The 144,179-nt window shown below is 42.5% G+C and overlaps 1 protein-coding gene and 1 long non-coding RNA gene across 2 annotated transcripts; one reads left to right on the top strand and one right to left on the bottom strand.

Moving 5' to 3' along the window:
- The first annotated feature begins 9,190 nt into the window (after positions 1–9,190).
- Positions 9,191–96,266, top strand: KAZALD1 (Kazal type serine peptidase inhibitor domain 1). Its single transcript, XM_077455330.1, has 5 exons — positions 9,191–9,361; positions 38,611–39,211; positions 53,532–53,692; positions 91,054–91,201; positions 95,614–96,266. Exons 2-5 carry the CDS (start codon positions 38,719–38,721, stop codon positions 95,703–95,705), a joined length of 894 nt encoding a protein of 297 aa, XP_077311456.1. The 5' UTR covers positions 9,191–9,361; positions 38,611–38,718; the 3' UTR covers positions 95,706–96,266.
- On the bottom strand, positions 63,506–64,614 carry LOC143930757 (uncharacterized). Its single transcript, XR_013262823.1, has 3 exons — positions 64,572–64,614; positions 64,115–64,291; positions 63,506–64,029 (listed from the first exon to the last, which is right to left on the bottom strand). It is a non-coding gene; the product is annotated as an uncharacterized LOC143930757 (long non-coding RNA).
- Positions 96,267–144,179: the final 47,913 nt, after the last annotated feature.

Genomic DNA, 144,179 nt, shown 5'->3' on the forward strand with positions numbered 1-144,179 from the left:
CGGACAAAGTGCCATGCATGCTCAGATCAAATTCCTAGACCAAAGCTATTGGCTACTACCCTGAACGTAGTCCCATCGTAACAAAATAATGTCACCACGTTCTGAACGATCGGATTGTCCGACAACTTTGTCCCACCGTGTGTATGCAACACAAATTTCGGACAAAATCCGTCAGACAAAATCCGACGGATTTTATTGTCGGAATGTCCGACCGTGTGTACAAGGGCTAAGAAGTGCCCTCCTCAGAGCAAAGCACTTATCTTCCATATGTCTATCATTTCTAGTTGCCTTTAAAAAGATAATAGCTCGGGGCGTGGCTTGACCTTAGCCAAGATGGCAGCATAAGCTCAGAGCTCCGGTGCAGTGCGGGATAACGGAGCGGCTCACGGAACACAGAGGCGCTGGATTGCAGCCCTATAGCGGCGGTTCGGTCCGGGCAAAGCTTGCAGACATGTCCAGGAGGAAAAGAGCGGAGAGGAAGCCCCGCAAACTGACTGCATACTTCATGCAGCCGCCGAGACAGCATGGCCAAGATGGCGCCGGCGCGTCCTCCACTCCGCTCTCCACATCCAGAAGCCTGGAGCGATCCGCAGACAAAGCACAGACTAGCGGTGAACAATCCCCGGGGGACTCACAGGCATCCACCCCGCTGACCAGAAGTCCAGCCAAAGCCAGGAGCAGAAGGGACAGCTCTGATCCACACCAGCAGCACGAGGTGAGATCCCCCCTTGACTCCCAGGATGACACTAGAGAACTCCCTGACTCCATTACTGCCTTTCCTACATCGAATAAACCTGTTCTTGACACCACTCTCAAAGACATGCTTATCTCTTTACGTAGCACTATTCATACAGACATGATGTCTTGTATGAGAAGGTTTAGCTCTGAACTCAAGGACGTGGGAGACAGGGTGAGTCATGTTGAAAACAAAATGGGGGAATATGCCACCACCATAAATGATCTCATTGATGCCCATGACTCAGTGGAGGAAGAGCAACATTGGATTAAAACTAAGCTGGCAGACCTGGAAGATAGGGCCAGAAGGAACAATGTGAAGCTCAGGGGTATCCCTGAGTCAGTGACCCCAGCAGACCTGCGCCCCTATGTTACCAACCTACTGACCACTCTTATGCCAGATCTTTCGTCTATAGAGGTATCTATAGACAGAATTCACCGCATCCCTAAGCCTTCATTTATTCCTGAAAATATCCCCAGGGATGTCCTCTTTCGAATGCATTTTTACCAGACCAAGGACTGTCTAATGCAAACTACCAGGAGAGGGGAGCACCGCAAAACAGAGTTTGCTAACATTCAGTTCTATGCAGACCTCTCACAGCACACTTTGCAACTCCGCAAAAACCTGAACAACATCACCAAAGTTCTGAGGAACCACAGCATCAATTACAAGTGGGGTTTTCCCACTAAGCTGGTTGTGAACAGGGAGGGGTCTAATTATGTGATTTCTTCACCTGACAAGGGCTTTCAGCTTCTAAGGAAATGGAAGATCCTCACCGACGACTCTCCCCCACCCTCTGATACACGTAGCCCACAAGGTCGGTCGCAAGCTGAATAACTGCACTAGGACACTGGAAGTTAGTCTGGCTGCTTGCTGGCGGCCGCTGTGCACTTTTTCCCAGCCCTTTCTGGGCCCCGCCTGACGGAGCCGTGCTCTGTTGGTCAATACAGACCCCACTTACCTGAGCAGATAAGATCTGCACACGGGTTATGATAACCCTCCTTTTACTCAGTTTTTGTTTTGGTTATTTTTCCCCCTTTCCGTATTTCCCGCAGGAGCTGTCTGTGTTACTTCCAAGTCCAAGTCTTTCCAAATCCAGGATTCCAACACTCTCACTATTTGGTGAGGCCATGGCGGAGACAATCTACTTACCGTTTCTACGCCGCTACTACTCCAAGCTACACCCGGATGTGCTCGGCAGTAAGTACAAATGTTTCCCCGTGAACAGCACCCCGTCCTATAGATGTCATGCCGCTTAACATCATGTCAGTCAAGGCCCACGGGCTAAATCACCCGGCTAAGAGATTTTCTCTGTGGAAAGAGGCCCAGGTATCGCACTGTGATGTGCTTTGTGTTCAGGAGACGCATTTCCATAAAGATTCCCCTCCCAAATGCACCTCAAGAGGTTTCCAACACTATTTTCTATCTAGCGCCCAGCAGAAGAAGAGAGGCACCATGATAGCTATTAGAGATACTGTCTCCTTTACATTGCACCAGGAACTGTCCGACTCTAATGGTCGATACATCATATTAGTGTGCGACATTAACAATACTCGGTATACACTAGTGAATGTCTATGTGCCTAATGTCCGTCAGATCCGCTTCTTGAACAGACTTATGAAGAAAGTAGATAAAGTTCGACAAGGAGCACTGTTGTTATGCGGAGACTTTAATATTGTACCGGATCCCAAGATGGATTCAACCTGTGCTTCCGTTAGAAAATCTCACTCTCTGAACAACTTCCTCAGAACCAATGATATTTTTGATGTATGGCGTTGTAGACATGCGGATGAGAGGGATTATTCTTTCTACTCTCATCGGCATCGTTCTTATAGTAGGATTGATCTCTTCCTCTCGGATAGGTGGCTCCTCCAGAATATTATGCACACTAAAATTAACTCAATCACATGGTCAGATCATGCATCAGTGCTGATCACTATCGCAGATAAAAATCCCCCCAACGCCGCCTATTTGTGGCGAGCTAATTCCCAACTAATGCAAGACCCCACTACCAAACGCTTATTGGAGGAGCGCCTCTCTGAGTATTTTTAGATCAATGCTACCCCTGAGATTTCTCCTGTCACAGTATGGAATGCCCATAAGGCAGTTATTCGTGGAATTTTTATTCAGCAGGGGGCGCGGTTAAAGAGGCAGAGGCAGAAGCAGACAGACGACCTTCTTAACCAGATTACAATTCTAGAAAATCTGAACAAAACCACTCCCTCTCCATCTTACCATGTAGCTTTAGGAAGTTTGAGGCATGAACTCAGACTCGTGTTATTGCACAAGTTTGAGCGTATGGAGCAGAGGTTAAAACTGTCCTATTCCATGGGCAATAAGACTTCAGGGACAACGGTTTAAATCGAAGATACCTCATTTGCTCAACCCCAAGACCAATAACAGGGAATATGATCCGCAAAGAATAGCTGATTCTTTTAGCGATTACTACGAATCTCTCTACAATCTGAGCAAAGATAGTTCTACCCCACAGCCTTCTAGGGAGGATATAGCGAAGTTCTTAGCAACAGCAAAGATCCCTACTTTAACTCCTGAACAGCTAGATAGCCTGAATCTGCCTTTCACGCTTACTGAGATGTGTAGGGCTATAGACATATTACCAAGCAACAAATCCCCAGGTCCTGACGGGCTGACCGGAGAATATTATAAGATTTTTAAGGCTGTCCTAGGTCCCCATCTTCTCAAGGTCTATGAGAATGCCGCTGCCTCTGCCCTCTTCCCGCCAGAAATGTTGGAAGCAATTATTGTGACTTTGCCTAAACCGGGCAAGGCCCCGGAGGTTCCTCAAAATTTTAGGCCTATATCCTTGTTAAACAATGACCTAAAGATATATGCTAAAATGCTGGCACTACGCCTGATGCCGATGCTACCTACTATCATTAATGTTGACCAATCGGGTTTCACTAAGGGGCGACAGACCTCGGACGCCACGAGGCGTGTTATAAATGTAATTGATTTGGCACGGGCTCAGCGAACGCCTTCTCTGCTCCTTGCTTTGGATGCGGAGAAGGCGTTCGACCGGGTCCATTGGGGTTATCTGTCTGGGGTGCTGGGTGCATTCGGTTTTACCGGCCATATTTTATCAGCCATATTGGCTCTCTACACCTCTCCTTCAGCTAGGGTATACTCCTCTGGAATGATGTCGAAGCCTTTCCAAATTACGAATGGCACCCGACAGGGGTGTCCGTTATCCCCCCTGATCTTTAATATGCTTATTGAGCCATTGGCTGCGTGCATCAGACAAGACCCTAATGTTCATGGGTTCGAAATCAATGGTCGCAAACACGTGATCGGACTTTTCGCAGACGACGTGATTTTAATGCTTTCTAGACCATCGGCTTCTCTGCTGCATGTTACCAAGATTCTCGATAATTTTAGTAAAGTCTCCTATTACAAAGTGAACTCATCCAAGTCCTATGTTCTGGACCTGGGGATTCCCCTACACGAAAGGAAGCTCCTGCAGAATACCTACCCTTTTCTATGGCAAGATTTGGGGATTTCTTATTTAGGGATTACGTTAACCCCCCATCCTAACCAACTCTTTAAAGCTAATTATATTCCCTTGATGGACAAATTGAGGTCCGGTCTCCAAATCCTCAGTAAACATATTCTCTCCTGGTCAGGACGCCTTGCGGCGTTCAAAATGCAAATATTGCCCCAGCTGATTTATATCTTCCGGACGGTCCCTGTTCCGGTTACAATCCAATTTTTTAGTAAACTACAGACTATGCTCTCAGGATTTCTCTGGGAGGGTAGGAGAGCTAGGAGCGCGTTCAAAAAATTGAGTAAAGCTAGACAAGCTGGGGGTCTCGGCTTGCCTGTGCTGGCGGATTATTACAGAGCAGCTATCTTAGCTCAGCTGAGAGACTGGTTTGCTAACGAACCATCCTTGCTGTGAGGGGCAATAGAGCAGCATTGTGTCCCGGGTAACAACTTGAGAAACTTCGCCCTGGCATTCCCGCACCTGGCGCGGACGCCGGCTGGTCTTCCGCTCCCGGTGTTGGCATCCCTGCGTTCATGGAAACTACTGGTTTCTACACAACCCCGGAGTGGTCTATCCTCCACAATACAAATACCCATATCAATCTTAACACTACTAATCCCGGAGCTTTCCTTGCAAACTTGGTATGACTCGGGAATCCATTGGGTTCACGACCTGTTTAGTGAATCCAAGCCTAAACCCTTTGCAAAAATGCAAGAGGAGTACGGACTAGCGCACTCGGAATACTTTAATTACTATCGAGTCCAGTCTTACATTACCGGAAAACATATTATACCTTATAAGGTTCATTGGCGTGTCAAACAGTATCTTGATAGTGGGAGCGAGAAAAAAGGCGGGATCTCATTATTTTATAACACTCTTGATGACAAATCTTTGTTAGAAAAGACTGGGCCCATGTTGGCCTGGGAGAGAGATCTTGGTATCCCTATCTCCGAAGAGCAATGGAGTTTAGCTATCCACCGCACATATTCTGCCACCAAATGCACCTCCCTGTGGGAATTAGCGCACAAAACTACGCAAAGATGGTATCTCACTCCGTACCGTTTAGCCAAGTTCAACTCTTCTATCTCTTCACTGTGTTGGCGGAATTGCTCCCAAGTGGGGACTATCCTCCATGTCCTGTGGTCCTGCAGTAAATTAGCTGGGTTTTGGATGAGAATTTTTGAAATATTCCGTCAGGTCACCGGAATCATACTACCCCCCTCCCCTGCCTTGGCATTGCTTAATGTAGGGATAGAAGATATTCCGCCTTCACTTAGACAGTTTACGACCCACTTGTTCTTGGCCGCTAAATTAGTACTTCTCAGGATTTGGAAAGCCCCTCACCCTCCGGATGTCCCAGAGGTCATTCGGACTCTCGCTATTCACTATAACTATGAGCTAATCTTGGCATCGGCATCGGGCAAACGTACTGCTTTTCTAAATAATTGGCAACCGTGGTGCGACTGGTATAAGGCTAATGTACCATAGCCAATGGATGTAATACACCTTACCTTTTTTTTGCAACCAACGCCTTTTGGCAAATGGCAGCATCCTGCTTTGGAACCTAGTTATGGGTTCCTTCCCCGTCCCCCCCCCCCTTTCTTCCCTACCTGTTATGGTTTTGGTTTTTTTCCTGTTTATTTTAGGACTTTCTTTATGATGTGCAGTAGATATCATAGGGAGTCAGCACTGTTGCATTTTGAGTAATTCTTATACCTGCGGAGTAATGGTAATGCATGTTGCTGGAGTTTTCCCTTTTTTTCGCACGACACACGATTGTACAATGGATCTGTCCGGGCTCTCCTGTGGGGGTGCAGTTAGATCCCGCAAGGGGCACCTGCAGTAGGAGGGCAATACGGTCCTAGTTAATGGAGATAATATTTGCATAGCAATGTGTGTTTGTAATGTATCGCATTCTCCTGCTATTTTCGCACTTACTTTGTAAATGGAATCTGTCTCTATTGTTTCCCTCTGAAGCGGACTGTTATAACAAAATGTTTTATGTACGAAAGTCAGTTTGTATATTTTATGCCCTGTGAAAAACCTGAATAAAAATTTATTGTTTAAAAAAAAAAAGATAATAGCTCCACCTAAAAGTGATCATCCTAACACGAAATGTTAATATTATGAAAACATTGTGTTCCAGGTTTTGATATTCTTTGGAACAACATCTGAAAAATGAATCCAAGAAACAGCAAAACGAGAACCATCAATCCAACATTTTTGTCATTACTTTAAACAACACCCTCCTGCTATCACTGTGTTAAAAGGTCAGTCCTCCCAAAACTGATATTGTATTTTGAACAGCTGCCCAAAGGTTTAATCACTCCCTGGATTCTTTCATTTCACCAGGAGACTTCTGGATCTAAGTTTACAGGGTGGCTCACCTTGATCATTATGAAGAGATGTCACTGTCCCTTTCAGTTTATTTATGCAGAATGCAGCACGAGGCTAGAAACTTTTTGTCCCTAAAATACATAAGATGACAGTTTTTAACCTCAACAATATCCACCAGTAAAATATGAGTTTTAGGTGACTATGGCGGCACAAAAAAGGGCCTTGTACATCACGTGATATGTGAGCTTTTTCCAAATGTATAAAAGAATGTGGCGGAAGTGACGCCAGATCCCATGTGCACGTGGTTTGACTGTTTTCTGGTTGCATTAATCTGGGTGTATCAGATGTCTTGCTACTATTTTGATGGGAAATATACAGTATAAAGCAGCTAATCTTGAGAGCATTTATAAGATTGGTTTCAAATACATTTGGGATAAGGTTATGTGAGCCATTTTTGTTCTCTTGATTTTTTGCAATATATGGAATTTATGGGGAGCTGACCGATTGCCCTTAAAGGAGTGGAATTGCATGAAAGGAGATCTTTTGAATGCCTTTTTGCCAATCAGTAAAATGAGAGGCAATAACTTCTGGTGAGTGTGGTGACATAAGGGAGCGGTTTCAAACTTTGTTCACTGTGGTGGAGGAATAAAAAGTGCAAAAATATTGGAATAAGAATATTGATTAGTCAAGTCTATGAAGATATCACAGATTGATTTGTGCATAGATTCATGAACTTTATATGTTTTTTATGGACTTCACTTTTTTAAGCACTTTGATTTTGGGTGTTTTTTGCATGTTTCATTTAAGATATATTACGTGTGGTTGCGCTGCCAGAGAGAACACTTAATTGGTGAATTCTCTTTTTTTTATACTATAAAAGAATGTGCCTCTTTATAAAGGCCAGTGTTTACAAACATCCCCTCCTGTAAGTCATCTAATCTCAAGCATTCCTTAAGGCTCCATTTGCACTTGTGCAACTTGTTATGCGACTTTGGACACTAAAATCATAGGACAAGTTGCACCCCATGTATTTCAATGACCACCTTTAAAATACACAAGGCTTAAAGTCCAACTTTGGTCTGGCTTCCTTGTGATTTGAGTGCCATAGACTGCAATGTAAATCATCAAAAGTCACATGAAAGTCGCACCTGAATGTTATACATGTGACAGTTGTGCAAAAGTTGTTTAAAGCCAAAGTCGCATACAAAGTTGTGTCAAAGTTGCACCCCAAAGTCACAGGACAAGTGTGAATGGAACATTAAAACTAACAATTTTTGACAGTGTTTAAATGTTCCCAAACCATCCACTGATCTAAACCCTAACTGGGTGACATACAGTATATTTTGCCAAAGCACTGTGTATCATCAATGATCTCTTTTTTTAAATAAAATACTGCTTTCACCTTTTTTCATCCCCCTGGGTATTTTAGTACTGCTGATCTCCGGCAACCTCCTTCAGCCGCTTTCCAACTACATACACTCACTACAGTGTTGGCTGCACACCATTGGTCAGGACCTGCTTCCTATTGTGACAAGAATGGCAGAGCACACCTGTGCAATGTGTATTAGCATGGCCATTGGTGTGCGCAGCCTATTGCATTACTGTATGCACCCCAAAACTCAAAACACACATGCCTTTCTCTGCAGCCTCAGCTGCACAGGACAGTGCATGAATGGGAAGTGTTCTGTGCTGAATGGCTTTCTGTTCTTTCACAAAAGGAAGCATAATAAACACCCTTTACTAGGCTTCAGTTATGAATGGACACAGTGAGTGTGTTCACTTTGTTCATTTAGAAAAGGAACTATTTACTAGCCCCTTTCCCCATTCTGCATCCTGAAACATCCCCCACTCAGCCAGGGGAAGAGAAAAGGAGGGAAGCCAGCACTACTGGGTCGGTGGGGTGGGGGGTGCAACAAAGAGGGCGGGTGCAGCCCAGGAAGTAGGGGAAAATCAGCAATGCACATAGTGATTAGGGTGTGCCCAGGCAGGCCAGGCGCACACCTATGACCATGGCCACTTGTTGTCTCCATCGGGGGAGCAGTTGACAACACAGGGGCACAATTCGGACACAACTGCCACTCTATAACAGGAAGTGCCTTAGCAAAAAGTATTGTGGCAGGATCATTGGGTTAAATTTTAATGGAAGCTTTCGTAAGTTTAAAAACTGGTTTTGAAATCACATTAACATAACACTTGTGTGAGATTTTAGTGATTGGTTTAGGCTTTACTTTAATAAGCAAAATGGACATTGGTTTTATGTACAATTTATTTTCCAACACGTTAAACTGCTCTGTTTGATGGCTTTACTAAAAGAGGCAGAAGCCATGAGAAGCCCCCTGCTCTGGTGGATGTTCATCACTGTGTGACACATAACACTTCTAGGCTTCGGAGCTGACAGTCTGATGATGTTATGAGACTTGAAGCATTGTAGTGCCTACAGATCCGCAGCAATGCCATGTGTTGGGAATGTATAGTGACATATGGATTCAGGATTTCTTCTGCACAGGGAGCAGAGGATAGAAACACAAGTACAGAGAAATCCTAACAGTAGTCTGTGGATAGGGGGAAGGGTCTAGGAGGAATCACATTTCAGTTTGACATCACTAACTCCCATTCAAACAGAAGACAGTATAAAGGCTATTGAAAAGGCAGTCTACGCTGCAGAGGTTGTAACCCTTCAACACATCAGCTGGGAGAAGACTACTAAACCTTCCTATAGACACTTCACTAGCACTGCCAATCACTCACACAGGAGGCTGCCAGCTCTAGGAGAGACTGAGCAAGAGGTAAGGAAGGATACACCCAATAGAGAACTTTGATTTTTCTACTACGTTCCCCATTTATCGCTGTGCTGCCTCTATGCAGCTTTCAGTAATGCAAACGACACTTAACTCCCTTTTCTGTAATTTGTTTACATTCTGCTTTGGTACAAACAATTGCATATGAATTACATGTTTAAATATTTGTCTAAGTAGCTATAATTTAATTTCCAGTGATATTTATTCTATTTAAAAATAAGATTTTTTTATTTTTTTTCCCAATGACAGGTCTCAACAATTCGTTTAGGAATATTTTCTGTCTTTAATTACATAATGCAAATCATTTATAATAAGCCACAATAACCAGCGTTCACTTTGTGTGAGTTTCAATACATACTTGTGTAAGCTGCTGTCTGGTTGCTATAAGTGATTGCAAATTGTGGCTCTTTGAGCTGCTGGCTTTTAATTGATTATTATAGGTTTTTGCAAGTGATGGCTGTTTGCATGGTTGGCTTCACACTGATCAACATAGGCTATTGCAAATTATGGCTGTTTGCATTACTGGCATCTCTTGGGTTGATGCAGGTTATTGCAAATCACTGCTCTTTGCATTTCTGGCTACTCGTTGATTGCTATACATTATTAGAAATTATGGCTCTTGGTATTGCTGGCTTCTTATTGACAAATATAGGTTATTGTGTATTATGACATTGCTGGCTTCTCCTTGATCGATATGTGATTGCAAATGATGGCTCTTTGCAATACTGACTTCTCATTGATTGATATAGGTTATTGCAAGTGATGGCTGTTTGCATGGCTGGCTTCTCACTGATCAATATAGGTTATTGCATTTTATGGCTCTTTGCATCACTGGCTTCTCATTGATCAATATGTGATTGCAAATTATGGCTCTTTGCTTTGCTGTCTTCTTATTGATTTATTTTGGTTATTGCAAATTATGGTTCATTGCATGGCTGTCTTCTCTTTGATCAATATAGGGTATTTAAAATGATGGCTCTGCATTGCTGGCTTCTCATTGATAGATGTGTTATTGCAAATTATGTCTCTGCATTGCTGGCATGTCATTGACCGTTATAGGTAGCTGCAAATGATGGTTGTTTGCATTGCTGGTTTCTTGTTAGTTGCTATGGATTATTGAACTCAGTACTTCTGGTTTGCCAATTTTGGCTCTTGACATTCCTAATTTCTGATTGGTTGCTAAGTGTTACTACATAATGGGGGTTATTTACTAAAGGAAAGTCTACTTTGCACTGCAATTGCACTTGGAAGTGAAATCGCTGTAGATCCGAGGGGAAATAAAAAACAGCATTTTAGCTTGCACATGATTGGATGATTAAATCAGCAGAGCTTCCACTCATTTTAGATCTACCCCTTACATTTAGAGCGACTGCACTTCCAAGTGCACTTTCAGTGCAAAGTGGATTTGCCTTTCGTAAATAACCCCCAATGTCTCTTGACAGTGCTGATTTTTTTGCTTGTTACCATGGGATACTGCACTAACCTTAATTTGTCTTTGATCAGTAAGAATGGTAATTAGATTACTATTTTGTATAATATTACTATATTAAATATTTTTAAAAGGAAAATATGTCTAAAGTAAAGGTTAATGTTGCGACAAATCTGTGTCTGTTTTTTGGTTGTTGAGCTGTGCTTCATAAATTCAAAACATTTTCCAGAGTTGTAAGTATTCATATACAGGTATTACACAGGTATGCAATGCAAGCAGCGTGATGTTTGAAGCAATGAAAACCATAATAGCCAGATTTCAGTGCAATGTAATTAAATCATTCAAAATAAACCTGTCAATTTTTAACAGTTACGAAACTGCGTTTATAAATAATTGCAAAAACTAGGGTCAGGGGTGTCTGTACAAAATAAGAACCCTAGCAGCCCTGAAACCCAATTCTGACATCTCCTGGATAAGTGAAACCCAGACCTGCCCTCTGGTGCCTCCTGAACCTTACCCCTGGCTGGTCAGGCCACCTATCACTGGAATGGGCAAATAGGGAAGTGAGTAAAGCAAGGGTGCTCAGAACAGCTCCCAGCTACCCGAAGAAGTCCCTGGTTTGCTAAATTGTACATGTTCCTAGGGTGTCCGTGAAGCTGCTGAGATATACCTGCAGGCATCAATGAGTGCTGACATTTGATTCCTGTAACCTCTTGTGTATATTTTTTAGTTCGTTGGGTTTGCTTTAAGAGGCGATTTTTGTATTGGTTTCAAGTGAGTCCCTTCACGTTTTTCCTCATGACTATTTTTGGCAATGCCAAAGTTAGGTTGATCTGGTTGTAAATAATTAGGTTCAGTGAAATTTACAAAGTGCATGAGTTCAATGTAACCAATCAGCAACCATATTTTAGAGTTCCAACTGCTCTAAACTGTTGGAAGGTTAAATCCTCTTGATTGATTGCTTTGGGACTTTGCTCTGCATAAACTCACATTTATGTACTCGCTGCTGTTTTTTTCTGACCTTGAGTGAAATGTCACACTGTCTGAGTATCTGTTGTATACTATTTAAAATTTTTGTGGCATTCTCTAGGATAATGATGCCTGTTTTATGTTTTACTCTTTCTGTGCAATGAAGTACCAGACTGTATGCTGGTGAACAGCGGGCTATGAATGTAGTCTGTTTGCTGTCCATGGTTGGGAGGTTTGGCTAAAGAATGAGGCAAGTCAGTATGCTAGTAAAGTTCCCTCTGCTCTGTGATCTTGATGTAATCCAGAAGAATGTAAAAACACTTTGCTTAAGACCCGAACAAATAAAAGCAGCTTTATCGGAATTCCTTGCAGCAGACTGTCAGCTGTTTTAGATGCTAAAATCCTATATAATCTTCTAAAAAGCTGTGGCAATAGCAACTCTACATGCTTAGTTTTATGTATAAAGGTTATCTGGGTGCTATTTAATACTTTTTTTTATTGCTTTCAGTAGATTAGAGAAATTGGAATGTGGTTTCCTTTTAAAGCATATGGACCAAATTTTTCTATTTTCATATACCTGAAACGTATAATTAAAACCAGACGACTTTCAACGTTTCCTGAACAGTCTGCCAATCATGTCACTTTTTGTAATAGTTTAAAGAAATGCTGTGGACATTTCATTCTTCGAGCTGAGTGGTTTTCCAGCTAGATTACATAAAAACCACACATGTTGGCTAATTATTACTATTTCCATCATTGCACATTTTGTGTTTTTGCTTTTTGCTTCACTCAACGGAAGACGTGTGCTATGGTAGGCATTTCCTGGTTCCAGACTGTATAAGTTGGAAGTTTAAGACTGGGAAGAGGGGCCATTGTGCAGTCTTGCACTTCAGGACCCTGATCCATCCTGCCAAGTATAGCACGCTGCTGGCCGCACTAAGTGGAAACTGGATCTATAGGATGCCAAGCAGCAATGGTGCCAGCCAGCTAGTCTTGAAAATATCGTCCCAGCTTTCTCTGTGTCGTACTCTAGAAACCTGTTGAGCTTGAAAAGCTTGAAATGGTATTTGTCAAAGTTGGCCCAAGTACAGATCTCATCTTCTTATGTGGACTTCCTACATTTAGACCTGGTGTTCAAAAAGGGTGCTAAAGGCAATTTTTCTTGTTGCTCATAGCAACCAAGCAGCTTCCTTGACTTATATTCAAGTCTGGGTTTCAAACACGTGAATATTAAAATGAATTCTGGAAAATTAGTGATTGATATGGGCAATAAAGGTGTTAGGCATAGCACACTTCACACATCACGCCCATACTGATTCCTAACAAAAAAGGTAATGGTCAATGCAGACTTTTTGCAAAGGTAACATTCAGAAAAATGCGTGTTTTACCACAAAACCCAGCTCTGTGTGTGGTGCCTTAGGCCTCAATTACACTGCTGCTGGTAAAAAGATGTTTAGGAGCAGTTGGGCATTTTTTTCAACTGCTCCTGAACTCTCCTCTATGTTATCTTATCAGTACATGTACACAGGGTCCTTTAAAGTTGTTTCTAGGCAGTTGTGTTTACAGGCTTTTTTTGGAACCCAAAACATGCATTCAGAAGCTGTGTTTAGAGGCATTTCCAAGGCTAAACGTGGCTAAATGCGGCAACTCGTATTTAGCCGCATTGTGTTTACAGACGTTTTTCATGTTTGGCTACTTTAAAAAAAAAGAATGTTTTCTTTTTTAAAGCGCTTCTAGACATAAACGCGGCTAAATGACCGTTTTTAGACGCCAGCTTCTAGCTGTCAAGTTAAATCATTCAGGAGAGGTTGAACAATGTCCCATGTACATGAAGCCTTACAGTGTTATTTATTGTGAATGGCACCTAAATGCACTGTGCAGTAGTGGAAAGAGGCAACCACACTATAACATGTCACAATGCACAAACCATGGGTGAGATTTACTAAAACTGGAGCACTTAAGCCTCATGCACACTGGGTGTTATAAAAACGTTGGTAGTATTAGCTGTAGAAAAAGAGTTTTGCATCATTTTTACAGTAGCGTTTTTCAGCTTTTTTTTTTTAGCAAAACTATACTCTTACAAAAGCATATGGCTCAAAAACGCTGATAAACACTGAACAGCAGCGTTTTTTTGTTTTTAAGCTTTTATCAGAGTTAGAGCATTTTTACAGCTGAAAAACTCCTCTTAAAATCCACTTGTTTTGGGGGGTTTTTCCAGCCAGAAAACACCCTGCTAATAACAGCCTATGGGGGTTATTTACTACAGGAAAATCCACTTTGCACTGAAAGTGCACTTGGAAGTAAAGTCGTTGTAGATCCGAGGGGGACATGCAAGGAAAATACAAAACAGCATTTTAGCTTTCACATGATTGGATGATAAAATCAGCAGAGCTTCCACTTATTTCAGATCTACCGCACTTTCAAGTGCACTTACAGTGCAAAGTGGATTTGCCTTTCGTAAATAACCCCCTATGTGTGCATGGACACATAGAATAACATGTTGAGGAGTTTACTGGCTGCAGAAAAAATGCCTGAAGCCAAAAACCACAGCTGTAAAAACATCCAATGTCCATGAGGCTGAATCTAGTGCATCTGTGCATGGTAGCCAATCAGCTTCTAACTTCAGCTTGCTCACTTAAGCTTTATTAAGCTTTGACAATAAAACCTGGAAGCAGAGCTACACCAAATTTTGCAGTTTTTGTAACCCCCCCCCCCCCCCCAAATGTGTTGGATTGTAAAAAAAAAAGCGTCAAGCATGTTTTTGCCTATGTTGTGGTGCATTGGCGATCCATTCAAAGTAAATGGGTTTGCCTTATTGCAATGAGTGTTAAAGCAGTGCAGAAGTCTGAATCCACCCTTAGGGGCCTACTCATATTTCTTCACATGACAATGTGCATACTAACTGTATGGTGCAGTGTGCTGTTGTGCCTTTTACTTTTAAACCTTAATGCACTAATCCACAATGAAAAAAAACCCTCTTTTGATATGTCTTTTTGCACATAGCTACCTTCTCATGTTCCTACAATGAAATTGACAGACATTCCTTTATGGCTTAGGGTTTCGTTACGGCAACAAAAGGCAGTTAAATGTTGTAAAAGGTTAAACACATGACACAACGATGTCACCAGTAAGAATGTAGCTAGAGATTGGTTGCAGTGAAAGGTCACACAGGTCATGACCTAAAGTGACAGACTGTAGGAGGTTATTTGGGGACATTGTCTTTGTGCTTCCAAGTAGGACAATACTGCACCTTTTGCTCTTAGCCCCTGTACACACGGTCGGAAGTTCCGATGGAATTGGACCATGTTGTCGGATAATCCGACCGTGTGTGGGCTACATCAGACATTTTCTGTTGGAATGTCCGACCAACAAAGTTTGAGAGCTAGATATAAAATTTTCCAACAACATGATCCGATCGGACTTTGGATGATCGTTTGTAGAGAATTCCGATCGGACAAAGTGCCACGCATGCTCAGATCAAATTACGAGACTAAAGCTATTGGCTACTAGCCGTAACATAGTCCCGTCGCAACGAACGAACGTCATCACGTTTCGAACTATCGGATTTTCAGACAACTTTGTCCGACCATGTGTATGCAACACCAGTTTCGGACAAAATCCGTGGGAAAAAATCAGACGGATTTTGTTGTCGGAATGTCCGACCATGCGTACAAGGGCTTAGAGTATTTAACTGTGCATTAACAAAATATGGTAGGTTTATTGCACCATGATCAACAGATTAGCTTCTCTGTAACCCCGATACCTGATATATAATCCGTTGGGTTGGAGGAGATAGGTATACATGGGCATTGAGCTCAGGGTGGACTGTAACTTAATAAACTATCTGAAGATCTGGTAGGAGGTTTACATGAGGCAATGAGCTCAGGGTGGGTTATAGTCAGATATATTATGTTTGATGGTCTAGTAGGGAGATATAGATACAGCAGTAAGCTCAAGGTGGGCTGCAGCCTGATAGATTAGCTGATGAGCTGGTAAGAGGGTTACATGAGGCAAAGAGCTCAGGGTAGGTTGTGACCTGATATGTTATATCCGATGGTCTGGTGGGGAAGTATAAATAAGGTAATGGGCTCAGGGTGGGCATTGGGCATCAATAGTTCATTCAGAAGTGGGTCTGTGTCATAATGATGGGAAAGTTGCAGGTTCTGAAAGCACTTCTCTCTCCTTTAACCAGACATTGCACTACCATAGAAGGTCTACTCACTTTTTCTCACAAATTGTAGAAGAAAGAAAAAAGTGGTAAAAAAAAAAAAAAGGTTGATAATTATACTTTAGCCAGCTTCTGTATTGTATCCTACAACTCCTCCAAAGAGTTCCCAGGCATTATGAAGTACACCACATCTCTTGAGAATACCTCCTGCATAGTACAATAGTGTTTTCACTTGAGATTTGGGGTACTCATTATCATCCCCGAGATCTTGATGGGAGTATATTAACTAACTTTTTCTGTTCATTTTTCTTGTACATTTTGGGAAGGAGAAGGCAGTGGGACAAAAAAGCAGACATTGCATTTTTTGGTGCAAGGTCTACTTTAAAGTGTCTAAAGGCCATTTTCTTTTTTCTAGTTCTGGATAGAATACCAAAATTATTATTAACCCTGTTGGACTGTTTTTTTTATTTATTTTTTGCTGTCTTTGTCCTTGGTGTGGAAATTGACCCTTTTTATTTGTCCTAGTGACCACTGGCACCAGGATTGGAAGTGAGGGTAAATCCACATTTTTGAGTTGATACTGGAACAGGATTAGTGGGTGAAATGGATATTTTGATGATAGGCAACTCCTATACTCATATTGATTAGTGGTTCCAAATTAATAACTACTGCAGTAGGGAACAGACACAAAAGATACGCTCAGCATCTTTCCAAATAACCATTCTCCTTTATTATGACGCATTTGAAGGCTTTTATACACATGATTACGTAGGTATCACATTAATATTACAATTGTACATTTATGGTAACAAGGGGCGTTACATAGGCAGGCTAATTCTAATAAGGACTTGAAAGAATGCAAAACATGTACTGAAAACATTATTAGTGCCGTGTGCACATTGAGGGCATTGTGCAATACATATAAAATAGAATACAATTATATACAGAACCTACAAATTTCCATTACAGTCTCCTCTCTTTTGATCAATATTTTGATCACTAACCATACCTGCTATCACCTTTAACCTGGAACCTCCACACGCTTAGGTGGCCAAAGAGGCAAAAACTCCATTGTGGAGAAAATAATAGCTGAGCAGCTTTTTTCATTACAAAACGACTTTTCACTGTGAAAAACAAATGATTGATAATACATATTTACAGAGTACTGGCTGTACACTCCTGTGTCCAGAATGGCCTTCTAGCTTAATTGCTGCTATGCTGACTTATCAGCATATGTAAACACAGACAATTCTACATAAAATGGAAGAGGTACAAAGGACAAATATGACTTCAACATGGCTAAACTACTTTTCAATATATATATATATATATATATATATATATATATATATATATATATATATATATATATATATATATATATCCCTTACAATTAAAGTAATTGAATCAAAAAGTACCCTAGACTGTTATCGCAAGAGGGAAACAAATCAAACACAGAGATTTCTTTAATTTAGTCATTTTTGCAGTGTCTGGTGTGGATCCAGGTGACTTTTCTTTCAAGTTTTGCAAAAACTGTATATGAAATAGATGCTGTGTTGAGTCTCCAAACATTTCCTTATATATAAATGTCTCTTAACAATCCACAAGTCAACTGGCTTTAGTTTTAGATCCTTCCAAACTTTTGGGATCTGGAATTGGGGAGAAAACACATAAATGAGTTTGTCAAAAACCTTAAAAGATTAGCAACATTCTCTGTGAGATCCGAATGGAGGACTTCAGCTGCTGAGACAAAATATAAGCAAGTGAGTAACACACTCCCAAACCAAATCCCATAGGGAAAGAGTCCAACATCCCCTTACGGGCTTGATAAAATATAAAAAAAATTCAGGTAAAAGTTTTCTAGTTTCTTACTCTACTTTGTCCGCTACATTGTAGACAGTAGGGGGTGTAAAAATAAAACCTCAAAACTTCTAGTAAGGACTAAAAATTATTTCCTCTGTTACTCTCTGTAGATTCTGCACTCTGCACTTAAAAACAACTTCTGATAACACTTTTTTACTGTGGCCTTTTCAGTAGCATTTGCCACTGGACATCCATAAAACATGTCCATACAAACAAAATACATACTCGTAAGATCCTGACTTGGGCATCTGGATATATCTTTTTGTTATCTCTGGAAGGGATGTTCAGCTTTTGATAACACCTTTGCTAACAGGTAAAACAAGAAGTGGTATGTTATAAAAACAACTGTGGAGAACCCTGGCTCTATCCCATGCTCATTTACTAAGGCAGCCATAACTACTTGTGACTGATGACATGGTCCATGTGTCAAGCTGGAGGGCAAAGAGTGTCTGGCAGACAGGGGCTATATTACTGTCTGTGGAGAGGTTTTTAGGGGAGGTGAGGGTCTGTCCACTGATATATCCGCGTCAAGCAATTGAATGGAAGTCAGGACATGGATGCTGGAGCTACCATCCAGGTCTGACGGCCAATATGGAACCGCGCATGCGCGACCGAGGTGGCTCGTGCTGACGAGGAGACTGTCTAGTGGGAGCTCCTATGTGTCGCGTTTAGTCTAAGGAGCGCGGTGAAGGGGATGGCGCATGCGCGAATGGGGGGTGTGGGCCGTGCGGTGGATGGCGAACGCTGACATCTGTGAATGGGAGACTGTGACTGTCTGCGCATGTGCGGCCGAGCGGCGACGTGCGGGAGTGGAAACAGCTGATCAGCTGTGAGCTCCTGTTCGTCCTGCCGCTCTGTCGGATGGACACATCTAGAGGGAGGGCCTACACAGAGGGGGGCTGCGCATAGTTATACTGAGTGGCCAATGAGAAGACACAGGCTGTTTACAGAGCCTGTGGAGGCAGAGGCGGGGTTAGGTTGTTTGTTATTATGGGATAGTTGCTATTTGAATAAAAGGTGAAACTGGGAGCCAGATAGCCAATCCCATGAGTAAGTCCTATGACGAAACATGTCGGGGGCGTGGCTATCTGGCAACTATCTTTGATACACTGAGCACTGCAACCGAGGCGGAAGGAGGTGTCTAACACGAGGAATAGAACTGGGAGAGTGTGGCGCTGTGTTTGAACTGTGAGCTCTGCTGTGAGGTACCAAACAGCAGAAGGAAGGGTGAGGGACAGTATTTGTGCTACTAATCTAACCAGTATCCACTGTGACCACCAATGCCTTGGAGTAGAGTGCGCTGTTACTGAGGAGTGGAGTGATTTTTAAGTGCTTTCGTTCAAGCTGTTTACATGTGAGTGCATCAATGAGTGGATTTTAATTTTGGAATTAAAGAGTTTTTACAGTGTTGCACTATGGGAGGTCTTTGTTTTTCTTTGAGGTGCTTTGAGGGGTAGCTCTACTGAAGCCTTAAAGGAGAATATACATTGAGTGCTGAATATCTGCTGTCATCGTTTGAGTGATCTAAACGCACATCTAGCCTGACACGAGAGTGCTGGGCGCCGCAGCTGGTGAGTGCTCCAACGAGGGGGGTCACGGACACTGAGGGTGTATGGTGAAGGCTATACCATTATTATATGGACACTGATAAGATTTGCACACGAAAAGGATTTAACTTTTCTTATGGACTATGGGTTTTGTTCTAAAGGATATGAACACTTGCATATTATTATTTTAAGATTATCACATTGAGTTTTTTCATAAATATATATATATATTTTCTTATATTTGGTTTGAGATATGCTTTCATGAGAAACACAAACTTTTGTTTGAGGGGTAACTTTAATGTGATTATTTTTACACTAATTTAGCGCTACAAGGTGATATTCTATGGTTATTCGGATGGGCAGAGCTATATTCACCTTCTTATTTATTTATTTGATCACCTTTTCCAAAGTCTTGCTTCGTAAGAAGTTGCCCTCTGTGGACCACTTGTGCTTCTCGTTCTGGGGTCCTTAAAGTTGAATTATTAATCCCAGCTATACTGGGCCAGAACTAGGGTGGAATCTGTGAGTTGCACAGACCCAGCAAGTGTCCGGGGCTGTAAATGCAGCATCCTTAGAGTCGCCTGATCTGCTTCCATGTGTGAGTTTTACTGTTAGTATGGCTACGTCAGCAAGAACCTGGAAGGCTGAAAACAGCCGATCAAATTAACTTAGCATGCTTGATTGGTTTACCCACCGAAATAAAAACAAACTTCTGGCCCTTCAAATGGAACCAAAAGCTCTCTATATCTTGGCTATCTATATAAATATATACTCTTTTTATAGCTCACGGGCTTTTCTAAAAGATGGAGCTCTGCTTCTTGAGCTGGGGAAAAAGGATCCAATGACTCTGAATACAGGGAATCAGGGGCGTAACTATAGGGGGTGCAGCAGTCGCGACCGCAACCGGGCCCTGTGATGCAGGGGGCCCATGCAGCCCCCTCTACATATGGCCGGCAGCAGCATAGGCAGCTAGGGGTACCAGTGCACCATGCACACAGGTGGTGGAGGTGGAGGGTGACTAGCAGAGCTCCATGCTCGACTATCGCACTGGCTGCTCTTTAGTTGTGCATTCCCTGCATGACCTGTGTCCTCGGCCGGCTCCTCAGAGTACCCCTCTCCTGCTCCATGCATTGCCGCTCAGTCCGATGTCTGTTATCCCCAGCCAGAGTCCCGCCCCCCCGAGTCCGGCCCACACTGCACTGCATATTTCTCCCAGGTAAACAAACTTTAAGCACACAGATGCAGTGCAGCCCTATGAGAGTCCCCCAGAGGACACTGCAGGCTTGTCTGCCAGCCCCCCTCCTCCCCCGTCATACACAGATGATGAAAGGTCTTTCTGGGAGATATGCTGATCACCCGTCCAGCACACTGGATGGAGCCCAGGCCAACATGGATGAGTGTGCGACCTACAGCTTGGTCATGGTGAGTGAGAAGACCTCATCCCCCACACACTATTACATACCCCCTCCATCTCCCCCTGGGGACAGGGACCCCTTCTCACGTGGGGACAGGGACCCCCTCCTCCCATTGGGACAGGGACCCGTTCTCACCTGGGGGCAGTAACTTCATCTGCCCTGGAGAAAAGGACCTCATCTCTTCTGGGGACGGGGACCCCATCCTGCCTAGGGACAGTCCCCCAATGGAGCACCTAAAAATTTAAAAAATAAAAATAAAAAAACTACTGATACCAGTGGTGGAACTACAGGGCTCACAAAGGTCATACCTGGTACCACGCCCTGGAGTTCCACCGCCGAACTCGGAGGGAAGGGCCCTGGCTGTTGTTCAGGGGGGCCCTTTATGGTTTCTTGCATCGGGGCCCTGAAGGTTCTAGTTACGCCACTGCAGGGAATCCTTCTGGGTGATAAACTTCATCCTCGGTAAAAAAACAGGAATCACTACAAAAAAGTAAATACTCGGGTCTTCAGGGAGTGTGTCCTGCACTGGGCTCACAGCAGCTGATTCCCACGTCATCAATGTAACACATGTGGTTTTTCTTTGTCTCCACTCTCCAGCCTCCTCCAATAGAGGCAATAAGGTGGCTGGATTCAAATGTACACATTTTTCATTGTTAGATTTGTACATAAACACACAAAACAAATTCATATTTGGAACCTTTCATTTGACAAACACTTAGCTATATATTTGCTGTGCAGAATGTTGGACTATTAAAAATTAAATATTCAACCAAAATAATATCTGTAACTTTGTCTAATAGCAACATTGCATAAAGCTACAGCTCTGATACATCGGAGTGAACCCTTGATTACTGGGTCCAGCTTGCATAAATATAACAATGGCTTGTTTTCTATTATGCTGTTTGTGTAAGAACTCCAGGTTCATGTTTCAAAAAGACAACTTTTTCCTGGCAATATTATAATAAATGATAAGAATACCCTGCAGTCATGCAGAGATGTCCATAAATCCAAAATATTCTTCTACTTATACCCACTGCACTTACAAGGAAAAGGGGCACATAATTTCACAATCCATACATTCTGCTTTGGATTTCAAAAATAAAAATACATAAAAACAAAGTGCTCTGCCACATCAAAACTATAAAACAACTGGCTGCAGGAGGCATCTATCCTAACAGGGTGTGTGGACTTGATGTGATGGGTCTGTTATATTTACATTTTATTTATTACTCTCACATCATGGACCACGCATCAAGTTATTATCAGACTTTAACCACTTCAATACAGGGCACTTAAACACCTTCCTGCCCAGACCAATTTTGAGCTTTCAGCGCTGTCGCACTTTGAATGACAATTGCGCGGTCATACAACACTGTACCCAAATGAAATTTCTATCATTTTTTTCCCACAAATAGAGCTTTCTTTTGGTGGTATTTGATCACCTCTACGGTTTTTATTTTTTGCGCTACAAATAAAAAAATACCGAAAATGTTGAAAAAAAAATGTTTTTTTTTGTTTCAGTTTCAAAACTTTGTAAATAAGTATGTTTTCTCCTTCACTGATGGGCACTGATGGGGCTACACTGATGGGCACTGATAAGGTGGCACTGATGGGCACCAATGTGGCACCAATGAAGTGGCACTGATAGGCGGCACTGATGAGCGACACGGATGGGCGACACGGATGGGCGACACGGATGGGCGACACGGACGGACACTGATAGGTGGCACAAATTGGCACTGATAGCTGGCACGGATGGGCGGCACGGATGGGCATGGATAGGCGGCACAGGTGGGCATAGATAGGCGGCACAGGTGGGCATAGATAGGCGGCACAGGTGGGCATGGATAGGCGGCACAGGTGGGCACTCATAGGCGGCACAGGTGGGCACTCAGGCGGCACAGGTGGGCACTCAGGCGGCACAGGTGGGCACTCATAGGCGGCACAGGTGGGCACTCATAGGCGGCACAGGTGGGCACTCATAGGCAGCATCGGTGTTATAGTAATGGATGCCAATCAGTGCCAAACAATAATGCATGCCAATCAGTGATGCCCATTGTGGCCACTGATTGGCATCCATTATGGGCACTGATTGGCACCCATTGTGCTGACTGGCACCCTGGTGGTCTAGGGAGGATTATGGATTTTTATTACCTTTTCCCTGGTGGTCTAGTGGTGTCCCTGGTGGTCCAGTGTGGGCATCCTCGGGGGGGCTGTGCTGATAATCGATCAGCACAGACCCCCCCTGTCAGAGGAGCAGCCGATCGGCTCTCCTCTACTCGCGTCTGACAGACGCGAGTGAGGGAAAGCCGACCACCGGCTCTTCCCATTTACACTGTGATCAGCCGTGATTGGACACGGCTGATCACATGGTAAAGACTCTCCGTCGGAGACTCTTTACCGAGATCGTAGTTGCCGGGTGTCAGACTGACACCCCGCAACAACGATCGCCGCGATGCGCGCCCCCGGGGGCGCGCAGCGGCTCATTATCCTAATCACGTCATATGACGTCCGGTTAGGATAATGAAACCACTTTGCCGCCGTCAATTTGTAATAGGGTGGGCGGCAAGTGGTTAAGATTTCATTTCTGTAGAAAAACGTCCTTATGTATCCCATCCATCTTGGCTTTGTTAAACATTATTGCAGCTGTATTCAAATTAACAACCTCATATTAATCTTTTTTCTTCTTTCCACTCAATAAATGTAAAATTACAAAATTGTTATCCTAATCTAAACTAATTCCATTTTTACCAATTTCCCCATTAACCTGGATTTCATTTCCAACCAAAGGTTGTCTAAACCAGTTTCAATATATCTATATTTATTAATAACATTGTTAAACTCATATTAGAAATGAATACTCATATGATAATTTCAATATCACTCACTAATATATATGCACAGATAAATGTCCTTAAAGGGGGACATATTACTTAATTTTACTCAATTTCTCTCTTTTTTTTTTTAATGCACTGTTTCCACTATCACAGGATATTAAATTTGTAACCTTCATTCTACCATGTTTGGAAAACAGATTCAAAAATAATTGTGATCACATTGTTTATCATTAGATTCGTTAACCGGGCACATTTTGTTATAAATGTTTTGTCTAAAAAACTGAAATTGGCATGGTGTCCCTCCAGCTTATCACCAACCTCTCATGCCAGCTACATTCTTTGAGGAGAGCACAAAGGAGGGGGTCACACAAGCGATAGAACTAAAGGTTCCAGCATTCACAAACATACTCAAATATATCTCTAAAATCGCTTACATTATTCCCATTTGTACACAACACATGCATATCATTCTCTCACTTTCTTTTAATGCTTTTTAAAGAGGAAGTAAACCCTGATGAGTTTACTTCCTCTTTCATTCCCTGCAAAGGCAAAGCATAATGGACTACTATGCATCGCATAGTAGCCCATTATGTGTCACTTACCTGACACAGGAGCCAGCGAAGTCGCCGCTGTCCCCTGTAGTCCGCCGCATCCATCTTGTTGGTGGGGTTGCGCAGCTCCGCCGCTGTCATTCGGCGAAGCCGCGATGACGTCACTCCCGCGCATGCGCACGGGAGTCGACATGTGCGGCAGCTCCATTCTTGGAAATGCTGCGCTCAGTGCGCCTGCGCGCCGCTGTCTACGTTTTCGGGCAAATATCTCCTAAACCATATAGGTTTAGGAGATATTGCTTGGACCTACAGGTAAGCCTTAATCTAGGCTTACCTGTAGGTCAAAGTGGTTTGTAAGGGTTTACAACCACTTTAATACTTCCTTGCTTAAATTTCTGCTTTCTTTATTTTGTTCTGATATCCTTTGCATCCAATGTATTGTAATTCCATACTTCACATACTGTATCTTCTATGATCAGACGGGCAGCCATAGTGCTCATCCCATCTTCCCTCTCTGACAACATATAAAGCATTCTGTTTTAACTCTCATTACTGTTTCTTGACTTTACTAGTTGTAGTACCTGACCCCAAATTCATCCCACAACTTAACATCAAAAAGTCCCTTTCTGTCTAGTGTTTATGTCACTCTTGATCCATCCTCCTCACATAAATAGCTGTTTCTCTAGCTGTATACTCTGCATGATTCTTTGTCCCTGTGGACTTTGGTGGTAACCCAGTTACCCATTGTGGATCCCTGTCCACTTTAACCATTAAACTAGGGGCTCAATATAGGCGGAACCGCACCTTCGGTTCATATATAGCGCTCCTCTTGCACTGGGCATTTTTGAGGATCTCTTACCCATCATTCCCTTACTTAATTTAATGCCCATAATGACTGGCCAGTCTTCTCTATGTGCCTATACCCTTTTGCCTCTAAACTACTTTATCTAGCAGATGTACTACATATACCTGTGAACAGCACTATTCTTCCCTTTCTCTATAACACTCCGATGGACAGTAGACAGTGACAACATAACATATAACCACCAATCAATACAGTTCGATTAAGGGGAGTAAAATAGGTACCCTTTGTCCCAAAAATGCCTTACAGATCAAGGAAGTCTGATAACTCAAATGTAAGCAAAAGGCTTACCTCAGCCGGCTGATTATCAGAAATTCCCGGATCGTCTCAAGCTCCTCGCTTCGGATACTCAGGGTCACCTGATAACCCCCCCTGGCTGGCTCGCCACCTGAAATGGATATTTTGATGATAGGCAACTCCTATCCTCATATTGATTAGTGGTTCCAAATTAATAACTACTGCAGTAGGGAACAGACACAATAGATACGCTCAGCATCTTTCCAAATAACCGTTCTCCTTTATTATGACGCATTTGAAGGCTTTTATACACATGATTACGTAGGTATCACATTAATATTACAATTGTACATTTATGGTAACAAGGGGCGTTACATAGGCAGGCTAATTCTAATCAGGACTTGAAAGAATGCAAAACATGTACTGAAAACATTATTAGTGCCGTGTGCACATTGACGGCATTGTGTAATACATATAAAATAGAATACAATTATATACAGAACCTACAAATTTACATTATAGTGGGGGAATCTTCCAATTAGGACACTTTTACTTGTTGTAGTTGAAAGATTTCAGCTCACTTTTTGATGTGTCTTTGGGACAGGGAGCAAAGGGAAATCTCTCCAATGAGACACAGATGGCAAAAAACTGACAGAGATTTTAACCATTTCTTACTATATCTAAAACAAAAAGAGTTTTGTGTACTACTATAAAAAACCTACATACTGCATTACTAGTTGTTCTGAAAGTCTAATAGCTCTGCATGATGTAAGGGGCCTATTTCTATCTATAAAGTCTGTTGTAGCAAGCAGGGGCGGACTGACAACTCATGGGGCCCCCTGGCAATAGGAGAATATGAGGCTCCCAGGCAATCAGATTATGGGGCCACACAGTATACAGTCCCACAGTATACACATACATGTTCACACAGTATACACAGACAAGTTTCTATTGGCTGAGAAAGTACTGGAGAGGTGGGGCAGCTATAATCTCAGGATTTTTAGACCAAAAAGGATGTCAGTAAGGGATATTTCAGAGACAGATGTAAAAAAAAAACTGATTTTTACATGCTGTCCCTGGTTTTACTGAGGCTGGCAACCCTGATGAGGCCCCCTAGTGGCCTGGGGTCCTCAGGCAGTGCCTGAGTGGTTGAATGGTCAGTCCACCCCTGGTAGCGAGTTAACATGTATCGCAACATGTGCTACTTTGTTATTTACATTAAGGCAGCGGTCATCAACCCTGTCCTCAGGGCTCACTAACAGGCCAGGTTTTATGTATTACCTTGGGGAGATGCAGACTAGAATACTGCAAATCACTGAGCAGCAAATTATATCACCTGTGATGTATTTCAGTTATCTTGCAAACCTGGCCTGTTAGTTGGCCCTGAGGACAGGGTTGATGACCACTGCATTAAGGCATTACCGGTACATTCATTTATGAATCAACTGACAACACTCTATAACCACTTGCCGACTGTGTGCCGTCAGTATGGCCCTCCTGCGTGAATTGCTGTAGCTGTACGGCGGGCCGTTTAAGGAGTATAGGGGGCGCTTGCCTGCCGTGTGATGTAGGTGCCAATGCCCATGGCCGGCAGCCGTGATGGCTGTCAGCTACCCACGATTGCTCCTGAGAAGGACAGAACGGAGCTCTGTCAATGTAAACAGACAGATCTCCGTTATGTCAGGGGAGTAGAAACAGACAGTCTGCTCCTAGATCTTAGCAGCACCGATCAGTCTCCTCCCCCAGTCAGTCCCATCCCCCCCCCCCCCAGTTAGAACACACTGAGGGAACACGCTTAACCCCCTTGATCGCCCCCTAGTGTTAACCCCTTCCCTGCCAGTGACATTTATACAGTAATCAGTGGCTATTTTTAGTTCTGATCGCTGTATAAATGTCAGTGGTCCCAAAATAGTGTCAAAAGTGTCTGATCTGTCTGCCACAATGTTACAATCCCGATAAAAATCGCAGACCACCACCATTAGTAGTAAAAAAAAAAAAATTTGTAATAAAAATGCCATAAATCTATCCCCTATTTTGTAGATGCTATAACGTTTGCGCAAACCAATCAATATACACTTATTGCGACTTTTTTTACCAAAAATATATAGAAGAATACATATTGGCTTAAACTGAGGAAGACATTTTTTTTTGTATTTTTTTATATTTATTATAGCAAGATGTAAAAAATATTGCTTTTTTGTCAAAATTGTCAGTCTTTGCTGTTTTTATTTTTTGCACTATAAACAAAAAGAGGTGATCACATACCACCCAAAAAAAGCTCTATTTGTAGGGAAAAAAGCACATCAGTTTTGTTTGGGTACAGCGTCGCACGAAATTGCACTTGTCAGTTAACCTCCCTGGCGATATGATTATTTCAGATTTTAGGTGCTGAAAGCGGTACCATTATTTTGCATGAAAATTTGGTGTTTTATATTGTAGGCCTGTAATTCTTAGAAATAATTCACTTAAATCCGTCCAAACAAGAGTCTAAAGCCCCGTACACACGAGCGGACTTTTCAACATCCAAAGTCCGTCAGACCGAGTCCGTCAGACTATCCGATCGTGTGTGGGCTGCAACGGACTTTAGCTTCGCAAAAGTCTGACGGACTTTAGAAATGAAGCATGCTTCAAATTTTCCCGACGGAACTCCGCCGGACCCGGTCCCCTTCGAAAAATCCGCTCGTGTGTATGCTACTCCGACGGACTAAAACCGACGCTAGGGCAGCTATTGGCTACTGGCTATGAACTTCCTTATTCGAGTCGGGTCGTACGTCATCACGTTCGAATCCGTCGGAGTTTAGTGTGATCGTGTGTGGTCAAGTCCGTTCGGCCGAAAAGTCTGTCAGAACTCCGGCGGAACTCCAGCGGAACTCCGGCGGAACTCCTTTGGAAGTCTGTCGGACATAAGTCCTCTCGTGTGTACGGGGCTTAATAGACATCCCGGGTATGATAAAATTTGAAATATGAAATCGTTAATGATAATATAATTATATATATATATATAAATAACTATAAATAATTATAACAAAATATAATAATATTAAAAATTATTCAATAATGTAATCAAATCAAAAACACTGAAATATGCTGAGTTGCAGAATTGTCACTGTCATTACTTTGAGTGGTTGATGACGAATTTCCCCACAAATTACTATCGCTCAATTCTGCGAGTGATTCTAATTTATTATCGCTGTTTTCTAGCTGGTCTATAACCACTTTTGATGTAAACAGACATTTTTTGGTTGCTATGGACAATCTCCAGTTTCCTGGCATAAAGAACAGTATTTATAATATAAAACTGCATGCAGGACACTGGAGAAACCACTAGGGACAAAGGGGATGTGTAATTATTTGATACAGTACTGTAGTCTGTAAGATTACAGTATACTTTATCTATACTGTGTTTTTAACTTTTTGAATTTGGTGCCGAACTCCGTCCCCGTGCGTCGCAACGCTCCCAGGGAACGCAGCTCTGCGCTGTCACAGATCGAGCGAGAAACGACGGCTCGCTGATCACAGCGGTGAGACATCGCTGGATCCAGGGGACAAGGTAGGTAACCCTTACATGGATCCAGCGATGTGATCCCGAGTCTGGCTCGGGAATACCGTTTATGGTAATTAAATCTCACCCCGAGCCAGACTCAGGAATACCACCAGGGAGGTTAAAGTAACGCAGTGCCATATTGCAAAAATTGGCCTATCATTAAGGGGGTAAATCCTTCCGAGGCTGAAGTGGTTAACAGACTAACGCACAAGACATGTTTATTTCCAATGCAACACAGTGCACCAACATGCACTGTGTGTGTGCTGTGGTTTGTTTTGCTGTTTTGTTGTTTTGGGGAGCCATTCACAATATATGACACAATATATGACACTGCAGTGCACTGCGGTAGGACAAAAGGGTTGACACATGTTTCTACAAAACATATGTGTGGCCCTAGGTTTTGAGATTTGACTTTAGCAATTGTAGCGAGGTCCCGGGGGCCTTTGAGGCCTGATGATGACTTCCAGGGTTAGGGACAGCTGACATACTTCTGTGTAGAGTGGTTTATGAGGCATGGTGGGTGTAATGTAAGATTCATGGGCGCCAGGCACTTCTTGAATGCAAAGAGATTTATTGTCTCTTATGCCTTGTACACACTGATGGACATTCCGACCACAAAATCCGTCAGATTTTTTCCGACGGATTTTGTCCAAAACTGGTGTTGCATACACACAGTCGGACAAAGTTGTTGGAAAATCCGATCGTTCGGAACGTGGTAAAGTTTGTTGCATACGGCGGGACTACGTAAAAGCCAGTAGCCAATAGCTTTGGTCTCGTAATTTGATCTGAGCATGCGTGGCACTTTGTCCGATTGGAATTCTCTACAAACGATCAGAAAAAGTCTCAAATTTTTTTGTTGGAAAACTTTAGATCCTGCTCTCAAAAAGTCCAATAGAGCCCACACACGATCGTATTTTCCGACAAGATAATCCGATCGGACATTTTCCGCCGTAATTTCCGACCATGTAGACAGGGCATTAAACAGAACAGTGGGAGAGCGGGTTAGGGCCAGGACACCCTTTGGTAGTTGCAATGTTAATTTGGCAGACTCCTATAGGTCTGCAGGGGTAGGACCGCTGTCTTATACGGCAACAATCTTGAACAGTTTCTAACAAAAGGTGTAATGAACTTATTCACTTTCTCTACAATATCCCATTGTAGATCTTCACTCAACTGAGCTCCTACTTGCTGATCCACTGACACTGGATCCCCTGAGCTCAACCAATCTTCTCCTTCAGTATCTTCCTCAAGGGTCACCCTCGCATCCCTGCTGGGTCCCTAGTTTGGCACTCACAGATACTTTTTCAAGCGTCACCCCAGCTGCCTGCTTGTTCCCTGTCTTGGCACACAATATTGCTCTGCAAATGTCACCTCCACTGGCTGGGTTCCTGGCTTGACATCTGCTGAAGTTTCCCAATTCTTCACTGTCCCTGGTTGGTGAGAATACTGCTCTGGTACTTGCTTCAGCTACTCACAGTGGTCCCTGGTAGTAAGGTGAATGGTTTCTTAGTGGCGACAGCTTACCCTCTACCTCTGACCACGACAATTTCTCCGGGCGGCAGAACCATTACTTTTGGTTGGACTGCAAGCCACAATCCCAACCCTACGCTGCTCTCTTGCTTCTAGATAGGCCCTCAGACAGCCTAGCAGCCAGATGTCCCTGAGATAGGTCTTTGGGCTCTGTCATAGCAGCCCGGGGCTAAACGACACATGTCCACCCAGACAGCCGTCCAACCCCGATCACCTGACCTCATCCAAATAAATAGGCTCTCCCAGCAGGCCAAGAGATTTAAGAAAAGCCCTGCCCATTGGCTGGGACACCCCTTCTATTCCTAATCTGTCCTTGCAATGCCCTTGTCTTATCTAATGCCACCAAATACCCGGCCATCTCGTTACAGAAGAGAGAAGTGCAGCAATTCCAGAACTAGGGTGAAACCAATTGACCTCCTATCAATAGGCCAAGGCAACTATCACTTGGCAGGTAAATTTGCTAGCAACCCTGCCTAAACATCGAGGTGCTACACAATTTTATTATAACGTTTTTGGTGGAAGCAGAGCCAAGAACCCTAGCAGAAATGTCCTTATTTCTAGTGTGAAGATTTTGAGGCTTGGGACCCCAGGAGTTTGTTGTAAGCATATCCTTTGTTGATATAAGAAGCCGGAGAGTGGTTAAATATCCAAGTATTTACCCAACAGAGAAAAATCTGTTTTAGATGGCCAACAAATGTAAGACACTTGATTTTTGAAGCGGTTGTTTGCTAAGTCTTTACAGAAAGACAAATCTGTTACATAAGTGGGCAAATGTACTTTTTGTTGAGGATAGACCTCTCTGCACAATGATGACATCACACAGATTCAGATTTATTTGAAGTCAACAATTATGACAGTCCCTGGCCCTGTAAATCTTCCCTCTAACTAGCTACACCCTAAAAGGCATGCTCGTTGAGACTTGTCATTGGTGTGCAGAGTGTTCCTTTCTTCTGTTTATGTATTGGAGCATGGGTGGCTCCATGAACCATCTGTACCTGGCATGGAGGGCACAGCAGGAGAAATTTAACTTAAGCATGGAGGAGATTTTCTATATACACATTGGTTCCAGCAAATTTTGTTATTTCATAGTATAGTACACAAAGGGCAATAGGTGCAAAAATGGTAAACTGTACCAAATTCCTGGGGTCTAAAAGTTAGACTTTTAGGATTAAATATAATTCTCTGTTTTGTAAAAGTCTTCTGCCTTCCATTTAGCGAATTCCCTAAATGACTCAATGCATTAGCGTCTTTATAGAGCAGTGAGTGACACTTCAGCCTTGTCTGTGGCTGGGTACTACATTCTCAATACAAGCCGATTCACTCCCAGTAAAGGGCTCTTGCTATGACTTGTATTTATATATGTATGACAGCATGGGTTTCCATGGCCTTTTATTTCTATTCTTCTGGATTGTTTGGTACTATTAGCCATTAAGAAGGGGATTACAAGAAAAAAGGTTTAGCTCATAAAACCAGACACAAATCAAGTTTACTATTGAAGCAGAAAAGCTACACAATATATTGAAGAATAACCCAGCAGAACAATCCCATCTGTCTGCCTATATAATCCTGCCATTCTGCATTTCACATTGACAGCAATACCAAATATAGGTATGAAGCTTTGTTTCCAAAGGAAAAGTTGCAGGCTGAAGTAATTGTCCTGTGTTCTCCCTGAATGTGTATATGTTTATTAACAGTAAATGGAACGCCATGACATTCTGTATTAGGTATGTGAATATGGACCTTTGCAGAGTTTGTTGATTTAGCACACTTTGTTCCTAAATGGTAAGTACACACACAGTATAGATTTATGTTGTACAGTGTCCTATTTTATACTCAAATTGGTCATAAAGTAACTTTATGTGTTCACATGAATGCATTCCTGAGATGTCACAATGTAAAGCAACAGTATAATTTTTCCAAAAAAAAGCTTTACCTCTTTTAATAAAAAAAAAAAAAAAAAACCCCAGTCCTTGAGCTTCGGGGGGGGATAGACATGGCCTTGGCTGTTTGCAGGCAAGAGGAAGCATGTCCCTCAGTCTCCTCTTTCCCCCAGTGATTAGACTACATTATAATTTTGTAGCAAGTCACAAGATGAGAAACTGCGACCAGGGGCTGAAACATGCCAGCAAACACAAGGATTTAAATAAATGTGTCTTCTATGAGCTATTATGATAGTTCAAAAATAGATGTTGATCCCGCATGATGCTTTAGCACTATTGCATTTGAAGAGAAGTATTTTCAGTTGAAAAAAAAGCTCTAACGCTGAAAAACGTGGCTATCCATAGTTTAGGAGCGTTTGTCAGCAAAACTATACTGCCACAAAAGCTTGAGGCTCAAAAACGCAAATACTAAGAAATGTGGCAAACCCTAATGCAAAAACATGGCGTTTTTATAACATCTAGTGTGCATGAGGCCCTAGGCAAACCATTTACGACTGGCATGGGTGCTTACAATGATCAGATTTTTTTTATTCAAGTAAATTCTGATTTGACAACTATAAAATAAAATGTCACAAATGAAGCAATACTACAGTGTTGAAAACCATATTAGTATGATTCAGAATCAGGTTTTACTGTTTTAATGTTTAGTACAAAAGACATTGTAAACACCAGTGGGAGATCAGTGGACTTTGAGTACTTTACTAAATCTAACAATGTGTAGCAGCATAAAGTAAGGAACCTTTTATCACTGTCCCTTGCCTGGATAATACATATAATTATTCAAGATGGCTGTATACATAATACGAGTTTTTTTTGTTTTACTTACACTAGTAAAGCTCTGTAAATTTATTGTTTCCTGGTTGCTCCCTTTGGTAGATTTTGCTTCACTTCCTGTCCTTGAGACACAACAGGAAGTGGGAGGAAATTCCACTCTTAGGCCCTTTCACACAGCTGCTCAGATAAGGTCCACCTGTCAGTTTTTGTAGGTGGGCCTGATTGGCAGGTGGAGGGTTTGAACGAAATTGTGTTCTACCTTTTCGGTCCGCTAAAAAAATGGAAGGGGGATCTTTCCTCTTCTGTTAAAAGCAGCTCGGAGGGTAGTTGGGTGTAAATGGACAGCAGAGTCCAGTCACAACTGGCAAAAAACACAGGGGATGTTGGCGCTGTCACTTGGTATGAAATGATAAAGAGTCCATCAAAGTCTTTGTTATAAAATCTTTGTACAGATGAAAAGGGATAAAAACTAGAAATAGCTGGGAAATGGTGTAAAGAAGAGAAGGAAAAAAAGACCTGTGTATTGTTAGCAACAAGTCCGTATACTAGGACAAGCCTTCAGGGGGAAGTTGAGAGCAGACTCCAGAACATGCAAAGAAGAACAGAAGAGGCGCCTCCAGGTTAGAGCCAGTTGCATTTAATATATTGCAGATGCATAAATCAAATTACATAGAGGACATGTGCTGAAAGTCTCTTTTCTTCTAAGTGTGGAGTCCGTCCAGCACTTTTGAGCCTGATTTCAGCTTGTCCATGTGTAGAGAGTCCTGTCCAGCAGGATTTCCGGATGACCTGGGAGAGCTGAGACCGAGGCTTGGCTCTGGTCAGCGGTCGAAAGCAGGCGTCGAGCCTGTTATTATATACAAGGTATATAAAATCTAATATTAGCAATAATATAAGTACATAGCATAGTCATTTATTCATTAGTAAATTATTTTTTTCTTTATCAGCATACACTTGTTTTTAAACTGCTACCATCCAGACTGTTGGTGACAGGTTTCCTTTACAAAGCAGGTGGGTTGTGATTATTATTATAATACAGGGTTGACATAGACAACAATTTGTGTAGGGCTTTAAAATATAAAGGGAGAGAATACAATTACAATACAATAGGGTTAGGAGGGCCCTGCTCATGTGAGCTTACAATCTAACAAGGTGGAGAAAGTGGTACAAAAGGGAATAACTGAACTGATAGACGAACTGATGGAAGAATTAAAAGTTCAGTTGTTAGGTGGAAATAATTGGCCTTCTTGGAGAGACGAGTTTTAAGGGATTGCCTAAAGGTGGGCAGAGTAGGAGATTGGAATTCTCTACCTCAATCTGTCTACCTACGGATGGGAGGGGCTCTAGAGGTGAGTATGGGAGGAGAAGAGCAGGCGGACCAGAGGGAATGGTTAGGGTGATATTTTGAGACAAGATTGGTGATTAGCTTTGGACAGAGTTTTTAGGACACAAGTCCCCAAGGTGAAGTTAGTATTGAGACAGTACCCTGTGTTTTTGGGCTTCTGGGGCACTCTGTTATCACTGATACTTTTCTATTTTATTCAACATTAGTGAGATTTACCCTAGCTGGTAATTTTGCTCTTATGACCTAGACTTTGTTTAGAGCTACAGTAAATATAGTCAAACTAATATAATTGGGACTTTTATTAGGCTGACCATAAATATCTCAGTCCTGCTGCAGCCCGACAGCATAATGCCAATGCTCAGGTGAGGGCTAGGCCTTTGAGGAGTACCTATAAGGATCACATTTTGTATTGCACACAGGGATTTGCCAATTTGTTGAAAAGTTTCTGTGTGATCTAGTTAATCTTTTTCTCTTCCCAAAATGAAGACGGAAAACATGTTTTTTCAATGTCTGGTCAGTTAGAACAGCTGTATGGAAGTATCAGTGTGACAGATGACAGGCAGATGTCTCACTTACCACAGTTCTCAGGGAGACTTCTGCCAGTTTATAGTTAGAGTTTAAGTGCGAGCAACAAACTACAAGTTATCAGAATCATAGTTCACAAAGGGCTATGGATTCTCCTGTGCTGCACTGATTGGCCCCGCTATGTCACATATTCCTCCATATTCGAATGTACAGTGTGTTTGCTTTGGTTCCTGGTGCTGAATAGGCAGGTGGAAGAGTGAGGAAAGGTAAGTATGTTGTGGATGAAGGGGGGCTGAAGAAAATCTCAATAAGCCAAGCATAGGTGTGCTTTAAGGTACATTAGAAAATGTTTAAATGATTCACCTGTTTACGATTGAATTGAAACACTTTTCTATGTCGGTGGGCCCTACCAGGAGCCTGGATGATGTTTCCTGACTAATTTTGGGGGAAAGACAATCTTTTAGGATTGATATTTCCAGCTAATCACTGTTGTTTTCACCCCATGGCAGCCGGTACCCCCTGGGTTCCCCCCTCCGTTCTCAGTTGGCACACACATGCAATTTAATCCAATGTGAGCTTCATGCTTGTAGAAAAACAATTGATTAAGGCATCATCTAATGTGGGTAACTAGTATTCATTGGCCTCACACATCAGATAATGGTCTGATGAGCAAAAACAATCTGACTATCTCCAAATGTCTTTCAACCCAGCTTAAGCTAAAAAAATGACCGTTTTTGCATGCAGGAAGAAGGGATGAAATACAACTGACATGTTCTCTAGATAGTCCTGGCACCAATTGAGCACAGGAAAAACAACATTGGTCAGACTAAGCTTTTTAACTTGTCCAATTGCTTTGGTTGAAACCTTCTCAAGATGAGTATAGACAAGCGATTGTCCCTCAGTCTTGTAAAAAATTATAATGATCTGTAGATATGTTTATTCAATAGACCACCTCATATATACAGTGCAGAGTAGTCAGAGAATAATAACTGACTATAGTGTCACCTCTAATGCCATGAGCAATATATAATTGAAATAGACAAATGTCACATTGTAACTGTATTCCTATGCTTGGATTCCTTCAATCGTTAATAGAAAACAGTTGTCAGTGCAAGCAACAGAGGAATTCTGACTTGACACTCAGCATGAAAACAAACCCCAAAAGAACTCCTGGACTATGCTAGGCATCTCAGTGAAAGCCTATACTGTATATGCAATCAGGGCCACATTTAACAGGAAAGGCAAAAGGGGCTACTGCCCCAGGCCTAGCAGTCAAGGGTGAGCAGAAGACCCCAGAATAAGAAGTCTCCTCAGTTGTGTCCCAGGTTTAAAAAATTCATAACCCACGCTTCTCCACGGCTGGCAGTATGTTGTTGATATGCCACAGCACTGCCATGTCTCTGCCTAGGATCCTAGCTGCAAGAGAAGAAAGAGTGCCGTGCTGTATGGGAACTGTAATACACTGTTGTGGCAAAACTGGTCTGTAGAGTTGGTTTGTCTTTAGTATAGATATCTTAATCCCTATGCTATAATGCTAGGGACTAATGGGACCATAATTCCCAATCAAAAGTCTTAACGAGAGCTGTGGGTGACAGTGTGCTGGGAGCATGCAGTAAACATCTCTTGGCACTCTGGACACATACGTTTGTAGAAGGGCAGCTGTAGCTGCAGTTACAGTAAGTAGCTCATAATTTGGGCAGTACAAGGGAAGTAGGCTGGGGAGGAAATGTGCAGTGTCTGTACTTATAGTATGTCTGCATGGATAGGCTCCTTCCTGATCCCCCTGCCTACCTCACTAGTATACCAGGCTGTACTCATTATTTCTTATATACCTGTTATTTCCTATTTCAAGCTCTGATCTATCTTCCAAAAAATTCCTATAATTCATTTTTAATGTAGTGGTTTCAAAAATAGTTAAATTAATCTAAAATGTTTAATCATATTAACCACTTAAGCCCTGGACCATTTTCCAGCTAAAGGACCAAGCCCCTTTTTGCGATTCGGCACTGCGTCACTTTAACTGACAATTGCGACGTGGCTCCCAAACAAAATTGGCATTCTTTTTGGTATTTGATCGCCTCTGCGGTTTTTATTTTAAACATGTCAAAAAGTCTGATCGTGTGTATGGGCCTTTACAGAGTATTCCAAACATTTAAAATGTGTAGTTCTGGCTTTGCTCACCAGGTTCTATAAAATTAAAATACAATAAATGCAAATTATCATATAAATAATTAACAAATATAAATTATACAACGAGAATATATCATTAAAAGGTTTATAATATTCATTAACAAAGATGCACCTTTGAACTGCAATATTGATTATTACTGATTGATATTTGTTTATAAAATTTCTAGGAACTAGACAATCTTTGACTAAAGGCAAATAGGCTGTTCACTTTGCAAGGGAATGTTCTCCAAAGCTTAGTAAATGTGGTGCAATTTCACGTTGCAAAGAATACCCAATCTGCCATCTATGTATATTTGCTTGCACATGATTAAATGGAAGTCAGCGTAGCCTTTCCTCATTCATGTAACTCTGGGGAGAAATTCCCTTGCAAAGTGAACAGCCTATTTGCCTTTATTAAATCACCCACAGGCAATGTCACTTTTCAGTGTCTTGACCACAATATGGCTGCTTCTATTATCTATATTGGTAAGGTACCGTATAGTAAAACCATGGTTTAACAGTAACTTGGTTTAAGAGCGTTTTGTAAGACAAGCAACATGTTTAAATACATTTTGACTTGATGTCATGTCATAACTGAGTATAAAAGAGAAGAGAGGCGCTTCCAAGTGTAGCAATATGGTTACATTTAATGAAGGTACAATATTTAGCAACTCATATGGTTGATGATTAAAACAGGCACATCTAAGTTTGCAGGCATCTGGGATAAAGCTGTCCACATAGGTCATCCTCCTCACCGCCATTGACGTCATCCCTTCCACTCTGCGCTCCATGAATGGTTCAAGCTTCGCTTTCAGACCGCTCTACTGCAGGGTAGTCTTCCTGGTCATGACTGCAGACTGACATCGGTGAGAGCCGGCGGTGCGGAGGACGGTCTATGTGGACAGCTTTACTCCGGCTGCCTGCATACTGAGATGTGCCTCTTTTAATCATCAACTATGTGACTTGCTAAATGTTGTACCTTCATTAAATTTAACTATATTGCTACACTTCAAGGTGCCTCTCTTCTTCTCTTTTATACTCGGTTGCTTCTGTTGGATTTTGCTTTTAATCCTCATGTGGAGGCTGCCATTTGTGGATGAACATTTCATGGTTACACAACCAATCACATTGCTATAATCTTTTTATATAGACTATAAACTCAAGGACCTATGAATAAATGGTTGTGGAACAAATCTTTTGAGTTTCCATTATTTCTTATGGGGAAATTTGCTTTGATATACAAGTGCTTTGGATTACAAGCATGTTTCTGGAAGAAATTATGCTTGCAATCCGAGGTTTTACTGTATATCTATATTTCATCTGGATGTATTTCTTATGTATATATTCCTAGTTATTTCATCCCCAATAGCCGCCTCTGCGTCTGCCTGACCCAAGTCATTTCCTAGACAGCTATTCGACTGTCTTATATCATCTGGTAAAGAGAACATCTGTACAGCCGATTTTAGATGAAAGCTATATAAAAACTGTCTTTGTAAGAGGAAATCAAAGAAACACTGCTCCTTTTTTTACAGATTTGCCCATCCAGAAGGATGAATTACTGATGGAGATACAGCAGAGATTGGAGTGAAGGACCTGCAAGGAATGGAGTTTAGGTGCAGTGAGAAGTACAGCATTTGAAGATGTTTAAATGTGCCTCATGGATCTGCCTAGAACTTTTCCTTTTGTTCTATATGAACTGCCTCCAAATAATACCAGGATTACCCAGTGCCCCAGACTACCTACAGCGTGGTTGGCAGAGACTGTTAGAGGAAGGAGAAAGCTGCTTAGACTGTAAGCCCGAAGAATGTCCTCAACCCAGAGGATGCCTTGCTGGGGTGGTAAGGGACACTTGTGACTGCTGCTTGGAATGTGCCAACTTGGAAGGGCAGATATGTGATCTGGATAACACCAACCACTTCTATGGGAAGTGTGGGGATAACCTGGAATGCCAGCTGGACATGGGAGACCTGAGGCATGGAGAGGTCCCGGAACCTCAGTGTGTCTGCTTATCTAACACAGCTGTGTGTGGGTCTGATGGCAAGACCTATCCCCAGCTGTGCAAATTCCAGGAGATGTCCAGGGCTCAGCCAGAGAGAAATCTGACGGTTGTACATGAGGGGCCATGCGAATCAGGTATAGTAAACACATTGTGATTTGTTTACCATGGAAATACAATCGAGTGCTCAAATGCAAGTACCAGCTTCTCAATTTGTTTAGAAATACTTAACCTAAGACCCCATGCACACTGGAGCTCATAAACTGCAGTTTATTGGAGTTTGGGCATTTTTTTTTTTAAATCTCATAAACTCCACTCCATGTTAGCCTATGTGTCCATGTGCGTTTTTTTAGCTTTAATGAGCAGTGGAGTTTATGGGCTTTTTTTCTGAACGCCAGAAATTTGCGTTCAAAGTGCCGTTTTTCACTGCCAAAAAACGGCATAGTGTTCGGCATTCTATTTTTTCAATGCATTGTGGGAGTTTGGAATGCACTGTGGGATTTTTGGAGTGTCCTCTGTGTATTTTTATTGAAAACGTCCATAAACGCTAACGCTAATAAACGCTAGTACAAAACGCTGTTAAAAGCACGTTTTTCAACCAGTGTTTTCTGCCAGCAATCTGGCGTCCAGAAAAAGCTTTTTTGAGCTTCAAGAGGAAGTAAACCCTGATGAGTTTACTTCCTCTTTCATTCCCTGCAAAGGCAAAGCATAATGGACTACTATGCATCGCATAGTAGCCCATTATGTGTCACTTACCTGACACAGGAGCCAGTGAAGTCGTCGCTGTCCCCTGTAGTACGCGGCATCCATCTTGTTGGTGGGGTCTCGCAGCTCCGCCGCTGTCATTCGGCGAAGCCGCGATGACGTCACCCCCGCGCATGCGCACGGGAGCCGACACGTGCGGCAGCTTCGTCGCTGAGAATGCCGCGCTCAGTGCGCCTGCGCGCCGCTGTCTACGGCGCATGCGCCGTAGACAGCGGTGCCCGTTTTCGGGCAAATATCTCCTAAACCATATAGGTTTAGGAGATATTGCTTGGACCTACAGGTAAGCCTTAATCTAGGCTTACCTGTAGGTCAAAGTGGTTTGTAAGGGTTTACAACCACTTTCAGTGTGCATGGAGCCTAAAACTGAGCAGAGAGTGAAATCATCTGCACACTGTATCTAATGAATCAGGTACACAGTTTCTAAATAAGTCATCTTTATTTATGTGGCATTAAAGGATAAGTTCACGTTTTAGAAAAAATAATAAATACTCATTTTTTTCTTTAGAGCTTTTAAAGCATTGCACCAGTGACCATACAGGTCTCCAGCAGATCTGACAGTGTATCTGTGTGTCCATACAGGCAAGCATATACAATGTGACAGGAAAAGAGAATGAACTACCACAGCACTCTGCAAAGGCTGCTGGACCTTGTAGTTTTCCCTTGTCGTTTTTTGCCCATGTTTTTTCAAATTGTTACTGCTAGCGAGGGTGTGGGGGAGATCCCTGTTAGCTGTCAGATCAGAGGTGTGGGGGCCGGTCCATTTGTAACATGTTCCATCCAGAATATGCGTATAACATGTTATGAAAGTTTTTTTTCTGCCAGTAAACACTTCCTCTTTCTTGTCTGGTAAAATGCCTAGGCTTTTGACATCGAGCACAGCTCTCACTCTATGAGAGTTTGCCAGGAGGGGGGGGGGGGGAGGTGAGTCATAAGAGGGCCAATGAGAGCTGCAGAGCTATAGGTGTGTCTGTGTAAATCCAGGAAGTGAACAGGCAGCAGCTTCAGCTGCCCACAATTAAAATGGTTGCAGCCACACTTAGTGGAGGGAGATTTCTGCAGCATATTTGGCAAGTACAGAATCACAGTATATATAAAATGATATGCAAAGTGGTTGGAGGGAAGCTTCAGAATGGCAAAGATGTCTTTACAATTTACAAATTATGTGAGCAGACAAAGCCTATTTTTTACACTTGGTATTTACAAGTTAAAATGATTTTTTTTTTTTTGCTAGAAAATTACTTAGAACCCCCAAAGAATCTATATATTTTTTTCAGACACCCTAGAAAATACAATGGCAGTCGTTGCAATACTTTGCCACACTGTATTTGCTCAGCGGTCTTACAAACGCAATTTTTTGGGGAAACGTTTTTTGAATAAAAAAATAAGAAATCAGTAAAGTTAGCCCAATTTCTTTCTATATTGTGAAAGATAATATTTCACGGAGTAAATTGATAACCGACATGTCATGCTTTAAAATTGCGCGGCCTCTCGTGGAATGGCAGCAAACTTTGACGCTTAAAAATCTCCATAGGTGACGTTTAAAAATGTCTACAGGTTACCAGTTTTGAGTTACAGAGGAGGTCTTTTGCTATAATTATTGCTCTTGCTCTAGCGATACCTCACATGTGTGGTTTGAACACCATTTACATATGAGGGACAGGGCACTTTAAAAAAAAAAAAAATCTTATTTATTTGATTTTGTAATCTTTTATTTTTACACTGACCCTTAAAAAAAATATTTTTTGGAAACATCCCTTGTAATAGAAAAAAAGCATTACATGACCTCTTTAATTTGAGATTTGGGGTCAAAAAGACCTCAGATCTTACATTTACACTTAAAAGCAATAAAAAAAAAAATGTCCCTTTAAGGCTGTTGGACAGAAGCGACGATTGACCTTGCTTCCTTCATCCAATGGCATAGAGTCAAGTGGAGACCATCATTCCCTCACTTGACTTCCTGTCCATCAGGGGAAAGGATTGTAGACATGTGCAGTTCATTTCGAATTAAAATTCGGACAAATTTTCAAAATTACAATAGTACCGAATTTAAAGTGGTTGTAAACTGATTACAACCACTTTAACCACTTTCAGACTGGACCAATTTGCTGGTCAAAGACCAGACCACTTTTTGCGATTCGGCACTGCGTCGCTTTAACTGACAATTGCGCGGTCGTGCGACGTGGCTCCCAAACAAAATTAACGTCCTTTTTTTCCCACAAATAGAGCTTTCTTTTGGTGGTATTTGATCACCCCTGCGGTTTTTATTTTTTGCGCTATAAACAAAAATAGAGCGATAATTTTGAAAAAAATGCATTATTTTTTACTTTTTGTAATAATAAATATCCCCCAAAAATATATAAAAAAACATTTTTTTCCCTCAGTTTAGGCCGATACGTATTCTTCTACATATTTTTGGTAAAAAAAATCGCAATAAGCGATTATTGATTGGTTTGCGCAAAAGTTATAGCGTTTACAAAATAGGGATAGTTTTATATCATTTTTATTAATAATTTTTTATTATTTTTTTTTTTTACTAGTAATGGCGGCGATCTGCGATTTTTATTGTGACTGCGACATTGTGGGGGACCCATCGGACATTTTTGACACATTTTGGGACCATTGTCATTTATACAGTAATCACTGCTATATAAATGCAGTGATTCCTGTGTAAATGACACTGGCAGTGAAAGGGTTAACCAGTGGGTGGCAGTGTAGGGATTAAGTGTTCCTAGGGGTGTGTTACTAACTGTGGGGGGGTTGGGCTGTCATTTAGTGTACACTGATCTCTGCTCCAATCACATGGAGCAGAGATCAGCGTCACTAGTTGCTAGGCAGAATGGGAAAATGTTGTTTATACAGCATTTCCTCCATTCGGCCGCTCCGTGAGACGATCGCGGGGATGCCCGCGGCGATCGAGTCCGCGGGTCCCGCGACCGGACTCACGGGGGTCCCGACCAGCGCGGGAGCGCGCCGCCGGCGGCGCGCTCCCGATGGCACGGCGGCCACGAATATTGGACGTACATGTACGCCAATATGCCTGCCCGTGCCATTCTGTCGAGGTACATCGTCGTGCGCTGGTCGGGAAGTGGTTAACCTACAGGTAAGCCTAGATTAAGGCTTACCTGTAGGTGCAAGAAACATCTCTCAAACCTAAAAGGTTTAGGAGATATTTGCAGAAATGTCAGCACCAATGTCTACGGAGCATGCACCATAGACATAGGGCACAGGGGCACTGTGCGTGCCGTTTCTAACGGTGATCATGCCATTAGTGGCGGCTCCAGTGCGCATGTGCAGGAGTGACGTCATCGCTGCTCCGGCCAGTCACAGCGTTGGAGCAGCGGTACACTGAAGACACAACGAGTCAACATGTCGGCGATGGAGGAGGTAAACGAGGGTCGCTTCGGGGGCCTTGATCTCAAGTAAGTAATTCATAATGAGCTAGTATGCTATGCATACTAGCTCATCATGCCTTTGTCCTGCAGGGTGTTTATTTTTTATTTTTTTTAAAGAGAGAGTTTACTTCCTCTTTAAAATGAATCCCGAAATAATGGAAAAACATTCGGGCGAAAATCGAATTTGAAATGTTTTCAAATACTTTTCGAATTTGAATAGTTTTCCAGTTTCCAAAGAGAATAAAATAGAAAATAAAAGGAATAGAATAGAGAAAAAAAGAATAGACTAGAAAATAATAACAGAAAATAAAAGACAAGAACATAATAGAGTAAAAAAGAACAAAATAGAATAGAAAATAAAAACAATAGAATAGAATAGAAACAAATAAAATAGAATTACATAGACGATAACCATCTTCTGAAATTCGAATTTCAAATAGAATACATTTGACTAGAATAGAAAAGAATAGAATAGACTATAATGGACTAGAATTAAAAAAAAAACAATATAATAAAGTAGAATAAAACGAATATAACCATTTCCCAAAAGTCAAATAGAATCAATTTGAATTTTAATACAATAGAAAAGAATAAAAAATAACAGAATAGTATAGAAGAAAACAATAGAACCATCTTCTGAAATTTGAATTTTGAATAGAATACATTTGAATAGAAAATAATAGAATAGAAAAGAAAATAGAAAAAAAAAAGAATATAATAAAAAAACAAAAAACAATAGAATAGATTAGAATAGAAAGAATATAACCATTTCCCAAAATTCAAATAATGAGTCAATTCGAATTTGAATAGAAAATAATAATTAGAATAGGAAGATGGTTATGTTAATTCTATTCTTTTGTTTTTTTCTATACTATTGTGCTATTTTCTATTCTACTCTATGCTGTTCTATTCTATTCAAAGTGAAGTGATTCTATTTGGAAATGGTTATATTATTTATATTCTATTCTATTTTTTTATTCCATTCTTTTCTATTTAAATTTCAGCTGATTGTTATCTATTTTATTCTTTTTATTCGATTCTGTTCCATTCTATTCTGTTTTTATTTTCTATCCTATTTTGTTCTGTTTTACTCTATTATATTATATTCCTTTATTTTCTATTCTATTTTATTCTCTTTAGAAATTGGAAAACGATTTGAATTTGAAAACTATTCGAATTTGATTTGAAAACGTTTTGAATCGATCCGAAAATGAATAAACAAAACTAATTCCGAAAACAAATCAAACAAAATTAAATAGGGCTGTGGATATTAAAGATTAATTCCTCGATTAATCGATTCATTTTTTTGATCGATCAAAATTCTTTTGATCGGTACTTACCTTTCCGCCGGCTTTAGGGTCTTCAGGGAGTTCCGTCGGAGATGCGGTGACGTCACGGACATCAACGTCACTGGACTCCTCCCCCCCTTCCCCAAGTGCCTCCGTCTGCTAACAAAGGGAAGGGGGAGGAGTCCGGTGACGCTGAAGTTCTGATTGAACGTAACGCGTATGGGGAGGAGCTACGCATGATACACTCGCTGCTGCCGTACGGAACTAACACGATTGTCAGCTTTACATGCTGTGTTTTTATCATCTTTATAATGCACAGAAGTCCATGCCGTAAGGTGAGAGTGATTAGTTAGACCAGAGGTGGAGGGATTGACACACTACTGTGGGAAAAAAAAATGACTTACGTCAGTGCTACAGTTTGAATTTAAAACGTATTTGTGTGAACTGTGAAGTTAAGTCATGGATTGTGGAAACTAAATAGTGTGAGGTGATTGTATATAGTGTATACCATATTTACCATTGAATAATGCAGAGTTGTAATGCAAGAAGATCAGCTAAAAGTAGTTGGATCTGTATGTGTGTTATAATTAATCAAAATTAGTTAATTAATCGATTTAAAAAAATCGATTAATCGAACACGAAAATTGTAATCAGCAACAGCCCTAGAATTTAACTAAACAAATTTTATGTAAATAACGAAATGAAACAAAACAATTTTTTTCGTTTTTGTCTATTGAATCATCTCGGCCACTATGGATGGCTCTGGGACACAGCGAGAGGGGGGGGGGGGTAGCACCTCTCTCGCGGCTGATGAAAGTGAATCTACATATTTTTGGTAAAAAAAAAAATCGCAATAAGTGTAGATTGATTGGTTTGCGGAAAAGTTATAGCATCTACAAAATAGGTGATAGATTTATTTCATTTTTATTATGTTATTTTTTTTATTTTTATACTAGTAATGGTGGTGATCTGCGATTTTTTTTTTTAATCGTGACTGTGACATTGCGGCAGACACATCAGACATTTTTTACACTATTTTGGGACCATTCACATTTATACAGCGATCAGTGCTATAAAAATGAACTGATTACTGTATAAATGTCACTGGCAGGGAAGGGGGTTAACACTAGGGGGCGATCAAGGGGTTAAATGTGTTACCTAGGGAGTGATTCTAACTGTAGGAGGAGAGAAATAACAAGGGGAGGAAACCGATCGGTGTTCTTCTGTACTAGGAACACACAATTGGTCTCCTCTCCCCTGACAGGACGTGGATCTGTGTTTACACACACAGATCTATGCCCCGGGCTCTGTTACCGGCAATCGTGGGTGCCCGGCAGACATCGTGGGTTCTGGGAGTGCGTGCAACCTAGATGGCCAGGAAGCGCAGGACGTCATATGATGGGAGATCCCTTCCGCGGACGTGACTATGGGCATGAAGTGGTTAAAAAGCAAATATCCCTAAAAAGTTTCTTTCTAGTTTTGTTAAAGCCCAACCCCCGGAACAATTTTTTTCCCCCATGCAGTGGGTTTGTGCCCGCACTGCATGGGTCAGCTGCTCATTTTTTCTTGGGGTGAGCACAGAGTTCATACTCACCTAATCCGCTCATCTTCTGGAAATGTCCGCCACTCCTGCTTCCCCCCAGCGGTGGACTGTTCCTGTCTATGGAGCATGCTCTGAGTGTGCTGATGTCAGGAACAGTCCATTTTCAAGCGTGGGGGTGCCAGACAAGTCTTGTGCGAGGAGGATTAATGAGTCAGGTAAGTATTTCTCTGCTGTCCTCTCTCCTATAACAAAACTAGCAGTTAACCTATGCAGTGCCACTGCATGGGGGGAAAGCTAATTTGCCCCGGAGTTCTGCTTTAAGATGCTTTTATATCTTGTATATGGTAGATGATATCGCTATTGCTGTAGCATAAATAGCAAGGATCCATAAACTGTATAGAAGGGCAATAGAACACTTTATCCACTCTACACATTCCTTTGTACAAGACATAAAAAAGCAAAGGCAAGGTCTGAGATTTATAAGCTTTTAGGTGAAAATGTTCTTTTATGTAAGCCTAAGTTTTAGATTTAGGGGCCTTTTAAAAAGAGCAGAGGTCTTCATGTAGATTATCCTCAGGAGTAAAACATGCTTTTATGAACCATTTTACTACCTGCCGACCAAAAGAAAACAGTGATTAATTTATGGCGGTATATATATTGTTTTTTTACCTATCAGGGTTCACCGCTAACACATAATTAGTAACAGATCGTACCTCACAAAACTTCACTTTGTTCAGTCCTCCTTTAGGAATCATATAAAATGAGGAGTTCAAAACAGTAGCTGCTTGTCAATCAATGTACTTATAGTATTTGATATTTTTCTAATATGTGTAAAATATACAATGAATCTAGGCCACATATTTCATTTAACAAGGGAAATGGTGCTTTCAGTGTGAAATACCCAGTGTCTGCAAAATATAAAAATAGAAAAAAAAAAAAACCCTCACATCTACTCATCATTCTAATCGCTTGCAGATGTAGAATTGTAAATTCCTAGCACTTTCTCTGGGCTGGCTTTTCAATTTCAGTAACGTCAGTGAGGCCAGAAGTAAGCTGGAGTCAGGAATCAGCCATGCACGTGTGATCTGCACTCCAAAATATGAATGGTCAGGAGGAACAGCTAATATGCAGTGGTCCTAACTTACTAAAGCTGGCCATACACCATACAATTTTCTTATTCAATTTCCTTTAGATTTACCGTCAACTGTGTAGTACAGGGGCCTGTCTGATTGCACATAAGTTGAAAATGTTTAGATTTGACCTCATATTATATGGTTTTGGTAAATCTAAAGGAAATCTATAGAAGAAAATTGTATAATGTATGGCTAGCATAAGGCCAAGTAGGCATATAGCCCTATGGTATGCGTGTATCAGACAAGTGTACAGACAATGAACATGAGCCCTGAACCTATATAGCAAATTGTGATGCTCAATGCAAACAGTACCGTCCTAGGTTACCATTCACATAGAACATCCAAATAAAGCTGCTTTCATGCTTTCTGTCCAATAAAATACTGTAAGGCCTTATGCACATTGGGCGTTTAGCCCAGATGCATAAGGTTTAGGCTCCATGCACACTGGCGCTCATAAACTGCAGTTTATTGGAGTTTGGGCATTTTTTTTAAAAGCCCATAAAGTCCACTCTATGTTAGCCTATGTGCCCATGCACATATGGACATTTTTTAACTTTAATGAGCAGTGGAGTTTATGGGCTTTTTTCTGAATGCCGGAAATTTGCGTTCAAAGTGCCGTTTTTCACCGCTAAAAAACGACAAACGCTCATAAACACGCGTAAATTAGTGTTCGGCATTCTATTTTTTCAAAGCATTGTGGGAGTTTGGAATGCACTGTGGGATTTTTGGTGTGTCCTCTGTGTATTTTTATTGAAAACGCCCATAAACGCTAGTACAAAACGCTGTTAAAAGCAGGTTCTTCAATCAGCATTTTCTGCCAGCAATCTGGCGTCCAGAAAAAGCTTTTTTGAGCTTCAGTGTGAATGGAGCCTTAGGTGTGGGTGGTGGGCATAGGTGCACCATATAGCCCTATAAGTGGCTGACAGCTCCTGCAGCTAGATGTGGCTGCACTGTGCACCTGGTGGCACTTATATGTATGTGGTCAGGGGTGAATGCCCAGAATGCACGTTGTATAGTATATATATAGAATGCAGTGAGTATAATATATATATATATATATATATATATATATATATATATATATATATTGTGCCAACAGTTTTCACAATGTTTTTCATATTGTACATTCACATCAGTCCCTGGCCTCAACAATCTAAACTCCCTATCTCACATGCATACATCTACCAGGGCCAGTTTAGAAAGGTGCCACTAAAGCTACCAGCGTGTCTTGAAATGGGGGATGAAATCGGAGAAATACCCGCACAAGCACAGGGAGAACCTTCATACTCCAATCAGGTAGTGTTCTGGTTGAGTTTCAAGCCTAGGACCCTATTATTGCAAGGCAGAAATGCTAACAGCCACTGTGCTGCCCTATATTGTCCTTCATTGACCTTGAAGCACAATATAATACATGACCACCCTTGTTTTACATATGATATTTGAAATGGTTTAGAAAGAGGCAGCTCTACTTTATATTATGTATGCAGAACTAAACTTAAAATCTACATCTGCAATAAACGATTAGGGACTCATGTATATGCGGGGGTTGGAGGAGAAGTAGGTATAGAGCATAGCTTTAGTTGTTGCCATTAAAAGGGGATTCAAGGAGTTCCGGGTCCCATGTTCTAATCAGAGACACCAGAATCTGTAGTCTGATTCTAGGGTCCAGGTGTTGGTCATGTGGCATATACCTACAGCTTCACTAGATTCTCTTGTGTGGAATGAGAAACCAGATCCCAATCTGGCTTCAACACCCCTTCCCTACCCAATACCACCATAATTATTTAAAGCAGAGTCAAATTAACTTAATCTAAGTCTGCTTTGTTAAACTATTGCACTCAAAAGTGCCATTTCAAACAGTGGACACTGGTGGCCTGCAACATCCACTAGCTATTGTAACCTCTCAGGGACTCTAGCAACAAGAGCTCTGCTCCAATTATATTCAGGTGCTTTAAATGGACTATATTGTCTTTAATTAAGGACCCAGCTGACTGATTGGGATCAGGTTTGATAGTAAAGATGGCCATACACCATACAATTTTCTTATTTAATTTCCTTTAGATTTACCTTCAACTGTGTAGTACAAGGGCCTGCCTGATTGCAAACAAACTGAAAGTGTTTAGATTTGACCTCATATTATATGGTTTTGGTAAATCTAAAGGAAATCTATAGAAAAAAATTGTATAATGTATGGCCAGCCCAAGATTGTAGCTGGCCTTGGTTTTATACCACTGGTATACATACTTTTACATAGCACTTGTGAGAGGTCATAGAACAATCTACTACAGCCCCTGTCTCCCAAATGAGCTCACAATCTAATGTTTAGATCACACACACATTTGCACACTTTTTTTGTGCAGGAAGTCAAATACCTATCAGTACAGTAAATAATCCATGCAAGTTGTGTCAGTTTTAGTTTTAATCCCAGGACAAGAGATGATTAAACTACCGTATATACTCGAGTATAGGCCGACCCGAATATAAGCCGAGGCCCCCAATTTACCCCCAAAAAAACTGGCAAACTTATTGACTCGTGTATAAGCCGAGGGTGAGACATGCCTGTCCATCCCTGTGTGTGTGTCCGTCCCTGTGTGTCCGTCCATCCCTGTGTGTCCGTCCATCCCTGTGTGTGTGTGTGTGTGTCCATCCATCCATCCATCCCTGTGTGTGTGTGTGTCCATCCATCCATCCATCCCTGTGTGTGTGTGTGTCCATCCATCCATCCATCCCTGTGTGTGTGTGTCTCCATCCATCCATCCATCCCTGTGTGTGTGTGTCTCCATCCATCCATCCATCCCTGTGTGTGTGTGTCTCCATCCATCCATCCATCCCTGTGTGTGTGTGTGTCTCCATCCATCCATCCCTGTGTGTGTGTGTCCATGTGTGTGTGTGTGTGTGTGTGTGTGTGTGTGTGTGTGTCCAGCCTACCTGTGTCCCGAGCCTCTGTCCCGTGCCTTGCCTCCTTGCCTCCGTCCCGTGCCGTGCCTTGCCTCCTTGCCTCCGTCCCGTGCCGTGCCTTGCCTCCTTGCCTCCGTCCCGTGCCGTGCCTTGCCTCCTTGCCTCCGTCCCGTGCCGTGCCTTGCCTCCTTGCCTCCGTCCCGTGTCGTGCCTTGCCTCCGTCCCGTCCCGTGCCGTGCCTTGCCTCCGTCCCGTGCCTTGCCAGGATCGCCGCTCTTCGTCGGCGCCTCGGCGGACATACTACAATTCGAAAGCCGCGCCTCCGCCTTCGCCTGTGATCGTCTCATCCTCGTACTACGGACGAGGATGAGACGATGTCAGTGATAGGCGGAACACAGGCTGCTGGGAAATTCAGTGTTCCGCCTATCACAGGCGGAGGCGGAGGCGGAGGCGCGGCTTTCGAATTGTAGTATGTCCGCCGTCTGTCTGCTCGATACGCTGATCGAGCAGTCAGACGGCGATGACTCGAGTATAAGCCGAGGGGGGCACTTTCAGCCTCAAAAAAGAGGCTGAAAATCTCGGCTTATACTCGAGTATATACGGTATCTGTTCTGGGCAAAAGGGGCCACTTACCATTATTATATTGTCTGTTATACAGTACATTGCTAATAACAAAACAACTAATTATCAGACAGAGATTGTGTTATTGCAACAATGATGTTGACCATATTGGCATTTAAAGAGATTTTGAAATTAACTAAAAATTTCCCCCCTCCCATTCCTGTATTCATCTTCTATCTTAAACGAACAGCTTCTACATACGCTGACACTTGTATGCTTGAGGGTGCCCATAAACAAAATCTTTATTCAGGACCCAGCATTTTTAAAATACTCTGTTCTTTAAAAAAGTCTGTAAATGATCCTTGCTCAGCCTGGCCATATTTGAAATTGTCTGAGCCAGTGTTGCCAACCTATCAGATTGAAATTTACTGGCACAACACCAAAAATTTACTGGCACAGCCAAGTTTTTTACTGGCATTTCCAAAAGTGAAAAAAATGACTGTTTTAAGTGTAAATGTCAGTATTTGGGCTACAAATAAGTACAATATGCAATTAGCATAATGACTTCAGGTAGATAATAAGGCAAAAAACATATTTCTTATTTTATTTCCGATATAGTAAGTAGCTCAGGGACAGGACTCAGGAGGGTAAGAAATTTGATTGGATCAGGCACACACATGAAACTGACTCTCACAATGACAATGACAGAAGTGCGCAACAGCACAGATCACCGGTACGACACGCCCCCTCCTGAGTCACAGTGACAGTCTCTCTCCAAGCCAGGTGGTCCCTCCAGTCCACACAGCACTGACAGTCCGGCTCCTGGCCTGCACACTTGGCTCTGGCTGGTCTGCTTGGCTCCCTCGCACTATAAGATCACACGACATGCTCCGGCACCACCTCCGCCAGAGTCACCCGAACACAGTGTAGCAGGCACTCTGATGGTCTGGGCTGGTTCCAGACTGAGCTGAGAGTCACAGCCCTATTTTTTACTGGCAACCTTTTCCTTTTATTGGCAGGATAGAATTGCCTATTTTTTACTGGCTGCCAGTAAAAATACTGACGGTTGGCAACACTGGTCTGAGCAAACAACTCCTGTAAACCAGGGGTACCCAACCTTTTGAAGAGCAAGGGCCACTTAAGCAACTTGATAACCGGTCGCGGTGCACAATGAGTGGACTCTGCTTACGCAGAGTGAAAGTGACAGGCAGAGTACATTTGGTATCACTCCGCCTGTGACAGGGGGCTGTGCTTCACAGGAAGCAGGGCCTTATGCCTGTTTCGCCTTGCATCCCCTACCGTCGCTTTCATTCACAACGCTGATGCTCTGAAATTGCCAACCAGCCATCCCAGAGCAGGAGGTCGAGGGCCACATCAGAGGGCTCCACGGGCCACAGGTTGGGCACCCCTGCTGTAGACCAAAAGGGCTACAGGCTTTGCAGTAACTTTTAACAACCTTAGCTAGTTTTGCAATGTACTGTAAACTGAAACGATGGGTTGCTCCACATTTTTTAGCCCCATTGTTGCTCCTTGTGCTTCCTTATTAAAAACATATTCATGTTTCTATGTAAAAATAGGTGCATGGAATCAAACAATATAATGATGTCTATCTATCTCCCAAACCTTTAGTTTCCCTTTTAACTTCAGAAACTGAACTAAAATTCTTAGCTACTTAAAGGGCGATACTCGTCTACAAGGGTGTAATTATAGGTCATTGGACCCAATGGCAAAAGTTTAAGCTGTTTACACTACTATTGACCAGTGATGTGGATATACAGTAATTTACCAGAGAACAGAGCAGAAGTAAGGAGAATTAATGTTCAATTTTATTTTTCCAGCGTACTAGTCACTCCCTAGTCTTTTTTTTAGCATAAACGGATCATTTTAGGGATATAAGATCTTAGCGCCTTGGTCTATACAAGCAGGTGCTGAAATAGGTGCTGTGGTAGTCAGTTAAAATAGGGAGCTATTATAATAACAACCATAATGGTATTTTATATAACTACATAATTGTTAGTACTACTATACACAATTACTTTATAACCCTAATAAAAAAATTCTTTCAAATTTGGCTTTTATGCAGAACTACAGATCTCAAATATCATGAGTTTTATAGAAAGTAAACAAATGCTGTTGCTGCACTAAGAAAACAAGGGGGAGCTGGGACTATCAAAGATTCTAAAGCAGGGGTCTCAAACTGGCGGCCCTCCAGCTGTTGCAAAACTACAAGTCCCATGAGGCATTGCAAGGCTGACAGGTACAAGCACGACTCCCACAGGCAGAGGCATGATGGGACTTGTAGTTTTGCAACAGCTGGAGGGCCGCCAGTTTGAGACCCCTGTTCTAAAGGCTCCTTCTGTGCATCTGACATTAGCTTTTCCTGACCGGATACTTTACAGCGGGACAAGGCCAACGTCAACTACAACATCTCCAATGCCTAATGATCCAGTACACACACATAAAGTGTCTATGTTTAAGCCTCCCAACCCAAGGCCCCATAGCAGAGGCACGGGCTGCTATGACTATATTTGTACCACTGGATTGCTATAGAAATTCAGTGCTGGTTATAATACCCAGAGATGAATTTCTGACCTACAATCAGACCTAAAATCTCATCACATGATTGCCCATATAAATATTTAGGCCTCATTACAAACCACTTCCTGATAGCCAATTTAGGTAATCTGTGATAACACCCTGCAATGTGTTTGCCGGATTTTGTGGGAGATAGCTTCCAACTACAGTAAATTCAAATACAGCCCAAGTAAACTTACATAACCTTACGGAGAAGAGCCACACAGTAAAAATGCTTTACTTCCACTGTACAGGAAATGTTTCTTGCCAAATCCTAAATATATTCTGTGACTTTTCTGCAGCACCACAGATCCTTACCCCACCCTATGATAACTGGAATGTTACTGGAAAGGATGCTATATTTGGCTGTGAAGTCTTTGCCTATCCCATGGCATCTATTGAATGGAAGAAGGAGGGTTCCGAGATGCTGCTACCAGGCGATGATCCTCACATTTCAGTCCAGGTATTTAAATGTCAAATTATACAGTTGTTTCTGCCATCCGATTTTATTATGCATACACAAGCAAATTCCACATAAAAGGCAAATGAACTGTGATAACATTTAAAATAGTTTTTCCTTATGTCATTGCTGCTGCGGTGTGGTTTGCTGTGGAGGATGCAACTAGGAAATGGTCAAAGGTTTTACAAATGCTGTTTTTTAACAGAAACAGGACAGACGTTCTGGAGTAGAGGTCTGATGCCTTTGGAAAACACAGTGATAGTCTTGAACTTCACAACAACCTGTTTTATTAACAGGCTAACCATCTATAAACAAAAAATGGCTCATACAGGATGGCTGCTATGGCCTTTTCCTTTCTAGTAGTCCTGAATCTGTAAATACATATACCTTACAAAGAAAAGCCACTGAGACAGCCTCAGATCTTTGGAAGTCACCTCTCCAACAAAGTAGGCTTTTTCTCAGCTATTACCCATGGCCAAAACAGCTGGTCCATCCTTTTCAATGAACCTTTTACTTTGATGAGGAAAAAGTAAAGGTTAATTTTACATTGGGCATGTGGCTAAGCTACAGACATTCAAGTATTTACTTATTCTTAAAACACCATAAATAAAGCTTTAAAACGTGTCCTCACTGAACTCGGTAACTTTAGGCATTATGGAGCACTTCATCCTCCAAGTTCATGCTAGAGGCACTGAAGACCGCTTCTGATTTTTTTAGCACCTTTAGATCACCCTGATTGTCCATAGGTTTGCGATAAAGCTGGGTTTTATTAATTTATTTTTATATTTATTCATTCAATCACTCATAAATGTAAAACTTTTAGTTCAGTCCCGATACAACAAGAGCTGCTTTTATAGCAACTCAGAAATAAAAAGGACAATATAACCTAAAATAGTACGTTATTTGGGAACAGCGGCCAAATAGCACTGCTAAAAGAACAGTAAAGCGCCACGCTTTACCGCTAACGCTGCCCGCAACTCAGTGTGAAAGGGCTCTAATAGCAAAATTAGAAAATTGGAACATACTATATGTAGCACTGACCTCCGAAGCAGCTGCTGGTTTTATTGAGCTTACGGTTACCTTCTTGACCTCTTCTCCGTCTAGGGGTTCCCGTGGTAGATGGCCCAAAGAAATGTGGAAGCTGACACTGAATCTTCTTTTGGGTTATTTATTTGAACCAGAAACTTTAGACAAAGGTAGAGGGTAGAGGGTTAGGATTAAGTTCAGATACTTTAGACTGCAAAAATGGAAAGTCTCTTATAGGAAAAATCCAGAGAATAGCAATTGTTTCACAGCTGGATTTTACAATCCCTGGATAGACCTTCTCTCACTAGGCCTAGCAGCCGGTAGGGTGTTAAGCAAAGTCTCTGCCACAGAGTTGAGCATAGGATATTTGAGAAAGTCTCTGCCACAGACTTGAGCGTTACTGAGGGACATAGACAAATTTTAAAGAGCTATCATACGGTACCAGTATCTCTCAGCCGATCCGGCGATACCGTATGAGTGTAGATCCATGTAGTGTCCTTCAACTAAGCCTCCAGGCTCCTTCAGAGAAGCCAGACTTGTGCACAGCCTTCTCCTGAAGAGTCCTCCCCTGGGGTTTCTCCAGTTGCTGGGCCTCTCCCTCGGATGAGACGGCACCAGTCCACCTTTGGATCAATTGGCCCCCGAAATCCATTCAGGCCTGTCCCTGCAGTTGCGTTGCCTCAGGCTAGCCAGCCCTGAGACTTGAAATGCATGGCTCCGCACCCCAGGCCAGGGGACCAGAACCAAACAGAAAATATTCTCTGGAACAGAACCCTGAAACACGTGATGTCAGTACCTTAAATACCACCTCCCACCTCTGCACAGCAGGAGAACACTCCCACTGGGCTGGTTCCAAAAGAACAGTGGCATTCAATACACCCAGCTAGACTGCGTTCTCAACCCTTCCCAGTGTTCTGGCAGATAGTGTCCTGCCATCATATAGTGTCTGCATGCGCAGTACACAGCAGACACTATCCGATGGGGGACCATATATGATAGGACACCGGCGGTGACAGAGACACCTGCGGTCAAAGGAGAACCCAGTGCAACCCAGCTAGACTGGTACTGAAACCAGAAATTTTGAAAATTAGCCCCAAAACCCAACTGTGGTTTCAGGAAAGTTAACTTTGTAAAAACCATAGCGCCTGCTCGTCAGGAGCCAGCGCTACATACAGAATCGTTCATCCTAATATATTATGACAGTAACACACTGAAAACATTATTTAAGTCAAAGTCTTGTCACTGATTAAAGAAATTCTAATTGCTGACCTTAGCTATTAATAATCTGGATACAGTGGGAAAAATAATTATTTGATTCCCTGCAGATTTTGCATAGGATGCATTAAGGTGAAAAAACACAACCCCTTTAATAAAAGCTGCAGATTTAAAACTATTAAAATGGCTTCTTAACAAAAAGCTTGTATAAGATTTTAGTGATTACATGTACTTTAAATTAAAACACTAACCTTTGTATTGGAAGTGTTTCAGTTTATATAATGAAGAGTATCCCTTACAATATTTTTCTATAAAGCAGAACTCCACTTTTGTTGAGAAAAAAGCATTCCCCTCTGGATGATCAATGTACATTACAAGGATTTTAACAAAACTTGTTGCAGATTCCTACCTTTTATTGATCTGAAGAAATCTGTGTGTGTGTGTGTGTCTGTGTCCATGTGGGAAAGTGAGTCTAATGGGAGTGGTTTCATAATTATCGATCAGCTGTAGTACCATCAGGGCACAAATGACGAAAGCTGCTGGGCCTGCATCCCTTGATGCCCCTTTCACACTGTCGCGACTTGAAAGTGGCGCAATTTTACTGTGATTTTACAGCGATTTCAGGGAATGCCTGTGTAAACTTAAGGTCTATGGACCTCAACTCGAATCAAAGTAGGACCAAAGTAGTACAAGGACTACTTTGAAGTCGCACACAGGGCCGGTGCTACCACTAGGCGGACTAGGCAACCGCCTAGGGCGCACTGCCACCTAGGGCGCCCGGCCGCTGGTTATTTTATTCCTGCACTGTCCTTGCCATGTCAAGCAGCAGTGACCCCCCCCTCCCCCGCGCCGCTATGGCTTTCCGCTGATGTGTCCATACAGACAGTAATCCCCCCTCCCCCTATATCATGATGCAGCGAGCTAGTAACGACGTGTCCAGTTCAGCAACAAGCAACCCCCAGGGCGCTCTCTGTGTCAGTGTCAGGCTCAGGAAGCCCCCCCTCCCCCCCCCTCTCTGCTCTCCGCTCTGACTCCAGCTCTCCCCTCCTCGACTGTCAGTCTGTGACATGACATGTCACATCCCACCGACTCACTGAGTCTGCTCTCTGCTACAGCGTGTGTCCATGTCAGTCCAGCAGCAAAGCCCCTCTGGCCCCGCCCCCCACGATCTCCTGGAACGGAGTATAGATGAGGATACATGCATCATGGGATACAGCATGGTGGTGTGGTGGCTGGCGGCAGCTCTCCGAGCCTGGGCTTGCTGGAACAGGAAGACTGGTAGAGGCACCGCAGGACACAGAACAGAAGGCAGCAGCAGGCAGCCTGGCAGGTACCGTACACAGGCAATGAGGCAATACAGCAGAGTTGGTGCCAGCGAGGAACAGGTGTTGCTGGTGTGGTAAGTAAAAACTGTTGCTTCCTCTCTGACTTAATGAGATTGTATATGTGATGACAATGAAATGTAATTTTAAAATGTGTGTGAGTGTATATGTATTCTATTGACTGATCTACCAAATGTCCCCCCCCCCCCCGAGTCTGTATTTGATGGGCACTGGTGAGGCGGCATTGATGGGCATTGGTGAAGCGATATTGATGGGCGCTGATGAGGCGGCATTGATGGACGCTGGTGAAGCTGCATTGATGGACGCTGGTGAGGTGGCACTGATGGGTGCTGGTGAGACTGCATTCATAAGCGCTGGTGAAGAAGCATTGATGGGCACTGGTGAAGCGGCATTGATAGCCGCTGGTAAGTCTGTATTTCATGGGCACTGATGAGTCTGTATTTGATGGGTGCTGGTGAAGCGGTATTGATAGCCACTGATGAGTCTGTATTTGATGGGTGCTGGTGAAGTGGCATTGATGGGCGCTGGTGAGTCTGTATTTGATGGGCGCTGGGGAAGCGACATTGATAGCCGCTGGTGAGTCTGTATTTGATGGGCACTGGTGAAGCGACATTGATGGGTGCTGGTGAGTCTGTATTTGATGGGCACTGGTGAAGCGGCATTGATCGCCGCTGTTGAGTCTGTATTTGATGGGTGCTGGTGAGTCTGTATTTGATGGGCGCTGGTAAGGTGGCATTGATGGGCGCCGGTGAGTCTGTATTTGATGGGTGATGGTGAGGCTGTATTTGATAGGCACAAGTGAGATAGAATTTGATGGGCAGAGGCAAGGCTGCATTTAAAGGGCACTGGTGAAAATGTTTACAAATAAAAATCTACTATTTTATCGTTTATCGTTTTGAATTATTTGATCTAAAAGCTGGTTTGGGGGCAAAACTGTAAAATTTCCACAATTAGCTGGTCTAGCAAAGTGTCGCATGCAAAGTAGTAGTGGTCATTAAAAAGGTGGGGTGTACATGGGAAGGGCAAAGGGGGTGGAGTCAGGGGTGGGGCCAAGGGGGGCGGCAAAATGAGGTTTCGCCTAGGGTGTCAAAAATCCTTGCACCAGCCCTGGTCGCACAGATATGAATGGTAATCATTGGGAATCATGGAATATGACTTGTCATGCTACTCTAATGTCCATAGCTGCAGGAAAAGTTGCACAAGTGTGAAGGGGGCCTTAGACGTGATTTCCTATTGGGAGTACCTCACCAAAAATAACATTTTTGTTGCAGGAGATGCCTGAAATCTTACTTGTATCTTAGTGTAGACTTCAGTGAAAATCAGTGAGCCAATCGCAGAAGCAGGAAATTATGTTTCTGGGGAGGCATTCTGTGTACAGAAACAACTCCAGGTAGCCATATTGCAATGCATTTTCAGAAAATTACAGAGCTGAATGTCGTTAAAAATTACTTTTCAATCACAATTGTATAAGCTATATTTTTTCTTTGCTATTTATTTTTCCCCACAAAAGTGGAGTTATCCTTTAACCACTTGCCACCTGCCGTATAGCAAAATGACGGCGGCAAAGTGGTTCTGTTATTCTGACTAGATGTCATATAACGTGATCAGGATAACAGAGCCAGCGCGTGGCGATCAGAGGAGCAACTTCCGATTGTGGTATGAAGCCTCTGACAGAGGCTTCTTACCACGTGATCAACAGTGACCAATCACAGCTGATTATCACGTGAACCAGGAAGTGCTGGTAAACAGCAGTCCTCGGTTCACGCTGACAGGGAGAACCGATCGGCGGCTCTCCCTGTCAGAGGGGGGGTCTGTGCTGATAATCACCACAGCCCCATCAAAAGGTGCCCATCAGCTGCCAACCAGTGCCCATTACCTGCCAGCCTGTCCCCTTCTATAAACGCCTGTTAGTGCCCATAAAAGTGCTGATCAGTGCCCAAAAAAGTGCAAATCAGTGTCCTGTCAGTAATGCTTGTCAGTGCTCCATCAAAGTGCCAACAGTGCCACTCAGTAATGCCTGTCACTAGCTCCTCATCAGTGCTGCCTATCCAGTGCCACCTATCAGTGGCCATCTTTTTTTTTTCAAAATTGTTGGTCTTTTTTCGTTTATATCAAAAATTAAAAACCGCTGAGGTGATCAAATGGCACCAAAAGAAAGCTCTATTTGTGGGAAGAAAATGAAAGTTTAGTTTGAATAAAAATTGCACGGGCAACACTGTACCCAAAGTATGACAGCGCTGAAAGATAAAAATTGTCCTGGGCAGGAAGGGGGGAAAGTACCTGGTACCCAGGCCAATTCTGACATTTCTCTCCTACATGTAAAATTCATAATTTTTTTGCTAGAAAATTACATAGAACCCCCAAACATTATATATGTTTTTTATAGCAAAGACCCTAGAGAATACAATGGCGGTGGTTGCAACTTTTTATCTCACACGGTATTTGAGCAGCAATTTTTCTGTGAAGCCTAAAATAAAAAAATAAAAACGATCATGGCTTCCCAGCCGAGGCGGTGCCGTTATTTGAATGCAGAGGCCGGGCGTGACGTCATAACGTCACTCCCGGCCTCCAAACGATCACAGAGACTCCGGCGACCATCTGGTCCACCGGAAATCTCTAAGATCATTATCCGGGGGCCGGCGGATCCTGTGTCCGACTCACCGATGGAAGCGGTAGAAGCAAACAGGAACAGCCGCTATGATCGTTCTTATCGTACAGGGAATCGCCGGCTGAAAATGCCCATATCTGAATGATGTCTGTAGCCTCAGGCATCATTCAGATATAACCCCGGAAAGTTGAGGCCATCCCAGGATGTCCACCCGGCGCGAAGTGCTTAAACAAATCCGAAATAACAGGAAAAAATTTGTCCGAAATTCGATTTCAAATCGTTTTCGAATTCAATTGTTTTTCCAATTTCCAAAGAGAATAAAATAGAATAGAAAATAAAGCAATAGAAAAGGAAAAAATAACAGACAATAAAAGAATATAACAGGAAATAAAATAATAAAATATAATAGAGTAAAACAGAACAAAATAGAATAGAAAATAAAAGAACAGAATAGACTAGAATATAATAGCAACAAATAGAATAGAATAACATAAGAATATAACCATCTTCTGAAATGCAAATTTTAAATAGAATACATTTGAATACATAAGAAAATAATGAAATAGAAAAGAATAGAATAGAAAAAAATTATTCTTTCTATTCTATTTTTTTTAATTATGACCATCTCCCAAAATTCAAATTGAATCAATTTGAATTTGAATTGAATAGAAAATAACAGAATAGTATAGAAAAAATAGAATAGAAAGAATATCCATTTTCCAGAATTTGAATTTCAAATGGAATAAATTTGAATTTAAATAGAAAATAATAGAAAATAAAATAATAGAATAGAATAAACAAATACAAAAATAATATAATTTAAAAAACAATTGAATAGATTAAAATAGAAAGATTATAACCATTTCCCAAAATTAAAATAAAATCAATTTGAATTTGAATAGAATAGAAAAGAATAGATTAGAATAGGAAGATGATTATATTCATTCTATTCTATTCTTTTGTTTTGTTTTTTCTATACTATTGTTGTATTCTATTCTATTCTTTTATATTCAATATTAAAATGCAAATTGATTCTATTTGAATTTTGTAAAATGGTTATATTATTTCTAGTCTATTGTTTTTTTCCATTCCATTCTTTTCTATTCGAAGTTCAGAAGATGGTCTTTCTAATTTATTCTATTCCAATCCGTTCTTTTATTTTCTATCCTATTTTGTTCTGTTTTACTCTTATATTATATTCTTTTATTTTCTGTTTATATTCTTTCTATTCTATTTTTTCTATTCAATTCCTTTATTTTCTATTCTATTTTATTCTCTTTGTAAATGAGAAAACTATTTGAATTTGAAAACTATTCAAAATTGATTCAAAAACTTTTTGAATCGTTCTGAAAAATGTACTAATACTAACAAAGCCACTAAACGCATTTGTTTTGTGTACAGTGAAATATACCTGGCTGATCCTTCCTTCAGTGGTCCCTCCTATCTTTTCTGTGTCCCCATTGCAGCCAGAGATTGTGTGGACCAGCTGTTATCATCTACTAAACATGCTCCAGTTTCAGTTCCCTCCAGTTCCTCCCTTTTCTTATTTGCGCCGCCCATGTGACTGTGGAGTCACACATGTGGGTGTATACACAGTGTATACACAGTTATAGTTGATGCTCACCTCCTTCCATCCTCCTCCTATTGCTAAACACTATGGGGACAGAAGTATGCTGACTTGATTACTTTTACTAAGAAACTCACAAAAAAGCTTAGTTTTAATACAAATCAGTATTAAATACAACAAATATATTCGTAAAAAAAGAGCCTTGGATGTAGATGCCATCTTAACAAAATATAAAGGTAGTGTTTTTTTTTTTTTCCAAAAAGGCTTTTATTAGAGTGAAATTAAGGCATTACAATTGAGGAACAAAAACATCACACAAATAAAGAGTACATGAAGTACAATACAATAATAACTACGTGATGTATCAATAAAAGACATGGCAAAGTGAACCACATAGAAAATAAACTAGATGATCCTGCGAACAAACAAAGTTAGGCAAGATAATATAGATGACACAGAAGTGTAATCAGATATGCAGGAGATTACGCAACAGAGAGCAGTACATTGGTTGAGGAGCCCGTCGAGTCTCCTATGCAGTCGTCCACCCCCAATGGGATCACACTGTGGACTTTTGAAGGGTATTAATCCCGTAAAGTGGTATATAAGGAGACTCAATTTGGGACATGTGCTAGAACATATGGAGAACCGTAGCTAACATAAGGACAGGGGTAAGGGGGGGGAAGTCAGCCTCGGGGAGTGTCAAGAAGGAGTAAAGAAAGGGGAAAAAGAGGATGGAAAGGGGATGAAACGGTGTGCGAATACAGGGGAACCATTGCTTGGAAAAGACGTTAGTCTAGTCAGATGTCAGCCAAGAGGAATACCAGAATGCTTTTCTAACTAAGTATGACTGTGGGTATTGGTGTGTGACGTAGAGGTCCGAAAATGTATCCAGCAGGCCCATTTATTTGAGAATTGTTCAGGTTTGTCATGTGCTTGATGAATTAATCTCTCCAGTTCTTCTATTCTATCCATCTGACGGAGCCATTCCTCAAAGGATGGTGGCGTATTGGAGCGCCAATGACGTGGAATGCATTGTGTGGCTGCATTTATCAAATGTGGGACTATTGAGGACTTATAAGTTTTATATGACAGTGGGGTGTGGTGTAACAGGTATTGTGCCGGAGAGAATTCTAGTTGATAAGTCGTGACTTTAATTATTGTGTCATGAATTTTTTTCCAAAAGGGTTGAAGTGTAGGGCATTCCCACCAAATATGCAAGAAATTTCCTACTGGAGCATTACAGCGCCAACATGTAGGTGGGACATCCGGGAAAATTTTGTGAATCTTATCAGGAGTGTGGTACCATCTAGAATATATTTTGTAGCGATTCTCTTGTGTGGAAACGTTGATGGACCGTTTGTGGATGTGATCATAGACGCTTGCCCGTTGTTGTGTAGACAACGTGATTTGTAAATCTGAGTCCCACTGTTGTATAATGGGGTTGTGCAGCGTGGGTTTAGAGCTCAGTAATTTGACAATAGTTGAAATCACATGTTTTTGTGGTTCTGAACAGAGGCAAAGGGATTCAAACGGATTTGGGATAGTGGTCCATCGCGATAACGGCCTTATAGATGTAAGAAAGTGCCGAAGCTGGAGAAAAGTGAAAAAATTGAAGCGAAGTTCAGGGAATTTTTCGATCATAGCAGGCAATGATAATATTTTCCCCCGATCAAAAAATTGGTAAGCTCTGTAAGTGTTGTCCTGAGGCCTTCCACCTGATGTATGCTCGACAAGGCCTGGATGGAAGTCAGGATTTGAAGAAAGGGGAGTTAGCGGACCCTGTGGCGCATTGATTTGTAGAGATCTGCACGTTTGGTGAAAGGTTTTAATAGTAAGGGATGCATGTAGCAAGATATCGGGATGGTTTGCTTTGTAATCCATGGCAGGTGGGAAACAGGGAACGGGACAAATTCCTGTTCCACTGCAATCCACATTTTGTCTTTGCGGTGTATATGCCAGTCCACCACTCTTGCAAGCATAGTGGCTTTATAGTAAGTGTGAAGATCTGGCACACCTAGGCCTCCACATGACTTAGGGAGGATGAGTAACATGATGGGAAAAGGGGAGGGGGAAATTTTGGGACTTTAAATGAGGTCATAGCCTCCATCCCTATCAGATATAAGATATAAAATTAAAAACAAGAGCTAAGCGGGACTTTAAATGAAGTACGGGGTCTTTTATTGAAAAAAAAGGAGAAATATTGTTATGCGATTATATGATGCGACAAAATTACATGTATATTAAAGAGGTGCACAGACAGACACATTATTAACATTGACATTTTGTTTTATATAATCTTACTGACCAATACAGAGTAGGTTATAAAAGCGCACCTCCATTATATACATAAGACAACCAAATATGGAAATAAATTAAACAAATAATACAATGTAGGCAACAACTTTGAATCTATGACTTCTTGGTTGTTGCAGTGGATTAGTAAAGAAAAAAACAACATAGTTGATGCAATTTTTCAAGAATTGATGCTAGTTGAAATTGGGGTACCAAAATACACAGCGATTATTGGCTCTACGCGTTTCGCGGCTTACTACCGCTCGTCAGGAGCAAGCTCGTGATTGGTCTGAAAATACAGAGTAGTGGTAAATTAATGTTTGCAATGATGGAACATGGGGAGATTGAAATACCCCTACCTAGTGGTCACCTACACATAGCCATGCAGTCAAAAGTGCAGCGCCGAAAGCCTAGGCACCCAAAGCGATGATACGGGAGTTGAGGAGGCCCATCCAAGGGCGAGGAGGCCCACAGAATGCACACACAGGCAACCACCGGGACAACAAGGGCGTTTAGTAAGTGAAAACGAATATGGAAATATAAAACTGAGCCTAATGGGTGAAAAAATGCATGGTAAGAACTACAGATAATCTGAGAATTGTGAAAGAAAAATGCGTTGAAAAAAGAAAATGTTGGGGTGGATGTGTGATGAGTGTAGGAGAGGGTTAGCATGGGAAAGGGGGGGAGGGGGAAGAGGGCGGAAGAAAAAGGGGAAGGAGGGGGAAAGTGGCTGTGTATGACATGACCCAGTCTGAATGCCAGGTGACAGAGTGAGTAGTGACAGAAAAAAGTAAAGAAAGAGGGACATATGGATTGATTGTGCAAAAATACCTTGTGTGTGGAAAAAACGCGAAAACAAGGGGTGACAGTGTATGATAGGTGAATAGCCCCAGTTGTTCCGGTCCCACCTGCCGCCGCCAACCATGGATACAGCCAAACCGCCGTCTGGGGGCCCCCAGCGTCACACACTCAAGGACACCAAATGGAAGAGTGAGCAATGCCAGACCCGGGATATATACACACTCCGAGTCAGCGTCCACACCCACACTCCAGGTGAAATGAGGATGTAAATCAACCTAGCCTGAAAGGCGGCACCCATAACAGTGATGCCGTACAAACGGTGGTGAAAGTGTGACGCCGATACGCAGTGGGTGAACGCGCCCCGCCTCCCAGCCAAGAGAAAAAAAAATAAAATCTTGGATGAGGAGGGCGGAGGGCGTCCCCCAGTGCGCATCGCAACTCCCGATCATGACAAAAAGGAATGCAGCGATGCAGACGACACCAACACCACCCGACTGCATAGGTGCGTCAAGGACCGAATAGTGCAAAAAAAAAAAAAAAAAATTTTTTTTTTTTTTATTTTTTTTTTTTTTTTCTTAAAAAAAAGATTTTGGAAAAAACAATAGAAGCTGCTAAATCTAAAACAATGATGAATAATAAGATACTTTGAACAATATGGTCCAAAAAAAAAAAACAAATAAACATTGGCTTAAGTATACAAGACACCTGTCTTCCATCCCTTATATCAATAGTAACATGATGGGAAAAGGGGAGGGGGAAATTTTGGGACTTTAAATGAGGTCATAGCCTCCATCCCTATCAGATATAAGATATCAAATTAAAAACAAGAGCTAAGCGGGACTTTAAATGAAGTACGGGGTCTTTTATTGAAAAAAAAGGAGAAATATTGTTATGCGATTATATGATGCGACAAAATTACATGTATATTAAAGAGGTGCACAGACAGACACATTATTAACATTGACATTTTGTTTTATATAATCTTACTGACCAATACAGAGTAGGTTATAAAAGCGCACCTCCATTATATACATAAGACAACCAAATATGGAAATAAATTAAACAAATAATACAATGTAGGCAACAACTTTGAATCTATGACTTCTTGGTTGTTGCAGTGGATTAGTAAAGAAAAAAACAACATAGTTGATGCAATTTTTCAAGAATTGATGCTAGTTGAAATTGGGGTACCAAAATACACAGCGATTATTGGCTCTACGCGTTTCGCGGCTTACTACCGCTCGTCAGGAGCAAGCTCGTGGGAGGATGAGTTTGGCCCAACTCAATCGTGGGGGGCGATGTGACCAGAGAAAATTTCTACACGTTGTTTTATATGAGCTAAAAAACGCTTTAGGGATTGTGATAGGAATGGCCTGTAGTAAATATAGAAATTTAGGGAGGACAGTCATTTTTAGAATGGCTATTCTGCCAAACCAAGAGAAGGAGCCTCTATGCCAATTTTGGAGGTCTGCTTGGAGCCGATTGAGGGCAGGGGCGAAATTCAGTTCATATAACCTCGAAAGGTCGGAGGGGATTTTGACGCCCAAGTATAGGAGCGCGTCCTCTTCCCAGGAAAAGGGAAAATTGAGGCGGCACTGTGATACTATATGATCAGGTAAGGACACATTCAGGGCTTTTGATTTGTCAAAATTAATTTTTAGATTAGAAATCTTAGAGAAGGCATCAAGGTCTTTCAATAGGTTTGGAAGAGTCGTAATCGGGTTAGAAAGATAAAGCATAATGTCGTCAGCGTACGCCGCAATTTTGTATTGATTGTTTTTAATGCTGACTCCGTGAATGGAGGGATTTTCTCTAATCATGCGGAGAAAGGGTTCTAGGGTAAGGACAAAGATGATCGGGGAAAGTGGGCATCCCTGTCGTGTACCATTAGTGATGGAGAAGGCGTTTGATAGGCGGCCATTCACTCGCAAACGAGCGGTGGGGGAGGAGTATAAGAACGATATCATCTGTATCAATCTGTTGGGTATACCGATGTGTTGCAAAGCCGCTAGCATGTAGTCCCATGCCACCCTATCGAACGCCTTCTCAGCATCCAATGATAAAAAGAAACCTTTGGTTTGCGAGGTGGTTAACCAATGATGAAGATTAATGGTTTTAGTGGTATTGTCCCTGGCTTCCCTTCCAGGGACAAAACCCACCTGATCTGGTGACACAAGATTTGAAAGCAGGGGTAAAATACGGTTAGCAAGAATTTTAGCATACAGTTTAATATCTACATTGAGTAGGGATATGGGACGGTAATTCGGAATTAAGGTTTCATCTTTGCCAGGCTTAGGGATCAATGTAATATGCGCTTGTAGCAAGTCGGTAGCGGCATGTGTATGAGGAGAAAGATTATTAAAGGTGTGCAGGAAATGTGGCAGTAGAATATCCGCAAATGTTTTATAATATGCTGTGGATAGGCCATCTGGGCCTGGGCTTTTGCCTGTTTTAAGTTGCTGAAGGGCAAGGAGTACTTCTTCCTTAGACAGGGGGGAATCCAGCACTGTCTGATCTATATTCTCGATAGGGGAAGGGGAGAATTTAGATAAAAACTCCCGTATCCTTTCAGACCTATCTCCCCTTGCATCTGCCGACGACTGTTGCGGAAGATTATATAGGTCATTGAAATACTGCACAAAATGTTCCGCAATAGCGTCAGCTTCTATGATGGATTTCCCTTGGGGAGTCACTATTCTGTGTATAGTGTGTTTAGCTTTTCTGGTCTGTAAGGCTCTCGCCAAGAATTTACCAGCCTTATTTCCAAATTCATAAAAAAATTTCCGTGATAAGGCAAATTTACGGCGTAGGTTCTTTTGGATTTCTTCCAGGAGAAGCTCCCTAGCATCCACTAAGTCTTTAAGGTATGTGTCGGCCAAAGAGCGTTTATGTAGGCGTTCGAGAGAATTGATGCGCGCGTACAAAGAATCTAGAAAAGCTTTTTTGCATCTATGCCGTTTAGCTGTTAGGGAGATGAATAAACCGCGTATCACGCATTTATGTGCTGCCCAAATTGAAGCGGGAGGCGTATCGAGATTAGAGTTGTCAGAGAAATATTGCGAAAGACATTCCCGGATTTTTACCGTATTTTCCACATCTAGCAAGAGCGAATCGTCAAGTCGCCATATTATAGATCTAGGGTTGCCCTGTACGAATTTAAGGGTAACTGTGATGGGATTATGATCAGAGATCAACATTGACTCTATTGTGGCTTGGGACAAGCAGTGAATGTCCGCCTGTGAAAGGAAGAAGTGGTCAATTCTGGAGTATTTAGAGTGTGGGGAAGAGAAAAAAGTAAAGTCTTTCGTATTCGGATGAAGAGTGCGCCATGTGTCATGAAGAGAGAGGATTTGCAGTTGAGATTTAATATCCCTTACAGCGGAGTATTTCAAACATGTTTTGCCATTGGAGGTGTCGAGAGCGGGGGATAAAGGGACATTAAAATCTCCTCCCAGAAGGAGGATGCCTGACTGGAAAGAGGTGAGAAGGGCCAGGGTTTCTATAAAGGTAGTGTTAATGATCTTTGACTCTGCCTAAACCATACCATTGCTCCAAAAATACACATTTAATGTTCTGTAAAGATTTATAGGGAGCTGTAAAACATTGATATGTATAATATAATTTGAATTGCTCTTCTGAATGTCTTATTTTTATTTTATTTTTTTTTTGTTCAAGTCGTGTGACTGGCACAGCACCAATCAGGGCTGGCCAGACATAGACTCGCACTGTAGAGAGCATACATCAACATAGTAGTAGAAGTCCTTGCCTAGGACCTTTCCCTGCAGATGCCAAAGAACAGGGAAAGGGCATGTGACCGCACAAAACACTGTAGGAATAAGGTACTTAGAGGACTTTTTCAAAAACCCAGGAGCTGGTGTTGGTCATTAAGTGTCTTGTGGTTGGAAGGTTTGGTATGCCTTAAATGGTCATGGTGGTTTACCTCTATTCTTTACAGCTGTGACGCATGCCAGTCTGTATATAAAATAATGAGATTGTCAGGGGGCTATTCCAGTATATACAGAATACCAAAGGCAGTCATCCTGATGTATTTTTTTGTGGGGCAACTTGCGTTCATTACCAAGTGACTTCATATAAGTTTTCAGCATTGCATTCCTTTTGCGCTACACCTATCTTCCCTTAGTCAGACTTTTGTAGCTGATATATAATGCATATATATATACAGTATATACACATACATGCACACCCTGAGATATATTCATTGGCTGGCTCCTGTTGCTATGCCCTACCATGGGTCCGAGTGGGTTCATTGGACCCAGGAAGCACTTTGAGAGGGGCAGCAAATTGAACCTCAGAAAGGAGGGAGAGACAAGGGTGCTCTGGTGAGGCTGGGTATCTGGTCCTTAGTAGCAGTGAAGAGATGGCACTGAAGGCAGCGCTTTGTAGAGAAGAATCAGCTCTAGAGGGTCATAAAGGAAAGAGAAATGTGCCTCTAAGTGCAGTGGTTAAAAGATTTATTACAGGCACAATGGGATTAAAAACACTTACAAGATAGTAAGAAGTCATATAACGATTTGTCCTAATGCGGGTCGCTGTAATCCTCGTCTGTCTGGGGGTGAGAAAGAGCCATCCTGCAGCTGTGAGAGTCCCTGGTGACATGGATTGGTGAAGAGGTGAAGATGCAATAAGGCGATCCGGGATCTGGAACCAAGCTGGAACGCACCCAGCCACCACCTTCACCTGATGTCACATCGGCCGTGTGCGTTCTAGCTTGGTTCCAGAAATCGGGCAGACGAGGATTACATCGATCCGCATGAGGACAAATCATTATATGCCTATGACCTGTTACTATATTGTAAGTGTTTTTAATCCCATTGTGCCTGTAATAAATCTTTTAACCACTGCACTTAGAGGCGCCTTTCTCTTTCCTAATTTGAACCACATCCACCTCTCCTTTTTTTATTTACCCAGCAAACTGACGGCCAAGACTTTTTTCCAGCAGTTTTATGTGTCATGACAACTGCTCCCTAGAAGGAGATTTTGACTGGCTCTCTATGGAGCTGGTTCACATACAGTATCTCACAAAAGTGAGTACACTCATTACATTTTTGTAAATATTTTATTATATCTTTTCATGTGACAATACTGAAGAAAATACACTTTGCTACAATGTAAAGTAGTGCATCTACAGTTTGTATAACAGTGTAAATTTACTGTCCCCTCAAAATAACTCAACACACAGCCATTAATGTCTAAACCGCTGGCAACAAAAGTGAGTACCCCCAATGAAAATGTCCAAATTGGGCCCAAAGTGTCAATATTTTGTGTGGCCACCATTATTTTCCAGCACTGCCTTAACCCTTTTGGGCATGGAGTTCATCAGAGCTTCACAGGTTGCCACTGGAGTTCTTTTCCACTCCTCCATGACGACATCACAGAGCTGGTGGATGTTAGAGACCTTGCACTCCCCCACCTTCCATTTGAGGATGGCCCACAGATGGTCAGTGGGGTTTATGTCTGGAGACATGCTTGGCCAGTCCATTACTTTTACCCTCAGCTTCTTTAGCAAGGCAGTGGTCGTCTTGGAGGTGTGTTTGGGGTCGTTATCATGTTGGGATACTGCCCTGCTGCCCAATCTCCAAAGGGAAGGGATCATGCTCTGCTTCATTATATCACAGTACATGTTGGCATTCATGGTTCTCTCAATGAACTGTAGCTTTCCCAGTGCCGGTGTCCTATCACATAGTGTCCCCCATCGTATAGTGTCCGCTGTGTACTGCGCATGCGCAGTACACAGGACACACAGATTACGAAAATATCCGAAGATGAACGGCACCTGCGCCATGAGTCCAGGTTCTAGCCCCACCATCCAAGTGGACATAGAGTTGGAATAAAAAGAGCCGAGCGCAGCGAGGCCGTGCCCAAAGCGTGGTGAGCGGGCCTCTAATATTTGCAGCCCTATGTCCACTTGGATGGTGGGGCTAGCATCTCGACTCACGGCGCAGGGGGCGTTCATCTTCAGAGATTTTCAGAATCTCCTTCTGCTCCGTACTGCGCAAGCGCTGTGCCTGCACAATATGGGGCGGACAATATCCAATCGATGGACGATATATGGCAGAACACCGGCGGCACTCATGCAGTCCCACACCATAACACTCCCACCACCATGCTTGACTGTAGAAAAGACACACTTGTCTTTGTACTCCTCACCTGGTTGCCGCCACACACGCTTCACACCATTTGAACCCAATGTTTTTATCTTGGTCTCATCAGACCACAAGACCTGGTTCTAGTAATCCATGCCCTTAGTCTGCTTATCTTTAGCAAACTGTTTGCAGGCTTTCTTGTACATCATCTTCAGAAGGGGATTCCTTCTGGGATGACAGCCATGCAGACCAATTTGATGCAGTGTGCGGTGTATGGTCTGAGCACTGACCGGCTGACCCCCCCATCCCTTCAACCACTGCAGCAATGCTGGCAGCACTTATATCCAGAGGTTGTCTTTGGGAAATAGATGTATGACACTGAGCATGTGCACTCAACTTCTTTGGTCGACCATGGCGAGTCCTGTTCTGAGTGGAACCTGTCCTGGTACCACTGTATGGTCTTGGCCACCATGCTGCAGCTCAGTTTCAGGGTCTTGACAATCTTCTTATAGCCTAGGCCATCTTTATGTAGAGCAACAATTCTTTTTGTTCAGATCCTCAGAGAGTTCTTTGCCATGAGGTGAGGTGTTGAACTTCCAGTGACCAGTATAAGAGAGTGAGAGCAATACCAAATTTAACACACCTGTTTCCCATTCACTCCTGAGATCATGTAACACTAACGAGTCACATGACACCGGGGTGGAAAAATGGCTAATGGGGCCCGATTTGGACATTTTCACTTAGGGATATACTCACTTTTGTTGCCAGCGGTTTAGACATTAATGACTGTGTGTTGAGGGGGCAACAGATAAACACTGTTATACAAGCTATACACTCACTACTTTACATTGTAGCAAAGTGTAATTTCTTCAGTGTTGTCACATGAAAAAATATAATAAAATATTTACAAAAAATGCGGCTCCGGTGCAAATTTTCACAAAAGCCCTGTGTGTCTTTTAGTCCGTTTCAGGCCCTAAGTCAGCCAAAAATTTGGGCTCAAATTAGACCTGAAACGGCGAACAGAGATGCACCGGACCTCTGCTGTGAGCCGCATGCGAACATAGTCTGAAACCAGTCTATATCTAGATTGTGATTACATGTACCCACATGTGCTAATGCAAATAAAACATTACTTTCAAGAACAATGTTTAAGACCTTTACAAATTGTATAATGATCTAAAAAAATCACAGATGGAAAATTTTGAAGCGTCCTCTTTCAAGTACACGATTTATGGCAGACTGTCTATCTGAATATTTTGTGCCTGGAGCTCACATGGAAAACGTTTAATCGATGATACTCCATCATTCTCTAACACAATGAAGACTTTATAGAGTGGGCTCCACTGCCTGTACTTAGGGATTTCCTGTCTGTCTGGGATTAAATGTGTATTTCAGCATATCTCAAATGATGAATACAGAGTCCTGTACATCATTGCTGGTGATCTTCTTGATTCTCTGCTTTGCTTTTGACTGGGATGAAAAGGCTCCTCTGGGAAAAGCTACTGTGCTAATAGCATCCAATGGCCAAGTTAGAATGAATATGATGTGTGCAGCAGCAAAGCCATACAGTTTATGCATTTTGATTGTTTTGACTGTAACCCAAATTACAGTATAATTCCCTGTCATCCAACCAGACCCACATTTTACATCTTAATACATTCTATTTATTTTGGGGTTACAAACCTAACAACTGAAGCAATTCTAAAACCTCCAAAGGTGTTGGGCTACTAAGAAGAAGGCATGGCATCCAAATATGGCGAAGAATATGCAAAGGCCATACGTTTTATGATTTTGTAGCCGAAAACAATAGAATTGCATAAAGATATGTTGATTTCTTTCATCTTTCAGTACTTATACGGTTACAGATGTATACAGGGATAAAATATCAAGAAAAAGTAACTAGAAAAGATGGATGTGTGTAGCCTATAAGCCCTTTATATTCTCATACCACTTTATGGATAGTGTGAATGAAATGAGGTTGTTGCTGGATGAGCTCCATTTTCTCAGGTGCCTTTTTTGAGGCTTTCTTCCAAAGTTAAATAGCCAGGCCATGATGGTCAACAGACATGCTCCTACCCTCCCACTGTGTGGATACCAACTTGTGTGCGGTGCGTTAGGCTGGTACCTTTAGTATACAGACCTCATCTTTTTTACCCCTTATCTATTATACCTATTTTAACCTTGATCTACTTGAATGAATAAAGATGAAAATAATGTCTGATCATAGCTATGTAGGGGTAGAAGCTAGGTCTTGTGGATGGGGCAATAGTTAACCACTTGCTTACTGGGCACTTAAACTCCATTTCTGCCCAGGCCAATTTTCAGCTTTCAGCGCTGTCACGCTTTGAATGAACATAGCGCGGTCATGCAACACTGTACCCATATGAAATTGTTATCATTTTTTTTAAATAGAGCTTTTTTTTGGTGGTATTTAACCACTTGCCGACTGTGTCACGCAGCTATACTACGGCACAATGGCTCTGCTGGGTGAAATCCTGTACAGGTACATCCTACCCATTTTCAGCCACCAGAGGGCGCCCGCCTGCCCACTGCATGGTGGGGGAACCGATGCACGTGGCCAGCGGGCAAGGTCGCCACCGGCCACACGCAATTGCGTGTACAAGCGCCAGCATGGGGATTTGTGTGTGTAAACACACAAATCCCCGTGCTGTCAGAGGAGAGGAGCCATATCGCTTCTTCCTTTCAATGGTCCCAAATTAGTGTCAACAGTGTCCAATCTGTCTGCCGCAATGTCGTAGTCACGAAAAAAATCACAGATAACCTCCATTACTAATAAAAAAAATAATAATAAAAATGCCATAATGCCATGGCTTATTGCGATTTTTTTTTTTAACAAAAGTATGTAGAAGAATATATATTGGCCTAAACTGATCAAGAAATTTGTTTTTTAAAAAACTTTTGGGGATATTTATTATAGCAAAAAGTAAATAATAGTGGTTTTTTTTTCAAAATTGTCGCTCTTTTTTTGTTTATAAAGCAAAAAATAAAAACCACAGAGGTGATCAAATACCACCAAAAGAAAGCTCTATTTGTGGGAAAAGAAAGACGCAAATTGTAAAAAGTGCTCTGGTCAGGAAGGGGGTAAAATCTTCTGGGGCGGAAGTGGTTAATCCCTGTTGGGTTTTTTATTTTTTGCTAAAAAAAATTAAAAGATCGAAAAATTTAAAAAAAAAACTGTTTCATAGTTTGTTATAAAATTTTGCAAACAGGTAATTTTTCTCCTTCAATGATGTGCGCCGATGAGGCTGCACTTATGAAGTGGCACTGGTGGGCACTGGTAGGTGACAGTTCTAGGCAGCAGTGGGTATCTGTGTGCGGGACCGATGTCCCTCTGACAGAAGCTGGTAATCTGCTTTTTGCTGTCAGCATGAGGAAAAAAAAAATCCGGTTACTATCTTCTGTTTACATCACGTGATCAGCTGTCATTGGCTGACAGCTGATCACGTGGTAAGGGGCCGGGACCGATCTGTGATCAGCCGAGCCTCGTGGAGGCGCGCAAGTGGCACATGCTTGGGAGGACATACATGGACGCCCTCCCGGCAATTTAGGCCTGTGCTGTAGCTGTCTTTCGGCTATAACGCAGGCTTGAGAAGGTTAAAGGGTAAAGCCACTTTTGTGTAAAAAAAAATAAAAAATAGCAAATAAAAAAAATAATATAACATATACAATTGCGACTTGAATCATATTGTGCTTGAATGTTATTAAAACGTACAATTCATTTTCAATCTGCAGCTCTGTTATTTTTCTGAAAATGCAATGCAATATGGCTACCAGAATGTATACAGTACGCCACCCAGAAACATAATTTCTTGCTTCTGTGATTGGCTCACCAATTTTCCCAGAAGTCTGCCTAAAGATACAAGTCAGATTTCAGGTATCCCCTGCAACAAAAATGTCATTTTTGGTGAGATACTTCCAATAGGAAATCACAGCTAAAGGGATGCAGGCCCTGCAACTGTCCTCATTAGAGCCCTGCAGCTGATTGATAATTATAAAACCAGTCCTATTAGACTCACTTTCCCACATGGATACAGACAAATACAAAGGGATTTCTTCAGAATAAAAAAAGGTAGGAATCTGCTACAAAGTTTGTTAAAATCCCTGCAACGTACATTGATCACCCAGAGGGAATGTTTTTTTTCTCAAGAAAAGTAGAGTTACGCTTTAAGGGCCTGTTTTACCAAGTTAAAAAGTAAACAGAAAAGAATATAAAAACGTTTTGGAGTTCAGTCACAGTCTTTGGTTCACCTTGCCAAGACCTCCCAATATCATCTTGTACATATTAAGGAAAAACAAAATGAATAAAATGACTCTATCCCAAAGTATGTAGCACTTGATTGTAGTTGATTGCAGACCTTCTTAGAAGGGAAGATACAACAGCATTGCTCTAAATCAACAGCAACAACAAGCAAAACATTGTTACCCATATGAATATCAAAGAACTATGTCCAAATTATGGCTGAAAACATTTCTACTTCAAAATAGGGGGCATTGTTGGTTGGGAGGGGGACCTCCGTTTATCTTTAAAGACAAAGATTCCGATATTAAATCTTAGGAATCCAGTGTAGGTCTCCTTCATAGACTCTGCAGCTATCTTTTATACATCTTTATTATTCAGCTAGCTTTCATGCAAATTTGTGGATGAAAATTGAGAAAATTAGGGATTAGGAACATTATTTTATTAAACTGACTGATAACGCTGCTAAAAGAGAACACTGACAACCAGTGGCGGCTGGTGCTCAATAATTTGGGGGTCGGGGGACGGCAAACCAATGACCCCCCCCCCTCAGTGGGGGTAGGGGGTATTCCCCTCCCTGCGGGAGAGGGACATGAAGGCGGGGGAAACCAGCAGCAACACCCCCTGCCCCCCCCCCCCCCGTGTGTGGGAGACTGATGGGAAGTAGGCAGATGTCCTGCATAGGATGGCACTCCGATCTCCCTTCCTCCTTCCTTCCCTGTTTGACCTGGAGAGTGCTGGATGTGGCTGAGCCTCTGCGGGTGAGCCATTCCTGGAGACAGTTGTGACTGGTGGTCCAGTCTGGCTTCCCCTGCGTCTCCTTCGGTCGTGTGTCTTGTCCCTCCTCCTTCTACGCCAATAGGATCGCTTCTCCTTTCGGCTGATCGGGAAACAAGTCTCAGGAGGAGAATCAGTGTGACAATGGCGAATATTACATAGTTACATAGTATGTGAGGTTGAAAAAAGACCCAAGTCCATCAAGTCCAACCTATGTGTGTGATTATATGTCAGTATTACATTGTATATCCCTGTATGTTGCGGTCGTTCAGGTGCTTATCTAATCGTTTTGATGCCCCCCGCTGAAACTGTGGAAGGGAATTCCACATCCTTGCCGCTCTTACAGTAAAGAACCCTCTATGCAGTTTAAAGTTAAACCTCTTTTCTTCTAATTTTAATGAGAGTCCACATGTCTTATTAAACTCCCTTCCACGCGAAATAGTTTTGGACTAACAGCATGTTTATATAGTCTCAGAATACCTGCACTGTGTGTGTAAAAATCTGGCTCACTGCGCATTTACTTGTACATTGACAGTCAGGAAGGAAAGAGGGGGAAGTGCCAGGAAGGCTGATCCTGGGCTGGAACATCCCAATAAGTATGCTCCATTGAGTGACATTGGTGAAACCAGTAAAGAGACCAGCACTGCTGGAGCTGAGGGACTCTCCTAGCTGCCAGGGGAAGAACTCCTCCAGTGAGATTGGGGGGAAGCAAAGGGAAAGGAAAGACAGATTCTGGTGATAGGGGACTCAGTTCTTAGAAGGATAGAAAGGGCAATCTGTGACAAAGACCTGAAGCACCGAACTGTATGCTGTCTATCAGACACTCGGATCCGGCACATCACAGATCTGGTGGACAGATTACTGGGAGGGGCTGGGGAAGACTTGGCTGTCATGGTGCATGTTGGCACCAATGACAAAGTCAAAGGAAGATGGAGTGTCCCAAAGAACGATTTTAGGGACTTAGGAGCTAAATTGAGGAAAAGGACCTCCAATGTAGTATTCTCAGGAATACTGCCGGTACCTCAAGTCATACCAGAAAGACAGAGGGAGATTAGGGAAGTAAACAAGTGGCTGAGGAGCTGGTGTAGTAAGGAGGGGTTTGGGTTCCTGGAGAACAGGGCCGACTTCTCAGTCAGTCACCAGTTCTATAGAAGGGATGGACTGCACCTAAATGAGGAGGGTGCAGATCTGCTGGGAGTGAAGATGACCAAAAAGTTAGAGGGGTTTCTAAACTAGGCGAGGGGGGGGGAGGGTCCAGAGGTAGAGATAGTCAGCAATGAACATATTCCAGAGGGTAGTATTGGGAGCATTAGTGGTAGGTTGACTAAAGCACATAAACCCGAGGTAAGTATAGTAACAAGTCCTATTTGCAATCTCGGAACACCCAAAGAGAGGACAGTATGTGACCTGACCGGTCTAAACTACGTGGCATTTTCACCAATGCCAGGAGCCTAGTGAACAAGATGGGTGAACTAGAGATACTGTGGATTTAGATTTTGTGGGAATTTCAGAGACCTGGTTCAACAGCGCTCATGATTGGCTGGCAACCATTCAAGGGTATTTCCTTTATTGCAGGGATAGAGGGGGTAAAAAAGGGGAGGGGAATGCCTTTATATCAAGAATAATGTACAAGTGAATGTGAGAGATGACATCAATAAGGGAGCTAGGGAGGAGGTGGAATACTTATGGGTAGAGCTCCAAGCTGAAGCTAAGGGGAAAATAATACTGGGAGTATGCTACAGGCCCCCTAACCTGAGGGAGGAAGGGGTGACAGACCTCCTTTCACAATTTGGATTAGCAGCAAGGATGGGAAGTGTTATCATAATGAGGGATTTAATTATCCAGACACACACTGGGTGGAGGGAACCATGCATTCGTCTAAGGCTCACCAGTTCCTAAATGTCTTGCAGGACAATTTCATGGGTCATATGGTAGACGCACCAACTAGAAACAAGGTGTTACTAGATCTAATGATTATCACAAATACAGACCTGATCATGGATGTAGAAATACGGGGCAATTTAGGAAACCGCAATCACTGGTCAATTGGCTTCAGTATAAATTACGCAAATAGGAAACACAAGGGGAACACAAAGACACTGAATTTCAAATAAGCCAACTTCCCTAAACTATGAACCTTGCTAGAAGATATAAATTGGGATAAAATCTTAGAAACAAAGAACACAGAGGAGAGATGAGTTTGCTTTAAGAACATATTAAAAAAGGGCATTAGCCAGTGAATTTCATTGGGAAATAAATTTAAAGGAGTGAACAAAAGTCTTGGATGGCTTAACTCCAGTGTAAAAATGCATATCAAAGTAAAGAAGAAGGCCTTCAAAAAATACAAGGCTGAGGCATCATTATCAGCATTCAGACTTTACAAAGAATGCAACAAGAAATGTAAGGGTGCAATTAGGGTGGCTAAGATGGAACACAAAAGACACATAGCAGAGGAGAGCAAAAAAAATCCCAAGAAATTCTTTAAGTATATAAACAGTAAAAAAGGGAGGACAGACCATATTGGCCCCATAAAGAATGAGGAAGGACATCTGGTTACAAAGGATGGGGAGACGACAAAGGTATTGCATTTATCCTTCTCCTCAGTCTTCACAAGGGAATCGGGGGGCTTCAGTAACCAGAACTGCAGTGTTTTCCTCATGGCACATTATAGGAAGCATCCTCGTGGCTAACAGAGGAAAAAATTAGAAATAAACTTGGGAAACTTAACATTAATAAATCACTGGACCAGATGGCTTGCATCCAAGAGTACTTAGGGAACTCAGTCAAGTAATTGCCAGACCATTGTTCCTAATTTTTACTGAGAGTCTACTGACTAGAATGGTACCAGCTGATTGGAGAAAAGCCAATGTAGCACCAATATTTACAAAAGGGCCAAAATACATCCCTGGGAATTATAGACCAGTTAGCCTAACACCAAAAGCATGCAAGCTCTTGGAGCGGAATGATAAGGGAATATGTACAAGATTTCAGTAATGAAAATGGTATCATTAGCAGTAATCATCATGAATTCATGAAGAATCATTCTAGCCAAATCAATCTATTTACCTTCTATGAGGAGGTGAGCTGCCATCTAGATAAATGAAGGCCCGTAGATGTGATGTATCTGGATTTTGCAAAAGTATTTGACACAGTTCCCCAAAAATGTTCACTATACAAAGTTAGGTCCTTTGCCATGGACCATAGGGTGTGTACATGGATTGAAAACTGGCTACAAGGGCGAGTTCAGAGGGTGGTGATAAATAGGGAATACTCAGAATGGTCAGGGGTGAGAAGTGGGGTCCCCCAGGGTTCTGTGTTGGGGCTAAACCTGTTTAATTAGTTCATAAACGACCCTATATGTCCATAAAGGATTTCTGCCAGAGATAGGGATCCAATGACAGGGAGTTCATACACACAGGGCAGCCTCAAGAGAAACAGAAACCATGTTCCAAACTATAAAAGAATACAAAGAGAGAGGCGCCTCTGGGTGTAGATTTAAAAACATTTTTTTAATCACACAAAGTTAAACAACTCACATTTAGAAGGTTAAAAAGTGTTCGGGCTGAGATGGCAAGTCAGCCACGCTCCTTCATCAAGGTTCCCCCTTCAGCTTGTTGAAGGAGCACGGCTGACTTGCCATCTCAGCCCAAACACTCACGAAACCGGTTGCAGCATGCCAGTGACGTCATCATCCTCTGCCTGTGTTCCATGCCTCGCTCTGTCTCCATGACCAGCGCTCTTTCTGCAGCAGCTTTCTGGATATGACAGTCTCCAGCTTCCCAGTCGGCAGGATGATTGGACCGATCTGATGATTCCACTCCCTGGACAGTTTTATCTACTGCGCTTTTTAACCTTCTAAATGTGAGTTGTTTATCTTTGTGTGATTAAAAATTGTTTTTAAATCTACACCCAGAGGCGCCTCTCTCTTTGTATTCCTTCCTGACTGTCACCCATGTACTTGTTTCTAGTGCCTGCACCTCTTTGTCTCCACCCGCCTCTGTGCTGGCCCCTGCCGACACCTGGTGGTTAAGTTCCCGACTTTTCTTTAGTATGGAGGGTCTTCTCAGTGATAACAGTTGCTTCCCTAGATTCAGAACCTGGGCTTCCAGGGAAAAAATGTGCTTACATTCGCCCTTGATGAGATGATCAAGGAACGCATACATGCTGCAAGATGTACACCGTGTCACATCTCCACACCCGCCCGGCATTGTACCTACTAATTTAATGAGGATTGGAGATTATACCCAGTCCAAAATACCTAACATCTAGCTTCCTGACACTAATACTGAACAATACAATACAGGTACTGGTACTCACTGCCCACGTCCACTCTCAATACACAGGTACTCACAATACACAAGTATACACAGTACACAGGTACTAACGATCCACACACACTACTCAGACAACATTCAGGTACTTACAATACTCAGGTACACACAATATTCAGGTACTCACATATACTGTCAGTCAGGTTTTGACGTTTGTGTCTCTGTGTCACTCTGCACAGCCTCCCCTGTAATCTGACACTAGCAGTCAGTCACCTTCAGTCCCACCGCTCGCTAATCAGTCTCACACTGTCCCTTCTCTGGTCTGAACTTCAATTACCTACCGCCTCTCCCTGTCAGCCTTCCCCCTCCGGTACTGCTGGATGTCCTCCCTCCTCTGTATGTGTCTGTGGAGTGATTTGTACTCAGTACACCTGCTTCCGCACCACAATGCCCTGCTCTGCCGCCACTGTGAGTCCCCGGGGCACCCACTGCCACTCACAGTCATGGGGGGCCTGGTCCAGTCGGGGGGGCCTATCCGCCGCTCTTGGGGGTGGAGGGGGGTCTGTTCCTCTGCACGCTGCTCCCTCTCACTCCACGCTGTCCCAGCACTAACTTCTGCGCCAAAGAAAAAAACTCTGCAACAGCACCACCTGTCGTTAACGCCACCTGTGTTATTATCCTGCGAGGATTAAATTAATTTACTATTGTCACACAACTGGGTGGGCTCGGGGCACATGGCTCTGCTCCCCGAGCCCACCCATTGGAATCCATGTGTCCGGCACCCTGCATGTAGATAAGGGGGCCGAATGCAGTGATAGAGGGGGCGGTGCCTGTGCCCCTCTAATGGATGGGCCGCCACTGCTGACAACCTTGCTGTACAGAACTTGTTCTTTAGGTGATTGATGCAGTTATGATGCTTGCTAATAATGTTCTCAAGCTGGAGCACAAGTTAGTTATAATGAGCCTTGTGTTCCAGTTTGTGTTCTGTTTTTGTGTCTATATATTTGTGGAGAGAAGTTGATCTCTGACCACACAGTCTGGAGTTAAGTTCAGGATTTTTAGTATTCTATTGGGCAGAGAGCCAAAAGTTTGTGGAAAGAGAGAGCTTGATTTTCATGAAGCCTAATTAACTTTTTAATGAAAACTTATTTGTAGGTTAAAATAACAAAGACTTTGATTCATTAAACTCAACCAGATGCCAAGCTAAAGATGAACACATGGTGGGCCAAAGGAAGAAATCGGACTAGGCTCTACTGATCCATTATATGTTCCAATATACTTTGCCTGGGTATATCAAATATCAGTAGTAAGACAACGAAAAACATGTTATAGTTATGGGGTATTCTAAAATTATACATTTTTTCCATATTTTTTCTGTCCTACATTATTAAATTACACAATATAGTGTTTTGGAGTTTGGAATGTGGTATATGATGGTGTGTCTGTGTTTAAATATGATCATACCCACCTGAACAGTACAAAAGTAGAAAAGTATAAGATGCACAGTCCAAGAAGGGAATACCTATCCCAACAGCACCCGTGTAGCAAACTTGTTCTGGCAACATGGACAAGCCAATTACTGTTTAGCTGCATAATGACTTATGCAGACAACAATAAAATGACTTACATTCACAAAAGATGATCCAAAGTACCTGTCAGATTCCTGTGAACTGAATGATTATGTTTCAGAGTTTATAACTATATATATTAGTATAGAAAAGAGCTGGGATGCTGAAACTTTAAAAAGTAATATTGAAGCTGTCAGTGAACACCCATGACCTCCTGTGGCTCCTTTAGATAGATCCCTTCTATAGAATTCTCAGTCTGATCCATTTCTGAAGCCAAGCCAATGCGTTTTTCTGCTACATGCTTCAAAATAAAAATAAATAAACCATCAGTATCAATGGTTAGGTATGGTCCCTAGTAATGGCCAGGGCAACTAGAAGTGAAGTGAGTAATTTACAGGCTGGGTCTTGCCACTGGAACGCTAGAAAAACATGCCCTGAATCTCAAAAAGTTTGTGGACACCTCACCATCATACCAGTATCAACTCGATTGACATCCTCTCCCAAACTATGGGCATTATTATAGAATGGTCCCCTCTCTTTTTGCCTCTATAACAGCCTCCAGTCTTCTGGGAATGCTTTCCACAAAATGCTGGAGTGGGTCTGCTGGAATTTGTGCCTGGTCATCCTAAAAGGGCATTTGTAAAGTTAGGTATAGATGTTGGGAAAGATTACCTGGCATTCTAATTCACCCCACCGGTGTTCAGTAGGGTTGAGGCGAGGGCTCTGCCCAGGCAACGTGAGTACCTTCATACCCAACTTGTCAAACCATGACTATATATACCTGGTTTAGTGCACAGGGGCATAGCCATGTTGAAACAAGGAAGAGATTTCCCAAACTGTTGCCAAAATGTCCACAATTATCTAGAATGTCTTTATCTGCTGTACTCCCATTAGGTGTATGAACTGTGTCGTAGCATGGTTTACCCAAAAGCCTGATTCGTTTCTGTAGTGTGATTTTTTTATTTTTTTTTGAATCATGCTTGGGCAAGGTTCAGCGTACAGTCTTCAGGATCACTTGAAAGCAGTGGTTTGGGGTACAGTTCAATTAGACCCTGGCACAGTATGTTTAGGTGTAACTGTTAGCTATGCTTGAGCACCGAACTTTCATAGATCACTGAGCACTTACAGAGCATTGAAGCAGGGATCACTATGGTCTAGCTGGCAGAGGTGATGACGTAAGCATGCCCAGCCCAAATTGGGTGCAGACCAGTGGGGGAGTGGGACAGGGACAATCAAATTCAGGAACAGTACAAGGCAACTGTGCCTAGTGTGAATACACCCTGACAGTACTCTTGACTGGATTCACCTGAACCTAATCATTTTTAGGGAGTCTACATACTTTTTGCAATAAAGTGTAGGTGTAATGGGCAGGTGTCTATACAGTTTAGGCAATATAGGGTTTAGTAGATGAGTAATTTAGCCAGTAGTTTAATCCCCTCAATATGCATCCTAAATTTCAGTATTCATCTTGGTTAGACATGCCTTGTAAAACAAAATTTGTCAATCCAGAACCATCTCTCACTGACCCCAACTCATCTCATTTGATGTCACCAATGACACAGTTAGATAGCTGGTTCCCAACAATGATGAAGGGAAGGATCATGTAAAATGAAAATAATGAATATCTGCAGAATGTAAAGTATTTTGTTAATGGACAAGTGATATTCATACCATTTCCTTTTAAAACAGCCATTTCTTTCAGAAAACTGTGTTTTATTGTATATGTGTTTTAGCTCACTTTAAATTTCTAGAATCTAAAGCAGCTTATTTCTCAACTAGACAAGGACAAAAAGTAATATTATGTTTCCTGGTACTTGTAATTCTAGTGTGAAAAGATTTTTGGAACTTGAGTTTGGTCTGTTGGGATGACTCCAGGCCACTGGAAAACTAAAGCGTAAAGTGATAGTGAGTTTCCAGACCGAATTCCATGGTTATGGGAAAGTGCCAGGGCATCCCTATCCATGTTTGTTAAACTGAACATGAATACAAATGATCGTTACAACTGTTTGTAAATAACTGTTGCTGTATATGGTAAACATAATACAGACTTAGTTCGATACCCACCTGTAAATCGAATCTGTTTTACAGAAGTTATTTTTTTATTGACTGGATTGCAGAAACTATTGTATCATGAAGGGGGTGATTTATTATTGCTTTGGAGAGGTATTGGTTGAGAACAGTTTTTTTGCCTTCCAGACAAAAAAAAATGTTTTAAAAAAGAGACCAACTAGCTATATGTAACGCTGACTATACATAGTTAGCTTTATGGTTAGATTTTCATTCAAAGGTTCATACAAAATTCTGAAAAACTGTTCATCAGAGCATTGGATGATGGCATCATTGAGTCAACTAAGTTTAAAAAGGTTTCTAATGTATATTTATTCTGTTCTGGGAAGTGGTTGCCACCATCCCTATTTCTGTACTTGAAGTGGGTAAAATACACTCTTATGGGATTTTGAAGGCAACCAAAAAAGAAAAATGCATAACCATTTATATATAAAACCCCTTTTTATTGCAAAACTCTTTATGGGAATCCTACAAAACTCTTTATGGGAATTGTTATGATCCCTGCATGAACTCACCCCAGCTCACAAGCAAGTGAACGTTGATATTGGCAGTCATCATGACAAGTGGTAATATTTTTTTGATAAATTGAAAGGCATCTAATCATTTCTGAGGAAGAGAGTAATTTAAAAAATCTAGAAACGCGTTGGTTGCATGATGCCCAAACAAACTATCTGCTGAATATCAAACCCTCCAAAGAGATACCGTATTTATCGGCGTATAACACACACAGGTGTATAACATGCACATTCATTTTAAGAGGGAAGTTTCAGGAAAAAAATTCAATTTGAAATAAGACAGCTAAAATTAAAGTATTGGCGTATAACACGCACACGCTATTTGAACCCGATTTTCATGTTGAAAAAGTGAGTGTTATACGCCAATAAATACAGTATGTAATATTGCCAAAGTATCAACTGCATATTGATGTGTACAATGGATCTTGGCTTAAATATGGCCATGTGTGTTTTTAACAAGGCTATTTTTTTTAGAGTTTTGTAATAAAAAGTGGTTTTCAAGATAAACGGTTGTGCATTTTTTGGTTATTTTTTGGTTGCCTTCCCACAAGAGGGTCTTTTTCCCATTTCAAATTTAAAAAGGTGGTCCCCAACCACTACTTGTGAAGCAACATTTAATAAATATATACCGTATGTATAGTGCTTATTTAGAAGTATACAATATAATATATACACACACACACACACACACACAAATCTGCTTATAAATCCAATATGGCGTGTTCACAACCATGAAAAGTCCTAATTCTGGATGAAACTTTTCCTAGCACTTGCACATTATAATAAGTGGAAAAGAAAAATTTCCAACTGAGGACCACGTTAACAGTTAAAATTTCATTTATATAAGAAACTAGAAACATTTTCCAGCCCCGGCCTGGATTCTTCTCATCACTATGATCAACCATGATTGTCGATTTTGTCCCTATTAAGCATTAGAAAATCGAATAAACTATCTGAAAACAAAAACAAACAAAATACTAATTGCTTTTTAGGCAGCATCTCATCCATAGAACACTGACACTCTGCAGAAGTGCCAACAGTATTAAACAAGTGTATATTTGAGCATGAACAATTTTCAGTTTATCTTAAACAGCCCTGAGGAAGGGGAAGGCATTTCCCCCAAAACCCGTTGGCTCCACATGTTATTTGTTATTACCAATAAAGTGTCAAACAAACCATGATGAGATGATTTTTTGTTTTCAGGTGATCCTATATACTCACCCACGTGTCCACTGTTTACTCTACAAAGATATTGACTAGGACTGTTACTGATTAAAATTTTCGTGTTCGATTAATCAATTTTTTTAAATCAATTAAACAACTAATTTCGATTAATTATAACACAGATACAGATCCAACTACTTTTAGCTGATCTCCTTGCATTACAACTCTGAATTTGTCAGTGGTAAATGTAGTATACACAATATACAATCACCCGACACTAGTAAGTTTCCACAATCCATGACTTAACTTCACAGTTCACACAAATATGTTTTAAATTCAAACTGTAGCACTGACATAAGTCATTTTTTTTCCACAGTAGCGTGACAATCCCTCCACCTCCGGTCTAACTAATCACTCTTACCTTATGGCATGGACCCCTGTGCAAACAGGTGGTCATGCAAGCAGGTATCAAAAGGGTTAACACTGACCATAAACTTCTCTCACGTCTCCTTAGATCTCAGCAAGGACACCAGGTCATGGATAGAAAGAAAAGATCTAAGTGCTCACCGCTTAAGTACAAGATTTCATTTTTGTGTTCAAACGCAAACTACTCACATAAAGATGATAAAAACACAGCATGTAAAGCCGACAATCGTGTTAGTTCCGTAGGGCAGCAGCGGGTGACCTCATGTCTAACTCCTTCCCTGTACGTGGTACGTTTAATCAGAACTTCAACGTCACTGGACTCCTCCCCCTTCCCTTCGTTAGCAGACGGAGGCACTTCGGGAAGGTGGGAGGAGTCCAGTGACATTGATGTCCGTGACGTCACCGGATCTCCGACGGAACTCCCTGAAGACCCAGAAGCCGGCGGAGAGGTGAGTACCAAGCAAAAGAATTTTGGTTGATCAAAAAAATTAACGAATAATCGAGGAATTAATCTTTAGTTTCCACAGCCCTAATATTGACCGATAACCAAACTTTACGTACACCAGTCCAGCGCTGTCATCCACACACATCAGATAATTACTATTTATGTTTTTGTTTATGTGGTGAAAATAACTCCCAATTAGGCTCCATGCACACCTGATGGTGGGCGGAATCCTGGCCACGATTTTAAATCGCTGCAAAACGCAGGACGCGTTTGTGATGCCATTACTTCTTAAAGTGGTAAACCACAATTAAGCCTATATTAAGGCTTACCTGTAGGTACTTGAAATTTCTCCTAAACCTGTACGGTTTAGGAGATATTTACCATATATGACTGTGGCAACGTCATGGGCGCATGCGCACAAAAGAAAGAGCATGATTGTGCCGTTTCTCTAGGGCCCGTGCCATGACTGTCGACTGATGTCACACAACTCTGGCCAGTCATAAAGCCGGCCCCCGGAAGGAAGAGGGGTAAAGATGGACGCTTTCACACAGCGGGACATTAGTGACATCCCTGGCTTTCTTTGCAGGTAAGTGCAACAAAATGGGCTAGTATGCGATGCATACTACCCCATTATGTTTTTACTTTGCAGGGTAAAAACAGGAAGTAAAACCCATCAGGCTTTACTTCCTCTTAAATGGCACCCCAATCGCACTGTGATTTTGCCACTATTGATGGGCGGTAATTCACGCTGTAATCGCAAAACACGATTCTGTCACCCAAAAGAAGCTCATGTTCCTTTTTGAGCAGCAAGCCTTGTGCTTGAAGCATGATTTACTGTGCAACATTTGCGGCAAAATCGCAGAGCAATTGGGGTGCCGTTAAAAGTAATGGAATCGCAAATGTGTCCTGCGTTTTTCAGCGATTTAAAATAACAATTGGAATCACAGCGATTCTGTCCGGCATCAGGTGTGAATAGAGCCTTAAAGTCAGTGTTTGGCTGGCACAATCTAGGTAGCAAAGAATTGGTATGATAAAAGTAGTCATATGATATAACATATAAAGGATTCGAAATGGAGTAGTCAAGATGAAACTTTGTATGTTCTTATAATACAAAGAGTTGTTTTGTAACGTTTCTACATTTATAAAGGGGTGCATTGTGTGTCATCCTGTTTAGGTTTTGGTGTCTCTTTGGAAATGGTAGGAAAAAAAAAACCCAACTTAAAGTAGCTTTAACCCCTAAGCACTGTTATAAAGAAAATGTTTTCCTGTCTACACATACTGTCTACACATACTCACATCATTGCTCAGAACTGGTTTCATGATAGCACCATTGGTGGATGATGCCTGTGCAATGTGTGACCGCATGGCTGCTTGATGTCTCCACTAGGGGTGCTCTCCTAATTGTGAGCCAGTTGTCATCCCATAATAGCAAGTGCCTGAACAGTGATTTTTATACCAAAAATATTTGCAGAAGCTGCCTCTTGGGACCTCTAAATGAGTGTTTCAGAGGCCATAAGACACTTTGACAAAACCGTATCCAATGGTGGGTATAAAGTGTTCTGTTTTAAAAGTCCTCAGTCATAACCTACCTGGCACACAGAATGTATGGTGTACAACTGGTGCATGTTTTGCATTGTGTCTGACTACTAACTGTAGGATTGTATAATGCTTTCTTATGAGACATTCTCTTTGTACCACAATATATATAAACCAGAGTATCCTTTACTGTTCTATTGCTGCAATAAAGATAAGTATGTATTGGAATGCTTCAGGAATTGGCATAGTCCTGCCTTCTTATCACTTCTGCTCCATTGTATAGTAATCCAGGGCACTTATTAACCTCCCTGGCGGTATGATTATGTCAAATTTTTGCGTCTCGAAGCGGTACATTATTTCACATAGAAATTTGGCGTTTTATATTGTAGTCCTGTAATTTTTAAGAATAATTCACTTAAATCTGTCCAAACCAGAGTCTAGTAGACATCCCAGGTATGATAAAGTTTGAAACACAAAATCATAAATTATAATATAATAAGTAACTATAAATAATTATAACATATAATAATAATATTTATTCAATAATGTAATCAAATTAAAAACACTAAAATTTGCTCAGTTGCAGAATTGTAGCTGTTGTTACTTTCAGTGTTTGACGAATTTCCCCACAAATCACTATCGCTCATTTCTGCAAGTGTTCTATCGCTGTTTTCTAGCAGGTCTAAAACTACTTTTGACATAAAAGGACACTTTTTGGTTGCTATGGACAATCTCAAGTTTCCAGGCAGAAAGAACAGTATATATAATATAAAACTGCATGCAGGGCACCGGATAAAGCATTAGGAACAAAAGGAATGTGAAATGATTTGATACAGTAATGTAATCTGTAAGATTACAGTGAACTGTATGCGTTTTGTTTTTTTCACTGTTTGAACTTGGCACCAGGCTCCGTCCCTGTGCATCATAACGCTCGCAGGGGATGGAGCCCGGCACACAGTGAGGGACGTGGGAGGACATTGCAGGATCCTGGGGACAAGGTAAGTAAGTTTCCCAGGATACTGCGATGCAATGCTGAGTGTGGCTTGGGATTGCCGCTTTTGGTAATAAAAATTTACCCTGAGCCACGGGAAGGAGATTAACCACTTACGGACCGCCCACCGCAGTTTTACGGCGGCTGTTTGAAGAGGAATATCGTTGTTATGGCAGCAGCTAGCTGCCATAACCCCGGTATCCCCTTCTTCAGCGGGGCGGTCCACTACAAGATAAAAGTGGTCCCTGCAGCATCGCCATGATCGGTAGAGCGAGAGCAATAATTCTAGCCCTAGACCTCCTCTGTAACGCAAAACATGCAACCTGTGGAATTTTTTAAACAACGCCTATGGAGATTTTTAAGGGTAAACGTTTGTCGCCATTCCACCAGCAGGCGCAATTTTGAAGCATGACATGTTGGGTATTAATTTACTCAGCGTAACATTATCTTTCACATTATAAAAAAACTGGGCTAATTTTACTGCTGTCTTATTTTTCTCTTCAAAAAAGTGATTTTTTTCCAAAAAAAGTGCGCTTATAAGACCGCTGCGCAAATATGGTGTGAAAAAAAGTATTGCAAAGACCGAGATTTTATTCTCTAGGGTGTTAGAAAAAAAATATATAATGTTTTGGGGTTCTAAGTAATTTTCTAGCAAAAAAATGCATACCAGTATCTTTCGAGTTCAGCATTCCAATATATATTCCATATAAGTTTGTGGACTTGACCATCTATTTTTTTTCTACATAAACCTCTTTACATATAATACTTTCCATATCATGGGCTTTTTTTGATTGAGAACATCTGCCATTACTTACAGATATTCAGCATCCGCTCCTGATGAGTCGGCTTACCGACGAAACGCGCCAAGATTTTGAGGATGTATCCCCTCACATTTCCATTAACATTTTATGAATTTAATAGTATATTACTAGGTCTATTTTTATCATACTTATGAAACATGCACAATTATTCTCCCTTGTGTTGGTAATCATGTTTTACATCCTGTTTATATGTATGCTATGTACTCTCCATGATGTCTGCATATGCATTGAGTAATTATTTGTTATATACAACGTTACGCAATTTGACATTCATGTGCAATAAAAAATTCTTTACTTTTACGTTGTATTTGAGCCTGCCTCATCTAAAGTCCCATACTCTTTTATTATTTTTTGAATTTAGATTAGGGATGGAGGCGTACTACCCCCTTTCCTTGTGCGCTTCATTTAAAGTCCCAGTATACGGAGATATACATTCCCCCCCTCTGTTGTATCCTCCCTAGTCTAAAACCATTACCTCTGGCTACCAGGGTTATTCACCACCTGATGGACTAATGACTATCTAACTGACCAGTATTTTAACACATCTGTCTTTTTCTGTACTAATTGTGACGAGAGCAATCTTTAAATGAAAACACTTATGAATTGATTTTCTGAAGGCAATTAGGCTGCAAGGGAAGTTATACCTTCCGTAGAATTTTCACCAGAGCATAGTAAAAGTGGTGAAGTTTTACTTTGCAAAGAATACCCAATCACATGCAAGTAATATATATGTAAAAAAACTGAATTTTTGCTTGCACATATTTCGATAATGAAAGCCAGCAGAGCTTCACCTCATTCTCTAAGCTCTGGGGAAAATTCCCCATCAGAATTATCAGTCGCAAGTCTGTAGTAATGTGAGTGCATACAGAATAACATCCTTTGAGTTACATGTATGGGATGTGCCTCTGGTTTTCTTTAGGACATCCGTGACACTTAAAGTGTTACTAAACCTAATAATATCAAAATAGTTCATCTGTGCCCCCCCCAGTGCCTACAGCTTATAAATCTTCTTTTTACATTAAAATACTGCTACTATATACATTTTTTGGATGATCTGTATACCACGGTCAGTAATAAACTGCACAGTTTTTCCAGTGCTGAGAGTTTTCCACTACAGCCTGTATACATGCCCACATGTGTGATGTCAATATCATGTGACCTGGCTAGCTCTGAGAACAAGGAAATGTTCTCTCCAGCATAAAAGACATAACTGAGCATGTGCAGGGCGGCTACCCTGCCTGTGTTAGCTGGCCTTCCCCAGCTATACAGTGCAGGAGGGGAAGGAGATTTATGCATACAGGATAAAACTGCCTTTTTACACAATGCAGAGGATTAACCCCTTAAGTTCCACAGTGGGCATAACAAGCATGCTATGCTGCATATACAGACTGATTTTACTCTTGTGGGTTTAGCAACACTTTAATGAGTGGAGTTATACAATAGACCATTTTATATATATATAATATATTCTGAGTTTTATCAGTTTACCCAACAGATCTACATTTCTCTGAATTCCTTTATAGTGAATTATAGCAAGTGTATTTTACTAACAATTTTTTTTCTCTCTAGTTTAGAGGAGGTCCTCAGAAGTATGAAGTGACGGGGTGGCTTCAAATACAATCAGTTCGTATCACGGATGAGGGAACATACCGTTGCTTCGCCAAAAACAAAGTTGGAGACGTTATGGCAGAAGCAACACTCACTGTGCTAACACCAGGTAAAACTCATATTTTCTTAAGACCAACAAATATGCATAGAGCACATTTAAAGTAGAGCTATAGCCGCCCATTAAAATAAACTATAAGCTGCAGCATTTTGTTAATGCATCAGCACTTAGGCCGCGTACACACGCGGGGACTGTTCGCCCAACTTTGTCCGCCAAACAGTTTCAGCGGACAGTCCGCTCAAAATTAGCATGGACGGACTTGCCCACACACGACGAACGAACAGTCCGCTGAAACCGTGCGCGATGACGTGAACGGCACGTACGACGGGACGAAAAATACGACGTCCTATACACTGCAATGCAAACTTCGGCGTGTAAATCCTTTCTGAGCATGCGCGGAACTTAGTTTGACGAACAAGCCTACACACGAGGGGACTGTTCGCTGAAACAGAGTTTCAGCGGACAGTTTTTCGGAATTTCCGAAAAACTTTGTTCAGCAGACTGTCCGCTGAAACTGTCCGCTGAAAGCCCACACACGAGCGGACTGTCCGCCGAAACACTGTTCAGCGGACAAAGTTGAGCGAACAGTCCCCGCGTGTGTACGCGGCCTTACAGTTTTCTCTTAGTCCCTCTGCAAGTCCTACAAATACATCTTGATCTTGGCACTGATGGTCACCTAATGCATCCTCCTGTGATGGGATGGCAACGATGCTGCACTGCTCCTGAATTCAGAGCAGAGTTGCCCCTCTCATGTAGGCTGTACTTGCTTTCACAACAGTGGGATAAAAAATGTTGGGTGTGAACAGTATATATATATTCTCCTACACTCATACCGGCGAAGGTAGAAGGTGGTAGTATTTTCAGATGATATCATAAAATGTGTAAAAAGACCATGCGTGTCCCGCTGCCTAAACTGACTGGGGGAAGTCCAAATAGGCTAAGTAGGAAAGGAGGAAAAAGGCGCATGATACTAATACAGGACTCTATACAGTACAACACAGCATTTTGGCAGGAGGATTACAGGGTCAACCAACGATCAACTCGGGCACGTAACCACTGACCACAAGCTGCAACTTTCTAACCAGCCAGTGTGCAGGTCAGTAATATGGATGGCTTATTCCATCCTTACTTATGCCCACAAGCATTGTTGAGACTGCAATGTATTTGTACATCTGGCCACTATATCTGGTTCCATCCATCTATGTCACTGCTATTTCTGTAGGTCCTGATGACCAACACTAACAAGTAATGAACTATAACCTCTGTATATAACTTATGGTGCTGAAGTAGGTCACATAAAGCTTTATCTCTTCCATATTACCAATCCTTTTGATATCCTGTTCACTTGAAACTGGCACACTTTATTTAGTAAACAAATATATCCTGTCACAACCTTACATTATGGCATCAATATATCTTTTTTGCAATTGCATTTTAGTCAATTCACTCCAGTGAGGAGAGATTTTGTAGCTTCAGCCTTTCATTTTCATATTTCATGTCTGCAACAATGCATAATATCAATACTTCGATGCACGTGTTTCATCGAACCATGCAGAAGTCTACTTGTCATGCATTATTACAAATACACAGGCGAGTGTCTGTTTATATATGTTGCATTATATATAAAATATATGTTTTTATTATATACTTTTAATTTATATTTTGAATTACCTTTTATTTTGTTAATATTAACTTTTTCATATACATACTTTATACTATCATGGTTCCATCATTATGAATAGCGTCTGCAATTCTACCTATTTATATTTGGTATGTCTTATATAGAGTGCTGCAATGTGGAAAGGAGTACTACTAGAATAAAGGAGAATCTGCCTATAGAAAGATATCATCTATCATGTGATACCTCTCCCATTCATTCATTCCTCTCTAAATAAACCTACCACATTATACAGTCCAGGTTTTATCTTCCAAGGCTCTGATAAAGAGAAACCCCTTGAAACGTGTTAGCCATTTATTCAGCTTTTACCCTTGCATGGGCATCAACTTTTACTATTTTATCAAATGAGAATATTGTAACTTATTTATGAACATGTAGTATTTTCCTTGTATTTATCTATTTGTTTAGAATAAACTCTATTATCTTGATTCATGCCTTTTTTCTCCTTTCCTACTTAGAATAAAATATTTTGCAGGGGCTGTGGTTTCAGTATTATCATTACTGATTCACAAGCCTGTAGCTTGTCAGTCAACACTTGGAGGCACCCAGTTCTGCCCACTGCTTTCTGGATTGACAGTGCTGCCTGTGTCGTTGAAACCCTTCCACTGTGAGCTGCAGTGTCTGGGAGGGGGAGAGTTTGAGTCACAAATGAAGAAAGTTTTGGCTCAAATAGGAAATGTAAATGTAAACCCCCATGAGGGCTGCTTGAGAGAACTGTACCCCAATGATTGCCCTGACCTTGCAAATCCTCCATCAGCTCTGACACTCTGGGTTCCCACATATTTGTGATAACAAAAAACACTTAGAAACACACTTAGACACGTAAAGCAGTTGAATCTTATTTTACTCAAAGATTTCTTAGCAATGAAATTCAGTAATTTACAACTGACACCAGCTAAAGATTTGCTGTGACAAATAACTGTGCCAGCAGAAACAGTCAAAAGAATAATAATTGGAGAAAATGTAAAACAAGCACATATATTAAGCCAACAAACTCTGGTTTTGATTGATTGAGCTCTATGGATTCAGGCAGGAGAAAGGGAGAGGAGAGACCAGATTCATGTCAGACCACTCCCTTCTATTCCCCCAACACCACAGTCCCAATGAACCATATAACACTATATTTAGTTCAGTTCAAACAATTTAACCTTTAAGTCTTTAGACTACTCATTTAGTAATAGAGTGTTGGGTGAAAGTATGGCCCCTTATGGCACCAATGGATTCAATACCTTGTGGGGGGAAGGGGCAGCTCTTTGGTGGTGCACGTTAGGTGTTCTGACAAGCAGGGTGAAATAAAGGATGTTTAAGGTGTCCTGGCAAGCTGGGTGATGCAATGTATGCTTGTGAAGTTCTGGTAAACAGGAGGAATCCTGTCACTGCTAAGAAAAGAGTAATGCCCTGTACACACAATAGGATTTTTTTCTGAAGGATGTTGGCTGAAACTTGTCTTGTATACACACGGTCACACAAATGTTGTCAGAAATTCAGAACGTCAAGAACGCAATGACATACAACACATACGATGAGCCAAGAAAAATGAAGTTCAATAGCCAGTGCGGCTCTTCTGCTTGATTCCGAGCATGTGTGGACTTTTGTGTGTGGTACTTATGTAGACACGCTTGGAATTTCTGACAACAATTTTTGTTGTTGGAAAATTTGAGAACCTGCTCTCAAACATTTGTTGTCGGAAATTTCGACAACAAATGTTCTATGGAGCATACACATGATCAGACTTTCCAGCTCACATCCAACATTTGTTTTCGGAAAATCCTATTGTGTGTACAGGGCATAAGTGTAGCACAAGGTCCTACAGGTTTAGTCAAGGGAACAAGACAATGATGTCTGCATGCAGTGTCCCTTGTGATAGGAGGTTGGGCAAGTGCCCACACAACAATCCTTCATGAGGGTTCCACAGCAGGCCTCTGCAGAACCTAGCTCGAGGGATGGTGCTCAGCCCAGCTGGATTTTGTGTGGATGTGATGAGAGCAGCCTCCTGGCTACCATTGAATTACCACGAATGGTCGGCAGTGGATGCTCCCACACCCACTCGTGATGATTCTCCTCCCTGTAGAACAGGCCACAACTCGGCCACAGCACAGTCTAGCAACAAGTCACTGAGGATAGGATTTTGTAGTCCATAACAGTCTGAAGTATAAAACTTTGGATGTTTGGACTACAAATTCCAAGATGCTTTTCTCCATTCTTAGTTCTCATTCACCCTGACTGCAGGATGTGATGACATAAAGTCCAGGCTGGGCACTAGGAGAAAACAGCCACACTGTAGCAATACTGTAAAGTGTCGTATGAATATGCAGACAATATTAGCCAGCTCCTGGCGACATAAAGGAATGTTTTTGTTCAATTTATGGGGCTTGTGCATCACATCACTCTGATGAGCAATGACTTTCAGCCAGTAATTGCTTGTGAACTAGGTCCATAGCAGTTATGAACAGTGTGATTATCACAAATGATAATCACAAAAAAAATGTGTTTTCTTTCGGACTGGCATTCTCCCCAGATTGCCTGCCATTTTTTAAAGTTTAAATACTTTTCTCAACCAAAGTCATAAATTTGAACAAACAGGGAAAACTTTTCAACAATTTTTAAAGGCTCTTGTTGCATAAGTGGTATAAAACAGAGAAAATCAGCCCAACCATCATGAGTGATACACTGCCTGCTAAGCAAATATATTTTCCTGCTGTTTTAGCTAATATTGCTGTTTAAATGTATGGATTTATACTCAATTTATTATTATTTTTTTATATTTATTGTTTGTGTTCTTTAGATCAAGTGAACCTGCCTGGATTGTCTCTGCCAAAATTCCGCAACCCTTTACCAGAGGATGATGCTGACAATGAGGATTCCGATTATTACTGAATTTTCATAGAACGATGGATCTGGTCTGAATCATTCTCAAGAGGTTCTGTCCATACATGGCTAGGACATTCTACATACAGCAAATTCCATTTCTATGACAAGGGACAATGAGAAGCACTTTATATTTGTAAGCCTGCTTTGTAAACTTTGTAAAATATGTTTTATTGAAGGATTCTGGAAGAAGTTACATTTTGTATCAGTATTAATATGGGTATTTTTAATGAGAAGACTGGATAGACAAATACGGACACTGTATTATTGAACATTCAGTAGGTGCATTTAATTATGCAGTGTACATAAGTCATTACCTAGAACCATGTGCCCAGACCAAGCCACAGTCTTTATGCAGTTTAATCATTTTGGCAGGAGTGGAATAAATCAAACTGGTATTTAAAGTTACTGTTTATGCAATCTGTGGACTTTGGTTAACGGCATACAGAGCAAATGAAAATTCTTCTTTATATTGTATGAAAACAGTCTTCATGTAACTTTAATAAGTGTATTTAATGTTCATATATCATTGTATGATGTTTTATATAAATTATATGTTTCTCTTGTTTACTCTTTTCTTTTGCACATCGCTTTCAGGTAGTCTTGTGAGATAAAAGGGTTAGCTCACCATTTCAACAAAAAATAAAAAGATAAAGTAACTCTCAACACTCTCCATTCTCTGACGCATGTATCCTATGTTATCCCTGTCTTTCATTATCCTCTCCAGCTGGTATAATAGCCTGACCCTTTAAAACTTGACTTAATAGCATTTGAGGGTGTATAGCAGCATAGAACTCACAATGGTGAGCACTTATTGGTCAAATGATTGTGCTGACCAATGAGATTCTCTTCTTTGTTTCGAGACAACATCCTGGACAAAATGATTCTCTTTAGGTAAAGTGGTAACACCGCCATTGCTCTTGTTACCTTACCCAGGCAATGTGTAGTGATGTTTAAAATGCTGGACCATTATATGGACTTGTAGCGCACCCCCTTAAGGGCCACAGATGACTGGGATCCCCCACCCTGCACAGCCAGGCACACCCAATCTTCACAGCCACCTCAGAGTCAGAGAACAGTCTGTGAATTGTTTTTTGTATTATTGAGGGTAACAAACTTGGATGGGGATGAGGGGTATTATGGGATTCCCCCTAGACTTCAGACAAACTTCAGGGCAATTTCCCCTATACGCAGTCTATATACAACTTCAGCTTATTGCTCCAGCACACACTTGCTTGCTGAACTCCAGCTGTGTCACCTTGTTGCAATTTTATAGGTAAGGGCCATTACAGGCAGAGACTTGCAGCCCCTATACTTGAAGATAGGGTGACACAGCTTACACTTTCCCAGCACTTCCTCCTGTGGTCACTGATCCCAGCACCACCAACCCATCTGGCTGCAGCTGCTCCTTTTACTAGCCTTCTTAGCTAAAACTTCTCCACAGTCCTCCCAGACTGATCATTTACCAGCCACCCGGCTGACTTCTCAGGAGATCTTCTGGATGTGCTGACCAGCTCCTGCTGTCCTCTCACTTGCTACTGTGCCTCCAGGATAGGATTCCCCTGTGGGTTGTAGAGGGTCCCTCCAGCAACCAACCCCCAGGTCACCCCCCCCCCCCAAGACTAGGGAGAACCCTCAATGGCTACTGACAGCCTCCTCAGCACTCACTCCATCTCCCACCCAAATGCCGTGACCCATGAATGTTTATGAGGTGGCCTGCCAGCCCATATACTGGGGATTGGCTGGAGCGCTCATCAATACTCCAAGCTCATAGAATCCACCTGCTACTTCTGGAAACTTCCCAAGGTTCAAGAAAGCAGGGGGGGGGGGGGCACCAGAGGTGCTGCTTGCTTGAGTCACTCAGCCCTGACCCAGATTCAAACCAGGCCTGGCTCTCAGCCAAGCCAAATTTTCCTACACTACAGTACAGCTTACTCTACAAAAAAAGCCTGTTTACATCTAGCACACTTGATGGTGCTACAGACTGGAGGGACATCTGAATGTGGGGATCACATATGGTACATGCAGTTGGGAGAATGTTGTGAGGGAAAAGGTTATCTAATCCCTTAAGTGTTTTGTTCCTTTAAAAAACACATGCCATATTGTTTCCCCAGAATGGAGTTCTGTTATCTTTCTGTATATTTGGAAACACATACTATTCTTACCACTTGAAAACCCTTTTGGGAGATGCTGTGCTATGGGATCTGACAATGGACAAACAGTTAAAGTATTAGTTTATCCTTTCAGAAAAAAAATTAAAGGTGAACTGATACCCTCACCATGCCCCCCCTCCCCCCCAGATCCCTATTGTAATTATCTCCATGGATGGAATGCTGAACTGTCAGTTCTCACACAGCCCATGTAGTGGTCCAGGAATTTGAAATTCTCGCTCTTTTCTGCAGCACTTCTGGGACAGGTCAGAGCCTTTCTGACTGCTCACACTGGCACAGAGCATTCACTCTGATTTGTCTCAGAAGTGCTGCACAGAGATTAGGGAGAAGAGCGATGATTTAAAACCCCCGGGACCATTACACCGGCTGCATGGGCACTAAGGCACTGACAGCTCAGCGGGGAATGGGGGTACAGGGGGTGTATAGTGTTAGTTCACTTGTTCATTTTTTCTGAAAAGGTGAAATAACACTTCATATGGCTGTAGATCAAAACAATTATATAGCTACTTATCAGTGTATTCTGGCAGCGGAGGAGTCCAACACATACAATGTCCCACATGAGAGGATTGCTCTATCCATTTCACTTGTGTGGATAGAGAAATCTGTTCATTTATTTTTTGTAAAAAAAAAGGCTCAACAAAAAAAAAATTTAATCTATGGCCAGCTTTACTGTACAATGCCTGGTTGCATTTGGCTATTCAGTATGTAAGGTATATGGGCTCACCTCAACTTCTAAGAAGACTTAGGTCTGAAGAACATACAACAGTGAGGAAGACACAGTGAACATGATCAACATCAATATATCTCTAAATCACAACAAGCATAAACGATAAGTGCAAATCCCCCGGAGTACCATCCCATGGCTTCATAGGTATATCATTATTTATTTTAGTTTATGTATAGGTTTTGTAGATGCAGCCATACTTGCATTGTTTTAAATGAAGCAATAACTATTAATAAGGTAGAGTCCATACATTGTTTTACACATTGCCATAATATAGAGGGACATATTGGGGAAAATGTGACAAGGAAATGTTCTTTGTAAATAAGGTTTGCCTAGAAGAAGGGTTTTGCGTTGAACTCCAAAGCTTATGTGCCCGCTTACTGATCTTATGCTAAATACGTTACATGGTTAAACCTTTAAGGCTGAGCAAGACAAATGTCCACCTCCTTCATGTAGATGCCCACTTTAGTACTTTATACAGTACATATTTAAAAAATGCAGGTCATCACTACTTGAAACTGTCAAGCTAGCAGCACTAGAAGCATGCCCACTAATATCTCCTCAAAATTATAGTGTTGTGGGTACTTTGCAGATAACCTTCTTGCTGCCTGATAAAATGGAACATTAAGGTATTTGGGAGATCAGTTGTCCACTAAATGAGTTTAAATTCTGAAATGTCATATTTTATTGGAGTGTATTGTGAGGACCTAACTTGAGGCAGACATATTATACACACTGCTAGATGTCGGTTATGAGGACTGGATCACTTGCTAAAGCTGGATGGCTAAACATAATATTCGCCTGGAAAAAACTACATTTTCCAAAAAAATTTAAATAAGATCTCTGTTGCCCATAGCAACTACTATAGCAAAATCTAAACAATGATGTAAAGTTACTGGAGAACAAACGCGTTTCTCTTTTCATATTTATATAGAAATGTATTCAAGCATCGAAGCATAATGGTTATATTTTTTTATTGAATGTGTTATTCTTACTCTGTCTCAATCTCTGTCTCCCATTCTTTTGTGTTACAAGTTGGACATTAATTTCCATTTCTGAACCACGTCTAAAAGATGTATGAATTTTTCCAAAACTTCCTCCAGATCTGCGCTTTGTTCTGGAATTACACAATACAGCCTCACTTAAAACAAAACATTACTCTGTTCCCTGAGAGTGTCCTCCAAAAGATTCTAATTCCCTCCAGATTTCAGAATAATTATTTATATTGCACCATCAGTTTCTAGGAAAACTACAACATGGAAATAAAAATTCTTTCCAGTTTTGTTTCAAAGAATGATTTGAAGACTTTTTTCAATGACTTTAAAGTCATAGGCCAAAAAAATAAATATTAAAATGTGACATTTTTATTCATACAGTTATATATCGTTAGATTTATTAATGAAATTATTTGAAGAAAAAAAAATCCATTTCAAAGTCTTTGTTGCCCAAGGAATCATGTATTTATAGTGCAGAGTAAAAATAGAAAAAGTTGAGTTTTATTAGTTATGGGCAACACAGAGTGAGAATTTCATAGAATATCTCTAGTTTTGTTTCAATGCTCCATTATGCTATTCAGCTTACTACAGTGTGCTTGGCAATGTTAGATCTAAAGTAAAGATGTCTTGTACTAAAACTATTTCAGGATTCAAGCTTGACAGCAGGCTCCATGTCATGCCATGTCTCTACGGTTCCAACTTACCAAAGTACTCACTCAGAATGCCACTGGAGTTCCTCTACAAAAAGAAACACCAACATTTGAAAGAATTGGCATGACCAATTGCCAGGCTTTACCACTGCCATTGGTTGAGTGGCTATGTCTATGCAAATACCAGCTTGTAGCATATCAACACTTACTGACATCATTACTGTGCGATGATAAAGAATAAAATAGAAAAAAATAAATTGGCTGTTAGATGATACAAATTAGTTCTTTAACCACTTGCCGATCAGCTCATGCAGATATACTGAGGCAGGTTGTCTCTCCTGCGCGAACGGACAAACCTGTGTAAGGCGTAAGAAGGATATCGCCTCAATGTCCGCCGGCAACCCACGATTTTGATGAGGAGAAGCAGAACGGGGAATTGCCTATGTAAACAAGGCGATTCCCCGTTCTGCCAAATGACAGAGATCTACTTTTCCCTGTGACATTGTTTCATTGATCAGTGCATTTTTATAGCACTGATCAATTTAATAATGTCACTGGTCCCCAAAAAGTGTAATTTGGGGTCAGATTTGTCCGCCGCAATCCCACTAAAAATCGCAGCTAAAAATCCCACAGATCGCCGCCATTATCAGTAAAAACAATAAAAATAAATTAAAAGTCCCTAAATCTGTCCTGTAGTTTGTATACACGATAACGTTTGTGCAAACCAATCAATATACGTCTATTGCAATTTTTTACTAGAATTATGTAGAAAAATATATATCGGCCTAAACTGATATACATTTTATTTTTATTTTTTTGGGGATATGTATTATAACAGAATGTAAAATATATATTTTTTTTAATTGTTGGTCTTTTTTTGTTTATAGCGCAAAAAATAATACCCGCAGAGGTGATCAAATACCACCAAAATAAATCTCTATTTGTGGGTAAAAAAATTACATACATTTTGTTTGGGTACCATGTTGCGCGACCTCGCAATTGTCAAGTCACGTATCACAAAAAATGGCCTGGTCATTAAGGGGGAAAAAAATCCTTCTGGGGCTGAAGTGGTTAAAATGCTGTAATAAATATGGCCTGGAGCAATTTAAATGTAAGATTATCTAATTATTTTTAATGCTATCATGATATATACATATGAATTAAACATAGTTATATTTAGATAAATATCAAAATAACCACTCACAACCATCGACTATGGATGGCTGCTGGTTTGGTTTATTTTGCTGAAAGGTAAGTACCAAGAATATGAAGGATTCGGCACTGGATTGTGGAAAACGTTTTTTCTTAGTTTATTAAACAGCACAGGATAGAGCACTTACGTCTTTCGCACTCACAAGTGCTGTGTCCTGTGCTGAGTTAATAAACTAAAAAAAGTATTCCACAGTCCAGGTGTGCAGTAAATCTCTCATGTTCCTGTAGTTTTATGGGCCATACACACGATCCGAAAATCGTACGAAAAATACAGTTGTTCGACGCAGTCGTACGATAATCGGATCGTTAGTACAGAGCTTTGGAGAGCCGAACATGACAGTTTCTCAGATATTATTAGATCGGACATGCTTGAAAAATTTTCTTGTACGATACCAGATCATATGATTTTAATTTAGTCTGTACAGTTGTCGTCCAAAAATATAAATACACTACAACACATGACATCACTTCCGATTTTTTTTCTTTCTGTCGTACGAGAATTTTCGTGACTTTAGTAACCTATAAAATTTCTGCTTGTGACTAGTAAGTGGAAAAGTCTGACGATCTGTCGTCCAATTTTTGGAAACGTGTGTACGGGGCATTAATTAGGTTAAAAAAGATACTTGTTCATTGAGTCAAATAAAAATAAAAAATACTAAACTAGCAGATATCAAAGGAATGCAAAAAGCATATTGTAAAGCATGGCTTAAAAAAAACATCCTTTCTGATCTCTAAAGGCAATTGGTTCTAATGTTATTTCTTACAAATTTTAGTAGCCAATTATATTTTGTGCACTTAGAAACATAATCAGCCCCCCTTTTTTTTAAAGAAATCTACTAAACCAGTAAGAGCAAGCTCATGCAGTAGACTATTTCACATTTTTACAACTCTTGCAGCCGACAAACCTTTCCATGTGCGGAGGTTAAACTTTTTTTGGGTCACAAATAATGCCCCCATTTCTACTGTGGTGACCCTACTGATTTTGCTATATGGACCATTTATATATTTGTACAAGATGATCATATCCTCCCTAACCTTCACACTATGCCAGTTTCCTGGTGGCCATGTTTGTGCAGGCACAGCAGCCCATTCATTTGAATAGGCTGCTGTAGCTACAGAAAGCACAGAGAAAAAGCCCCTCCAAAAATGCAGTTGCAGGGAAACTGCATGGTGCTGAGTAGTTTCCAGTGTGTGTTTGGGGGGGGGGGGGGGCTATTAGGACTAATAGTTCCCACAGGCATTTGGTAAACAGCAGTGCATTTTTGCTGCGGGTGCAGAAGGTATGCGATTACATGCCTTCTTGCACCTGCTCAGATGTGAACCTAGCCTTAAAGCGGATTTCCGCCTTGCTGAAAAAAAAAAGTCAGCAGCTACAAATACTGTAGCTGCTGACTTTTACTATATGGACACTTACCTTTCCAGGGAGCCCACGAGGTTGGAACCCCAGCCGATCTTCAGCTTGACTATCGGGTGCAGTTGCCTCAATTCCAGGTAAGGGAACAGGGCGTAGAGCCTTTCAGCTTCACGCCCGGTTCCCTACTGCGCATGTGTGAAACTACTGTGCTTTCTGATTGGCGGAGGAAGGAGGAGGGGGCCAAACTTCTGAGAGATTGGGCCGAGGCCCAGTCTCCCGGAAGTGGGGAGGGGGACCTGTCAAAAACAGGCCCAGAAAGGTGGCAAATGTGATACCGGGGGGGGGAGCAATTAAGCTTAATATCGCCCAATAGTTGCGGCCCTTTGTGGTCCTAAAGCTAGGTGCACATGAGGTGGTAACTGTTCTAAGGCCGTATTGTTGTTTACAAAACTATTCGTTTTTTAGCGCACATCTCTGTACTTTAATTATACATTATGTCTTTGCATACCACAGACATTTTTCTTGGTTAAGTCATTTCTAGAAAATACCCACAGGTTAGGTATAATTTCAACCAGATTTTTATTTATGTGACTCCCTGTGGTTTTTGAGGTTCTAACGTTCCAAGAAAAGGCTTTGTCTTTTATTTTCCACCAAATCACACATAAGCACACACTTTGCAAATACTAAAATAGCCACACAAATGGAAATTAGGTTGGCCTGCTGAGCATAAAGCGATGGGCATATTCTCGATCATCACTTCGCTATAACCCACTGTGATGTCCCCAACTTGCCCCATCCATGGTATAACTTTTAATTATGAAGTAAAAACAAAAAAAGAACAAGTAACTAAAGGGTACAAAGCCAAACCTCATTGAAATTAAAGGGGCTGAATCTGTTAAATTAAAAATGCCCAGTCTCTGGGCTAATAGGCAAGGGGGTGTCAAAAATATCTGGGGGGGGGGGTGGATTTGGGGACTGTCCTGGGGAATATGTACCAATGCAAAAAAAAAAAGGAAATATTTCATTACCCCTGGAGCAGTGACTTTTTTCTTTTTTTTTGAATGCTTACATTGGAACATTAAAATGTCTAAATTCCTTTAAATTACATAATCCTGCCTTCAAAGGGGTTCATCCCTGTGATATACAGAAAGCTCTGCACCAGCACTGACGTTTACAAAAGAAAAAAAACTTTAAAAATTGCTGGCAAATTACATGTTATCAAAAGCGTCTTTATTTAAGGGTCTGCTATGTGTTTAGGGGGACTTTTGGAGCGGTTTGTGTGCTTTTTTTTTTTTTTCTGAGATGTCAGTTGTAAATTTAAACTATTGCATTTTTTTTTCTTTGTAAGCGTCACTTTTGTTGTAGTAAATGCTACAGCAAGAACGAAAAAACCCCAAAAAAACATTTTAACATCACCCCTATACCCTAAGGTATGGTATGGATTTTAAGGGAATACCCCAAGCAAATAAAAACAAAACTCTAGCAACTCTCTAGAAGCACTTAAATGAGAAATACAGCTTTACTGTCACTTTAAATAGTTAATTTGGGCCAAGCTGGCCCAAACAACTTATTTCTGTGGCAGAGCATCCGGCTGCTGGGGCTGTTATAGACCGTGGCAGCTTTAGCTACATGCAGTAGGTGGTGCTGTGTTTTAGAAGCACTATGAGACACTTCCATCTCTCCTACCGGGTATATATCGAGTCATTCCCACCATTCAGGAGAAGCACTGTATTTTTATCAATGAATTCAAGGCTTCCACTGATTGGCCAAAGTGGAGAGGCGGGCAGGTTCCTCTTTGAGATATTTTAGTTTTGTAGTATTTTTAGCCCTGTGCCCTTTTACTGTCATTTTATGGTTGCATCATTTTTTTGTGTACATATTGAACATTCTATTAATATTTTTTGGACATTTAAAGTTGATTTCCAAAATTACCTACACAAGGATCAAACCGCACACTTGGCTAAAGATCTCAATGTAAAATGAAAACATCTTTTTTCCACTCCACACGTAGCTGACATACAATTAAGACCTAAAACAGGTATGTGTAATGAAAGATTTCTCCTTCTACACCGCAGTGAGACAAAATTCCTTTCATTTAAAGTCTACCACTGGAAAAACCCTGAGCTTTTGCCAAAGTCAGCACATAAGTGCAAACCGGCCTACCCAAATGTCACTGTGTTGCCAAGTTCTAAAGCCCCTCACGTCTACCTGGCACTTGTAAATCCATCAACAAAGCACAGAGCCAATATCTGACTGATATATTCCATCAAGTAATAGTAGAGAGGAAAAAAATAAGTAATTTCCTTTTTATGTAGTTTTGTTTCAAAGCACCCTTGTCGCTATCTCAAAATAACTCAATAATGGGACATCCTAGAAAAGAATAGGCTGTGTACTTTTAGGTAGGTTACTTACAGTGTTAGCCAGACTAGTGTGACTACTCAGATTAGGGGGAGAAGGGGTTAACTCTGCTGTGCTTTCCTGCTCACATTTGCAGTATTTTGGGGTCCAGCCTCCTGTCCTGTGAGGTATAAAAGGGCAGAGGTTTGGGTCTCATACATGGAGGGGGGGGGCGAAAGGGATAAAGAACGGGAACCTGACTGGACATGCTGAGAGATGCACTGCACTCCCTTTTTGGAACACCAGCCTTAGGAATACACACAAGTCATGAACTTCTCCCATTGAGTTTTGCCAGCCATGAACTTCATCCACAAGGACTTTACCTATGCAGGTACCCTGGCGTAGCCAATTGTTCGTGCTGTACTTTAGTAAAAGTTGTTTTAACTACTCAAAGGGTATACATGGGGTCCTGGCACCTACACACAAGGGTCTGAGTCTACTACAGCACACAATAGGTTCCAATAACATAACAGCAACAAAAAGTTAACTACAACCAGTCATTGGCTTGGTACCTGGTAAGGTGACAGGTTCTCCGGTATGGCTCCCTCCCTAGCTGTCTTTCTCCATCGGTCTCCAGGAGTGGATTAACGTTATGAAAGGTATGACCTGATCACTCGGTACGGAGAAGCATGAGTTAAGTGAGCACGTATGAGGTCCACGCTCGGCAGACCCCAGTCTGTTACCGGGAGTGAGGTAACGGAGGTACGCTGACTGGTAGAGTGGGCATGGGTTCTGCGTGTCCCTCCTAATGCAACACAAGCACCTGTTCAAGTGTGTAGAATACGGGAGGCTATCCTTGAAAGAACTTCATGACAATGCACATAATGATCATCTTTGTGTTGGAGGACTGCCTTAATGTTTGACTTTCACATGACCACAGCCCTTGTCTAGTCCCAGTACTGATGAGTACTAAGGATGAGGTCAGGCATGTTCTCAAACCGCAATCGCAGAGCCCGCCAGGAAGTTGGCACTGCACGGCGCTAATCACAAGCAGTGAGACATTATCCCATTGAGCGGCTGCAGAGATCGTCTCACTGCTTGTGATTAGCGCTGTACAGTGCTAACTTCCCAGCGGGCTCTGCGCGTGCGGTTTGTGAACACACCTGAGCTCATCCTTAATGAGTACGCCTTCAGGTAAGGTGTAATCCTAGTGTTGGAACAGCTGACCTTTCTTGCACCTGGTGTAGCCCAGAAGAACCTACCCAGGGTAGGCCTCCTGTGTGACCCATGCTTGGTGCCCAAAGAGTTAATGAGGAACACATGAAGGAGGTGTCACCTACACAACATGGTGAAGATATTTGCCAGCACACCATGGAGCAACACAAATAGCGTCCAAACGGGTGATTTATTGCATGATCACAACACAAGGATAGTGCAACGTTTTGGAGCCGCACAGGACCCCTTCGTCAGGCATATGCATCATCACATGCCTAACGAAGAGGTCCTGCGCGGCTCAGAAACGTTGCACTATCCTTGTTCCATGGTGTGCTGGCAAATATCTTCACTGCGACTTGAACCAGTATCCAGATGGCTGTTGCTGCAGCAACCAAATCCGAGAGGGCATCCAGGAACGTGTGCGATGGGCATATGAAGTACTACCTACACAACATGCACACTACCTTTACATACTTACCTGCTTAGTGGATGGTGAAAAAAATTTGCTTACTTCAAGAGCTCTGGGTGACTCTGTTATCGGACACTTTCAGTGTGTACCCCCAGGGAGCTATGTTTCTTCTCACTGACCCCCGCACAAGACACAGTAGTGACATAGTGGCCAACTAGAGGAATCACAAAGCCCAGCAGTGGACACTATCCTACACACCTGGAACTGACAGATGGCAACAGCACCCAAAACCCTTGAAGTGATTTATTTTTCCACCTGCCAGGCAGGGAAGTATTTACCCTATTCATTTGCAAAGTGCCTCTCATTAAAATAGAATTTCAGTCTGCCTACCAAGCTGGCTCTGCCCCCCATCTGACGCCACCATTATGATCCATGTGCAAATGTGTCCACAGGCCCTGCCATGCATTCAGGTGCTGACAGAGCCCATCAGCATATCTGTCAATGTGCAGGTGATTTTCCATACATGCGTAAAGACAGAGGTTTTCCACTTACCTGGTAGCATTTTTGCACATGCAGATGCCCAGGGGAAACTAGTGCATGCGCAGATTGCCACAGGGCTTTCTCAGGACCCGAGCCCATCAGCACTAGGGATGGGCCAAACAGACCCCTGTTCGGTTCGCACCAGAACTTTCGAACACCGCATCGATCAATGGGATCAAAAATCAACAGTGCCCCTTTTTGAAAGCTTATATGCAAGTAATTGGGCATACAATGGTTAAAGGGGTCCAAGTCCTGCCCTGGGGGACATGTATCAATAAAAAAAGTTTTAAAAACTTAATTTTTAAATGAGCAGTGAAAAATTCCTTCCAATATAGTGCCTGGGGGGTCCCCTTAGTCTACCTGTAAAGTGGCAGATCTGTACCATGTCTAAAATCTGCTGCAGCAATAATTGCATTTATAAATAAAATTAAATTTTCCCTACAAGCTGCCTTTATTTTGCTCAGCAATAGCTGGGGAGCCAGTGTGTACGATGAAGCCACAATGTAGTGCACTGGGAACAAGATTAGAGATTTTTTGGATACATTCTGGTGTCACTTTGACTTTGGATAGAAGTAACGGGGGTGTAAAAATTGGTCTTTGGATGTCGGTGGCACCTTCCTTCCATAACGCTATAGAGGTAATCTTGATGAAAGCAAGTATTGGCCTTGCTGTAAAAAGTTGCAATGATATGCACCTATCAAACAGGTGCAGAAACATTGGTCTTTGGGAGTCGGTGGTGCCTTCCCACTGTAACCCTATAGAGCAATGGTTCTCAACTCCTGTCCTCAGGACCCACTAACAGGCCAGGTTTGCAAGATAACTGAAATACATCACAGGTGATATAATCTGCTGCTCAGTAATTGCAGTATTCTAGTCTGCATTTCCCCAAGGTAATACTTAAAATCTGACCTGTTAGTGTGTCCTGAAGACAGGAGTTAAGAACCACTGCTATAGAGGTATTCTTGATGAAAGCAAGAATTGGCCTTGCTGTAAAAAATTGCAATGATTTGCACCTGTCAAACAGGTGCAGAAAAATTACTCTTTGGGTGTTGGGGGCACCTTCCCACCGTAACCCTATAGAGGTGCTATTGGTGAAGGCAAAAACAAATTGTAATCATATGCACCTGTCAAACAGGTGCAAAAAAATTGGTCTCTGGGTGTCGGTTGCGCCTTCCCACCGTAACCCTATGGAGGTACTCTTGATGAAAGCAAGTATTGGCCTTGCTGTAAAAAATTGCAATGATATGCATCTGTCAAACAGGTGCAGAAAAATTACTCTTTGGTAGGGATGGGATTTATGTTTGGCAAACAATCTTGGGTGTTCGTGGCAAATTCGAAAGCCGTGGAACACCCTTTAAAAGTCTATGGGAGAAATCAAAAGTGCTAATTTTAAAAGGCTTATATGCATGGTATTGTCATAAAAAGTGTTTGGGGACCTGGGTCCTGCCCCAGGGGACATGTATCAATGCAAAAAAAAGTTTAGCAGTTTTTCCAGGAGCAGTGATTTTAATAATGCTTAACCACTTGAGGACCGCCGTATTGCCATTGTACGTCAGCACAATGGCACAGGCAGGCATAATCACGTACATCTACGTGATTGCCTTCCAGCGGGTGGGGGGTCCGATCGGACCCCCTCCCGCTGGTTACGGCGGTCCGATTCGGTCCAGGAGCGCTCCGTGATGAGGGGATGGCCGTTGGTTTTCGGCCACCCCCTCTGGATCGCTCCTGGCCAATGAGAAGCTTCCTCCCCTGTGTATTGTTTACACAGGAAGGAGGAAGTGATGTCATTCTCCTCGGGGCGGTCTTTTTGACCGGACTACGAGGAGAACAGTAAAAGTAAGTGTGCACCAACACTACACTGACATGTAGGTACACACAGGCACACAAACCCCCCCCGATCCCCCCCCCGATCGCCCCCCGATCCCCCCCCCCGCCCCCCCTCCCCCCCCAGTCACAGTGTCACTGATTGCATTGATCATTTCTTTACTGATCAATGCATTCAGTGTCAGTTGTGACAGTAAAAACTGTCAGGACAGTTAGTGTTAGGTCCAGGGTAGCCCCCTATCACCCCCCAATAAAGATTTAACCCCCTGATTGCCCCTAGAGTTAACCCTTTCACCCCCTTTTGCCAGTGTCACTAAGCGATCATTTTTCTGATCGCTGCATGTGTCGCTAGTGTCGCTAGGTAGCTAGTTATTTTTTTAGGTTCACCGCCAGGTTTTTATAGCGCTAGGTACCCCCATATACTACCCAATAATGTTTTTAACCCCCTGATTGCCGCTAGTTAACCCTTTCACCCCCTTTTGCCAGTGTCACTAAGCGATCATTTTTCTGATCGCTGCATGTGTCGCTAGGTAGCTAGTTATTTTTTTAGGTTCACCGCCAGGTTTTTATATCGCTAGGTACCCCGATATACTACCCAATAATGGTTTTAACCCCCTGATTGCCGCTAGTTAACCCTTTCACCCCCTTTTGCCAGTGTCACTAAGCGATCGTTTTTCTGATCGCTGCATTAGTGTCGCTACAGTCGCTAGGTAGCTAGTTATTTTTTTAGGTTCACCGCCAGGTTTTTATAGCGCTAGGTACCCCGATATACTACCCAATAATGGTTTTAACCCCCTGATTTCCGCTAGTTAACCCTTTCACCCCCTTTTGCCAGTGTCACTAAGCGATAATTTTTCTGAACGCTGCATCAGTGTCGCTAGTGTCGCTAGGTAGCTAGTTATTTTTTTAGGTTCACCGCCAGGTTTTTATAGCGCTAGGTACCCCGATATACTACCCAATAATGGTTTTAACCCCCTGATTGCTGCTAGTTAACCCTTTCACCCCCTTTCACCAGCGATCACAGTATAAGTGTCACTGGTGACGCTGGTTAGCCAGTTAGTTATTTAGGTTCCCCGTCAGGTTTTTATATAGCGCCAGGGACCCCCATATACTACCTAATAAAAATTTGAACCCCCTGATTGCCCCTAGTTAACCCTTTCACCACTGATCACCGTATAAGTGTTACGGGTGACTCTGGTTAGTTTGTTTTTTATAGCATTTTATATTCAAATCCGGAAGGCAGTGCTTGGTTTTCGGGGTCCCGTACGTGGCTAGGCTCCCAAAAAGTCCCCCACATGTGGTATCCCCGTACTCGGGAGAAGCAGCAGAATTTATTTTGGGGTGTAATTTGACTTCTGCACATAGCATGTGTGAGCAATATATCATTTAGTGACAACTTTGTGCAAAAAAAAAAAAAGTTTGTAATATTCCCGCAACTTTTGGCAAAATATAAAATATTCCATGGACTCAACATGCCTCTCAGTAAATAGCTTGGGGTGTCTACTTTCCAAAATGGGGTCATTTGGGGGGGTTTTGTGCTATTTTGGCATTTTATGGCCTTCGAAACTGTGATAGGTAGTGAGGAGTTAAATCAAAAATTTGCACCCTTAGAAATCCTGAAGGTGGTGATTGGTTTTCGGGGTGCCGTGCGCGACTAGACTCCCAAAAAGTCCCACACATGTGGTATCCCCGTACTCGGGAGAAGCAGCAGAATGTATTTTGGGGTGTCATTTCACATATGCCCATAGCATGTGTGAGCAATATATCATTTAGTGACAACTTGGTGCAAAAAAAAAAAAGTTTGTAATATTCCCGCAACTTGTGGCAAAATATAAAATATTCCATGGACTCAACATGCCTCTCAGTAAATAGCTTGGGGTGTCTACTTTCCAAAATGGGGTCATTTTGGGGGGTTTTGTGCTATTTTGGCATTTTATGGCCTTCGAAACTGTGATAGGTAGTGAGGAGTTAAATCAAAAATTTGCACCCTTAGAAATCCTGAAGGTGGTGATTGGTTTTCGGGGTGCCGTGCGCGACTAGACTCCCAAAAAGTCCCACACACGTGGTATCGCCATACTCGGGAGAAGTAGCGGAATATATTTTGGGGTGCAATTCCACATATAACCATGGCATGTGTGAGCAATATATCATTTAGTGACAACTTTTTGTAAAAAAAATGTTTTTATTTTTTTTTTGTCATTATTCAATCCCTTAGGACAAAAAAAATAAATATTCAATGGGCTCAACATACCCATCAGCAATTTCCTTGGGGTGTCTACTTTCCAAAATGGGGTCATTTGGGGGGGATTTGTACTGCCCTGCCATTTTAGCACCTCAAGAAATGAGATCGGCAGTCATAAATTAAAAGCTGTGTAAATTCCAGAAAATGTACTCTAGTTTGTAGACGCTATAACTTTTGCGCAAACCAAAAAATATACGCTTATTGACATTTTTTTTACTAAAGACATGTGGCTAAATAAATTTTGCCCTCAATGTATGACTAAAATTTAGTTTATTCGATTTTTCTTATAACAAAAAGAAGAAAATATCTTTTTTTTTCAAAATTTTCGCTCTTTTTCCATTTATATCGCAAAAAAAAAAAATCGCAGAGGCAATCAAATACCATCAAAAGAAAGCTCTATTTGTGGGAAGAAAAGGACGCAAATTTCGTTTGGGTGCAATATTGCATGACCGCGCAATTACCAGTTAAAGCAGCGCAGTGCGAAATTGCAAAAAGACCTCTGGTCCTTAAGGTGTTTATTGGTCCGGAGCTGAAGTGGTTAAAGTGTAACAATAAAAAGTGTAATATTCCTTTAAATTTTCGTACCTAGGGGGTGTCTATAGTATGCCTGTAAAGGGGTGCATGTTTCTCCTGTTTAGAACAGTCTGACAGCAAAGGAAAAGACAACTTTTTTCTCACACTACACAAACACACTCCACGGATACAATATAATATACTGCAATATAATGCGCCAAACGTAAAGTGACACACACAACTATATGGAGTTAAATTGGCAGTAACGCACACAGAATTAAATTGCATTAGACTGGCAGTAACACACAAAACTATATGACGTTAAGCTGGCAGTAACACACACAGAACAATATGGAGTTAAACTGGCAGTAATGCAATTAGAGGGTGTTCAACTGACACTACACTGATGCTATCTGAACTGTCCCTACTCAAACTATTCACTAATGTAAAGATTACTGACACGGTCTCACTACATTAAAGCAGTCGCGTCGGGAAGGGGGGTGACGAGTGTCCCCCCCAAAAAGCCTTGGGTCTCAAAATCACTAAATTATTAGCCCCGAGCTGCGGCAACGGGGAGCGATCTCCCACCAGTGTGGCTGAGTGAAGTACAAAAAGTCTCGCCTCCGGCTCCTATGACAGACATCACACTCGTCCAATGCCGAGACCGCAGGACATCATGGGCATTGCCAGGTCCAGGAGGAGGTGGGAATGATACTGCGGCCGCGCTGGGAGATCCACGCTCAGCCGCTCGCTCTATGTAAATGGCCGGATGGCTCTTCTATCCTGGGTGTGGCTGCCTTGTGCCTGTCTGAGTGGTGGACGTGGACGGTGAATGCCGGGGGCCGGGATGAGTGTACTCGCACACTACAGGGAAGACTGAGCAGCTGTCATCTGTTTATGTCAGGTAGGTCAGTCATGTATGTCGGATAGGTCAGAGAGAGATAGGTCAGTGTATGTATGTCAGGTAGGTGAGTTCTGTGGTCAGCATTGATGGAAACTGGTAAACCAGGCAGCAACCAACAAGTGAGCTTACACCCTGCCACACAACCCCACAACGCCACCGCCCAACCAAAAAACCCTGCACCACTACTGCCACCCCTGCACTACAGTGAAACTATCAGAGCTGTCCTTACTCTAGCTGCACACTATGCAAAGCTGAATGATGGTCCTCCTCACTACACTCACACTATCCCTGGACTGACACTAAACTAATATTCTACACTGACAATTGAAGCAGTATAGCACACTAACTAACTAATAGCACTGTTCTATCCCTCTCCACGCCAAAATCACACTGAAAATGGCTGCCATTGAAAGAATAATTTTATACTGTGGGGCGGGAATGAGCCATGATTGGATAAAGTCATGATCACAGTGTCCAATCCTGACTCTGACAGTGCTCTGTGCCCTGATTGGCTGAAGCTTTCACTGCTTCAGCCAATCAGGGCTTGCAATGAACTGTTCAATGCTGCAATTGATTCGAGGGGCTGAACAAATGGTCGAAAGACACGTTTGTTCGGATGTTCGCCGAATGACCAACCAATGAAAGCACGAACCGTTTGCCCATCCCTAGTCAGCACATCACAAATAAATCACTCTCCATTTGTAAGAGAGGGAGGAAAGAGCAGGTGCAACATGCCCTTAGGGTGAAGGTCCGCTTTAAGTCTTTTGTTGGATAGCAAGTGAATGATTTTTTATTCGATATTTGACTGATAATGTCTTCAGGATTTTTTTTTTGTATTTTTTACCTACACAAGTAAAGTGGGAACCTCATCCACCTCCTAATACTAATTACATTGGAACTCCAGCCTTACCTCCGAGTCTTGCACAGTTGTACAGGCTCCTCTTCTGTACTGAAATTGCTTACTCTTGATTTCACTGCATGCTCTAATCTTCTCACAGTGTGCATTAGACTTTGCAGAATCCAGCATCATTTGCTCATTCCTCCCCAGCCTGGACTGTCCCTGCTCTGCCCTTTTCCTTCATTGGATTCAGTTCTTTTAATCATGGAGGCTCAGCATCATATCTGGGTGTCTGCATGCAAATACAGTCCGCTAGAAACTCCCATTCCTCCAGACTCACATCCATTCATCAAGGCATTTTCATATTTGCAAAACTGTCTCCAGTCTGCTGCTTGTATCAGGGATAAGGGCTCTTGAGAGAGGTACTGTGATGTAATGTGAGATTGTACAGGACCCTGCTGGCCCCTCCCACCAGTCATGATCTGCCGGCATTGCATAGAGAGGCACCGAAACCCAGTAATGATGTCACTGGGCCTATAATAAAATAGATATCTCATGGGGATGCAGGCTGCACCTTTTTGTCCCTCCCCTGAATACATAAATACTTATATAATAAATAATTAGACACACACAATGTTTATTGGCAAAAATTTGGGCCACGGCACATTTATTAATAATTTGTTTCATTCTTAAATAACTAAAAATAAGTTATTTCTCTATAACTTTTGCTCAGTCATTAAGGACTCGAGCTAAAACACTTAAACATAACCACAAGTCCCCCCTTTTTGTGAAAGGGTGACAACCCCACATAAAGTGCCTTGCCACAAAGGGTGGGGGTGGGAAGCTTGCTGTACTAACACTCGCTCACTGACAAATTACCTCAGCTGATCCCTATTTATATAATCAGCCCCAATCCTTCCAGAAGGTTCTTTTATATCACGTGGTACACCCTCTTCCCGCGTCCCTAAATTCTTATCTCCTGATGTGAATCAAAAAACATATTCAACCACTTCCCGACCAGACTCTGCACTTATACTGCAGCAGGTTGGCTCTCCTGGGTGAATTTCCATCATTGTACATCGGGCGCATGCCTATTCGCTAGCCGGGGAGCCAATCAGTGGGTCCGGCGGACTCAATGTCCGCCAGCCACCCGTGATTGATCCACAGAGAAGCAGAACGGGGATCTGCCAGTGTAAACAAACAGAACCCCGTTCTGTCAGGGGAGTAGAAAGCACCTCCCTAGAGAACATTTAACCCTTTGATCCCCCTGGTGTTAACCTCTTCCCTATCAGTGTCATTTATAGAGTAATCAGTGCATTTTTAAAGCACTGATCGCTATATAAGTGTCAATGGCCCCAAAACCGATCTGTTCGCCACAATGTCACAGTTCCACTAAAAAATCTCAGATCACCGCCATTACTAGTAAAAAAAAAATTGTAGATGGGGTAACTTTTGTGCAAATCAATCAATATATGCTAATTGGTATTTTTTTTTACAAAAAATATGTAGAAGAATACATATTGGCCTAAACCGAGTAAGAAGTTTTTTTTTTTTTTACATTTTTTGGGGGATATTTATTACTACAACTACGGTTTTTTGTTCATATCTTTCGCTCTTTTTTTGTTTATAGCACAAAAAAATAAAAACTGCAGAGTAAGGATGAGCTCTGGCGTGTTCGCATTCTCCACGTGCAGAGCCCGCCAGGAAGTTGGCGCAGCGCTGAGCTAATCACAGGCAATGAGACATTCCCCGATCCGCGGCTGCAGAGATAGGGGCAATGTCTCACTGCCTGTGATTAGCGCAGCGCTGTGCCGACTTCCTGGCGGGCTCTGCACGTGGCGTGTGCAAACACGCTGGAGCTCATCCCTACTGCAAAGGTGATCAAATACCACCAAAAGAAAGCTCCATTTGTGGGAAAAAAAGTTCGTCAATTTTGTTTGGGTACAGTGTTGCACGACCGCGCAATTGTCCGTTAAAGCGACGCAGTGCCGTATCGCAAAAAATGGCTCAGTCAGGAAGTGAGTAAATCCTTCCCGGGGCCGAAGTGTTAAAATATTTAAAACTAGGCGGGAAGGAGCAGCCGCATGCTCATGACTTCAGGCTCATATTTCTTTTGCCCTCTTTAGCATGTCAATGAGGAAAGAAAGGAGGAACCAAGCATGGCACATATAGGCAAATTAAACTTCAGCTTTAATATTTAGCAGCCAATGTGATTTATTTTGAACACGGATTATTGCTCTGGAGCCTGGTGTCAGTGTTCAGTGAAAGGTATTGCTGCACATGAATCTCGAGTGTTTGCTGACAATGTGTAAGCACTCGTGTATTGCCAACAAGGGAAAGTTTACACACACCTATCGCATTGTTGATTATATTTACTATGTGTACATTGCAGGTGGTGTGCATTTGCTTGTTGGACATTGCCGTGTTTGTTTTTATCTTGACCATGTGAACCTTCCCCAGCTGCACAAGGGCACTTTTCTAATGGCGGAGGCATGGTATCACTTTCCAACAAATATCATTAGGTTACTAAGCATCTGAAGGAAAATACTACAGTATATCTATCCTTCCCTGTGCCCTATTAAGCTGACACATGAAGTGAGCTTATAGGAAACACAATTCATATAACTAAACACTAAGACCCCTTTCACACTGGGGAGCTTTGCAGGCGCCACAGCGCTAAAAATAGCGCCTGCAAAGCACCCTGAAAGAGCCGCTGCTGTCTCTCCAATGTCAAGGCCCCAAGGGTTTTCACACTGGAGCGGTGCGTTGGCAGTATGCTGAAAAAAAAGTCCTGCTAGCAGCATCTTTGGAGCGGTGCATACACCGCTCCTTCGTGGCTCCTGTCCATTGAAATCAATGGGGCAGCGTGGCTATACCGCCTGCAGCAGCGATACCACCACTAAAATGACTCTAAAAATAGCGCCATTTTACCACCGCCGCTCCCGCCCAAGTGTGACAGGGGCCTAACTTAAAGTAGTATTAAGCTAGGGTGACCAGATGTCCCGGTTTCAGGGGACAATCCCTGGATTGAGGACACCAAGTCTGTCCCCGGTTTTGTCCCCAGATTTGACTTCAACAGGAACTGGGGCAATTTTCAAAGACCGTCAGTGCAGAATAAAAAAAATTAAAAATCTGAATTTCACACCCCCGCTCCTACTAGCTTTGGGGGTGTATTTTTTCCATTATCTGTGTCCCTTTCTGATGCTGATGTGCTGGTCGGAGCGGATGGACTATTTCTTCAGTTTCCGGCACATGGCCATTCAGCTCACATGTTCTTCTGCCTTGGCTCAAATCCCGGCCAGCCGCCTGCCTGTTTATCTCCTTGCCTTCCCCGGCAGAGTCATTTTCCTCACCCAGTAGTAGCCGGGGGCCCGGAGAGTGAGACCTGAGAGGCTGTGAGGCGGGCGGAGGCAGCAACGGGCAGAGGGGGGCAGGGGAGCTCAGCTGATGATGTCCAGCAGCAGGAATAGAGGGGAAGCAGATCCAATCGTGGGGCTGCCAGTGCCTTCAAGGCTTCAACACAGGTGTGCTTTGGGGGTGTCTGTGAATAGACTGCATTGCACTGCGTCTGTCTCTCTGGCATAATGGATGGTATCAGAACTCACAGGCAGCTGCACTTATTGGTCAGAAGTTAACAAAATCAGCACCCAGCAGCCATGGTATGTGACACACTGTGACAGAGCCAGCCAGAGCCATGATAGAGTGCCGGCTGCCTGTGAGTTACCATAATGCTGATGATCTTAACCAGTTGCCGATCGCCTGATAGCCGATTTACTGCTACAGGGCGATCCTGCATTTGTGGGTATAAGAGCCAATCAGCGGATCCGGCGTACTCGCCTAGTGACCTGCCTATGTAAACAAGGTGGTTCACCATTCTGTCAGTGTGGAAGACATTGATCCTGTGTTCCTGCAAAGCAAGTACAGGAATCTATGTCTTCCCTTAGTAAAACCACCTGCCCCACAGTGAGAAAACACTTGTTAGGCACACATTTAACCCATTGATTGCCCTAGATATTATCTTCTTCACAGCCAGTGTCATTAGTACAGTGACAGTAGATATTTTAGCACTGATCACTGTATTAGTGTCACTGGTTCCCACAAAGTCTCAAAAGTGTCACTAATGCCGCATACACATAAGCGGAATGTCCGACAGAAAAAGTCAGATGGAAGCTTTTCATTGGATATTCCGATCGTGTGTGTGATTCATCTGACTTTTTTTCCCGAAAATTCTGACGGAACTAGAAATAGAACATGTTCTAAATTTTTCCAACTGAACCAATTCCTATCGGGAAAACCGCTCATCTGTATGCTGTTCCGACGGAAAAAAACTACGCATGCTCTGAAGCAATTACAAGATGGACGCTATTGGCTACTGGCTATTGAACTTCCTTTTTCTAGTCCCGTCGTACGTCACTGCGTTCTAGACCATCAGGCTTTGGTGTGATCGTGTGTACGCAAGACAGTTTCAGTGGAACTCCGTCGCAAAAACCTTCGGAGTTTATTTCGATGGGAAAACCAGTCGTGTGTACGCGGCATTAGTGTCCGATTTGTCCACCGCAATATCGCAGTCCCTCTACGAGTCGCTGATTGCTGCCATTACTAGTAAAAAAAAAAAAGTGACCAGATTTTTAAAATTAAATCTGGGGACATCTTATATTAAGCCCAAAAGAAAACATTTATTATATTGCAGCTTACCAATCCTTAGATGTGGTGGCTGCATTTGTTTTCTTTTTTTTAGGTTTTTTCCCCCTTATTTCACCTGGTGATCTGACCATAGCTCCCAACTGTCCCTGATTTGGAGGGACTGTCCCTGATTTGGAACAAAGTTTCTTTGTCCCTCTTTTCTACTTGTTTGTCCCTCATTTTTGTCTGATCTATAGAGTTGTATATAAAATGCACTTTTATCTTTCAAAAAGTGTTTCCCAGTGCTAAACTTTTCATTCAATTTCTAAATCGCTAAATTGTGGGTTTAACTAAACATTGTGTCTGACCATTAAAATGGTTGTAAAGGCAGAAGGTTTTTTTATCTTCTGTGTGCAGCAACCCGTTCAGCCCCCCTAATATTTACCTGAGCCCCATCTCGATCCAGCGATGCGCACAAGTGCCTATCCAGCCATCCAGGACTCTCCCTCCTGATTGGCTGAGAAACGCCATTGGCTTCCACTGCTGTCAATCAAAGTCAGTTAGCCAATGAGGTGACGGGGGGATGGAGGGACAGGCCGAACCTCGGCTACGTGCCCCCACAGAAAGCTGCTTGCTGTGTCGGCAGAAGGGAGGGGCCAGGAGCGCCGCAGAGGGACCCGAGAAAAGGGGGTTTTGTTTTCAGGCAGAAAGTCACACGTTTGTTGTCACTTTTTTTGTGCAGGTCAAAAGGTCACCAATGTAAAAAGCAGAAAACGCCTGTAATCTGCCAAAAAAGAAGCTCCTGTACCTTTTTGAGCTTCAGGCATTTTGCTTCAGATGACAAAACGCTCAGATGTGAACAGAGGCCATTGAAATGAATAGGATTTGTCTTGTTGGGCGTTTTTAGAGCTGAGGCTTACAGCAGAAAAACTCCCAAAAGGGCCTAGGTATGAATAGAGCCTAATGCCACCATACACTATACAAAAAGAATGGCCAAAATTCGGTCATTTGGACAGTTTGTTCATTTCTCGGCCAATTAATGGGCACAAAATCGATAATCATTGGGACGTTTTTGAGCCGAAAAAAAGGACAAGTATGGAAATTTTCTGCTGAATGAATGCACTAGGTATTTTTCATATAGTGTATGGCCAACATAAGACCCCATACACACTATTATGCCCTGTACACATGGTCTGAAATTCTGACAGAAAAGGTCCGATCGGATTATATTGTCGGAAAATCCGATCGTGTGTGGGCTCTATTGGAAATTCTGCCAGAAAAAATGTGAGAGTAGGATCTAAAATTTTCCGACAAAAAAATCCGATTGGACTTTTTCCGATTGTTTGTAGAGAATTCCGACTGATAAAGTGCCACGCATGCTCAGATCAAATTACGAGACCAAAGCTATTGGCTACTAGCCTCTACATAGTCCAGTCGTACGCAACAAACGTCACCACGTTCCTGAACGATCGGATTTTCCGACAACTTTGTCGGACCATGTGTATGCAACACCAGTTTCAGACAAAATCCGTCGGAAAAAATCTGACGTATTTTGTGGTCGGAATGTCCGCCCGTGTGTACAGAGCATCAGATTTTCTACAGATTTTTGTCTTCAGATTTACCAAAACCATATAATATGAGGTCAAACCTTAATGCTGCTTACACACAATCGGAAAATCGGCCAGCAAAAGACCGATGAGAGCTTTTGGTAGGAAAACGCAATGGTCTGCATGCTCCATTGGACTTTTGCTGGCTGAATTTTGGCCAGCAAAAGATTGAGAGCATGTTCTCAATTTTTCGGCTAGAAAAAGTTCCTATTCGAAAGTGCGTTTGTGTGTATGCAATTCCGACGTGCAAAAACTCACGCATGCTCAGATTCAACTACGAGACGGAAGCAATTGGCTACTGGATATTGAACTTCCTATTTCTAGTCCTGTCGTACGTGTTGTGCGTCACCGCATTCTTGACAGTCAGAATTTGGTGTGTATGCAAGACAGCTTAAGTGGAATCCCATCGGAATTCTTTCTGGAAAACCATCAGAGCTTTTTCCGACCAAAATTCCAATCGTGTGTACGCGGGGTTTAAATTTGTATGCAATCAGGCAGGCCCTTGTACTACATGGTTTTGGTAAATCTGAACACAAAAATCTGCAAAAAATCTAATAGTGTGTATGGGCCTTTAGGCTGCATTTACACTTGAGGGTTTTCAGCTCGTAAAAGACTCGTAAAATGCCAGAAAAACGCCCAACAAGCAAAATCCCATTCATTTAAATGGCCCTTGTTCACATCTGAGCATTTTGTAGCCTGAAGCAAAATGCCTGAAGCTCAAAAAAGTACACAAGCTTCTTTTTGGGCAGATTACAGGCACTTTTTCTGCTTTTTACATTAACCTTTTGACCTGTGCAAAATTGCTGCAAAACGTGGTAAAAAAAAACAATCGCAGGAAAATCGCGTGACTTTCTGCTTGAAAACAAAACGCTCAGGTGTGAATGCAGCCTAATGAGACATTAGTATCACTTACAGCCCTGGTTCACATTGATGCAAGGTCAGCGCAATTTCAGGTGCTACTTGATAGACATCTGTGTGGCTTCATGCACAGATGTCTATTGAAGTCACACCTGAAATCGGCAAAAGTAGTGCAGGAACTACTTTTGCAAATCGGTGCGGAGCCGCAAAATTGGTGTCGTACCAATTGGAACAGTGCCATTGCCTCCAATAGACTGCAACTTGTCATGCGATTTGATCTCTCAAATCGCATGACAAATTGCTCCAATATGAACCTAGGCTAATGCATTTTCTGTATTAAAGTGTTCCCATTCTGGACTGACTCAGCAGTCTGGGGAGGGAGGGGGTGTTAGATGTACTAGCAGATTTGGCTACACCTATACATTGAATCCAAACTCCAGCTCACACTGCAGTTACAGCAACAGATTTTTTCCTTTTGGGGTAAAGGTTTTAAATAAATAAATAAAAGCTGATGGTTGGAAGCGCCCCTTTCAGTGGTAAATGGTTTGTCTCAACCCCTTAAAGCGGGGTTCCACCCTAAAGTGGAACTTCCGCTGATCGGAACCCTCCCCCCCTCGGGTGTCACAATTGGCACCTTTCAGGGGGGAGGGGGGTGGAGATACCTGTCAAAGACAGGTATTTACACCCACTTCCGGGCATAGACTCCCGTGGGAGTCTACGCCATTTCCTGTCCTGCCGCGCTGTCTGCTGGGACACACACGGGTCTCAGAGACAGCGCGGACAATTCCTATTGCGCTGCGCGACTCGCGCATGCGCAGTAGGGAACCGGGAAGTGAAGCCGATTCGCTTCACTTCCTGATTCCCTCACCTAGAATGGTGGGGGCAGCAGCCGAGAGCCGAGCGATCGATCGGCCTCGGCTGCCGGCATCGCTGGAACCCGGGACAGGTGAGTGTCCATTTATTAAAAGTCAGCAGCTGTAGTATTTATAGCTGCTGGCTTTTAATATTTTTTTGTAGGTGGAATCCCTCTTTAACTGCTATATCTGCAGGAAAGCTTGTTCTTTTGAAAAATAACAGACTTTCTGGCCAGATCACCATGAAGGAAAGAAAGCCTAAAGCCCCGTACACACAATTGGATTTTTCAATGGGAATTGTGTGATGACAGGCTGTTGGTAGTAAATCCGACCGTGTGTATGCTCCATCAGACAATTGTTGTCAGATTGTCTGCGCACAAATGTTGGATGGCAGGTTTTAATATTTTCCACGGACAAATGTCTGTTGTCGGATTTTCCGAGCGTGTGTACACAAGTCTGTCAGACAAAAGTCCAAAGTATAAACACGCATGCTCAGAAGCAAGTACGAGCCAGAAGCGTCTGGTCTTGTAAACTAGCATTCGTAATGGAGAATTAACATTCGTGACGTGGCAAATTATGAAATCTTGAAATGCAGCGCACATTCTCTTCTTCTTTAATGAGATAATAATGAAGCTGCTTTGCTGGTGATACTGATGGAGTTATTGCAAACAAATATTCAATGGCTTTTTTTTCTAGTGATATCAAGAATATTATTATTATGCTTTTTTTTTTTTATTTGGGCAAGTTACCACAACGCCATTATCCCGTAGGTTTTAAGAACAAAGATACAACTCTGTTGGTGTCCCTTGTCAATTTTACATGTATTTTTTTAAATGTAACTGCCTACTCCCAACTGTCATTTGAAGTAAAACACATAGCCAAGTATTATTCTCCACAATGTTTTTATTGTGTATTAAAAAACAAATAAAATTAGACATGCTGGGGCGTGGCCTGCAGCGGAGCCGGATGGTCGCATAGAACCAGAGCTCCGGCGCTTCAGGGATTCAGCGGCTAACAGCGGACCATCCGAGCACCGATTTCACTCGGAAAACCGGCGATCTAGCAGGGGCAACAGTCCGGATCATGCCTAACAAACGGCGGAACTCAAGACACCCGCACCGTTTAACGGACTTCTTCCACACCAAAGGCATGGAGGGTAAGCAAGATGGCGCCGAGGCCTACTCCGGCCCTGTAGCCTCAGCAGCACGAAATCACGCTAACTCAGGGAATCCTGCTAAACTAAACCCCTTAACCGATCTCCGGCCCTCACCCCCGCCTTCCCCAGCTATCAGGAGCCCAGTTAAGTCCAAACCCAGGCTGGATGACAACGGATTACATACCGTGGACAGCCCAGGCCCCGAATCCGGAGATGACACAAGGGACATGCCGGAATCAATTGAATCCTTCCCTACGCTTAATCAGCCATTGCTAGACACTGTGTTAAAAGACATACTGCTATCCCTCAGAAGCACTATACAATCGGATATGGCGTCCTGCATGTCTAAGTTTAACCGAGACATCCAAGATCTGGGCGACAGGGTGGATCATATTGAGGTGAAAATGGGCGAATATGCTGATACAATTAATGACTTGGTTGATGCCTATGAGGAGAAAGACAGCGACACTACATGGGTTAAGGCGAAATTAGCCGATTTGGAAGACAGGTCCAGGAGGAACAATCTGAAAATAAGGGGGGTCCCCGAATCAGTGCAACAATCTGACCTAAACTCCTACGCTACAACGCTCTTTAAAACCCTTATCCCTGAGCTTACGGATCTTGATGTTACCATAGATAGAATACACCGGCTACCCAAACCTTCCCACTTGTCGGAGAAAGTACCGCGGGATGTTCTCCTACGCTTACACTTTTTTCATGTTAAAGAAAACCTCATGGTCTACATGAGAAAGCGGGAGGTTGTTCCATCACAGTATCAAAACCTGCAGTTTTTTGCAGATTTATCCCAATATACCCTGCAGAAAAGGAGGAACCTAAACACAGTTACAAAGGCTCTCCGAAACCACAAAGTAGTATTCAAATGGGGCCATCCTACGAAGCTTGTTGTGACAGGGGACAATCGCACGTATGCGATATCCTCCTTAGAGGAGGGTATTGCTCTCCTGCGAAAGTGGAATATTCTTCCTGAAGAGGTGACCACCTCCCCTACCACCAGCACCCCTAGACCAGTTGACAGGGTCTGGAAAGAGGTCACCGGCAAAAATGCACGTTCTCATACATGAACTTTATTGGTTGGTCCTGAGACACTTTTTATCCCTGAAGTGTAGGGCCGTGACCTATTTGGTCGGACTAAACCCCCACGAATAACAGCAGTTATCAGCTGACTGCGGGTGACTTGTTAGTTACTTAAAGGAGCACCCTGTTGGTGCTCAGCTGTTCTGAACTATGTTCTTTTCTTATTTTTCTTACATGTTTTCTTCTTTTCTTTTTTATAATTTGTTCTGTTTCTGCTCCCCGAGACATTTAATGGCCAGAGAAGCGAAACTCTTTGAGACCCTACTGGAGGATTTGTTGGCGGGCAGCCTGGACGACTGGTACACCACTACTCCGGGTCCTCCGGGAGGATCCTATGTTTCAATAATCGGCATTGTGAGTACACCTTTTTTATTAATGGCTGTGGCACTTTCTTCATTTATGCAACCCCTTTATCCCCCGGTTGTCTGCTTCACCACCTCCGACCCGTACCATCGCTACTTCTCAGCACATAGCCCCCACAGAGTATGGCTTTGAAGATCCTCACCATTAATGCTAGAGGCCTTAATCACCCCGTAAAACGAAATTCCTTCTGGCGGGAAGCTCTACTCCACGACAGTGACATTGTCTGCGCGCAGGAGACGCACTTCAACTCCTCAGCTCCCCCCAAATGCTCGCACGGCAAATACCCCTATGTCTTCACAGCCAATGCTGACTCCAAATCCAGAGGTGTTCTTATAGCCATTAGGGATACAGTGGCGTTTAAGCTACATATGGAGGTTAAGGACCCAAAAGGCAGATTTTTAATCCTGGTCTGTGAAGTAAATTCCTCCACCTACACGATTGCCACAGTATATTCCCCCAATGTGCACCAAGTTCATTTCCTCAACAAGCTTACTAGGAAAATCCGGAAGATCCAAAAGGGCTTATTAGTGATTTGCGGTGACTTTAACGCTACTCCAGACCTGGCGTGTGACTCCACCTCGACTTCCCATCGGAAGGCGGCTACACTACTTCCCTCTATTCACAGCAACAACCTATATGACGCCTGGCGTTGTTTCCATGCGACTGAACGGGATTTTACTTTTTTCTCTTCACCTCATCGGGTCTACACACGTATAGACCTGTTTTTGGTTGACCACAGAGTATTATTGTTGTCGAAGGATGTCAACATTGGCACCATTTCTTGGGCGGATCATGCCCCAGTGGTGCTGTCCATTGCCGACCCAACAGCGGCGCAGAAGAGCCCACTGTGGAAACTCAATACCTATCTTCTCCAACAGAAGGACTCTAGAGCCACTGTAGACACCCGCCTTCGGGAATTCTTTGAAAATAATGATGGTACTGTGGGTGACAATTGTATGTTATGGAATGCCCATAAGGCGTATATGCGGGGAATTCTGATACAGCTGGGAGCGAGGGCAAGGAGGCAGAGGCTGCAGCGCCTTAACGAGCTAACTACAGCAATTGCTGACATTGAGACACAAAACAAGACCCATACCACTCTGCCCTTATCTAATAACCTGACCCAACTCAGACATGACCTTAGACTCTTGCTTCTGGAAGATTTTGAACGAACTTCCAAAAAAGTTAAGATGAATTACTATGTACATGGCAGCAAAGCAGGCAAACTCCTTGCACGTAACCTGAGAGGTGATTGGCACAAATCTAAGATTCCTCACATGACCAATCCCGTGACTAAACAAAAAGTATATCACCCCCAACAAATATCTGATGCATTTAGCTCTTACTATGAATCTTTATATAACCTTAAAACAGATCCCTTGACGCCCCAACCACAATTAGGTGCGATTGATGACTTCCTGTCCTCCATCTCCATCCCCAGCTTGACGGCCAGTCAACTACAATCCCTAAATGAACCATTTACTGATACTGACGTCCATAAAGCCATTGCCTCCTTGCCTTTGAATAAATCCCCAGGCCCAGTCGGCTTTGGGGGGGAATATTATAAAGAGTTTGCCCCGGTACTGATCCCTTATCTAGTAAAAGTTTTTAATGATGCGGCCGCCTCTGCCTCTTTCCCTTCTGAAATGTTAGCAGCAATAATTGTTACTATACCCAAGCCAGGGAAGACTCCCGATACCCCCTCTAATTTTAGGCCGATATCACTCCTAAATGCTGACGTTAAGTTATACGCCAAGTTGATTGCTCAGCGTCTAGTCACACTACTTCCTGACCTTGTTCACCCGGACCAAACAGGGTTTACCCTGGGCAAACAGACGTCGGATGCCACCCGCAGGATGATTAATATCATTCACATGGCCGAGAAACAACGAAGGCCTTCTCTGCTTCTGACTCTGGATGCAGAGAAGGCCTTCGATCGCATACACTGGCTCTATATGAGGAGGGTCTTGGAAGCCTTTGGTTTTACCGGTAATATACTCTCGGCTATTCTAGCTCTGTACTCAAACCCCTCGGCCAGGGTGAGCGCATCCGGAGTCCTGTCCACCGCTTTCACGATCTCTAATGGTACGAAACAGGGGTGCCCATTATCCCCGTTAATATTCAACCTCTTAATGGAACCACTAGCTATATATATTAGAAACCACCCTACAATCAGGGGTTTTCCAGTTGGCTCGGACAGTCATGTTATTAGTTTATTTGCTGACGACATAATTCTGATTGTGATTGAGGTGGAGTCTTCTCTGGCTGCAATTTCCGATGCTTTGACTTTATTCAACCGAATATCTTATTATAAAGTGAATGAAAATAAATCCCATATTCTTGGTCTAGGTATTGACCCTGTCGTCCAGGCCCGCCTGGAAAACACTTACCCTTATTCTTGGAACGTCAATGGGATACAATATCTAGGTATTACATTAACGGCTAGGACGGCACAGTTAGTTGAGACAAACTACGCAACATTTTTTCAACATTTGGAACACAAACTGCATTCTTTATCTAAAGTGGAACTTACGTGGTCTGGCCGTGTGGCGGCACTTAAAATGACCATCCTTCCCCAATTCATATACCTATTTCGCACTCTCCCTATTCCAACCCCTAACACATACTTTACTAAAGCTCAAGCTATGCTGAATAATTTTCTGTGGCAGGGAAAAAAAGCCAGGTGTGCATTTCACAAACTTATTAAGTCTAGATTGGCAGGAGGAATAGGACATATTGCGCTAAAAGATTACTACCTGGCGGCGTGCTTGGCACAAATCAGACAGTGGTTCCAGAGCGGGGTCAAGGCTAGATGGATTGAATTGGAAAACTACCTATGTCCTTATAAAAATCCACTTGATCTACTCTTGGCAACTAGATTTATGTCCCCAACATTTCTCCCCCTATGGTGGCAGCCATAGAGGCTTGGAGAATCCTAGTTCACACTCCCCTGGCTGACGCTCCTTCCAAATCCATCCCACTACCCCTTTCTTGTCTTCAACTCCTGATCCCAAACCTAAATGTCAAACACTGGCTAGCCAAAGGTGTCACTGCAGTTAGTGCTTTGCAAATAGGACCGGCCACAAAAACCTTTAGATCATTCCAAATGGAGTTCGGATTGCAACCGGGCGACATCTTCACCTATAATCAAATCTCCCACCTACTCTCGACTCTCCCCAACCCGAACATCGTTCTACCATGGAGGGCTCACCTTTACTTCACAAACCCTACCACATCTATTAGAGGAATCTCATTAATGTGTAGCCTTCTACAGCAGAAAACGACTCTTCTTAAAACCCCCTCCATGCAGTCGTGGGAGTTGGACTTGTCCGAATCCTATACCGTTGAACAATGGCGTATTGCCATCTCCTCTACTTATAAGACCACTAGAAGCGCCAACTTGTGGGAACTGTACCAGAAGTTGCTGCTGCGGTGGTACTTAACTCCCTCTAGAATAGCCTGCTATACCCCTCAAGCCTCTCCACTATGCTGGAGAAACTGCGGACACAGAGGCACACTCTTCCATATTTTCTGGGAGTGCCCGGTAATCCAACCTCTGTGGAATGACGTATTTAACGTAGTATCCATGATCTCTAATACCCTTGTGCACCCATGCCCGGGTCTAGCTATACTATCTCCAGGCATTGAAGAATTACCTCCTAGTTTAAGAAAAATTGCAACCCATATTCTCCTGAGTGTGCACCTGGAGCTGGCCAGAGGGTGGAGGTCGACGACAGTACCTTCGCTCTTCGGGGTCCTCCAGACGGCGCACTTACATATTTCCTATGAGCTAATGTTCGCCTTCTCCTTGGGCAAATATAGTCAGGCTTATACAGAATGGGAACCATGGCTAAACTGGTATAAGAAGCGTATAGCGTAACTGAAAATAACTAGTATCCTGAGAGGGAATGACTTCATAACCTGAATTAAGGGGGGGTGCGACCGACTGGCTCGGGTGCAGCTAGATCCCGGAAGGGGCGCCCGGGCCGGTGGGACGTACGTCCCCTATTTACTGTTTTCCCTCTCCTTTGGGAAGTTTTTCCCATACTCATCCCTTAAGTATATGTTTTGTCGATGAGCTCGCAGAATGTTCCATTAAACCGTATCTTTCAGTCCGTACTACAATCATTTGCTTTGGCTTATCTTTGTCTAAGCTAGAACAGCATTTGCTCAGACAGATCTTTAGTCTCCAGGAAAGGCGCAATGCCGAACTTAACGTTCTTTTTTTTCTATTTTATGTTTAATGTGCTACCCCCATACTGCTTCTGTATGTACTTGTCACTATGGTTGGATCATACATTTGTTGATGTGCATCCTTGTTGTAATTCATGTGGAAATTTATAATAAAAATTTATTGTTAAAAAAAAAAAATTAGACATGCTATCTGCCAATAGAACTTAACCAAAAAGTGCATTCTATGCATCCAAAAATATAGAAAATATAATCAAATCAAATCATTATTATTCAACCAAAAAATAAAATAAAAGCCTCATGCATGTGTCCTGCTTCTTAATATAGGGGGTCAACAATGCCAAGAGTTGGTGAAAGCAGGGGTCCGTCATCCAGAGATAATTCCAAAAATCATCTGGATTATTCTCCTGGAGCTCCCGCAGCAAAGGCATATGACATAATTGGTAACGATTTAATAAAGCAACCAATTTTTGGTCCAAGAACTAATCCTGGACTGGACTTGGGTCAAAGCAATAACTCCAAGGCAATAATAAATAACACGTCATCTCCTCCGATTCCGCAACATGTCTGGTTGACGAACGGCTGTTCAAAAACAAACTGAAAAGTGTAAGGCCGCGTACACACGGGAAACTAAGTTCGTCAAACAGTCCGCTCAAACTTTTGAATGAACGAACTTGCCCACACACGGCACTTTTTGAGCGGACTAAGTTCGTCGTACTAAGTCCGCGCAACTTTTGAAATGAACGGACTCGCCCACACACGAGGAGGACAGTCCGCTCATTTCGAGCGCGTGTCAAGGTAGGCGGGGCCCGCGACGGAGACGTCGCGGGCTCCGCCGCCTGGAATGAACTTAAAGGGGAACCCCAACGCCGAAAAAAATCGGCGTGGGGGTCCCCCCAAAGTCCACAACAGACCCTTGTCCGAGCACGCTACCCGGCCGGCCAGGAAAGGGGGGCGAGCGAGCGCGCCCCCCCTCCTGAGCCGTACCAGGCCGCGTGCCCTCAACATGGGGGGTGCCTTGGGGAAGGGGGGGCCACGCGGCCCCCCCACCCCAAAGCACCTTGTCCCCATGTTGATGAGGACAAGGGCCTCTTCCCGACAACCCTGGCCGTTGGTTGTCGGGGTCTGCGGGGGGGGGCTTATCGGAATCCGGGAGCCCCCTTTAATAAGGGGGCCCCCGGATACCGGCCCCCCACCCTATGTGAATGAGTATGGGGTACAATGTACCCCTACCCATTCACCTGTAAAATAAAAGTACCCAAACACAACACACGAGATAAAATATTTTATTGCACAGCTCCGGGGGTCTTCCGTCTTCGGGGGTCTTCTCGCTGGACTCCTCCGCTATCTTCTTGTAGCTCTTTTGCTAGCGGAGGAGTCTGGCTTTCTTCCTCCCCGCCGCCGGCCTCTTCTCCCGACTTCGGGGGTCTTGTCCCCCTCTTCGGTTCTTCTGCCGGGCCACCGCGCCTTCTTATAGCTCTTTTGCAGGCGGTGGCCCGGTCTTCTGTCGCCGCTGTCGCCGTCGCCTTCCGTTCTTCTTCTTCTTCTTCTTCTTCTCCAGGAGATGTTGACACGTCGCTCTCTCCGGCCGGAATGCCAGAGCCGCGCTGCGCGGCCACTTATATAGTGACAATGGGGCGGTGTCACATGGTATATGTCACATGGGTTGGTCACATGGGTTGATGTCACATGGGGACTATGACACCGTAAGGGGGCGGGGTCACCATGTGACCAACCCATGTGACATATACCATGTGACACCGCCCCATTGTCACTATATAAGTGGCCGCGCAGCGCGGCTCTGGCATTCCGGCCGGAGAGAGCGACGTGTCAACATCTCCTGGAGAAGAAGAAGAAGAAGAAGAAGAAGAACGGAAGGCGACGGCCTTCCGATAAGCCTTCCGATAAGCCCCCCGCCCGCAGACCCCGACAACCAACGGCCAGGGTTGTCGGGAAGAGGCCCTTGTCCTCATCAACATGGGGACAAGGTGCTTTGGGGTGGGGGGGGCGCGCGGCCCCCCCTTCCCCAAGGCACCCCCCATGTTGAGGGCACGCGGCCTGGTACGGCTCAGGAGGGGGAGCGCGCTCGCTCGCCCCCCTTTCCTGGCCGGCCGGGTAGCGTGCTCGGACAAGGGTCTGTTGTGGACTTTGGGGGACCCCCACGCCGATTTTTTTCGGCGTTGGAGTTCCCCTTTAAGTCCATACCAGGCGGCGGAGCCCGCGAAGTCTCCCTCGCGGGCCCCGCCTACCTGGAGACGCGCTCGAAATGAGCGGACTTTTCTCCGGGAGGGAACAGTCCGCTCATTTCGAAAGTACAGCGGACTGGCCCACACACGGGCGGACTGTCCGCTGAAACCAAGTTTCAGCGAACAGTTTTACGGAAATTCCGTAAGACTTTGTTCGTCAAACAGTCCGCTGAAACTGTCCGCTGAAGCCCACACACGAGCGGACTGTCCGCTGAAACACTGTTCAGCGGACAAAGTTGGGCGAACAGTCCGCCCGTGTGTACGCGGCCTCAAATGAAAAGTGCAAAATGAAAAGTACAAATCAACACTCACCATAATTCTACTAACATGAAATTATCAGAAGGAGCCCAAAGGGTGGCGCTACAGAGCTGAAAAGCAACATAGTATGCGACTACGTTCATATTTGTTGGCGAACAATCGCGTGGCTGTGTGTATCTAAGAAAAGTTTGGGCCAACGCCCTTCGGACAAAATTCCACGGTTTTGTTGGCGAACTATCCGATTGTGTGTATGAAAGAAAACAAATGCAGCCATCACATCTAAGAACTGCTAGGCTGCAACTGCAAATCAAACAGAGGCTAAGATGGCATCTTGCTTGGCTTGGCTTGGCTTGCCTTAAAGGATAAAAGGATTTATTTCCACTTTAAACACCTTTGTATCCAAGATGGCCGCAGAATCTCATGGAATTTTAGCATCAAATAACAGACACTGGCCTTCCTAAGATGGCCAAATAGGAGCCCATGGTAGGGAACAACCTAGTCCTCAATGAGCTCCTGCCAACCTTATGAAACCACACAATGCATTTTCAGGTCAGAGGACATACTACAGCATTAGTTCTACCTACATATCTTTGTATTCGTGAATCATACAGCAATGGAGTAGAGTAGAAGTTGCTACATGTATTTTGGGGGAAATTACATTAAAGTCAAGAAGCCAAAAATTGCACCAAAAGCAGGACATTCAGCATTTTTTAAAACATTGCAAAATATGGCATAGTTGTGAGCAGGCACTATAGGAAAAGATGGGGCTCTTGTGCGATGTCATACCAAAATGTAAAAAATGTACACATTTCACATGAAACGTGCCTCCTCAGGAGGCTCACAAGCTGCACAAGTAGCTTGACTAAAAGTCAATTACCATATCTTCTAATTTATGTTTTTTTAGAACATTCTTTACATACTTGGAACAATCAGTTGTATCCATTGTAAGAAGTCAACTCTTTATTGTTATCTGTTGCACGCCTTTAAATACAATTAAAAAATCATGTAAACAAATGAGCACATTTTCAGAGCCTCTTATGTTTAGAAATAACTATGATATAGCAAACTGGAAATGTAGGTAACCAAGAAGAATGGGATAAAGTTACATAAATGTAAAGTATTCTTACATATAGTATTTTTTGTTATAATGTATATTTTGTTATAATGTATTTTTTATTTATCAGTCCTTTAACTTATGCACATTTACTTCCTCTTTTGGAGTAACCAAACTAAGCATATTTCTTTTTTTTTTTATTCTTTTATGTGACCCGTAGCCTACGTGGTATAGAGTTACAAGGTACACTTCAGCTGAAAAAGTCTTGCAGGACCCCCAGGGCCCCATGTTAGTGAACATGTTAAACTGGAATCATCTACTAGAGACCTTTTATATCTAAAAAAAAATAAACACTGAACAGTAAATTAATTTTGTATTATATCCCATCACCTCCTAATATTATACATTGTTATAAGAGTGCAAAAACTCACTTTCTACTCACTACTATATATATATATATAATATTATTAGAATTACTTACATTGTAAATTTAAGATGCTAAATAGTGCCACCTACTGTCAAAAATAAAGACCTAACTTAAGGCTCCAAATTGTTATGTGTTCTAATAATACACTTTTATACATTGGACTAATGTCTGGCAAAAACTGTCTGCCAGCATATCTGTTCCAGAACTCGTGCTGTACTTTAATCTCTTGTGTTTTTAATATATATTACTTACTTACAGGAAAATGTATTTTCTTCTCCAGCCCGCTATGTGCCCTGTTATCAATAATGCATTCACTAAAGCTGGGATGTGGAGTGTTGTTTTATAACTGCTCAGGTGCGTTTTAATAAAACTCCAATAATACGACACATGCAATTTATTATTAAACATCCCGGGAAGATAGGTGAAAGAGTTTAATAAATATAATGCGGTTTTTGAACAGTATTCATTTAAAAAAAAGGATAAACAAGAACGCCTTGAAATAAATTACGTCGTGGCAGCTTTTGGAACAAGACAAATGTGCTACTATAAAAGAAAGATGCATTTATAACATACATCACTAATGATATGATTGTATGGGCGCTGAGAAAAAAAAAATGTAGGTTACCATTGCCAACTCCCCTTCTGTAAATACTACTCGCCTGACCATCATGCTAATCCATTGGCTTCAGTACTTTCTGAATTGCTAATCAGAAGTTCTGACTTTGTATTATCTTCACTGGGCCAGTGATCCAAGGCCCTAAAGCTATTCGATCAACACGATGGCCAGGCAACTAGCATTTTCAGTAGGAGGTCTACTTTAGCAGCCTACAGATTTTTTTCAGCATTGGCTCCCCCCAAAAAACAACAACAATACAAGGGATCGTTTTGGGTCCTCCTGCCTAATTTATTATTGATAATAAGAGTGCAGTTGTAATTGGTAGTCATTGGCCATATGATTTAAGCTGCCTAATCAGAAATGTTTAAATATAGAAAATATAGAAAAAGTATACAATTTTATTGATAGGTCAGCTTTAAAGTGGACCTGAACCTTCAAACATTAAGAAATGTTAATTATGAGTAAGCAGTACACCGAAGGTTTATTATTTTATCGTGAATGCCTCCTAAAAAAAAAAAAATCACTGTACTTAATTTGCAATTAGTTTCATAGCTGTATGTCTGCAGTGTGAGATCATCGAAGGCACTGCTGTCTCTGACTGCTAGTCTCAGGTGATTCAGTGATGTTACTACTGTGCTGTTCTGCTTGCTGCCCAGAAAGCTGTACCAGAATACCTGCAGTGTGAGAATCCCCCTGCTTCTCTTTGTTCATTCTGTGGTGTCATTACATCACTCGTCCTCTGGGGGCAGCTTTAACATGAGGAAACAAAGCCCTTCCTCTGACACTATCACCACCTCTACACAGAGAGACAGTACAGAACAAGGTGTGGTGTTAGGGAAAAGATTAGCTGCAGGAGGACTACGGGCAACATTTGTAACTATTTTTTTGCACCCTGCTTGCTTTTCTTTGGGGAAAGCATCCAAAGGTGAAGTCTTTAATGTTATTATTTGGGGAAGATGGTAAGCATCAGTCATTTAGAATATTGTAATGTATATTTCAAACTCATATTTTTAAATTTTCTAGTGGTGCTGTGCAATGGATACAGGCAGGACATATAACAAAGAATAGAACATGCAGCAGGAAAAACTGAACTGGCCCTGATTTTTGGAGCGTGCAAATTCTAGTACAGTACAGACCAATGGGGTATATGTCGTGTCAACTCATGGGGCCCCCAGGCAATAGGAGATTATGGGGCCCCCAGACAATCAGAGATTATGGGGCCACACAGTATACACACACACAGAATACAATCACACAGTATACACATGCATGTACACACAGTATGCACAGACATGTTTCTATTGGCTGAGAAGGTACTGGAGAGGTGGGGCAGCAATAATCTCAGGATTTTTAGACCAAAAGGATGTTGGTAAGGGACATTTCAAAGAAAGATGTAAAAAAAAAAAGATTTTTCCATACTGTCCCTGGTTTTACTGAGGCTAGCTACCCTGATGGGGCCCCCTAGTGGCCTGGGGCCCTCGGGCAGTGCCCGAGTGGCCAAATGGTCAGTTTGCCCCTGGTCCCCCCCTCCCCCAGAACTAGGTGCAGGAAAGGTGAAATGACCCTAATGTCTTAATGCAGGCACATGCTTCACTTTACTTTTCACAATAGAATCATAATGCACCGTCTGTAGATGCTGCCACTGCAAATTAGCCTGGATATGCATTCAATTGTGTCTCTTACAACAATTACTGCAGTTAATGGTCTGCTTTTTAGATGGAATCTAATAATTCATTCTAGGGTGCTCTTAGAAGTAGCAGAGATATGTTTTCACTTTTCAAAAAAACAAGATCAACTTTAGAATGTTTACATTCTCTACAATTCTGACTCCAATGGCTGAAATAGTGGCATATTCCTTCCTTAAATTTCTATGGCCTGAATGTAGCAGAGCCAATCACTGTAGACCATCTTCATCAGATAGCTGAACTAATCAAACACTTAATATCCACAAAAATCATTATTGCATGCAAAACGGTTGAGGCAAACAATGTAGTGTGGTAGATGCTGACATTTTATCAATGTTTGAAATTTAAAAATAATATTCTTCCCCTAGCTTGTCTTGCAGGAACAATACAGGAACTTACAATGAGGAAGGAAGGAAGTTTAAATAAAACAATGACCACAGGATGGTAGCAGCATAACTATAAAAGATGAACATAGTGAAACAACATAAAGAATAAATATAGACGCAATGGAATTGCCCCATACTGGAGGCAGCACATTAGTCTTTCTCCTAAGGTTAGGTCTTAGCCCTTGTACACACACGGTCGAAGATTCCGACAACCAAATTAATTCCGGAAGAGGTCTGGAAGTGATGTCTCATACACACGATCGGACTAAGTTGCCGGAAAATCCGATTGTGCATAACGTGATGATGTTATTTCGTTAGAACGGGACTACGTTCAGGCTAGTAACCAATAGCTTTGGTCTAAGCAAGCGTGGCACCTTGTCCGTCGGAGTAGGCTACACATGATCGGAGCATTTTGTCGGAAAATATTTCCGGCAAGTTGGAAAAGTTGGTCCAACAGATATTCAGACGGAAACAGTACGATGCAGACCACACATAGTCGGAATATCCGACAAAACGCTCCGATAGGAAACATTCCGACGGAATCTTCAACCGTGTGTACAAGGGCTTAGATTTGCTATGAACACTACATTACTGTGATTTTCATGCCATCATCTGTCCCATACTTTTATGATTAAAGTAGGTGTAAACCCTTAAGAGGATGATATTATTTTTCTACAATTTTTGAATCATTAGCAACTGCCATTGACAGAGTGACATGACTTTGAAGACAGTTGTCCCCTTATCAGGGTGGGTGCTGGAAGTTATGTTCTCTTAGGCCTGTTGCCGAGGACATCCATTTGTTTGTGAGACAAGGCCTAGGTCAGGGGCCTAGGCTCACTCTGCCTTGCTGGAGGTAGTTTTCTAAGAACTGAAATGTGGCTTGGACCTTAGGCCTCATTCACACAGGTTTACATAAACATACAGCCGTGAGAAGGGCCATCGTTGTCTGCATGGGAATCACAGGTGTTTCATACATCCACATGCAAGCAGTTACATTCAAGTCTATTGGAATGCAGGTGCTACATGAGATGCTGGACTAAATTTGACAGCCTTGCAGGTGTGGCAATGTGCAGACAGTATGCACAGGGAGTATGGTTTCTCACTCAGGGAGTTTTTGCTGTATCTGCTCTACAGTCAAGTGCTCAAGATTCACTGGTCTGGCTTAAAGGTATTTTAACCTGTGCAGACTACGAGTATGACTTTTCTGGAGTCTGCCAGGTCCTTAGGATGTCCTATGCCATAACCCTCTCTCCCTGAATGTATGGCAGCAAATTAACTTCAAATTTTGATTTATAATGACTGAAACCCATCTAACCGCAACATCATTGCAAGTCAAGGACTCTGCCCTGAGGTGAAACGTCAGCCCACCTAACTACTGAGAGCTCCTAACTGCTAGTAGGGGATTCTGGGGTGCTACAATCATTTGTAGCTTGGTTTCAAAATTTGCAATTCAAAAACATCTTACTGCAGATAGACCTATTAATAGATTCCGAGGAAGGTAAAAGGTCCTCCACCAGGCCAGAACTTCAGAACAGTGCCTTCCAGCAATATCCATTAGCAATCTTCTCCAGGTCCTCAGCCCAGGTTCTGCTGAAAACTGCATCTTCATGACTCGGTAGCTATCTCCCAGGGGCTGTAGCCCCAGAAGAACTGAAACCCTCCTGGGAGAAAAAAGAACACTCTAAAAAGGTCTTCCAAACATATATAACCTCCCCAGTCACATTCTGGACATCTCCTCCCAGGGATTGGCTGGAGAATGTTAAATATTCATACTAGACAATTACTGCTTCATTGACTGCAGTAAAAAAAAGGCCAAAAACGAAATTTAACCTAGCAGCCTAACTATAGGAGGAGGGGGCTACACAGATATTACTAAATGCTTCCAGTGGTATATTTAAAAGATCAAAAGGGAGCAAATAAGAGAAGTTTATAGGCTTAGGGTTTACATACATTTTAAAAGACAACTACAATCAAGAAAAAAAACTCACTATCAAACATTTTTTTTCTAAATGCTGGGCGCTGGTTCCTTAGCTTTCAAATCACAATTTATGTAGGTGGTATTTGATGTCAAGGCCACACAGGGGAACAATCATACTTTAGATGTACTAATATATTATTGCAGGCTATAAATATTAAGAAACATTTGTTTGGTTGTTTCTTCCTTTCAGACATTACATCCAAAAACAAAGAACAGACACATGTGAGTTGTTACCAATAATATGTATTTTTTAATCAATTTTGTCTTCCCCAAGGTATACCCATAACTGTACCTATATTCAACAGATCTTGGACACAAAATTATTTAGAATAAACACATTAAAGGCATATCCAAATACACCAGCAGAGTCTTGTTGTTTGCATTGAGTTCATCGTTAATTTAGCAATAAACTGAAGTTGGAACTGATTCACAACACCAAACTGCAGGAAATTTGATAATGACACCAAGTGATGAGAAATTCCCTATTAATATTTAATGAATCCCCTGAGACAGTTATTCACCAGTGGCTCTGGCTGTGTGTACACAACTAAGAAAACAATTATTCCAACTCCAATACATTAGGATCATTTAAGCAGAGAGAGCATAACAAAGGCTGGATTATGACCACGTAATCCAATGGCATGAACACCATTCATTGTTTATAATGTGTAACACTACTATCAAATAACAGATGTATTTTCACATTCAAATATATATACGTAAGTAGAGCAGTTCCAATCATTTCATCATAATTTTGTCCATTATATACTGTTATGCAAAAAAGATTGTGAACACTTATAAATTTGAATCTCTGCACAAATGGCCCAAAAACTGGTATTCATAAATCAGTATAATAGAATCTTAGTTATCAACCACAGATGCAGTATTTTAAATGACCATGTTGAGCTCATAAAGGATGATTTAATAAAAGCATCTTAGCTTAGACCCCTTTCACACTGGGGTGCTTTGCAGGTGCTACAGTACTAAAATAGTGCCTGCAAAGCGCCCTGAAACAGCTGCTCAATGCACTTCCCGAAGGCTTTCACACTGGAGCGGTGCGCTAGCAGGACGGTAAAAAAAAAGTCCTGCTAGCAGCATCTTTGCAGCGGTGAAGGAGCAGTGTATACACCGCTACTTCATCCCGCCCTTGCCCATTGAAATAAATGAGGCAGCGTGGCTATACCGCAATACTTTGCGGTGGTTTTAACCCTTTCTGCCCCCGCTAGAGGCCGAATACCGCCGCTAAAACTACGGTAAAGCGGCGCTAAAAATAGTGCTGGTTTACCGCCGACGCCCTCCGCGGCTCGGTGTGAAAGGGCTCCTAGTGAATGTGATGAAAATTCCCCTTTGGCTGCCTCTTTGAAAACCACTGGTACACTGTGCTGCCCCCGTGCTGTGATTTTTCAGCATGAAAGCACCCTAATAGTGGCTTTCCTGCAAAGATTAATGAAACGGAACACCCTACAAAGCTAAAAAAGGCAACAAAAGCCCTTGGGTGAACTATAAGGCAGCCATCTTTTGTACTTGATAACACCTGTTTTCATGAACCTACCACCTTCCCTCTAGTCTAACCAACTGCTGGTATGAAACAAAAAAAAATGTCCAAATGTTCATTTCACTTACCAGAAGAGGTCAGATGACATTGCTGTCTTGATTCTTCTATTCTCAGTTTACATCTGGGGGTGTTTCTTCAGGTTCTCATATTGTGCCAAATGCATTTTCCTAAAAACACTAAAACTGGTCACTCAATTCCAACTTCAATATCATTAATATGTAAGTTGTCCATACTTATATAGGAGCTGTTTTACTTTCCAAATAGTGATGAGCTTAAGGTTCAGTCCAATGGAAGATGGATATCTGGGGGGGCCCTTATTTTAAAGGGGGCTTCCCGATTCCAGTAAATCTCCCCTGCTCCCCCACAAGCACATGGCCAAAGTTGCAAAGAAGAGGTCCTTATCATTATCAACATACCCCCCCCCTCATGTTGATTGCATGTGGCCTGGCATAGTTTCTGCATGAGGATCTGATATGTATTTGGGCAAGGGCAACAACCACATACCATTTTTTTCCCCACAGGGTCTCCCTTAAATTCAGTATCAGATACTCAAGCATTTTAATCTTGCACTTCAACACTAATAAATTCACCGCCCCCCTGCAAAATTGATTGCATTTTCTACTTTTGATATGTTTGGCTGATTCTCTGCAAACTAAACTCAGGTGTGTTTTGCTCATTTCATACCAAAATGTTGTATGTATATTAATTCATGTGATTTACTTACTGTTTGGGGCTAAGTTCACCAGAAGAACTTCTGCACAATGTTATTGTGACCCACCCAATGACTGCTACACAAGGAGCTGAAGGAGAGTTTTGAGTATTGCACTTCCTTTATTCTCCTGTCCTACCTACCAAGTTAAAGCACAGAAAATTGCATTTAAGTCTGGATCTATAATTCTTCATAGCTGCAAGAGACAGTAAGTGATACACCCTTGGGACAAAGCATTCTAATCCTGGATGCAAGCCCCTTTCCCAGGAATAGGGCCCTTCTAGATCCCACTTAGCGGAGATAGCATGGGGATGTAATAGCTGGTTAGTAGGTGTCATCTCACAGTACTGCCCCCCACCCATCCAGTCCTAAGTGTTACATAGCTCTGTCCCCCAGCACAACCCTGTCTTGTAAGGCTGGCCATAGATTATAAAATGTTCTTATTCAATTTCTTTTAGACTTACCTTCAACTATGTAGTGCAAGAAACCCTTTCATTTCATACAAATTGAAAGTGTTTAGATCTGACCTCATATTATATGGTTTTGGTAAATCTAAAGGAAAGCTGTACAAGAAAAATGTATAATGTATGGGCAACCTTAGGAAGAGGATCTAATCTTTCTCTGTTGCAGTTTCAATTTCACGTACAGGTCCCCACCCCAGCCCATGACTGGACATTGAAAGGAGAAGGAGAACGCTGATATGCTCATCTCTCTATCACTCTGCTCTCTACGCCTTTCAGCATGCTCTGTGTACCGTGGCACCTTCTCTGAGCTCTGTTGTACAGAAACTATAACACCCCTTTTACACCACACCACCCATTGCGTCGGCGGTAAAATGCGGCTATTTTTAGCGGCGTTTTACCGCCAGATTTGAGGCGGATTTGCGGCGCATTTCGGCCGCTAGCGGGGCGCTTTTACCCCCTGCTAGCGGCCGCGAAGGGGTTAAAACCGCCGGCAATACGCTGCAATAGCGGCGTTTTGCCGGCGGTATTACAGCGCTGCCCCATTGATTTCAATGGGGAGCAGCGGTGGAGGAGCGGTAAACACACCGCTCCTTCACCGCTCAACAGAAGCTGCTGGCAGGACTTTTTTTCTAACATCCTGCCAGCGCACCGCTGTAGTGTGAAAGCCCTCGGGGCTTTCACACTACACACAATGGTGCAGCTTCTTTAGGGCGGATTGCAGGCGCTATTTCTAACGCTATAGCGCCTGCAAAACGCCCTGGTGTGAAAGGGGTGTAAGAGGATGTACAAGGGCTGAACGTTGTGTCATGTGTCAATGAGTGTTACATTAAGACAGCTCATTCAAAATGAATGGTCTGCTGATACACCATTTTTGGGGCATATCACAACATATTTGCGCATTGCTGTGCTGCAACACATGTCTGTCAACAAAATGTATTGGAGTGCTGTTCAGGAGGTAGCCAGATGTGCAAAGAGTAACCAGAATGAACCGCATTGCACCTACACAAGAAATGTGAAATCCATTAACATGCGCGGGTGTGAATGGGTCCTAAATTATTACAAGGCCTTTTACATTTTCCTCATGTTTAGCTTAAACATCAGCCAGTGACATTGCAGTGAGAGAGCGTTGGAGAACTGCAAGTGGATAAACTGGGATTTGTTGTTTCTCAGCAAATAAAGTCCCACAGCTTAACAATTAATCGACTTCATATATCAATAGAACCATCTATTAAATATTAACATTTAATTGCTAAGCGAGGAATAGATATCCCACATTACTTAACAGTGAGGTCTACTAACCTTCTAATGTACTGCATTATTTCATCATAATAAATATAGTTTACATTCAACATCTCATGCCCCCAGAAAATGAACACAATAAAATAACAATAAGTCAGACTGCCAGACCACAATCGAATGAGAACTATGAACTGGTATCATGGTGAATCCAATCGTTTGGCCCAATTCAAAGGATTTCCATTAACCGTAAGCAAGTTAATATGTCTGAGCCTTGGCCTTGGAGCATGTCCCAGGCAATGAACGACTCAAATTTTATGACTATCACAGCTAATGGGAAGCACTTTATGAACAGATCCCAGCGGTAGCGGGTAAGGACCTTCAATATTTCATAAGAACCATCAAAACAATCCTCACAACAATGTTAGAAAAGAGTCTGCTTTGTTTTTCTTTGTTCTATTATACAGTTACTGAAGCATTGCTGTAAATTAATAATCATTGCTGTGTAGGCCATGATTGAGGTTACAAAACTAAGTTATTTATTTATTTTCTTCCTCAACCAAAACCTTTACACTGGATCCAATGATCCAATAAAAATAGCCATTCTGAACCACAATGCAGTATTAGAAAAAAAATCAAATAACAGGCCAAAAAAATAAAAAATAAATCACAGTTATAGAACTGCTATTGTTTGAACATCTTCTGTAAGTATTAACACACCTTCCAAGCTTGTCACTAAATTCAGACATGCTGGAAGCGAGAAACACTAGCTGCGATATAAGTAAGCAATGTAAAATGCCAGGCTGACAGAGAACCCCTTTTACAGTTATACATGACTTATGCTAGTTTTGTGCCTTTTTATGCACTTTTGGATTGCACTCATTATGTAAAATTGAGGCAGAAACATAAAAAAGGGATTTCCATGCTGTAGATGCAGTAAAATCTCCGCTCATCGCTCATTTGTGTGGCGCCCATCGCAGTGCATTGCTGGCTCATGATTGGCCAATCATGCACTGTGACCCCGCATGCTTGGCCAATCACAGCGCCGGCAGCGAGGAGAGCCATGATTGGCCACAGGCAGGATGCCTGTGGCCAATCATAGCTCAGGCTGTGTAGTACACGCCCCACACTATATAAGGCCGCCAGCGCGGCGGCCTTGTGTAGTGTGTTGGCATCTGTAGGAGTTAGTGGGTGTTCTGTGTACCTTCAACACAGTATACACCGATCGTTATCAGGCGATTTTTCGTTCTTGCTCTTCTGTAGTGGTTGTTGTCTGCGTGCCCTGAACCCAGTATACACCACTATATCCACCTATATAGCTAGCTATCTTGCTCGTTTTAAATAGAGCTTGCAGTCAGTGGTAGGAGATTGTGTGTGCTGTCCGCGTGTTCTGAACCCAGTATACACCGCTATATCCATCTATATAGCTAGCTATCTTGCTCGTTTTAAATAGAGCTTGCAGTCAGTGGTAGGAGATTGTGCGTGCTGTCTGCATGCTCTGAACCCAGTATACACCGCTATATCCACCTATATAGCTAGCTATCTTGCTCGTTTTAAATAGAGCTTGCAGTCAGTGGTAGGAGATTGTGCGTGCTGTCTGCATGCTCTGAACCCAGTATACACCGCTATATCCATCTATATAGCTAGCTATCTTGCTCGTTTTAAATAGAGCTTGCAGTCAGTGGTAGGAGATTGTGCGTGCTGTCTGCGTGCTCTGAACCCAGTATACACCGTTATATCCACCTACATAGCTCTTCTCTAATTGAGCCATCTGCCATCTGCAGGAGTTAGTGGATGCTGTGTGTGCCTCCAGCACAATATACACTACCCAATTGCTGGTTTTCCCAACTCCCTTCAGGCCATTACCATGTCTGGAAGGCCAGCAAGGAGAGACAGACAGGCGCGAGCCGATAAAAGAGGGCCAGCAGGCTCTGTGTCTAGAGACAACAGTGCTGGTCGTGGACGCGGTGCATCGTCATCATCAGCACGTGCCCATGGGACACGCTTGTCCTTCTTTTCGGCAGGCCGACATGTTGAGCCGCAACATGCCAACGACTTGGTAGAATGGATGACCAAGCCCTCTTTATCCTCCTCATCCTCTCTCACCCAGGCTCAGGGTACTAGCAAAGCAGCTGCCAACGCATCGTCTTCTCTCCTCTCAATGTCATCATCAGTGACTCCTTTCCTAGACCCACCACGTCCTCCTGAGGAGTCTCCTGAACTCTTTGAGCACAGTGTTGGGTACGTGCTCCAGGAGGATGCCCAGTGTTTTGTAGGCTCTGATGATGATACTCAGCTAGAGGAAGGCAGTAGTGTGAGCGCAGAGAGAGGGGATGCTCAAGAAAGACAGCGATCTGGCAGTCATGTTCCACAAGCTGCAGCATACTGCCAAGTTTGCTCCAGTGATGAAGAGGGAGGGGATGATGAGGGCACTGACTCCACGTGGGTGCCTGGTAGGAGAGAGGAGGAGGAGGAGGAGGCACATGTCCAATGAGGCAGGATGCCCTCCGGGGGCCAGCTTAGGGGCAGCACACCGACTGAATCACACCGCAGAGCTCCACCTGTGCAGGGCGCTGCCTCTGCGCGTTATTCTAAAAGTTCTTTGGTGTGGGCCTTTTTTGAGACGAGTGCATCAGATCGCACCGCTGCTATTTGCAACATATGTCTCAAGCGTATCTCGCGTGGCCAAAACATCAGCCGCTTGGGCACCACATGCTTGACCAGACATATGTTGACCTGCCATGCAGCTCGTTGGCAAGCATACCTCAAAGACCCACACCAAAGAACAAAGCGGACCTCTCCTTGCTCCTCATCAGCTGGGATCTCCAACCCCACTAGACCTTCAGTCCTCTCTGAAACCTGCTCTGAGAGGAATGAAGGTGTAGAATTAGGTGTGTCACAGCCAAGTGCTTCCGGGCACTCTGCTAGCAGTACACCCACGTCCGATTATAGCAGGCAAATGTCCCTGCCCCAGCTGCTGGACCGGCGAAAGAAGTTCACTCCCAGCCATCCACATGCCCAGCGGTTGAATGCTAGCTTGGCAGGTCCAATGCTTCCTCAGTGGCAGGTCCTCAAATGCCCCTTTTTCTCATGGAAGGCGATTCCGGCTCTCTACCGGCATGTGGAAGGCACCGCTGACTCATGGTCCAGCAGGCATGGACAGGGACGTTACCTGTCTTTCATGGCCCATTGGG

This window comes from Lithobates pipiens, unplaced genomic scaffold, assembly GCF_037356315.1.
Source record: "Lithobates pipiens isolate NorthernLeopardFrog02 unplaced genomic scaffold, aLitPip1_a1.2 Scaffold_25, whole genome shotgun sequence".
NCBI classification, from domain to species: domain Eukaryota; kingdom Metazoa; phylum Chordata; class Amphibia; order Anura; family Ranidae; genus Lithobates; species Lithobates pipiens.

Coding starts and splice junctions, on each gene's coding strand:
- KAZALD1 (XM_077455330.1), top strand. CDS start 38,719: ATGTTTAAATGTGCCTCATGGATCTGCCTAGAACTTTTCCTTTTGTTC. Junction 39,212..53,531: donor TGAGGGGCCATGCGAATCAG/GTATAGTAAACA, acceptor ACTTTTCTGCAG/CACCACAGATCCTTACCCCA. Junction 91,202..95,613: donor ACTCACTGTGCTAACACCAG/GTAAAACTCATA, acceptor TGTGTTCTTTAG/ATCAAGTGAACCTGCCTGGA.